The 113282-nt window shown below is 44.8% G+C and overlaps 25 protein-coding genes and 1 long non-coding RNA gene across 44 annotated transcripts; 8 read left to right on the top strand and 18 right to left on the bottom strand.

The window, feature by feature from the left end:
- The first annotated feature begins 6906 nt into the window (after nt 1–6906).
- Nucleotides 6907–21709, top strand: LOC122626835 (protein sine oculis). Of its 2 annotated transcripts, none has more exons than XM_043784401.1 (7): nt 6907–7499; nt 11630–12097; nt 12358–12568; nt 12661–12788; nt 13483–13587; nt 13784–13839; nt 21275–21709. In XM_043784401.1, the coding sequence occupies exons 2-7, from the start codon at nt 11765–11767 to the stop codon at nt 21684–21686; spliced, it is 1245 nt and encodes a 414-aa protein (XP_043640336.1). In that variant the 5' UTR covers nt 6907–7499; nt 11630–11764; the 3' UTR covers nt 21687–21709. The 2 variants fall into 2 exon arrangements, with proteins under 2 accessions (XP_043640336.1, XP_043640344.1); XM_043784409.1 differs by lacking the exon at nt 21275–21709 and adding an exon at nt 13904–13985.
- LOC122611391 lies at nt 15428–16221 on the bottom strand. 2 transcript variants are annotated; one of them, XM_043784432.1, is made up of 3 exons: nt 16085–16149; nt 15724–16028; nt 15428–15664 (listed from the first exon to the last, which is right to left on the bottom strand). In XM_043784432.1, the coding sequence occupies exons 1-3, from the start codon at nt 16124–16126 to the stop codon at nt 15559–15561; spliced, it is 453 nt and encodes a 150-aa protein (XP_043640367.1). In that variant the 5' UTR covers nt 16127–16149; the 3' UTR covers nt 15428–15558. The 2 variants fall into 2 exon arrangements, with proteins under 2 accessions (XP_043640367.1, XP_043640356.1); XM_043784421.1 differs by having other exon boundaries at nt 15428–16028; nt 16085–16221.
- Nucleotides 21710–24197: 2488 nt separating the features above from the next.
- LOC122624727 (nucleolar protein 9) lies at nt 24198–26367 on the top strand. Its single transcript, XM_043804414.1, has 2 exons — nt 24198–24468; nt 24526–26367. The coding sequence occupies exons 1-2, from the start codon at nt 24279–24281 to the stop codon at nt 26322–26324; spliced, it is 1989 nt and encodes a 662-aa protein (XP_043660349.1). The 5' UTR covers nt 24198–24278; the 3' UTR covers nt 26325–26367.
- Nucleotides 26368–26483: 116 nt separating this feature from the next.
- On the top strand, nt 26484–27408 carry LOC122624746 (phospholipase A2). Its single transcript, XM_043804437.1, has 2 exons — nt 26484–26858; nt 26925–27408. Exons 1-2 carry the CDS (start codon nt 26557–26559, stop codon nt 27181–27183), a joined length of 561 nt encoding a protein of 186 aa, XP_043660372.1. The 5' UTR covers nt 26484–26556; the 3' UTR covers nt 27184–27408.
- LOC122624756 (phospholipase A2 large subunit) lies at nt 27273–28127 on the bottom strand. Of its 2 annotated transcripts, XR_006326507.1 has the most exons (3): nt 27829–28127; nt 27414–27772; nt 27273–27352 (listed from the first exon to the last, which is right to left on the bottom strand). XR_006326507.1 is itself a non-coding variant. In XM_043804445.1 (2 exons), the coding sequence occupies exons 1-2, from the start codon at nt 28074–28076 to the stop codon at nt 27499–27501; spliced, it is 522 nt and encodes a 173-aa protein (XP_043660380.1). In that variant the 5' UTR covers nt 28077–28127; the 3' UTR covers nt 27354–27498. The 2 variants fall into 2 exon arrangements, 1 of the variants encoding a protein (XP_043660380.1); XM_043804445.1 differs by lacking the exon at nt 27273–27352 and having other exon boundaries at nt 27354–27772.
- A 70-nt stretch (nt 28128–28197) lies between these two features.
- On the bottom strand, nt 28198–29203 carry LOC122624737 (NF-kappa-B inhibitor-interacting Ras-like protein). The gene is made up of 2 exons (XM_043804425.1): nt 29002–29203; nt 28198–28937 (listed from the first exon to the last, which is right to left on the bottom strand). The coding sequence occupies exons 1-2, from the start codon at nt 29113–29115 to the stop codon at nt 28449–28451; spliced, it is 603 nt and encodes a 200-aa protein (XP_043660360.1). The 5' UTR covers nt 29116–29203; the 3' UTR covers nt 28198–28448.
- A 394-nt stretch (nt 29204–29597) lies between these two features.
- Nucleotides 29598–34658, bottom strand: LOC122617539 (dihydroceramide fatty acyl 2-hydroxylase FAH2). The gene is made up of 4 exons (XM_043793439.1): nt 34572–34658; nt 32921–33282; nt 30303–30530; nt 29598–30240 (listed from the first exon to the last, which is right to left on the bottom strand). Exons 2-4 carry the CDS (start codon nt 33269–33271, stop codon nt 29752–29754), a joined length of 1068 nt encoding a protein of 355 aa, XP_043649374.1. The 5' UTR covers nt 33272–33282; nt 34572–34658; the 3' UTR covers nt 29598–29751.
- Nucleotides 30906–32919, top strand: LOC122617529. The gene is made up of 5 exons (XM_043793428.1): nt 30906–31069; nt 31144–31612; nt 31668–31975; nt 32301–32459; nt 32520–32919. Exons 1-5 carry the CDS (start codon nt 31012–31014, stop codon nt 32690–32692), a joined length of 1167 nt encoding a protein of 388 aa, XP_043649363.1. The 5' UTR covers nt 30906–31011; the 3' UTR covers nt 32693–32919.
- Nucleotides 34659–38421: 3763 nt separating the features above from the next.
- On the bottom strand, nt 38422–42209 carry LOC122614534 (inositol-3-phosphate synthase). Its single transcript, XM_043789100.1, has 5 exons — nt 41945–42209; nt 39639–40337; nt 39318–39560; nt 38791–39258; nt 38422–38727 (listed from the first exon to the last, which is right to left on the bottom strand). Exons 1-5 carry the CDS (start codon nt 42071–42073, stop codon nt 38569–38571), a joined length of 1698 nt encoding a protein of 565 aa, XP_043645035.1. The 5' UTR covers nt 42074–42209; the 3' UTR covers nt 38422–38568.
- Nucleotides 42210–43827: 1618 nt separating this feature from the next.
- Nucleotides 43828–46677, bottom strand: LOC122611453 (WD repeat-containing protein CG11141). Its single transcript, XM_043784557.1, has 4 exons — nt 46328–46677; nt 45966–46250; nt 44816–45903; nt 43828–44760 (listed from the first exon to the last, which is right to left on the bottom strand). Exons 1-4 carry the CDS (start codon nt 46544–46546, stop codon nt 44226–44228), a joined length of 2127 nt encoding a protein of 708 aa, XP_043640492.1. The 5' UTR covers nt 46547–46677; the 3' UTR covers nt 43828–44225.
- A 165-nt stretch (nt 46678–46842) lies between these two features.
- On the top strand, nt 46843–48457 carry LOC122611455. The gene has a single exon (XM_043784568.1). The coding sequence runs from the start codon at nt 47065–47067 to the stop codon at nt 48376–48378; it is 1314 nt and encodes a 437-aa protein (XP_043640503.1). The 5' UTR covers nt 46843–47064; the 3' UTR covers nt 48379–48457.
- A 13-nt stretch (nt 48458–48470) lies between these two features.
- Nucleotides 48471–50319, bottom strand: LOC122611456 (NSFL1 cofactor p47). The gene is made up of 5 exons (XM_043784569.1): nt 50124–50319; nt 49818–50032; nt 49317–49745; nt 48797–49141; nt 48471–48735 (listed from the first exon to the last, which is right to left on the bottom strand). The coding sequence occupies exons 1-5, from the start codon at nt 50223–50225 to the stop codon at nt 48603–48605; spliced, it is 1224 nt and encodes a 407-aa protein (XP_043640504.1). The 5' UTR covers nt 50226–50319; the 3' UTR covers nt 48471–48602.
- A 109-nt stretch (nt 50320–50428) lies between these two features.
- Nucleotides 50429–59021, bottom strand: LOC122611454 (aldehyde dehydrogenase, dimeric NADP-preferring). 9 transcript variants are annotated; one of them, XM_043784558.1, is made up of 12 exons: nt 59004–59020; nt 57427–57536; nt 57017–57075; nt 54511–54691; nt 54221–54442; nt 53429–53592; nt 53144–53374; nt 52889–53086; nt 52643–52758; nt 51245–51380; nt 51028–51187; nt 50726–50877 (listed from the first exon to the last, which is right to left on the bottom strand). In XM_043784558.1, exons 2-12 carry the CDS (start codon nt 57442–57444, stop codon nt 50857–50859), a joined length of 1506 nt encoding a protein of 501 aa, XP_043640493.1. In that variant the 5' UTR covers nt 57445–57536; nt 59004–59020; the 3' UTR covers nt 50726–50856. The 9 variants fall into 9 exon arrangements, with proteins under 9 accessions (XP_043640499.1, XP_043640498.1, XP_043640493.1 ...); XM_043784562.1 differs by having other exon boundaries at nt 51037–51187; XM_043784559.1 differs by lacking the exon at nt 52643–52758 and adding an exon at nt 51970–52085 and having other exon boundaries at nt 50729–50877; nt 59004–59021.
- On the top strand, nt 57082–62705 carry LOC122611457. The gene is made up of 5 exons (XR_006325516.1): nt 57082–57322; nt 57403–57586; nt 57693–57980; nt 61385–61902; nt 61954–62705. It is a non-coding gene; the product is annotated as an uncharacterized LOC122611457 (long non-coding RNA).
- A 788-nt stretch (nt 62706–63493) lies between these two features.
- Nucleotides 63494–73885, bottom strand: LOC122625917 (protein wech). 2 transcript variants are annotated; one of them, XM_043805981.1, is made up of 6 exons: nt 73702–73885; nt 73389–73623; nt 70133–70415; nt 68114–70067; nt 67899–68051; nt 63494–67825 (listed from the first exon to the last, which is right to left on the bottom strand). In XM_043805981.1, the coding sequence occupies exons 3-6, from the start codon at nt 70351–70353 to the stop codon at nt 67655–67657; spliced, it is 2499 nt and encodes an 832-aa protein (XP_043661916.1). In that variant the 5' UTR covers nt 70354–70415; nt 73389–73623; nt 73702–73885; the 3' UTR covers nt 63494–67654. The 2 variants fall into 2 exon arrangements, with proteins under 2 accessions (XP_043661916.1, XP_043661923.1); XM_043805988.1 differs by lacking the exons at nt 73389–73623; nt 73702–73885 and adding an exon at nt 72530–72845.
- A 1112-nt stretch (nt 73886–74997) lies between these two features.
- LOC122620263 lies at nt 74998–77531 on the bottom strand. The gene is made up of 2 exons (XM_043797648.1): nt 76067–77531; nt 74998–76004 (listed from the first exon to the last, which is right to left on the bottom strand). The coding sequence occupies exons 1-2, from the start codon at nt 76308–76310 to the stop codon at nt 75175–75177; spliced, it is 1074 nt and encodes a 357-aa protein (XP_043653583.1). The 5' UTR covers nt 76311–77531; the 3' UTR covers nt 74998–75174.
- Nucleotides 77532–78199: 668 nt separating this feature from the next.
- LOC122617878 (mesoderm induction early response protein 1) lies at nt 78200–80458 on the bottom strand. Its single transcript, XM_043793906.1, has 3 exons — nt 79691–80458; nt 79037–79626; nt 78200–78968 (listed from the first exon to the last, which is right to left on the bottom strand). Exons 1-3 carry the CDS (start codon nt 80421–80423, stop codon nt 78546–78548), a joined length of 1746 nt encoding a protein of 581 aa, XP_043649841.1. The 5' UTR covers nt 80424–80458; the 3' UTR covers nt 78200–78545.
- A 223-nt stretch (nt 80459–80681) lies between these two features.
- Nucleotides 80682–83878, bottom strand: LOC122611544 (DNA replication licensing factor MCM4). Its single transcript, XM_043784710.1, has 7 exons — nt 83678–83878; nt 83305–83615; nt 82317–83245; nt 81887–82258; nt 81458–81824; nt 80940–81392; nt 80682–80877 (listed from the first exon to the last, which is right to left on the bottom strand). Exons 1-7 carry the CDS (start codon nt 83748–83750, stop codon nt 80782–80784), a joined length of 2601 nt encoding a protein of 866 aa, XP_043640645.1. The 5' UTR covers nt 83751–83878; the 3' UTR covers nt 80682–80781.
- Nucleotides 83879–84123: 245 nt separating this feature from the next.
- LOC122611543 (unconventional myosin-Va) lies at nt 84124–92695 on the top strand. 6 transcript variants are annotated; one of them, XM_043784705.1, is made up of 18 exons: nt 84127–84476; nt 84863–85676; nt 85742–85980; nt 86066–86554; nt 86621–86714; nt 86781–87007; nt 87154–87177; nt 88076–88189; nt 88255–89141; nt 89201–89727; nt 89793–89928; nt 90068–90165; nt 90256–90436; nt 90494–91006; nt 91067–91198; nt 91255–91783; nt 91841–92065; nt 92121–92695. In XM_043784705.1, the coding sequence occupies exons 1-18, from the start codon at nt 84447–84449 to the stop codon at nt 92262–92264; spliced, it is 5403 nt and encodes a 1800-aa protein (XP_043640640.1). In that variant the 5' UTR covers nt 84127–84446; the 3' UTR covers nt 92265–92695. The 6 variants fall into 6 exon arrangements, 5 of the variants coding, with proteins under 5 accessions (XP_043640642.1, XP_043640643.1, XP_043640644.1 ...); XM_043784707.1 differs by lacking the exons at nt 91841–92065; nt 92121–92695 and having other exon boundaries at nt 84125–84476; nt 91255–91356; nt 91415–91575; XM_043784706.1 differs by lacking the exon at nt 87154–87177 and having other exon boundaries at nt 84128–84476.
- A 222-nt stretch (nt 92696–92917) lies between these two features.
- On the bottom strand, nt 92918–94684 carry LOC122611545 (elongation factor Tu). The gene is made up of 3 exons (XM_043784711.1): nt 94096–94684; nt 93263–94028; nt 92918–93202 (listed from the first exon to the last, which is right to left on the bottom strand). Exons 1-3 carry the CDS (start codon nt 94546–94548, stop codon nt 93003–93005), a joined length of 1419 nt encoding a protein of 472 aa, XP_043640646.1. The 5' UTR covers nt 94549–94684; the 3' UTR covers nt 92918–93002.
- A 336-nt stretch (nt 94685–95020) lies between these two features.
- LOC122625106 (zinc finger protein 782) lies at nt 95021–97058 on the bottom strand. The gene is made up of 3 exons (XM_043805009.1): nt 96587–97058; nt 96158–96520; nt 95021–96101 (listed from the first exon to the last, which is right to left on the bottom strand). The coding sequence occupies exons 1-3, from the start codon at nt 96995–96997 to the stop codon at nt 95109–95111; spliced, it is 1767 nt and encodes a 588-aa protein (XP_043660944.1). The 5' UTR covers nt 96998–97058; the 3' UTR covers nt 95021–95108.
- A 236-nt stretch (nt 97059–97294) lies between these two features.
- On the bottom strand, nt 97295–99654 carry LOC122622956 (zinc finger protein 534). The gene is made up of 4 exons (XM_043801784.1): nt 99232–99654; nt 98907–99170; nt 98487–98849; nt 97295–98430 (listed from the first exon to the last, which is right to left on the bottom strand). The coding sequence occupies exons 1-4, from the start codon at nt 99526–99528 to the stop codon at nt 97594–97596; spliced, it is 1761 nt and encodes a 586-aa protein (XP_043657719.1). The 5' UTR covers nt 99529–99654; the 3' UTR covers nt 97295–97593.
- Nucleotides 99655–99846: 192 nt separating this feature from the next.
- Nucleotides 99847–102122, bottom strand: LOC122623521 (zinc finger protein 98). The gene is made up of 3 exons (XM_043802730.1): nt 101640–102122; nt 101230–101583; nt 99847–101176 (listed from the first exon to the last, which is right to left on the bottom strand). Exons 1-3 carry the CDS (start codon nt 102066–102068, stop codon nt 100223–100225), a joined length of 1737 nt encoding a protein of 578 aa, XP_043658665.1. The 5' UTR covers nt 102069–102122; the 3' UTR covers nt 99847–100222.
- A 402-nt stretch (nt 102123–102524) lies between these two features.
- LOC122625914 (GPI ethanolamine phosphate transferase 2) lies at nt 102525–105768 on the top strand. 2 transcript variants are annotated; one of them, XM_043805975.1, is made up of 7 exons: nt 102525–102786; nt 102850–103408; nt 103461–103591; nt 103649–103860; nt 103914–104128; nt 104181–104911; nt 104970–105768. In XM_043805975.1, the coding sequence occupies exons 1-7, from the start codon at nt 102623–102625 to the stop codon at nt 105736–105738; spliced, it is 2781 nt and encodes a 926-aa protein (XP_043661910.1). In that variant the 5' UTR covers nt 102525–102622; the 3' UTR covers nt 105739–105768. The 2 variants fall into 2 exon arrangements, with proteins under 2 accessions (XP_043661910.1, XP_043661909.1); XM_043805974.1 differs by having other exon boundaries at nt 102526–102786; nt 103649–103863.
- On the bottom strand, nt 105663–108910 carry LOC122625915 (origin recognition complex subunit 1). The gene is made up of 3 exons (XM_043805976.1): nt 107517–108910; nt 106576–107451; nt 105663–106515 (listed from the first exon to the last, which is right to left on the bottom strand). Exons 1-3 carry the CDS (start codon nt 108793–108795, stop codon nt 105926–105928), a joined length of 2745 nt encoding a protein of 914 aa, XP_043661911.1. The 5' UTR covers nt 108796–108910; the 3' UTR covers nt 105663–105925.
- Nucleotides 108911–109719: 809 nt separating this feature from the next.
- On the bottom strand, nt 109720–113060 carry LOC122616817 (zinc-type alcohol dehydrogenase-like protein C1773.06c). The gene is made up of 3 exons (XM_043792390.1): nt 112853–113060; nt 110821–111657; nt 109720–110692 (listed from the first exon to the last, which is right to left on the bottom strand). The coding sequence occupies exons 1-3, from the start codon at nt 112900–112902 to the stop codon at nt 110275–110277; spliced, it is 1305 nt and encodes a 434-aa protein (XP_043648325.1). The 5' UTR covers nt 112903–113060; the 3' UTR covers nt 109720–110274.
- Nucleotides 113061–113282: the final 222 nt, after the last annotated feature.

Below are 113282 nucleotides of genomic sequence, written 5' to 3'. Positions count from 1 at the left end.
GTCCACGTGTCGCGCATTGGTGTGCCCAGCCTGTTCAGCTACAACATCGATTACAAGATCCCATGTGGAGCAGCCCAGTGAGCTGGGCACAGCACGGGTCGTGATTGAGACTGGTCTCCATTTCCATTTCAATTTCCATTTTCGATCTGATCTGATTAGGCCCACTGCCATTCCCAACGTGTCTGACCCTCCTCCGGGGTCAGCAATGCAAACAAATTCGCAGCAAATCTCAATCCCAGCCACCTGCGTAGCTTAATAAATAAATTGGCAAGCTCCAACCAGATCTCCCCATCCGCCCTCAAAGTGATACGAAAACAAATTGAAATTGGCAACGCGCTTGTTGAGCGCTAATTTATTAGCCACTCGCCCGGTGAGCCTAGAATTTTAATTGAATATTAACACCTTTGGCAGAGGATCTCTCTCGGAGTTTGGTTTCCTGGCTGCTGGAGCGGAGTAGTCGGGTAGTCGGCTAGCGGGGACGAGGATGGGATCAGTGGTCAGTGGTCAAGTGCCGCAAGCGCTGCACACAATTCAACTCTGTGTGTCTTTGTGGCATTGATTTATGCAACAGCCTCGATTTGGCACTTCCCATTCGTGATCCGCATCTGTGTGGGTTCCCATTAGCCCATCGACACCAATTCTGGTAGCGAGAGGAAATTGGTTATTTATAAGTGTCAGCTGATGATTAAATTGAAAAAAGCTTCGGATCGAATCATTTGCCTTAATATTGCACATTTTTTTAAATGTGTTAAGAATTGCGTGTAACAGAGCTCAGTGAGGTCCCTTTGGCTTCCATGACCACGGTGATCTACCTATAAGCTTAAGGTCTTATGTCAAAGAACTATGATTCTATACAGTTAATTCATTCTAGAACTAATATTATTATTCACTTATTCATTGCTGTTGTTCTAATAGACGCATTTCTGAATACTGACGGACGGATCTTATATTTCCCCATTAACACACAGTAGTTGATCGAAGCAACCTGTATTGCATACTATGTAATAGAAGCACACAGATATTGGTTGAAAAGATTTTAAAGGATAGGAGGTAGTGGTTCCTACCTTTTTTAGTATAGATATTCTTTGATCAGTATTAATGGATGAGCCACGCAGTGTACGTGTGACTTAAATATTTTCAGATCGTGTCAACACACGCGATGCTCGAAGGAGAGAGTCCCCAAGCCAATTGGCCACCCACGAGCAGGACGGTAAATGTGGCAGCCCCGCGATCATATCTGCAAATTGGACAAGGCCCCGCTGCGTCGCGTGCCTCAAGTTCATTTGATATAGCGCTGGCCACGTGAGGATTGTCTGTAAACTGATTAGTTAATAGAAAAATTATTTAAATATGCCTGGCCATGCCATGACCTCCAGAAAAGAAAGACTCAGCTCCAGACGCAGAAAGGAAGCAGCAGGCGGTGGGGCACGGCAATCAAAATCTAATCTCTGCCAGTGATCAAAACGAGATCAGTGAATTCTGCACCATCAGTAAACTTTGGAGGCTGGCCACTATTATTTATTGACACTCGAAACCAAGCGGGAAGATGAGCCTCCTCATCTCGCGAGGGGGATGGGGCGGAGTCCCTCAAGTGGCCAGGATGGTTGGCCAAGGCGTCGCGGCCTGTGACAGCAGATGGTGTCGGCATTCCAGGCACCTTCTGCCCCGTTCCGCGCCCCGTCCATTCCGCTCATCCCTAACTCTTCTGTGCACGCGACCCGCTGTCTCGGCAAGGGGAATACCACTTGGAGGAGCGGAGACCTGAGAGACCTGGGAGACCAGGCCGCACCGGACCGCCCGCCTGGCTCCTCGACACTCTACTCGACTGTTTGATTTATGCTCGCGTAATTGTTGGTTTAAACGCTTTTGCACAGAGCCCCAGTTGGTGAGGGGAAGAGGCGTCCAAAGGGGCGGGTTAGCCGACGTTATGACACCCCAGTGAAATGTGAAGCATGCCCAGAGTTGTCGAGCCAAGCTGAATTCTGAGCAGGAAGCGAGAAGCTCAGGGCCGGTTCCTGTTTTAACATATATTTCGCAATATTCTACATTTAAATTTCCGAAATCTGACAAACTTTGTGTTAAATTCATTTTCTTTGGCTTCTCAATTAAACGTTTTTCAAACGACACTTGTGTTGGCTGTTGTCGTTTGTCTAATGAATACGAAACCACATGATCATTAACACGGAAAAACAGATCACCATTAGCTTTAAAGTACTATTCAGTTATTTTCAGTTATTGTAGATGTGGCTTGTTTTGAAAAGTTTAAACCGTGTTATACTTCATCCTTTTACTGGTTATGTTAGGTATAATATAAAAGAAATCAGGTTATCACAATTTAAATGACTTTGGGATATCTCCACTTAAAATTATAGTTTAATATTTGTCAGATTGAGGTTACAATAAAGAGAATTTGGTTGAAGAGAAACCGATTCTAAAACATCAACTCCATCACAAAAGAGAACACGATATTGACAAATCAGATTCATATTCGAGTCTAAGCTGTAAGGAACAAAAATAGCCTTTATATGATTTGATAGAAATATGTTTTTGATGAATTTCCCTTACCCAAAACAGAAATATTATAAACTATCTACGTGTGGAATATGTAATGCTCCACTTAACAAAGGGGCCCTACAAATGAATGACTTGGCAACCCTAATCAGCACCTATCTCGACCATAAACATACATACATATGTATCCACAGTGCTGGCCTGGCTTATTCGCTTATTTTCGTTCGTTTGTCATCATTTTTTCAATAAATTTCAATTTCCAGGTTGCAGCCCAGGCCGGACCAGTGAAAAAGGATTGGGCGAGGGCATCTGGGGGGAAAGCAGGAGTTCGTATCGTGTCCTCCGTATCCAGATCGACCGCCTGTGAAATCCGAAGTGTAAAATTGATTTAAATGGCTCGTGAGTGAAGGAGATAATTTTCAGTTGTCAGATGCTTGTAATATTTATGTGGCAGCGATTATTATCCGCCGTCCACGGCCCCTCAGATCCCCGAACTGGGATCGTTTAAAGTTACCTACGCGTGAAAATTACTTACTTGTCGGCCTCTTCCTTCTCCCCCTCTCTCCTCCCTCTCCACCTGGCACCCGAGGCGACGCTTAACTCATTTTTAATATGAATAATTGTGGCAAATTACACGGCAATTGCATGTGTCCATTCCCCAGCCCACCAGCGACCGCGATGCGACAGCGAGTGAATGTAAGTCCGTAATTGAATTGGCGGCCAATTACCGGAAGGAGATTGCTCTGGGATCGCCATGGGACGCGTGAGAGTACTTTTAAATTTCTGCTGGATGGCCGGTGAGCCGTGGTGGCAAGGAGTAGCAGCAAGGAGTCTTTTTGTACGCGGAACGTGTAGGTTTGATGGGGTCAATGCATGCTAGTTTTAACAAACTCAACATTTGGAAAGTGTATCAGAGTGCTGTAGTTTGGAATTCGATTTGACTTGAACAGTATTGCTTGTTTGTTTCCAGGGACGCAGCTCTTAAAGATGTAAAAAAGTCATGTATAGTTATTCCAAAGACATTAGAATTATAATGTCTTTGGTTATTCCCACCTTTTATATAAAATATTCATTACACTTGAACAATTCTCAAAATATAAGCGCAGTTAATGACAAATTTGTGTTCCTCTAAGTTTTTATAAAATGTAAATACTTTATTCATATTATATTTATACCAACAAAGAACGGAATGCTTGAAAAGTGTGAGCGTGGCATTTTGGGTGGTTTCTGGGCGTTAGAGTGGGCGAGGCAAAATGAGTAAACACATTTGCGTTGCTTCTAAGTCTCTCAAATCAGCATGGTTAATCTCAACATTTGGGCTTTTATAGTTTCGTAGGGCTCGACGTTTGTACGGACGGACAGACAGACGGACGGACGGATGAACATGGCCAGTTCGACTCTGCTATTAATCCCGATCAAGAATATATATTAAATGTCGAAACGTTTTTTTCTTTAATTTATTTTCTTACGATACGGTATAAAAAAAAAAAAAAAAAAAAAAAAAAAAAAAAAAAAAAAAAAAAATATACGATACTATATACTAGTGGAATCGAAATAGCTTAACTGACATTTGCCGTTACGAGTCTGCAATTTTTCAATCATAGAATTATCATTTTTTTTTTTTTTTTTTTTTTTTTTTTTTTTTTTTTTTTTTTTTTTTTTTTTTTTTTTTTTTTTTTTTTTTTCGCTTCTTTGCTGTTACATACTTTTCAACGAATCTAGTATACCCTTTTACTCTACGAGTAACGGGTATAATCATCCCAATCACATCGTCTTTCCTAGTTTAGGTTCAGATGTAAACACCCCTTAACATTTACAAAGGATTTCCCGTGATTTTTTATAGAAATCGACCTAGTCACATTTTGCTTTTTTAACAAACTTGTTATGCTATATTTTATTTCAGGATGATCAGGATAAAAAAAAAATAAAGCAAACAAAAAATATGTAATATATTATAACAGTTTTAAAGTATGAAGCCTATGTATACATAGGGTGTAGATTCCACATAGTGATAGAACACCATCGCCACAAATTTATGATTAGCCCAGCAAATGAGCAACTAAACCCGACGAACTGAAAGCTAATTACCCACACGTACCACAAAAGGGGTTAGGTTCACGCAGTGCTGATATTTATGGCGAAAAATTAATAATATTTTCAACCGAATTAATAACGGCCAGTGGAGCCTGCTTTATGGCCAGTTCCAGATGATTAACAATGTGCGCACGATCCATGGCATGGCTGTTTGTTTACCATATTTCTAATAAGCGGCTGCGGTGCCCCATAACCCAGACCGGCTCCTCGGGCGCCTGGAGTCTGGAGTAAGGGGCACCGGGTCCGGTGGAAAAGTGGAGGGATCGACGGAGGAGGGCGCTCATTGTTTGTCCCGCACAGCAGGTGTCCGGCGAAGAGTTTAGGGGCGCGTGTGCCAGCCTCGTTATTGTCTTCATTCTTAACACCAATAATGGAGGTCGAGGCATTCGGATACTTGGGGCCCCCATCAAACAGATGACTTTCTCCATCCCTTTCTCCGGAGAGGTGGGGGTCATCTCGGACCGCAGAACTTGGTGTTGATCGCTGCATTGTTGGGTTTGTTGCCTCGTTTTTCTCATTCATGCTGGACAAGATTTTTATCGCACTTTTTCATTAACATTTTGTAGGACCCCGTATCGCTGCCTCCATCCAACTTTGTTTTATGGTCATCTTTACGTGTTTTCTGGTCCCTCTGGCATTCCCAACTGTTGTCGTAGCCGTCTGTCTTTCTAATTCGATTGAAATATGATCTGTTATTATGTAAATTTTACGATTTCCTAATTTTTTAACACTTATTTTGGTTATGGGTGACTGTCGAGGCCTGGCGCCAAAACTTTATCTATATCTGTAAACGATACTGAAATCGCCAGCGGGTAGGATCTTCAGTTGGAATCTGTGTGGGCCGTTGCCGATCTCGATAAGGTGCACTATCCCGGCTCCCCATTAGTCCATCATCTTTGTGGGATTTCGATCAAATTTCCCAGCTCCGTTTTCAAATTGCATTTTGTGTGGTCGTCCATGCGATTTTCATGGCACACGCTGAGATCCAGCTACCGATAAATGGGACACATTTTTCATAAAGAAGTGCTGAAAATAATACCATTTCTTTATTTCGGGGATTATTATTCAAACACTGAAACATTGATAAATTTGCATATTTTTAGTTGTATATCTATAACTATCTAAAAAATGTACTTAGCAGTTAAGTACTTTGTACTCTCTATTCCACCTTTTGTATTAATAAAGTTACTAAGAGATTCTGAACCCCTCTTAGCACTTCGTTCAAGTGTCAATAGTTCTAAGGATAAGACGCCTGTCTCATATTAGTAAATCATTAACATAATTAGTTGGCTTAAATTACCCCATTATTACTTTATCTTATTCGGAATCATTAAATAATACAAGACAAACTGCAATAATGTTAAAAGACCAATACAAAGGCTGAGTTAAACCTAAAGGTGTGGAGTGCATGATGAAGCGCGTTCTGCGAAATTCTCGAAGTTCTCGAAGAGAAAAGGCCAGTAATTGCAATTATACGAGAGATGCGAGGAACAATTGCGGTGAGTAAGCCAATTGGGAGTACAGGATGGCAGCTATTGCATCGGGCATCCTTTTAGCCAGGTTGTAGAGTTCCTGGGGAGAAGTAGCGATGCAGTCGCGTTCACCTCCGATTTCCGCCTTTCAATATGGCGCCCAATGCGCATGCCTTTTCGCTGGGAAGCGAACCACTGACCAATCAGCGAGTTGTTGTTGCTCCAGTGCGCCAGTATGCGTGAGGACATCTGTGTGTGTGTGTGTGTCTGTTTGAGCGAACAGGTAAGCCGAGGGGGCGTTCTTTCGGGCAACCTGTTTATGCGCGCTCTCGCTCTTTCGCACGCTGCCCCTTTCACTGTGGCTCTCAAACTATCGGATCGCACAGTGGGACCAATTCATTAACTAATGTTACAGTGTAGATGGACCAACTTTTATTTTTATGAAAATGAAAAAATATGAAAATATTTTTCCAATTCTTAATAAATGAATAATTTCTTAATTATTGCACTAATGCAATGATTTCAATGTGCCGAGTGAGTTTTTAAAGGTCAGTAGATGTATCATCCTCTTCGTTTCATAGGTGGTAGGTATGACACTAAAGATTTATTTATTCAATATTCGGAAAGAGGCGCACAATACGTCGATCCACTGTGCGATTCACCCTTGGTGCTGACTCACTCACACACTTGCACGACCAGTCGGACATCTCGCTTTGGCGCACGCACAACGACAGCGGCACCAACCATTTTCTGCCTTTTGTTTCGGGCGTTTTCGGTTCGAGGAGGTTTGAGAACCGGAGAGTTCTCAGTTGTTTTCGAGATTCCGTCGCGTGCGGTTCGCTGTCCGATCTCCCTACGTCGCTCGCTCAGTAATACAGGCCGGATCCGGCGGTGTTTCGACGTCCCGCGCACAAAGTTATATTTAATTTTCGAGTTTCCTGAATGAACAAATATGTATCGCGCCAAGTAAACGTACAAGAAGCGAGAAAAAAGCGGGGAAAATCAAGCAAATCAATCCGCGGGCGGCCATTTTTGGTTGGCACTGCTTCAGTGCTGTCGTTGCAGCTTTGCCCAATTTGTCCAAGTCACGCAGGACGGCGAAAGTTTTCACGAAAAGTAATTTGCAACACGTGTGTTCGCACGGTGCGTATGAGCAATATTCGACAGCAAGCTGTGTTAGTGCCCAGTGTGATCGCGAGTAAGTGTGTGTGCGTGAGTGAGCGCATGGCTTCGATTTGAAGAGTTTGCAAAAATGCACATCAAGGAAAAATCGCACGGCCAGAATCACCGCCTTCTTGGCCACCTCTAACGTTGCGGATATAGCACAATTTGAATCAGAGAGCAAATCAACAAATCAGCACATACCCAAACAAAAAACTAACAAACTCGGATACGTATCAACAATAAATAATCAAAATACAGGTGAGCACCGAGATTCAATTTTCTACCTGCCGACGGCAACAGTTTACTGTTAAAAACTAGAACCCATGGCATAAAATATACATACATACATAAGTAGTTAAGGTAATCTTTCACATTAACAAAAACAAATGTTATATTGGCGATTCTTTTGCAATGCAAGGTATTTTAATATCATTAAACCTTTCTTATTAGGGCTCAAATAGCAGCAATGCAAACATGATTATAGTTTGGTTGATTTATAACTGTTTTTAAATAGGTCTGATTCAAACAAGATCTAATAACGAGGAAAAATGTCGGGGCAATTACAGATACATACAATATGTATTTTAATGTTATTTGTTTTAATTATACATTTCAGTTTTAAAAACAATTATTTACAAATTTGATTTTTATTTTTTTTTGTATTTAAATATTATTACCAAAAAATCGTCTATCACCTTTAAATTAAATCAAAAGGCATCATTTGATTAAAGCTCGAATAATATTAAACGATCAAAGCAAAGCGCTATTCTGAATTTGAAAAGCTTAACATTTTTCAAATCCTCTGAGTAGGTTTCAAAATATTTGACATATTTGCAGTCCATAAATGTTCGCTTTCTATTGGATCAATCTATCATAGAAGTCAATAGATTCACAACTTTAGGCAATTTCAATGGGAGAGCTAAAGGCCAAAATGCATTAAGCTTTTTGGCGGCGTGGCATTGGCGAATTCCAAATGGCCAAAAGCCATCGGAAAACCAACTCGAGGCACTTAGGAACCAACTCTGAGGAAACGAAGCGAAGGATATAGCATGTTAATTGCATGTTTATTTATATTTGGAATGGAAACATGCCTACACACCAATAGCAAAATTCTGTTGTTTTATTCACCTCTCAATTGCCGTTTTTGCCATTTCCAATTTGGCAATTCAAAGGTCCACCCACCTCAGATGTATTTATTAATTAAAAGAAAAGTATGAGATAGATTTGAGCCGAAGGAAAAGTCGTTTCCAGTTGTCACACCAGTTCCGAACTCGAAACCAACGCACACAGTGTTTATTTATGAAACCATTTGGCTTTATCATTTCGATTTTCGCCAGAAATTTATGAAATTATGAACTATACGACTGTTTCGCCGATAACTTTTGCACTTCGTGCGAGGATGAGTGGGTGTGACCGATTTTTGTTCGGCTAAATACGATATTTGCGATATTCGGAGGATTGGAAACGTTTAAACGAATTGGCCAGCGCGTGTTTGTCGTCAGAAGTGGAATGATTAATTGAGTGCGGAGATGGGAGCAGATGTTGCGTACGGTTCGTGGTGCCTATTTCGGATCTTCAAGATACCGGCAATGTGGACTTCATCTCGGAAGTGGCCAAATTGACAAATTTACGCATTCCATTCGCCGAGACTCGGGACTTGGGCAAACAGATGCAGATACGCAAGTTTGGCCGCAGCGGCTTTGATCATTTTACGCACCGGCGTGCAGAATTAGCCGTAATTTGGGAACGGGTTTCCCACCGGCGGGACTTTCGACCATTGCACTTCAGTTTCATTCAAAGTTTGGGTAATGCGGCGCAGCAAGGCGAAAAGCAACCAAAGTGCAGATACATTCGGCTGCGGAGGCAGAGACACATGTGTGCAACCCATTAAAATGACAAATTTCATTCATTGCGCCGCGCTCTTTTCAATTTTTTTTACGTAGCTCCCTCAGGCAGCAATTAAACGGAAAATGTTAAAAATAGTATATGGCGAATAGCGATTGTCTCGGCGGTTTGGCAGTACTGCTAATCCCGCCCAGCGGCCAGAAAGCCGTTCGAATTACCCGGAACGGGGGCTGGCCCACAACAGGTTGCTTGGCACACTGCTTCCCATTCCCAGTCCCAATCCCAGTCCCATTCGATTACAATGTATAAACACAGACGTCGAAGCAGATGATTTCGGTGTTAGCCACGAGAAACAGGCGCGCTGCTTTCGGATTGCGATGGGGGCCATTCAAGTTGAGCTGGGGGTTTCTCGAACTGGGGGACACTTCACCTGCAGAGCTCCCGGAGTGCACTGCTTTGGAAAGCGTTTCGGAACTGCCCTTCGACGTGAATCCAGTCCATCGCCAAGTCTATCGTAAGCTGACTTTGATTACAAACTAATTAGGCGAACGCTTACAGCCGCTGCAGCTGGAACAATTCAATTTGATTAACAACCCAATAGAGTCCGATGGACGGAGAGTTAGGTGACCGCTTTCCGATTTCCAGAGATTCCCCTACTTGCACAGCGACACTCAAATTAAAATCTTATAAAAGTCAGAAGAAACACGGGGGAATGGAGAACAGAAACAGAAACTGAAACCAATAGATAAAGCACCTCTGGAAATAAATTACAGAACTTGTAAAATAAATTAAATTAATTTTATTCGAATGCCACAAAAGTCAGGCAGCTACAGCCGGGCGATAAGAGATCTCCCACAAGGCGAACTGAAGAGGCAGCCAAAATATAGGGCCCGATATCAGATACAATATCTCTCAAAGGCCGCTGCTGTCGTAGCTGCTGGTGTTCTTCGTTTTGGGGCAGGGACTTCGATTTCGGTGGTGCAACGCTACAGGGCTATAAACCTTGGTATGCCAGCACCGAAAGCTTATAGTTCGCAGTGATCCAATGTGGTTGAAGAGCCCAGAATCCGATCAGATGAGGCGTAAATCGCGTCTAATAGTTGAGCATTGGCCCTCCATTATGGCCGATGCATTGGGTCCCGTCGAATATTAGCCACTTGTGCTGGACTGCTGGCCAAAACAGATTGAAAATTTATCGCGTATTGCGTTTCACGTTCGCATTTTGCTTGTTTACTTGCGTCAAACATGAAACAGGCCAACGAAAATACAAGCAGCGGAGAATGAAGAATCCCAGCAAGCTGAAGAAATCGAATCGATGCGATGCGATGCGATGCGATGGAAATCTTCGAGGAGGCGGCTGCGGGGGATCTGGCCTAGGCCGATGACTCAAGAGCAGCCAACTTGGCGATGGTATTTTCGTTACAGCGGCAGCCAAAACGAATCTCTATTTTCTTGTTTCTTGTTTTGTATACTCGTACTCGTATATAATCTGACAAGCACACACACGAGAACTGAAACCGAAAGCAAATCCAAGAATATCTCGACTCGATACACGAGAGTCTGTGGGCATATAGCCCGATCGGGGGGTTTAGCTTTAGCTTCAGCTTTAGCTGCAGCTTTGGGGGCCAAATACACAGATATCCCCGTGGCTATATATACATATATATCTGGACAGATCGATTGCTTTGTTTTGAAATATGAAAACATCGTCTATAAAGTGCGGCCGGTTATTCTATCTGGGGGATACGTTCTGGCCTCTCGCTCACTCCCTCGCGGAGGCAGCGGAGCAGTCGTCGTCGCCGCCGCTTGGTAATTTTAGAAATATTCTTAGAACCGAATACAGAAATGTGAAATGTGAAATCGGAGGAATACCGAAACACCATGCGCCCCATATACACGTACTATATTGTGTAAAGAGTTTATTTTCGTAAGAGATCTCTTGGTCGGGTGCGGACAGGTTAGAGAGCTTCCCGATGGCTATGGCCAGCCATATTTCCGATAATCGAACATCGAACATGCCGCATTAATATGTAATTGCGCCGGGACTCGGTTAATCATGTTTGACAACATGGGGTCGGATCGAGGTTCTGCACTGTTTTGATTTCGATTTGGATTTAGATTTGGATTTCTGATGCCCAAACTGCTTATGAATATGGGAAGCCCATGCAGACACGCTTGTTTTGTTTGGCATTTGCTCGAATCATTTGCCATTCAATGGTAATTTTCACAGCTTTATGTGTCTCAATTAGAGAGCTGTTTAAATATTAATCGAGAGGGGTAATAAAAAGATGAAAACAAGGGGGCTAATTACTTCGCTGAATGTGGCGTGAGTTTCCTCAAAAATTGGGTGTTGCAATCTTGCGATTTATTGGTTAACACCCAACACCTTATCCAAACACTAAAGAGATTATTTATATTGTATATTGTTCATATTGTTATCTTTGATAACAGTAATTTGTTGTATAATTTTTGAAGTTCTAAATGGTATTTTCAATATGCAAACCTAAACTTATTGTGATTTTTTATTACTTATATCATTACAGCGCTCAAAACACCAAAGAATTAAGCAACTACTAGTTTAGGTTACAAAATTCACTAGATCGACCCCGTCTGTATCATATAGCGGTGTCCTTGAAATCAATCTCACTCTCCATCCGGGCATCCTATTTCCGCACAAAATGTTACAGCATCCCGCCACAGATTTCTACGATTTGGCGGCGGCCAATGCGGCTGCCGTTCTCACCGCCCGTCACACGCCTCCTTACAGTCCCACGGGTCTCAGCGGATCGGTGGTCCTGCACAACAACAACAACAACACCAGCAGCAACAACAACAACAACAGCAGCAGCCATGACATAATGGCGCACAACGGCGGCGGAGCAGGCGGTGGCCTCCACCTGAACAGCGGCAGCGGTAGCGGAGGCGGAGTGGTCAGTGGTGGAGGCTCCGGCGGTAGGGAGAATCTGCCCAGCTTCGGCTTCACCCAGGAGCAGGTGGCGTGCGTCTGCGAGGTAACCAAATGCATGTGATTAGAAATAAATGATTACAGAGATTCCGAAACAGCAAATCCCCATCCCCAGCTAATGATTATCGCTTCGTCAATAGCAAAACCACACATAGAATAGGTTAAATTAAGTAGAGTTTATGCTTAAATGAATCGAAATCGAGAAAGTGAAAGTAGTACTGATCAGGTGGACATGATAACTTCATTAAATAATAGTGAAATATTTAGAGAACATTATAATAAATATTTATCCCCGGCCACCAACAGGTTCTGCAGCAGGCGGGCAACATCGAAAGACTGGGCCGCTTCCTCTGGTCGCTGCCACAATGTGATAAGCTACAGCTGAACGAGTCCGTGCTGAAGGCCAAGGCGGTCGTCGCATTCCACCGGGGACAGTACAAGGAGCTGTACCGCCTGCTCGAGCATCACCACTTCTCGGCCCAGAATCACGCCAAGCTCCAGGCCCTGTGGTTGAAAGGTGAGCCTCCAACCCGCTCCGCTGCCTAACCCCAAAAGTTTGGGGCCAGAAACGCAACCAAACTGACTTCCCTTCCTTCTCCACGACTGTAGCGCATTATGTGGAAGCCGAAAAACTGCGCGGAAGACCCTTGGGTGCTGTTGGCAAATATCGTGTTCGCCGTAAATTTCCATTGCCCCGCACCATCTGGGATGGCGAGGAGACGAGCTACTGTTTTAAGGTGAGTTCGGGGCTCAGGTCTCAGGTCCAAGTCGTCCTGGCCGCTTTCCATTTTAATTGTGGCAAGCGCGGAAACCGTACAAATGCCCGTTCGCCTGGCTGATTGCAATGACTGCGAACCGCCTGATTCCGCTGGGGTAACGCCTTCGGGCTTATCGGTGGCACATCCTGGACGGGATTCGTTTTGTTTGCTCTCCGGCAGGCTTTCAGTTGCTTCAAGTAGATTGCGGATATGGATATGGATAGGGATGAGCTCAAGATACGCCCCACGAATCATCCGATTTTGATGCAATTTACAAATATATATAAAGATGGAATGATACATTTAAGTAGGAAACGGAATACCCTTTTGCTTACTGCTCTCTTCTAAAAATAATAAGAGTTTTCTAAACAACAAACTGAACAACCACGATTCGAAACTGCCCTTTTCTTTAGGCTTACTATTCATTCTAAAATAAAATCGCAAATTGCATGTTGTTTGGAAATGTTCTTGAATTCAAGTTTGTCCGTTTTTATATATGTTTATATTAGATACAGATATATATAATCAGCCGAATGCTCATAATGCTATTTAACTATTTATACAAATTAGTTACAAAGCAATTTGATATATTTGACAACATCTAACTGCACTTATGCATTTAGGGGCCTTCAGAGCAAGCGTATTAGTTAAAGTTACATCATTTCATCCGCAGGAAAAATCCCGCTCGGTACTAAGGGACTGGTACTCGCACAATCCTTATCCATCGCCTCGGGAGAAACGCGATCTGGCCGAGGCCACAGGACTGACCACCACGCAGGTGAGCCGAAGGCGATGCCAAGAACAGAGATGCAAACGGCAGAAGTGAAATATAAATGTCAAACGCATCTTTTGACAAATTTCAATTGAAATTCCTCGCATATGCCGTCTTCCACATGTTAATTGCATCCCATTAATCATGGGGTAGAACTGCGAGTGTTTACAAATGTATCTAAGATATTTCTGTGCTTTTACAGGTTTCCAATTGGTTCAAGAACCGACGACAAAGAGATCGAGCTGCCGAACATAAAGAGTGAGTTGCACTAAACACTAATTACTAGAGATCCAAACTGATTGCCGTCTGATTTACTGGGCAGCTGATATATTTTTGGGTATATTCCGAAGATAGATATGTACATACATATATCTAGATTGCTTATATCAGCGGTATACGAACATATGAGTGGGGGCATATATTTATGCTCTATTTGCGATACATGTGACAAGTGTCAACGCGTGCAAGGCACCGCAAAATATAATATATTAATTTGCATTTAAAATTTCAATTACAAAAGCTGACGGCATTTACTTTTAAGGTCGCTGAGTGGGCGGGGTTGGGTGGGCAATAGGGGGCTGGCTAATTAGTGCCAAGGACAACACGCAACTGGCACACGATGTGGTAAAATACGGAGGGAAAGAAAGAGTCGCTGACAAAGTCATTAACATGTTGTTCCAGATTTCAAAATCATCCTATATATTTATTTTATTTTTATTTGATTTGTTGATGTTTGCTTTCGGTACACGCATATCTCCGGCATATGTCTCGCAGGCCTCGTCACTAATTAAAATCCCCAGTCCTTTCACTTCCCTTCCGCCACCCGATTTTCCTGAACATCTGCATTTCCGCTTAAGCAAATAGTTTCGAGCAGTAGAGCCACTCCTTTCGGATGTTTCCACTTTGAGGCAGAGGCTGACGGATGGCGCAGATCCTCGACCGATAAGAGTTAGTTTCTCAAATATTAAACATCCTTTAGCCGACGAGCATTCTTTTGTTTGTCCTGCGATCCGGCTGGAAGTCATGTGAAGAGCAAACAGCATAGAGAGCGAAAATGGGATTTCTAAAGTGACGGTCCTCCTTTCTCGCCATTCCAGTTGGGTGCGACCATCATTAGCGAGCTCAAATTGGCAAAAGTTCCAAACTCTCGCCAGGATAGTTCCATTATGCTAAATGGTATATCACTTACGCCGAGTTTCGCCTCACGAACGGCAGGCGAAAAGCGAGAAATTGTCGTAATAAAAATGGAAATAAAAAATAAAAAACAGAAATAATGCAAAAAATATTATGAATTGGATGCCGTGGCAACCGCAAGGCACACTAACACACTCTTACATACTCTCACACACCCATACAACCCCATACACCCAAACACGGCCGGTCGTCAAAAGTATCTCACAGATACACGTCCGTTCTCTGCTATAGTTTGCCGTACTATGGACTGCGTAGCTACCTCCTGCTCCTCCCAGAGGTAACCTGATATATGTTTATGGCTGTTGCCTCGATGAGCAACTCAGTGTGCTGCTACTTTAACTTTTTCATATTGTTTTCCTCCTCTCCTCTTTTTTCGTTTCTGTTTTTTACTTTTGCACGAGGGTGTGTATCTATGTTCCATGCAGCTTTGTGGCAGCCAGCAAACCACAACGGCGCCAAATCTGAATCTAAAGCGGCACTTTGAACGGCCCAGCAACTGCCAAAGTGGTTACTGTTTGAATAGGCACTACCTTCGCAGGGCCAGAAGAGAATGGCGGACAGATTGCTCAAAGTCTAGGTAGATGGAATCAAACGCGACCGAGCTACGTCCGGATGATCTATCCTATATCCACAGACGTACACCTTCGGCGAATTAGTTTCAAAAATACACACCAGGATCAACTTTTAATTGGATAAGTTCATCGTATGGAGAGTATTTGTTTCTGAAACCGTTCCTCCTAAATGCCGACATATGGGCCAAAAAAAGATCTTCTCCAAAGACCGTTAGTAAACCAACTCCCCCTCAAACTGGATTCTTAAATAGGGATCGAAAAATGCTTGCTCCAGGCTCAGCTGAAGACGAAGCACAGAGCCATGCGCATATAGTCGACTGTCGAAGATATGGCGGTTATAACGACTCGGTATCTATCGATGTACATGGTCACGAACAGGAGGTACTTCCTGTTGGTCACCTCAAAGTTCCACAGCTTTGTGGCGGCGCCCAGGAGGTCCCATTTCTCGGGCGTCTCCAGTCCGAAGTGCTCTTGCGCCGCGTACTGGAATATGCCGTAGTAGGACAGCAGGACGAGCAGCGGATACAGCATCGGAAGCATTATGAAAAAGATCAGAACGCAGCTGTAGAGGAACTTGAGCAGCGTCGGAAAGGGCAGTGGTTGCATCCAGGTGTCGAACAAGTGCTCAACCAGCGGCTGCATGTAGTATACCAGCTTTCCAGGCTTGGATACGGTCTTCCACTGAAAAGATTGGGGATATTTTCCGATGCTGATTCAGTTTTAAGCTCTAAGCTTACCAGTTTGCGCTTGTGGAACGCCTTATTCCACGTCTTGTGCATATTTTTGTACGGAAAATTTTGTAAATTTTGATTTGAGTTGAAAATCACGGGTTACTGAAGGCTTGAAAAAAGTCCGGCCCATAACAATATCGGGTTTCCGTCGCATTGTTTAATACGGTGTTGGGTGAAAAGTTTTAAAGAATTAACCCAAACAATCTAGTCGTAATTTGATATTTTCAACTATCACACAACCACTTTTACAATAACATTCTGGATTTTCGGTTGCACAAGTATCCGAATAATGACCTAAGTTTTACGCTTTTACGAATAGAGGCTACATATATGGTATAACTGTTTAAATGATTAAGTGCGTGTCAATTAAAAGGTATTATGTTTCAATTTTGCTTTAAGACTTAACTTAAATTCAATATAAATCAAACTATAAGGAGTGAAAAATATCATCCTATTTCCCAAACATCCTAGCAAAACAATGATCCTTAAACCAATGGTTTTCTTTAATATCTAACCGGAGACAAAGAAGCTCTTTTGCTGTTTCAAGGAATCCAAGGAATTATGAAAGAGGAATTCAGGGGGCCATTTCAGCTGGATTTGATTGATCTGCCTGGCATTATGAGCCATTTCTCCGGGAATTCCGTACCTCAAGCGTTCTTCACTCTCTTGCACACAGTCCCAGTTCCAGACGAGGTTCCCCTTCCCTGCTCCTCAACTATGTACATATGTATGTATGTACTCACCACCGAGGCGACCCAGTCCGAGTTCCACTTCCAGTTCCAGTCCCAAGTCCATCCCACTCCCCTTCCCTTGCCCTCACCACTCCCCCTGCCCCTGCCCGGCGAATCCGCATCTCCCCCAGACATCGTCATCATTTTGCGTTCGTCGAATGCCACGGTTGGCTGGAGGGTAGCTGGCCAGGGTATCGGGTTACCACAAAATGTGCGTGTGTTCTTTATTCGTTCGCCCTGACAACCCCGCGCTCCCCCCTCCCTGTTCCCTGCCGCCTGCCTCTCGCTCCAATCCCCGCCAGCACGTTATTCATTTTTATTCGTTTTATTGTACATTCTGTTTTTATTATTATGTATTTTGCGCTTTTGCCCGTCGGAGGGTCTCTTCTCTTCTCTTCCCGTCTCCGCGCCGCCGCCTTTGTGTTTGTGCTCAGTTCCCCAGCTCGGTTCCCGTTCCCAATCTCGCTGCCGTCCCGTTCCCGTTCTCATCCCCATTCCCGTTCCCTCTCCATCCGATCTGTGCTCCGATGGCGTTGATAATGATGTTGTTGGTGATGATGGACCGGCTGGTGGTACGGAATCGCCCGGAGGCGCTTGCCGTCCGCACTGACAACCGCTCAATGCGCTTTTCCGGGAGTGGGTGTCAAGTGTACACTCTCTTGACAATAATTAGATCTCATCTGGGGCAAACAAGAATGAAAGGCTCCCCAAATTGAGGAGCTGGGCGTGCTGCATTATTACATTATTCATTCATATAATTTTCATTATTTGGGAAATGAAATTAGTTCTGTCAGGGTGTAATTCACAATATATTAAGAACAAATTCAGGTGTTCAGGTAAACGAACTTTCGCATCAGGGGCTTAGTTACAATAGTGCAAAACTTAACAAATATTTGTTCTCCTATGGAGCTTATGTGTTCCTTAGACTTGACCTCAGCCATTGTTTTCTGGGGCTTCCTCTAGTTACTCCCACGAAAGTCTCTAAGCCACAAAGTGCTTAAAAGACTTGGGGATTACATGAAAGTTTGGTTGCCCAGCGGGAGCTTGGGGACGCGATTACCTCTCCTCAGGAACCATCCAATTCGCCTCGGGCTGGGCAATTAAAAGGCCACAAAATTATAAGAAACTGTCAAAACAATCCTCGGCCAGCATAAAATGCTCCACACGGCACACATGCTACGTACTTTCCACCTTCGAGTTTTGGGATCTTCGGCGGAGCGATAATAAAATATCTTATAACGATGACAGCGCTGAGCTCGGACTTTGGGTTAATCTTTGGGATCTTACATAGTTGTAGACAATGCCCAACAATAACCAGCCAGACGTCGGCTAGACGAGGAGAAAAACCCCAAGCCCCAGTTGAAGTGAGCTGGACTCAGTCCACCTGGCTCGTTCACCATCCTCCCGAACGGTTTTGAGTGTCAGAGGGTCGCCACGAACATTAACAACAGCCACACACATGCGTAAATTAAATGATAATTTATGATCAACACCTTTTCAGATTCCACTTATGGATCGCCGTTGCCCGTTTAGTTGGGTGTCCTGCTGAGCACACGTCCCGAGATTTGTGTACCGATCGCGCAATGCGATAACTCAACCTGTTCCTGAGCTCCCTCGATCCTCCCGATCTGCCCGTATCTCCCTATATCCCGATCTCACCGATCTCACAGATCTCAGCGATCTTCCAGGGCTTGAGTTTGTGCCTCTTGTTTGTTTTTTTAAAGGATTTATTGGCTTATAATTTTTATTAGCAATGGAATTCCTTGGAAGCCCCAGTCCTCTCCACTCATTCGTGTGAAAGTCTTGGGGTTGTCATGGACTATCGTTCGACCATCCTCAGTTCTATTATTTCCCAAATCAATTTACATGAGATCAATACCAAAGATGTCTTGCCAAAATGTTAAATACCATTATAGACCAGACATGGATTCGGAATGCGAACAACTGACTCACGTGGCAAACTCGTTTTTGGTCCATCCCACCGATTCCAGTTAAACATAATCCGATCATGCATTATTACCAAGCTAATGAATCTGCTTAAGGCAGAGCCCGGCTACAAAAAATCAATTGGGCAAACAAGTAAAAATTAATTCCCCCTCACTGGGCACAGACCCCAAAAAAAGAAAAGAAATGACACAAAGTGCGGGAAAGAAAAGCCCGAAGAACCTTCCTACAAAGGGACCACACACGTAGACGGAGATCCAAAACCTGCTGTTCTTCAGCGGTTGCTGTTCCATTTTGTTATTAACTTCATGAGACACTCACTCCTGGCCCAGGAATTGTCCTTGAGACGCTCTGCTCCCGTTCGGTGCCCAAGAAAACCAAGCTGCGGACCGAGCAGAGGCATTTTTGTGTTTATAATGCAATCACTGGAAATGTGGATGGGATAAGATGGGATGGTGTGGTGTGGGGCATGCCCACAAGAGTGGGCGCTGTCCGTCTGTATGTGTTAATAAGTGTTGCAGAGCCGGAGTTGGGGGCAGAAATACGAAAACTCTGGTAATTCGATATCATTGTTTATATGCTTCTGCTGCCTTTTGTTTGCTCCCCTCTTTTCGCTCTGGGATGGGCCATTCCTCATGTTTGCTGTGCTTAGGCCATCGATTTTTGCCTCAAACGGAACGGTACGGAACGGAACGAGCGTTACTTTAATGTCCACAGAGTGAACTCGTTTTCGGAAATTTGGGGAAGTGGGGGAGCGGTGTCCATCAAATGTCACATGGTCTTTTGCCCGGCACCGCTCCTCCTCTGCCGTAACTCTGATCGCTGGACCAAGTTCAAGTTCATGCAAACGCTGCAAGAAGTAATGACATGCCATCGCTGTTGGTGGCTGCCACTCGGTGGATACAATCTACAATTACACGATTGTCGATATCGTACAGCTGCGCCGTATGTGGGCTCCTCCTCCTTCCGCTGCACCTCCCCCGCTCGGAATGGAGGATCGGGAATGGGGAATGGGGAATGAGGAATGAGGAATGAGGAATCAGAAATCAGAAATCGGGAATCGGAATCCGCGGCAGCTGGGGAAGTGGAGTCAGCAAATAGCTGGGAGGTGTATCTTGCGGGCAGCAGATCGGTCCTGCCCTCCGTCTCTGTCCCATTGCGCCAGATCGCAAATTTGTCGAGTGTGCGCTTAAATGCTTCGCATCGCCCCGAGCGAGCCTCGTTTTCCTTTCAATACCCATTCAATACCCTCGATAGGGTTTGCTTCGCTGACCAAAGGGATTTGTCGATAATCCCTATAATTCAACATGTGCTTAGTGCTTAAGTGACTCTTTATCTTTAAGTTGCATTTAGAATGGCTTCTCGTACGCGCTGCTTTAAATGGGTATAATGACATCATATGAAGAAGAACACGAATACCAAGAATATATATTAAATATTATAAGACATAATTGTATATCACATACTATCAGGTATGGAAGAGGTACCATTATGCATGAATATATTCAGTTGTGCTGTCTGAAGCACTGCTATCCATATCCAAAAGGGTATCCAGACTTTGGTAGGTCCAGTCCTGGTGGTGCCCCATGTTGTTTGTTGGTGTTGCTCGTGGCTGTCATCAATTTCTTAGCAAACTGGTTTCGCGATGCGGCTGCTGATAACCGATTACTGATTGTGCTCGGCCATGCAATTGGCGACAAGATTAACACTTTGCCGACGATTGCCGGCGGAGAGGGGGATTGACATTTGCTCGAGTTTCGTTCTTGTTATGGCCCGGTATTAGCCATTACTGGGTGATTCCACTCCCGGGGCAGGACTCACATTAACCCCAAAGTGGCGTTCGAGTCTCGAATGCCATTTACGGAATCAGCCACAAACAATAAAAGTCAGCTACTTCAAATGGAAAGGGGGTGAGCAGCACTCGCACCCACTTGTACCAAACCCCTCGAAAGTGGACTGAAATCAGATGCTTCATATCCGAATGCCCCGGGGAGTGCATGCTGCCCCCCTCACTCCCGCCTCCTCGCATGCTCATTCAGATTCCCTGAGGCGACACCTCAACAGCGAACATGATACCATTTATAGAAACGCGAGAGGCAGACGATTTCCTTCCGGAATTCGTTTCAATTGCAAAGGCTGTGCCCCTGTCATTTGTCATTTGTTTATAAATAAATTATGCACTGCAGTGCGTGGGTGTGTTGACAGCACTAAATTAGTTGCAGCAATTGACACATTTTAGCGTAAGCGATGCTGACATCCAAAAACCATATGCCAGGGGTCACGTTTCCAGCAGGCGAGGAAGAGGTGGATAGATAAGGCCTGGAACTTATAATGCGTGAACAGGGCAAAGATCGGGAATTCATCAATATGATACTCGTACATTAATGCTAGTTGTAGTATCACATGCTCAAAGTGGTATGCAAATTCAATCATAATTCATTCATAAGTCTTACTCAACTGCAACGATGTAAACCAATCACTTGATGTTGATAACCAACCAACCACTCCATCTTCATTGCAGCGGCTCCACGGACAAGCAGCACCTCGACTCCTCCAGCGACTCCGAGATGGAGGGCAGCATGTTACCCAGCCAGAGTGCGCAGCAGCAACAGCAGCAGCACTCGCCCGGCAACAGCAGCGGCAACAACAACGGCCTGCATCAGCATCAGCAGCAGCTGCAGCACGTCGCCGCCGACCAGAGCCTGCAGCACCATCCTCACCAGCCACATCCCGCCAGCAACATCGCCAGTGTCGCCACCAAGAGCAGCAGCGGGGGCGGCGGTGGCAGCGGAGGGGGCGTGAGTGCGGCGGCCGCTGCCCAGATGCAAATGCCCCCTCTGACCGCTGCCGTGGCCTATTCGCACCTGCACAGCGTGATGGGAGCCATGCCCATGACCGCCATGTACGACATGGGGGAGTACCAGCACTTATGATTCTAGTTGGAGGCGGCCGCTGCCGCCGGTGGCAGTGGTGGGGTCAGCGGCGGGGTCAGCGGCGTGGTCAGCGGCGTGGTCAGCGGCGTGGTCAGCGGCGTGGTCAGCGGCGTGGCCAGCGGCGGGGTCAGCGGCAACAGCACCAGCCACATTGCCCTGCAGCAGCGACAGCGCCAGCAGCAGCAGCAGCAGTGTGAGAGCTTCTACTTTTGAGGATGGCAACCTAGCAATATCGCCGGACTTCTTCAGCATAGCAGCTTAAACTTCACATATCGCCCGATTGCTGAGAAGCTGTCTTAAGTCGATATTCAGCTTCCAAATGCTTGGCAAGGGAATTCTAGTTTACGACCCGATTGAGAATTTATCGGGCAACCATATCAAACCGCAGTGGCAATTGGGTCAGTCAACTCAACACCTTGGCTTAAAGTGGCTTAGAGGAACCGCGGCATCAAACATGACAGTATTTTGGCCAATTACCGAAATGCAATCATAGCCCCTCAATTTCCGGATAACTTGGCATTTCCGCAGCCAGATATAGAGAGATATAGAATTGGAGCTGCAGCACAATCTCCTGGAAAGACTCCAGGATAAAACACTTTGAACTATGACTACGGCATCGATCTGTGTAAATAGCTAGGCTTTAGTTTTAGTGCGGTTGGGAGGCCAACCAAAATGCAAATCAAATCGAAACGTGCAAAAATTATATATATACCTACGTACATACATACATGCATAAATTATACACTTTTAATTGTAGCGCCTAGTTATTTTATTTTTGTTAAAATAAATTATATTAAATTATTTTCAAATGCATTTTCCCTCGGCGGAGTAATTATTTCGGGATGCCTTCACCCTTGGCAAGCTCCAGGTAAGTGATAAATTGTAAAAATTGTACAGGCCTACAGTTACGATATTACTGAATAAGCGATATAAATGAACAGTCCCCTTATTGAATGGCCATTGTTTCTGAGATCATTTGTTTAATGTATGTTTTACAAAAGCACAATAACTTGTTTGAGCTAGATTTTCCCACGCCTTCCTTCCGATCAGTACCTGTAGAATTGCCGACAAGGACAACGTCTGCGGGCCCATTAGCATTGGCTGACCACAACAATGCGAGTGGGTCGTGGGTCGGCAGGATTGCAGGATGGCAGGATGGCAGGATGGCAGCAGTAATCCGCGACGACAGGTAAGCCTGCTCGTGCTAATGGCCATGTCTAATGGACGGCGTCGGCGCGTGCGTTCCTCTCCGTCCGGCGTCCCACGCGCGGCCTTCCCCTCCCTGGATTCGGAATTCTGGGTTCAGGCGCGCCGCGTCGCGTCCCGAGTAATGAGTGCTTCGGTGGCCAGGATCGAGCAACTCTTGGCAACGGGGCGGTGCCTGGCAACCCCGGAGAATGCGCAAGGCTGCCCCAAGGGATGGATGCTATCTGACTGGCTGGCTGGGTGGATTGCTCGCTGGTGGAGGACGGCTGCTCTTTGATTTGTTTATTGATACTGTAGTTACACTCCGCAGACGTCACCACCCCCATTATCATGCGGATTCTGGGGTTGCCAGGCGGAGGAGGACGTCGCACACGTGTCTGGGCAAGATTGATGGCACGTCTCTGGTTACAAAATATTTTGACTTCGTTTATCCGGCAGCGGTTTTTGCCGATAATTTAATTAACGACAGTAAAGTGTTGCTTCTTGTACCCATCTGAGTTTAATGAGGGCATGGTAATTTCCACATTTAATTCAGGATTATTTGGCTTGACATGTTGAAATAATGTGCGCTCTTTTTCTACGAAAATCCAAATTCAAAGGGCATTCAGTCTGAACGGTTTTAAAATGCACTGTCCTTCCGGTCGAAGAAAATCTGCGAAACGCCTTCAAAGGACACTATGCCAACCAGAAATGTGTGTTTATTGTTCTCCCATTATTACTTCCTAATCCTGTCCTGTCAATGCTCTTTTGACAGATTTAATGACCATGACATTAAACATGGCAGATTAGCAGACTAAGAACTGCTTTTAGCAAATTAAAGTCTTCTAACTTCCGTCAGTGTTCGTGCTTTTAAATTAAAAGAAACGTAATATACATATGTATTTGCTTTAACCCAAAAAAAAAAACCCAAAAAGTTCTTTTGGAAATAATATCAAAACATTTTTCAAAAGTGTGGGCGTGACCGGTTTGGGCGGTTTGTGGGCGTTAGAGTGGGCGATGCAACATAGGTCAACAAACTTGCGCTGCGTCTATGTCCCTGGAATCTGCATGGTGAATCACAACTTTCTGGCTTTTATAGATCCGCCTGTTACATACTTTTCAACGAATCTAGTATACCCTTTTACTCTACGAGTAACGGGTATAAATACACATGGCTTAGTAACTGAACTTCAGTTCCTTTAAGGCGAATTCAAATTCAACCGCTAGTTTCGAAAAATCATCGATTCATCGCCAAGACTAATCGATATACTTGGACCCAGTACGACCTGACACAAAAGACACTGATACAAAAATAGTATATTTCAATTGGCTTGGTATTTTATTTTCACAGCGTGTTCTGGCGCACGTTGGAAATAGAAATTAATTTTAATTATTAATTAAAGAGCAATGCAGTCCGAGAGCGACTCAAGGCGGAAGCGACCCAAGAAGAAGGGCAACCGCTTCATGCGAAACGCCAAGGGGTTCGCCAAGCAGGGGATATTCGGAAGGGGCACGCACATCGACGACGAGCAGTTCAATTATTTCATCAACATTCTAGATGCTATGAAAGTGGGATTCGAGGACGTGGAGGAGCGAGGTGAGTAGTGTCGAACAGCTCCTGGGCATCGCTTTAACCAACCCAATTTTCCCGCAGTCATCATGGCCAACAATGTGTTTGAGCAGACGCACAACCAGGAGATCCATCTAGCCTCCAATCAGATCGTGTCCAAGGCTCTGGAGTCGTTGGTGGGATTCGTGGACGACGTCCAGTTGGAGCGCTTTTTTAGCAAGTTTGGCGACAACCTTAGGCCCATGTGCTCAGATCGGTTTGCCTCACACGTCCTGCAGAAAATGCTTGAGATCGCCTTTCTACGCGGAGTGGGAAAATCAGCCATCCAGGATACCAGCGATGCAGCTAGTTCCAACAAACGGGCTAAGCCGGATGCCGCCCAAGAGGAGGAGGAGTACAACCTGCAGGCGGACTTTACTGAAGATCACCGCGAGAAGTGCCGCCAGTTTGTTCTTCGTGTATCAAAATTCATGTTAAACAATCTGGAAGACTTCGTTTGGGACGCTTGCGCCAGCCACATCATGCGCACAGCCATTCTGTGCCTGGTGGGCATGCACGTTCCCAAAATCGCCTTTGAGAAAGGTGGAACTGAGATAGCCAAGCACAGGAAGATGTACTCCGTGCCGGACGAGTGGCAGGAGGTGATGAAGGAGTTTCCGCAGCGCCTGGAGATGTGGCCCCAGTTCGGAGACTTCCCCTACCAGGATCATTCATCAAGTCTGCTGGGCGTCATCTGTTTGGCCCTCAGTGTGGTGGACAAAAGTATGCTCAAGCATTTTGCTAAGAAAATCTTGACTATCGGTCTGCTGAAGTCGAACGAAGAGGACGAGGAGAAAAAAGAATTAGAAACCAAAATCGAAGTCAAGGACGAAAGTGATGAAAAGTTGGATAAGGTGGCGAAAGAAGCTGAGGTTGACACTGAGAATAAGCAGAAAGAGCCCAACATACCCAAAGTCTTCCACCATCAAAGCTCTGTCATTCTGCTCGAAACGATTATGAGCGTAGCGGGAGCCAAATTGTTAATCCAGCTATATGCGATGCTCTTCTGCAACCGAATAGGTTACCTAGCTCGGCAACCAGGAACGAACTTTTCAGTTCAGCGTCTCCTTCAGCACATCAAAGAAGTCCCTGATTTCGAGTCCGTCTTCACCGAACTCCAGCCGCATTTAGAAGAGCTGCTCAAAATGGGATATACCGGTGTCGTGTCCGCCCTAAGTGCCGCCTGCTTGCGCCTAGGCACCAAGCAGTCTCAAATGATAGCCACTTTGCAGAGTGCCCTTCAAGTCAGCGGCGACAAGGAAAGATCAAAGCTTTTCCTTACATGTTTAATAAAGTTAAAGCCTTTTGAGGTGGTGACCAGCGACGAGTCGGCCTTTGTTCACCTACACGGTTCACTTATTACACAACATCTGCTGCAGTTTAACAAGCCAATTTTTTTGGTCAACTGCATCCTCGACTTGCCCGCCACACAACTGGCTCAAGTCTTCAACACACCCAATGGCTCACACATCGTGGACGCCTTCATGCAGAGCAAGTTTATCGGGGAGAAATCCCGGGAGCGTCTGATCCGCCAGTTGGATGGCTTCTACGTGGACTTGGCCATCACTCGACATGGTTCCCGCGTCTTCGAACAGTGCTTTAAGGCCGCCCAAGATGCCCAGAAGCTGCGCATGGCCAAGGAACTGTTTTCCAAGGCCAATATGCTGAAAGGATCACCCCACGGTCGGATCATCTATACAAAATACCGCCTAGATACGTACAAGCTTTCACCTACTCAGTGGCAGGAAAGTTTGTCCAAGCATCTTCACACAGATCAGCCAAAAGACACGAAGCGGAAAACGGCCAAGACAGCTGCCGAAACTTTTAAAGATATACTTAGCTAGTGTATAGATTATTAAAACTAATAAACTATCTAAACTATTCTTAGAGGCCATTTGAAAAGCAAATTAATTTGTACATAGTTTAAGGGACTATAATAACACATTTACATAATTTTGCAGGTACTAAAGTACTTTTCTTGCTTCATTTTGTTGTTTGCCGCCTTATCAGCATGAGAAAAACAGCTCAAGCCAACGAAATAAAACTTAGTTGTGGTGCGACTGCCGAAGCTGAAACATGTGGCTGCTGCGCGGAGCGTTCGTTTGTGGCCTACTGACCATGGCTTGGGCCTTTGGAGACGAAGCTATCTTCGAGGACGAGGACATCTACAATCAGGCGCTGCCACCAGTTTCCCACTCGGGTATTACGGTGCCCGGAACCAAGTGGTGCGGACCGGGCAACACGGCGGTGAACTTCGAGGATCTCGGCCGAGAACGAGAGACGGACAGATGCTGTCGTGCCCACGACCATTGCGACGAGATTATCGAGTCCCATGATACACTCCACGGACTGCCCACCAACACAGAGTGGTTTCCCATGTAAGAAGTGGCTCCGCTACAGCCCATATCGATTTTATGCACACTGACCGCCGCTTTTCGATGCAGCCTCATGTGCACCTGCGAGCAGCAGTTCATCAACTGCCTGCAGGCAGTGAACAGCATCACCTCCAATACCCTTGGACGTATTTACTATGGCAGTAGGAGCAGGTGTTTCGCCAACGGATATCCCATCACCGGATGCAAGCAGTACCAGGAGGGCACCTTCCGGAAGCGCTGCATCCGCTACCAGGTGGACAAGTCGAGGGCCAAGGTTTGGCAGTTTTACGACATGCCGTTTTTCACAATCCCAGCGGCGGCGGGCTGACGTGGGATGAACGATTTGTAAACGAGAAAGAAGATTTTATTACCTAATACACAACGCATTAAATATTACTAAAAATATTTTTAATCTAGTTGGGTGATTTCGGTAGAGCGTTATCACTTATTTGCCATTATAACATACCCATTTGAAATGATTATTAAAACCCTTGCAACTGAGGTTGAATAAAAAATTTTAATAAAATAGAAATTACAAACTGATTACACAAAACCTACCGTCAAAATCCTAATCACTTTAGGTTTCCCTCCCTGTACAATCTGTTTTGTAAACAATTGAGGTCTTATCGCTGGACGTCGAAGTTCAATTTCGGGAGTCCTCCGCGCTGCCGCTCACGTGTGTGTAGAAGGCCAAATCGTAGAACTGCCAGCACTGCGACTGACCCTCGTCCACTCGGTAGCTGACACATCGAGTCTCAAACAAGTCGGCCTGCCTTTCCTGACAGTCAATGATGGGATGTCCGTAGCCAAAGCACACATCCTTGGTGTTGAAGTAGATTTTTCCAAGAGCCAGGGAGTGTCCGTTTCGCAGAGCGTTGAGACAGCTTCGGAAAGCAGCCTCGCAGGAACACGAGAATCTGCGGAGATCGCACGATTATTCATCCACATCTGGATGTATAAAATCCACTCTTACATGGGAAAAATTCCGTCGTTTCTTAGTCCGAAGGCTTCCTCCAGCGGCGGAATCTTTTCCCGACAGTTGTCGTGCGCCCGGCAGCACATGTCGACCTCTCGCTCAGTGCCCAAGTCATCGTAGTTGGCTGCTATGTTCCCGGGTCCGCACCACTTTGTGCCCGGAACTGTTATGCTCAATTGCAAAGCCACATGGCTGGCACAAATCAGCATGAGAAGAGCAGTAAGAAAGGCGGCACGCGAAATCATTGCGCACAAGGAAGGGGCTAGCAGACGACTGATCCAATCATTTAATCACTACGCGTCATTTGAGCTGTGATTGAGCATTGAATACTGATTACGCTTAATTCTCGCGAAATAAAAGAAGTAATTTATGTGTAATAAATAGTATATGCAATTGGACACTCACAAATAGACATAAGTACAAGTTGGCCGTGCTTTAGGCTACATTTAAGCGCAACAGTTAATATAAGGCAAGTGCACTCTAATTTGATCATTACGATACGATTAGGGAGGTTCCGAAAATCTCTTTAACTTAAAGCCAAATCTGTAATTTTAAGTCTCTGAGATTTAGGAACACTCCTGAATAAAACTTAAATTATATCAGACCGATCAGCGCACCTAGGCCTCGCTCTTTTGCCGGTTCTGCATGACCTGGCGCAGCTGAGGGAACGTGCTCTTCGTCTGCATTGGATGTAGCCGAGCGCACAGCGAGGTGAAGGGCTCGTAGAGAGACGGCCGCTCCATGGCATTCACAGTGTAGTGCTTAATGCGCTCCCGCTGGCACCAGATATTGGCGCGGTCCATGACCTTCTCGACGGGATTTGGGGCTGCCCGTGCCCTCACGTTGGCCAGCACCACTACAGGAATCTCCTTCTTCTCCTTGTGCTTCTCAATGTCAGCCTTGATGTCGGCTAGCATATCCAGGCTGCGCGGGTCCATGGGATCGTAGACCAAAACAAATGCATCTGGAAACTGGAGGTAGTGGCGTGGCAGCTGCTGCTCCCCCTGCAACCCCGCCGTGTCGTAGATGCGCAGGGTCTCTCGAGCTCCGCCCCTGCCAGTGTCCACGCTGGCCACGTATATATCCTCAATGGTTGGATGCAATTCCTGCAATAAAATCCTGGAAATCAGCTACCAGCTTCACTTTAAGCACGGCCAAAGGCTTTCTCACCGTCTCTGGATTGACGTGGCCGTAGACCAGCTGCTCTATCAGCGCCGTCTTGCCCACGCCCTTCATCCCGCACACCAGTACTTTGCCAACCTTGCCGATCTTGGCATTAAGCATTATTCCAGCAGTAGAAATTGGGTTAAAAAATAAACAAAACTTTCGCTGAATTCTTGGTAGTGTGACCAAACACCACCAATAAGAAATTCTATATTTATGTGTGATACAAAAACTCGGAAAATTTAAATATCTCTAATTTAAGTAAAATATAATTTACATCAGTTATTTTGGCAATCTGTCTGTCTGTTTTCAAAATAAAAAAAGTATTTAAGCTATTTAGGGAGATGAGATGATTGAGATTTTACTTTATGAATTAAAAGTTTATCTAAGAAAAAGTCCTCGTGTAGAGGTTAGTACAAAAGCCTATTGCCGATTTTTGTGACACAAAACCTAATTTCCTACATTTTAAAATTGTGTGTTAAGTATTATTACCTCGTAAAGATTGTTTTTTTTTATGCTGTGGCGATTTAATCTTTTGCTGTTTTTTCCTAAATGAATTGCTAAATATTGAATGGTTTTATGTTTTCATCTCTTTTCGTTTGTTCTTTGGTATCATTGGACGTTTATTCCTCTTTAATAAAAGTTGGTAAAGGTCTTACAAATTATTCTTAAGCCTAATACACAATATTCAGCCTACACACTGAAAACTGTATTTAATTTGTTCTATAGTAGCACTGTAATATCCATTTATTGCAGCTAAGACCAGCGCAGTTGGTATCTCAACTTGCGGAGGTGGATTCTCGTTTTGAAGACAACATCCCATAAAGGACTGCTGATACCGTATCCGAGAGTTTGATGCGAAAAGTGGTGATGGTGGTGATAGCGCTTCATGTGCACAAAGGCCCGCAATGACGGGTTCCCGTAGTGCAGGTAGTAGTGGATCATGTCGTAGCACAGATAGCCGGCCAGAGCTCCGGACAAGACCACTCGTGGATGGGACAGGACGAAGCTGATCGGGGTGTAGATGATAGCAGCAAGCAATGCACCGGGAAGAGGTGGAAACACCAGTCGCATCGGATCGAAGGGCACCTTGTGGTGCAACCCATGGATCATGAAGTGGAAAGAGCAAAGCCAACTTCCGCTCTTGGTGCTCAGCTTCACGTGAAACACCCAGCGGTGGAGTGTGTACTCCAAGAAAGACCATAGGAGCACGCCAAACAAAAAGTAACCGGAGAACACAGCCAGCTGCAATAACGAGGTATTTGTAGTTTCTATCCCAAGAATGAGATATATAAGGGACTGCTCACCTGGTTCCTATCCTGCCAGGCGCTATTGAACTCCTCCAAGGCGCATTTAATGATCACCGGAATCCAAAACAGGGGCACCAGCCACCAGGGGGTCTTTGTGCACATCTCCAAGTACCAAGGACCAAAGAGACGCAGTGGCCTGTCCACCGGCTTGTGCACCCAGTCATCGTAGCACTCCGTTATATTAGCGATCTGCGGAAGCATTGCCTTTGACCAGTCCACTAGGTGCTGGAATAGATAAGTTCATAATTGGTTATTCTATGAATTAATACAGTTATACGCTTAAATTAATTATGAAACTAGTTAATATTGTTGTTAATCATTATTTCCTTAGAAAAATTCTTATTTAAAATTAGAAACTGTGTTGACTAACCTTCATAGTTCAAGGATTATTTTACCGTTAATATTATAGAATAGTAAACATTCAATTTAATTTTGCTAAGATATTTTTATCATCATTTTTGTAAGCACTAGGATATCCCATAAACCGTTAATTCAACATGGTGTGGTCAGCTGCAAGGCAGCACCAAACCGATATATATTGTTATCGAGCATCGATGAGCAGGTACAATCACAAGCAGCTGGTTCAAAATTGTCATTTGAACCTGTCCCTTACTTTACACATAACGACGCAGTTTCCACTCGCCGTAGTCGAGATCACATATCTGGAGTTCCAGACGCCTAGTTATAGTCCGGGAGTAGGTGGAACATGTCGAATACTTCAGTTCGCCCGATTCCAACACTTAAGGGCATCTTTTCGGTGCCGCGTAAGATTTTTTTCCAAACAGCCGATTAGCCATGGCAACCAGTTGGTAATTTGTTTTGGTCTCCGTTCCCACAGGCGTCACACAGTCCCGAAACTTCTTGAAGGAAAACAAGGTAAGCTTGCGCTCGCTGGAGAAGTCCACCAGCCAGAAGTTGGCTGCTAAGGAGCCAGTTCGGCCGAAATGGATGCCCTCGCTGCGACGCACTTCCTCCGAGATGGGGGAGTCGAAGATGGAGAAACCAGCAGCTAGGGGAAAACACGAGAAACAAAACTCGTTGCAGAACGCCCGCAACACCTCTCGCTCACAGCAGCAACTGGCCGTGGCCGTTCCTGCGGATGGCGAACGCTTCGATGGCCTCGAAGAGCGCAATCCCATCTTATATGACCCGTCGGAAGATTTTGAATCCGATAATCTCTTAGAGTCTTCTTCGGATCCAACCGTAGATCGCTGTCAATCGTGTGGCACGAATCGAAGCTCCACCAGCATAGCCATTCAAACTGAGGACATTACTGACGAGATCTATCTAACAAATGCTCTAAAAAAGTATGATTTTTGCACCATGCTCGAAGGTTTCCATAAAGGTTTCTCTTATCCCCAGGTGCAACTTTGATGTCAGATCTATAATGGAGGAATCCGGTACAAAGTACGGGGAAAACTACAAACCAATGCAATATGAAAACGAGGAAGATTTGGAACAGCTGCCGCTTTCAGCGCGTTCAAGCTCTTCGAAGCACAGTCGCTTCCATATGACCGAAATGGAGGCAATGCCCATGACCGTGGCCGAGCCCACAAACTACGGAGCTTCAGACGACGAGGCACCACTTAGTGCCCGTAGTCGCTTTACAACGGCCTCCAATGTCACCACCATCACCTCTAAGTCAAAGCGTCGTGAACATAAACTAGGATGTAAGTATATCCTTGTAGTCCCTTGTAGCAAAAGCAGTCATGTGGACGGTTAAGTTAAGTAATTGTGACAGTATTGAAAAACAAAATTTTTTTTTTGTAAACATCCTATATTTTTTACTGATGGCGCTAAAATATCGAACAATCAAATAAAACACCATATTGTATAAGAATACAATATTATCGGTAACGGAAGTGACAAATCTAAAGTTTAAATGTTATTCCTACTTTTCAAGTACACATTAAAATTTATTATTCATTTTTTTTACGAATCATAAAATAACAGCTATTTGATTTAAACTAACTACCAATTTGTACTTTATGACAGCCCGAGATGAGGTGCGCTTGCCGCGTTACCTGGAAAAGCAGAAGCGTGAAAAGGCAGTGGCCAAGCAGCTTGCGGAATCGCTGGATCCCGACTGTCCCCGTGGCCATGTATTGCTCAGCGATCAGGACCGACTGACGCACCTCACTAATGCTAAGAAACGTGAGTTAATGTAACTATTATAAGTTAAACCCATGCTAACGATCCCACGATACTTAACAGGCTATGAACAGCTTGTCAATGAACTGAACCACATGCCCATGACCGCGCAGACGTTGAGGGTGCGCAACAGAAAGGCGGAAATCGACAAGGAGCTAACCACCGTGGAGGAGGACATCCGTATATACTCCAAAGCAAAGGTCTTTGTGCTGGCCAACAAGTCGCGCCAATTGTAAAAACTCGCGTAGCTCCCGAAAAGCTTGAAGCATTCCATCGACTAAGCTCCTGAAAACTTGGATTTCCAAAACACGCGTGTTCCTTTTAACTATGCCTTATGTTTATTATATATTTTCTAGCTGAGATTTGGATCGCAGACCTATCCCGATAACATTCAGACCAACCTAACGAGCGATCCGATCAACAGCAAGTAGAGTTACAGATTAAAAACCGCTCATCCAACTTACCTCCATACTCTCGTCAATCTGGTTGTTGTTAGTGTCCTCGGTTTCCCTCGGCCGGTGTCGCATGGTTCCATCATCATCATGATGCAAGGTTCCTTTTTTGCTCGACTTTGGTTTTTGAGAGTCCACTGGGTCGATTTTGTACTCCCTCATCAAGTACATAGCCGCATCCGAATGCGGTGGCGCCTTCAAAAAGCGAGCAGTCATGTCCGCGCTGTTGAGACCTTTAAGTGTGTTTATGCCTCCCGGATGCTTGTGCATAAACTTGGACAAATCATAATACTGCTGGCGATACTTTACTACGAACTTGTCTGTCGAGTCCGCTTCCTTTAACATATCCATCTCGATGGGCATAAATTTGGCAACTGCAATGCGAAAAACAATCGGATAAGACTTTTTTGTTCCTTTACGAGCATATTACAGCCATTGATTATCTTTTAAATTAATTACTTTGCGTGCTCAGCAGCAGCATGATGTCATATTGTACCAGACACGGTCAATTAAATATATAATGCATTTTATTAGTTCTCTTAGGGAGAGGGGTTTATTTTGTATTCGGATCAAATGGATCATCCCTCATTGGAGAAGCTAAATGTTCTAGTGCATAAAGCATTTACTAAAATATCTACACCTATGGTTTGCACTTCAAGGTATTCATTAAAGGCAGTTATCATAACTTTTGTCTTGGGAATCCGGATTTTATTTTAATTCGCTTCTAATTTAAGGAATCTTGGATTGAGTCCTTCTATCCTGGCATTAAAATTATGTGATTTCAGATGGGTGTGGGAAAGATTTTAGAAGCGCCACGCCTGCAGATCATTTGTTTAATTGGTTCGATAATAGCTGTAATTACAGCGATTAGGTCAAATCAATTGCAGGTAGTAATTGCAGTCTGCAGAATAATGTTGGAAATGCACTGAAGGCATTTCATCCATTAGCTGTCAGGGGTTCAAGTGAACTTGGCATTCCCAAAGTGCGCCAGATGTTTCTTTCCGATGATGCGTGCCAATATGGGATCCGCACAAACATTTCCATTCTTCACGGCCCGGGGACTTTGCCTTTTGCCTACGCGCCGCACTGAGCGTCGCCATTCCACGGACGATGTTGCTCCATCAGTAGTTTTCCTTATCAATGCTGATAGGAAAGCCTGTAAGCGCGGGGATTTTTGGACTAGTGGGAGTAGACGGCTCGTTTGTCAAAGTGGCAAGTGGTAAGTTCCCAATCGGAGTTCTACGATAGGATTGAGGGTGGAGCAGGTGCTCTGACTCAACCCCGGGCTGGGGCTGCGTCACATTGATTAATAGTATCTATCTGACACATAGACGGATAGGCTGGGCACTGTCTGCCCGTCCTCAAGTCTGTCCGAAGACCTGTAACACCTATGGTCTGTCCATTGGCGGAGCCATCAAACGAAGCGCAGCTCTCGTGTTTACACGTGGTTAATGGCGTTTGTTTGGGGAGTGATAGTGGCAAGCAAAGCTTTATCTATCCGGGTTAGCAATGCCCTGAAAACCTGTGGATCGCAGGGTGGGTCCGAAGGTATCTTATCGCAGGTGATGACACAGTATCGAAGAAAGTTTGGCTAACTCATGAGCTAACTCGTAGTGCGATTTGCATAATTTCAGACTTTAGTACCACGGGATTATTTATTTACCGTATTCGCACTGCTTACAAAACAAAACACTAGGGTCTAGACCAGGTTCCCAATTGTCGGCGGAGCCTCTGACCGCACGCAACACAACGCAACTCACGACTGAACTATGGCCCACCCACCCAACACATCCGTGGCGGCGACGCCAACGGCGCTGCTCAGTGCTATCTTGTGGGCTCTAGCCGCTAGTTACCAGCACCTCCAGCTCTAACCATTAGCCATTGGTGCTCCTGACACTGCCACAGACTAAGCGGACGCAGCACGCAGCGCCGATGATAAGATAAACCTGGACGAATTTCAGCTGTAGTTCTAGATACAGTGCTCCACGGAGAGGGAGGACTGCCGGTAATGCTTGTACCGATCCAAATTCTTATCGGCCAATTTGCAAGGCACCATAAAGACCAATATCGCGGCGTGTTCTAATTTTGCTAAACAATCCTGACGTAGCTCTCGATTGCGATTAACAATCGGCGGTGGAGCCCTTATCAGGGTTCCTATCCAAACGCTGGAATTTGTTTCCAAATGACTCACCGCGGATCGGAGCTCTGATTTTGGAAATTAAAAATGAATCACGCATAATCGTCGTCCTATGCGTCCTATATATTATAAGACCAAAATGTTACACATGCCTGCGATATAAAAAAAAACTTATTAAAAACGTTATCAGGCCAACGTTGGCGTTCAAAAATGGGAAAGAACGAATTTTTGAACTTAAAAGTGAACCCTCTGAACCCTTGCTTAATAAACATTTTCGTACCTCGGAAACTGAGCATCATAAGTAACCAATGTGCTTCAATAAGAGACAGAGTGTCATTTATTAACTGGTGGCCATTGGTTCTACACATTATTATTGAGTCAAGAATCAAACACCGAATAGCTACTTATTCGAAGAGGTACCTCCATATCCTAGCACCGAGAAAGTTCACGCCCCCACTTATTTTTTCACATTTTTTAGTCTAGTAAATAAATAACGGGTAACAGATATTCGGGGAACTCGACTATAGCGTTCCCTCTTGTTAATTCTTACATAAGCTCAAATAGCTTATGAACACTCCATTTTGTTGCTAATACATAATTAAATTTATAAATGAATTTATGCCCTATTTTAAAATGGTTTCCCACCCAAGCTTATAGGTAGTTTGAGATTGAAAGTGTTATAATAACCTCAATAACACTTTCTCAATTATTTTGCTGATAATAAATTTGTATTGTATTATTCAATGTCACAAAACATAGTTAAAATATTAATTTAAAATATTTCATTTGTCAGAAATCAAAATAACAAAACATGTATATTTCGGGTTAATAAGAAAATCAAGATCGCAGAGAAGTGCTTGATAATGTGGTAAAACTCAATCGTCTTTTATGGTTACTCGTGGAGAAAAAGGGTATACTAGTTTCCTTAAAGAGTATGAAACAGGCAGAAGAAAGGGTTTCCGACCTCATAAAGTTTATATATTCTTGATCAGAATCAATTGCCGATTTGATCTGAACATGTCCGTGTGTATGTGTGTGTATTTACGTCCAGATCTCAGAAACTATAAAAGCTAAAAGGTTGAGACTAAGCATATAGATTCTAGAGACATAGGCGCAGCCCAAGTTTGTTGACCCATTTTGCCACGCCCACTCTAACGCCAACAAACCGCCCAAAACTGCCACGCCCACACTTTTGGATTTGATATTTTTTCCTTTTTTATTAGTCTTGTAAATTTTTATCGATTTGCAGAAAAACTTTTAGGCTAGTGAGTAACTAGGCGAGTAACGGGTATCAGATAGTCGGGGAACTGGACTATAGGGTTCTCTCTTGTTATACCCGTTAATCGGTAAGGGTATTCTAGATTCGTTGAAAAGTATGTATGAAAAACTTTTTGCCACGCCCACTTTAACGCCCACAAGCCACGAAAAACTGTCAGTGTGGAAATTTTTCCTTCCACTAGCTGAGTAACGGGTATCAGATAGTCTGGAAACTCGACTTTAGCGTTCTCTCTTGTTTTGGAATAAAGTCGATTGAATGAGTAACAGTAAGGCCTAGCTATCAGGTTTAGATAAGCCACAATAGCTCAGTACAAACAACAAAGGTGAATTTGTAAGGCATCTCTTTAGGTTAGGAAACCGCAGGATAACCCAGTTATAGTTTGTATCTGTTATGGTATGTTAGGGGTAAAAGTATACTAATAGTTTTTTTTTATTAGGAGATATAATATATTGTGTATTCTCTGGTGAGTTGTGGTCACTTTGTTTAAGGGAAATAGGCTTCAGATTCGTCAGTCTGTGCCAACAACTTGACGTTTAATGGCCGAGCCAAGCCCCACCGTCACTAGTTATTGTCTATCGCAAGGGACTAGATATATCGGAGAATAAACTTAATTATACACATGTGCATCAATCGCCTTCACAGTTACTATATCACCCATGGTGAATGGGAATCATATTGACTGACTTAAGTGCTAGGTCACATCGATAAGCTTGTTTTGAGCAGGAACTAACAGGAACTAATTACTCTCTAATGTGACACCCATAAGCAGATTAATCACTTGTGACAGCATACCATAATAGTAGGAAGAAAAATAGAGGGTAAAACATCTACCGCTTTCCAAGAATGGGAAATAAGGTATAGGAGTCCAGTCCGCGGCCGTCTTCTTGGCATTCCAAATGCCTATATAATTAGCTTTGTCCTGAACTACTACTACTAGTATCAAAACACAGTTCTACTGGAATTTAGTTGTATATTGCGAGTAATCTGTCCGCCTGTCCATAAATATAAATTAGTAAGTTGGATTAATCATGCAGATTATAAGTGTTATCGTGAGGATCTGACTGAATCCATTATACTCGTACAATAATTAGAAAGTTTTTAGCAATTATTTAACTCTCTATGTAAATTTGTATTTCTAACTTGTTCGCAGTAAGTTCGAACAATGGGTATCTGGTAGTTGAATTTTAGAAGTATGTTTGCAACAAACTTAAAAGTTTAGAAGTATATTTGCAACAAACTTAAAAACTTAAAAAAAACTTAGCTGAAGTCGATTTAGTTTATAAAGTAAATATTTCAGTTCTTAATGGAGTTTTACACATTCTGTGGCCTACGACACGACGCTTAATATCTAAGATAAGAATCTTTCAAAGATCGATATTGCTGCAGAAAGGTAAATGGAATCTTTATTGTGGGCTCACACCATTCTCAAAAGAATCTTATCACAATGTATTAAACAATTGTAGAGATAATCTGAGGAAACAAATATTTTCCTTGCATACTACTCAGCGGTTTTTATTATTTTGTGGATATTTGTTATAACTCGAGCATTTACGTTTAATCATATACATATATATACACATGAAACACAATACCATATACTATGGATATTTGTACCTGTTTCTTCTAGTAAAAGCTGAATCGATTAACGAGATAAACGAAAAACAGGAACAAACACTTTACTTGAGTGTATCTGTTAGTACCGTTTTCCTCAAAGATCGTTTAATTTTCTTAAAATAAAGTTGCCCCTCTTACCGGGTATTCTTCACTCGTATATATTATCCAAAATCGTTCAGATTTTTAGCAGCTAGACCATAAGAGATAGCGAATTTCGCCTAAAAGATGGCATTTATTGTTTCTTTTTCTTCTGGTCCCGCCCTCAAAAAACTAACTTGGATTTATAGAACAAAAAACGTATAATATGATAAAACAATTTTATTAAAAAAAAATGTGTTGACTATTCATTAACCATTCGATAAAAACAGGATTAAAAATAGGAACTTTCATTATTGTTCCCTACACATTTTAAAATATATTCTATATTTAGAAGAAACGGAGATATGATCGTGCTCAAAACACCCAATAAAAATACCTATTAGGTTTGTAGAATGCAGACAACAATCCATTACGCTTTTTATATTTAAACGATTCAGTTAGTAATAGTAGCTTAAGTCTATTTTCTAATTTATAAAACCATATATATTTCAGTTATATATTCCGATTGAAAATCAGTGATGGGTCGACCCTTCAGTGGCCATTGCCGTTGGTAGCCAGCTTGGCGGACCCATTGGTGTTTCCATTGGCATGGACCTTCTTTCCATTGGAGGTCGATTCAACGGAGCAGGGTTGACCCAGAATCTTGGTCCTTTTTAGAGGCGGCTCGTTAGTGATGGTGGAGAAGTCGAACTGTGAATATGGAGAGGATAAAGGATATTAAGGATCCCAAATGACTGGCTTGACCCTGCTTACCCGCTGCTCCAGGGTCATGTGAGAAATGGGTGGCAGACCGATGCAGCCGCGCAGGATGTTCTCGATGGCGGCGCGCTGGCGGAAGAGCGAGTTGACCACCTGGGAACCTTGGGGCACCAGAGGCGCCTTGCACAGATAGCTCAGCAAGGAAAGGACTGGCTTAAAGGGGACCCAAGGGGCGGATTCCCTGTCCGCACTGCGCAGCTGAATGCGAGAGCTCAGCTCACCGAGAATTACCAGATCAAGAATTAAAGGGGTGGCCAGCAGCGAGTCCTCGCAGGTGTTGTGGATCACCAGGGTATTGTGGCCGCCCATCATGATCTCCGATGTGTACTCATCCATGGCCCGTTTGCTGTCGCCCACATAGGGCACGTACTTGATTACTACGACGTGATCGGGGTGCTCATCGGGTCCGTACAACAATTTGTTGGAGGCAACCATGTCGTCCACCACGTTGCTCTTGGAAATCTGCCGGAGGAGGGGTATTAATAAGAGACAAGAATCGTGGAAACAGGCTGGACTCTAACCTCCTTGGAGCGGAACTGCTGGGGAGCGGACAAGTTTTTGCCGTCGTTGTTGCCCAGATGGTTGTAACTGGCAATGGACACCGGCTTGATACCAGCTCCCACCAAGAAATCAACCAGCACGCTTTTGATCTTAGTCTGGCCGGACTTGAAGTCATCGCCGGCAATGAAAACATTCTTCTCCTCAGCCAGCTGGATCAGTCCGGGCACAAAGGTGTTCTGCGGCGAGCCGTTGATGTAGGTGCACTGTGAAATTAGAGCAGCATACATGGTTGTTTGGGTAATTAGTAATACTTATCAATAGAATGAAGGAGGATCACTCACCCCCTCGGCGATACTGGCCATTGCGAAGATCGTGGAGGGTGAAACCTCCGCGTGGTTGGCCTTCAGGGAGGCGATGAGCTCCTGACTGGTGTTGTTCAGACCAGGCTGAACATCCGCAAAGCGTTCCGTATTGGCGGTCCAAAGGACGATGACCGAATCGACGCCACTGCGCTCGCGGAAGTCACGGATGTCCCTCCGGATCTGCTCGTACTGTTCCAGCCGAGTCCCACGGATTACGTTGTCAGCCCGATCCGACTGGTTGGCCGCGATAAAGTCCGGGTCGTAGATGGATGGACGTGGGCGCAACTGAGCCAGCTGATCGTAGATCTGATCTTGCAGAGCCACATCCAGGACCTCGGCCCTGCGCATGGCGTCGCCCAAGTGGAGGCCACTGATGTCCCAGCCGTCCACGACAATGTTGTCGGGCTCCACCATGGGCAACAGCTCCTTCATGGGCACGTAGACATCGCCACCGGCCTCGTCAGATCCAATGAACACGGTGGACGCCTGGGTGATGGAACCATACCAGTTGGCCTCCTGGACACCCGTCCGCTTGCGCCACTTCAGCTGGCGGCGATTGGCCTCCAGGGCTGCGGTCAGCGTGGATCCGTTGTTGCCACCCCACCCCACCAGCATTACGCCCAATTTGGGCACATAGCGACCCGTCCGTATCTTCAGCGCCGTCGTCTGGGGGTGCACCTGCAAGATCGGTCGGAGATTAGAGCCGATTAGCACCAGGAATGGCACAACCCGTTCGGTCTTATTATAGGTCCGGCCACCTTATCGATATTCCACATTTGCCACCCAAGTCAGGTAGCCGCATAAATTATGATCGCGCGATTTCTGCGAAGCAAGCCCGAAATGTACCCCTTCTTTAATATGACAACGGGGATGTCTGCGACTGGTTACTCCTGGCAACGGGTTGGATCGATTCGTGTGAATTACTAAAGTACCCAGTAAAATGTTATGATATAAAGGTACAACGAATCTTCAAACTTACAATTCCACGAATACACTCTTTGGGTCGAAATAGTTACATAATATGTAATTTCTAAACTGTTATACAGAAAACAAAATACATTTCTTGTGGCAGGGGTAATATTTACACGCTCGAGGTATCGTACGGTCGTATAACAGCACTTGGCTGTTGTTGATTTGGGCAAGTCTTGCTCGATTTCTGATTCTGCCGAGTCAACGGGCTCTTGGATTTGAACCACAAATACGCCATATAGTATGAGCTGATGAATAAGTTATGATAATGATGATGATGATTGCAATAATCATTAGGGAACGTGTTGGTCCAAAGTCTGATATCATGATGTCCATATGCCGGCCGGCGAAATTATGACTCGCAGGCGCTCTCTCTTGGCGGCTCTCTTCGCGGCTCTTTTCGCGGGCACCGCATGACAGTGACCTTGAGTCGCAGCAAGTGTCCGTGGGCGGGGAGTGAAGTGAGGTGGGCGGTGGAAGGAGGGTGAAGAGAGATGTGTATTGTTTGCAGGCGTTGTAAACAGAGCACGTACCACGACCACAATCACTCGGAAAATGGACTATTGGGTTTCGATTCGAGTGCCCCAGCCATCCCTATTTGTTTAGGTGCCATTTGAGCGGCCGAAAAGGCGCCTGCGCACAGAATCACGCCACCCACTGGCCGGAATAGTGACGAGATATCGGCCGTATTTGTCGACAGCTGTTCCGCCGAGCAATCAATAGATTTTAACTGTAATGCCTCGCCTGTGAGTGCGCCCCTTATCGCTATTTTTGTCTTCTGCGACTCGGCGGGAAGTGGTTCCAATGGACTCGGAGAATTCGGCACAGCTCGGTCCTTCGCTGGATAATGGAAAACTTTACTGCCTCAACACGCAGAGAAATATATCTTGTACATTAACGCTTATATTGGCAGCAAGTGGCTGGGCTGCTCAATTGTTTTCTTAACATTAAATTCTTGGAAAGAATGGTCTGTCTTTAAGTTAAGATGTACAACTGATTTGGCTTCGATGGAAAATAAACAACATAGTTTTATGCCCTTTCGTTAAATGGAAAATGGAATTCGATTGGCTATAGATTGGTTATTCTGGACCCGAATGAATATAGACCACTCTAAATCTGTTTTCCATCATCCAGATATGAATATTTTTCTCCATGTGCAGGCGAGTGCGCATTTGAGGGAGAGCTTATCCATCCCGCCGTTGGAAAAGTTCAATGTGAAGGTCAGTCGGAAATTGGCTGTTCGCACCACATTCAATAATGCTCCCAAGCAACTGATGCCCATGGTCCGACAGCAATACCTTGACGATTGGACCTACCTGGATCTGTCCATCGGCGGAGCGCTTCACATGGGAGGTCTGGTAGTCGTAGTCGGTTGTGATGAACTCATCGTCCACCTGCACCTTCGGCGAGATTACATCCAACGTTGAGTTTTTGCTGGGCTTCATTCTGGGATGTTTTTGCTAACACTCTCGTCTTGTCAATTAGCGCGTTTTAATGTGCTTGCTTCTGGATTTTCTTGGTTCTGCAGAGGAGACTGCGATGCGGTCGAGGCAAAAGTTTGCGGCGAATGACTCGGTTGACTGGAAAGCGGGCTGCTTTTATGGGCTCGCCGACATTTCGTTACACATTATTATTTTCACTGCTCGCGATTTGTGGGTGCCGTTGCAAAAGCTCCAAGCGGTTCGAATCTTCCGACTCATATACGATACGTGAATATGTATGTATGTACATATGTATGTACATATACTCTCCAAAACGCTCTGAGGCGCACTTAAGGGAACCAGATGATTTCGGAAACTTTCCGGCAAGCGTGGGATTTCTCAATGAGCATCACGAAGTCCTTCTGTCCGCCTCTTTTCCAGCCGGAGATCGTAGTACACCTATTTCCATAATTTATTGAGTGCCCAATTGAGTTTGAAGTCAAGGAAATGGTTCATTCGTGGAATTTCCCACTTGCTCTTATTCTCAAATGACTAGTAATGATTTATAATTAAATCTAATAAATTTTGTAGAAGTAATCATGGGGTACTTTAATTTAAAACAAACAAATGACAAAACCAATGAGTAGTAAGATGTCTCACTTTCACTTTCTGAAATCCAAATAATTTTGATTTTTATAAAAAGGATCATTTTATTAGCTAATCGATTCTAGAGCATATTTAATAATTTTTAAGAGTCTAAGTGTTTTTTTAATCTTAATTTTACCCACTCATAGCAGTAGAGACGATGGAATTAAAAGGGAAGATTAAAGTGGACTGATAATTATTAATATTTCAGAACAAAGTTAATATACCATAAAATATTTATATTCTTGATCAGGACCGCTAGCGGAGTAAATCTGGCCACCTTCGTATGTCTGTCCGTACGAACGCTGAGATCTGCTGAACTATGGAAGCTAGAAGTTGAGATAGTGACGCCAACGCTGTGCAAGTTTGTTTCAGAACATTTCCACGTCCACTGTGACGCCCACAATTTTGAAAAGAATATTTGACTGTTTTTGACTGCCCCATTATTATCGATATACCAATAGAATACAGAAATATCTCGCTCCCCTCCCACTAGCTGATAGTCGACGAACTCGACTATAGTGGTTTCTTTTTTTTTTTATATGTATATCTACATGGACCATGTGGTTGCGGTACGAGCCTGAAACTTCTCTATACGGCCTAGAAGCTTCCTTATAATCTTGAGTTTTGCACTATTTATTGCATTGGAGTCCACTTTAATCCGTTTTTGTACATCAATATTATTATAAAACCAATTTGCAATTAAGTATATCAAGTTTATAAGAAAGTTCAAAAATCTCAGTACCATTTTTCCGCACTAAAGAGTGAGAGCAGTAAGAAGGCTTTGTCGAATCATCTGGAACCTAGATGTAAACAAAACTTCTTAAAACTTTCCATTATTGCAGTCAATTGAGTGCGAAGGGAGCTCGAATTACTATTTGTTGATCAATCAATGCAGTGGGCCGGTCCGCTTACACTGCAGATCAAGAAGGTTCTATGACGAATTGCTCCGCTGGAGCAATCAGCAGACCAGGCACATGCTACAGTGGGCGTCTCGTTTCCCTCACATGCAACTCTATCGCCGGCTCAAGTCTGAGACGTAGTTTAAGAAAAAACAACAGCGAAAAAGTACGCGGTATCAGTCCGTATCCATTTCCTGCTGGGGGGACACCCTTTGGACGAAATATTTGCACTTGTATCAAATAAATTTATTTTGTGTAAAGCGACCTTGAACCTAAGTAGCGAATACTTTAAGTACTCGAATATCTAAAACATGGGTGCACTGATACATTGATATCAAATAAAGGCTAATATTTTACACTGGTGCTTAGGTGCTATACGATACAATTTTTTGGATCAGCACATTTTAAAGAATGGTTTGGTTGCTTTCGAACTTGAAATATAGGTACTGGTGGGTACTGTATACGACTAACATTATGTACTAACTTTATGTACATTTATGTAAATTTCACTAAAAAGTAACTAAATCACGGTGATCACAATCTGATAAGCACAACACTTTTGTAAAAGAAACAAAGAGAAAATAATGCAAATGGAATCTACGGAGTATGAAATTATTTCTAATACTGAACTAGTTATCCAAAAACTCCCATTCGCTGGAGGTGTTTGAGTCACTGGTGGCCGGCGTTTCCTTGCACAGTGGATTGCCAGCTCTCCTAAAGTCGGGTAGGAAACTGGTGTACTCCTCCCCTTCCCTATTCTCTTCCAACTTCAGCGTCGGTTTCGGCTGGCTGATGACAAACTTCAGCGGAGCCATTTTACGCTTGGAGACGTCGATTGACCGTATCCCGTCTACGGGCTCACCTACATGATAATCATCTGCTGTGTTGGCCGAGTTTTCCTTCGAACTTGTTTGGACACCGGCCTCCTCCAGGTGCGTGGGGTAGCACCTGATCAGCGGATCGCTTAGTTGGGGAGTCTGCACCTGGACTGCATGGAGCTCCTCTTGGGACAACGGGGCCAGATGCACCACGGGCAGATCCAGCTCGGCGGCCAGTGTCTTGGCTTTTTCTGCGACGGTCTTCTGCAAGGTGGTGGGACTGAGCGCATCGGGCAGATGCTGAAGGAAGGCTGCTTTCATGTCCAATGGTGAAGCCAGACCATTGCTAAGGGAAACAGTGTTAATATCAATTAAGAAGGGTACAAATATGAGTTACTTACTTCTCCATTTGGCAGTAGCTGGCCTCCATTAAAGTGGCGGCATTGGTAAGCGGCAACCGAAGCTCATGGGTTTCATGGCCAATCTCAACAATTCCCAAACCAGTGACCTCCGGCGGTTTGCCCACGGATGTCTTGCGGGTGGTGTGAACAATGGACTGCTCGAAGTCCATTTCTCCGATGCGGCGGAATATTTCCAAGCGGCGATTTTGTTGAGCCAGTGGGGACTCCACAGCTATTTCAATGGGCACATTCAGGTTCAGTTGCTCCACAGGTAACAGCTCGAAACACTCCTCTGCGTTCTGAAGCACAGGATCTGCCTGAAGCTCCATCGGCGACTCCAGTCGCGATTGGTCCGATCCTAGAACCGGAACTGGAGGTGGCATCAGGGGATTGAATATGACTTTGGCCGTCTTGTTTGGTGGTTCTGGCAAAGAAGCTAGACGCAGCAATGTGCGATCTCCCTCCAGCACGAAGATTTCTTTGCCACAGACGCAGAAATCAAGGATCTTCCGGAATCCTCGCGCAACAGCTTCTACTTTAAGTCGATCCAAATTGAGTATGTACAGGGTGGCATCATCGTGTGTTACCAGTAGTGAGTCGTGGCCATCGTACAGGAATAGCTGCCGAAAGTTGCTGCTGGCCACGTAGCCCACATTGCCATCTCCTGGTCCAGCAGGCCTACTGGAAGATGTGGATGCAGTCGTGTTGTGTGTTGTGGACGGCTCACTGCGCTGCTTGGGATTTAGAATAGGTATTTCCCAGGTGGGACTGCGCAGAACGGCATCTCTGAATAGCACTGTTTTCGACACGTTTCCCGCAGCGTCTGCCACCCAGAAGCGCAGGCCAGGACGTCCGCAGACTAGTTGCGGCTTATTTGATTCTTGTTTCTTCAGAAAAATTGCCCCACAGTCGATGAGCTGTTTGCGATCCTTCTTTCCCACCTGGGTAATATTCCACTGCGAGGTGTGGACGTCTAGTTGGCATACGATGCAACGGTAAAGGGTGGCCACCAGTAGGTGGCTCTGCTGCACGCTAAGCTGTACGATCTCGTACGCTTCGCTTAGAATCTCCACCGATTTGCTAAGGTGCTGTATTCAACGGCTACAATAAGCAATTGCAAGATTTTAATATATAAACGATTGGTTCTTACCGCCTGGTAATCAAACTCCGTAAGCACCACCACTCCCTGGCGATCTCCGGTGTAGAGCTTCATCCCGTTTTTTGACCACTCGCAGCAGCTCACCACGCACTTGTGCAGATCCCGGATAGTGTACCGCTCGATGGGCCGACTCTTGGTGCAAGGAGCCACCAAGTCGAGGTCTCTTGGGAGCTCCTTCTGTATCTGGAAGATGCTCACCTGCCCGTTGACGCACCCAGCCGCAACCATATACTCCACGGAGTTGACAACCCTAACGCATGTAATCCGAGTGGCCACCTAGGAGGGGACGGGGACGTTGAGTTAATGGGGGAACCACACGCACGCCCGGGGAACGAGAATGAGTCATCGCATACCTCCGCCTTCAGCTTCTGCATCTTGCCCGTGTGGCGATTGTACCAGAACACGATGCCCGCGTCGCTGCCCATGGCCAGGAACTCCTCGGTGGCGTCCACACAGGTCAGGTTGAGATTCGCCGGAAAGAATCCGCGCTGCAGACGCGCCGGAATCCGATCAATGACCTCCGTTAGCGGCGCCCACTCCCTGATGGAGCACAACTCCTTGCTGCTGGCCATGTCCTTGCTGGGGAAATTGCGCCTCAGGAAGGGGATTACGGGTTTTTGCAGTTCTCTCCTTTTATCAGTGATTCTTTATTGCTCCGGCTTAACACAACAATCAACAAAACCGAGCTGCTGGCATCTGGCAACGCCCGCTAGATATATTAAAGCAGGCAGCTCTGTTGGGCGGGTCATTTGAAACTATTAAAATATTAACACATTGAATACATTACCCGCATATAAGTTTAATTTAATTTAATTCAAAAATGTCTGCATCTAACGTCTAACTGAAGTTTTATATCCGGCTCATTGGTTCGATGATTACCTTACTCATTATTAATAGGTTGACCAAGTTAGTTAAACGAATTTCGAAGCAGCTTAGCTCAAAACGGATTTTTAAATTCACCGCCAAACGTTCTGTTCTTTCATAATTTGAGCACCTGGCAGCCCTGAAAATCAGCTGTTGCTGGCGGGATCAATTTACGGAGTGTATTGTTAATTGTTTTTGTTTAACTTGAAAGTTTAAACTAACTAGGATGAGAAAATACCAGCAGCTGTTGCTGCTGCTCATCTCCTGCATTAGCGTGGGCATCCTGCTGATGTACAAAACCGAGAACAATCGCCTCAAGTACGTGATCAAGTACGTGAACTTCTTCGGACGCAACGATGCTGCTGTTCTCCGGCGCCTGGAGAACGGCACCAAGGAGTACGGAGCACAGGTGCTGTGGCGCCCTCTTCCTGTGTGGCAGGTGATCGGGGACTCCTTTCATGCCTACTCCGCCTTCTGGATGCGCAACGAATTGGTAGCTGGCGGGGAAGCACACGTCCTAGTCGTCGGCAAAAAGGGAGCAGTGGTGGACTTCCGTTGCAGCCTAGACCTTCTAGGCGGACGCAATGTGCAGGGAAAGTTTCGTTTTCAGAGGGACTCTATTGAGAGCGTGGTAGATGACAAGTCTTCCAACTTCACCAGTTATCACTTCTTTTGTCAGGTGAGCCGAGATTTCGGCCATCCCGGTAGTGTCTCCTTCACGGACATAACAACCACCAGGAGTCCAGTGAAGTTGCGTCTGCGAAACCTTAAGCCAGTGGGCAAGAAGGGCGACGCCAACGTGGTAGGTGTAGCGCCCCGCCTACCGGCCACCATTTGCGTGGATCTAGTTGGCTTCAACATGACCTCCAAGTTCGCACGGACTGAAAGTGCTGTGCTGCAATTCTTCCTTTTTCACCAGGCCATGGGAATTCAGCATTTTTTGGTCTACAACTATGACGAACTGCCTGAGGAAGTGATTCATCTGTTGGAGCGCAGCAACATTCATCTCTACGGGTTGCCGTTTAATTTTCCATTCCAGCAGACCAACGGCACACGTTCACGGATCCATCAATTATTACTTTCGGACTGTCTGCTGCGGAATGTGAACCACGCCGGTTTCACTCTTCTACTCCGCCCCAACGAGCTCTTCTTTCCTAACTGCAAATTCTCTGGGGATCTGCCGAAAGGATCGCTCCAGCAGCAGCTACGACATTTCTCATCTGAAATCACGCGCTTTGAACTGGCAACCATGTCCGTGTGCTTCAGTGAACGGAAGAAACTTCTGCCCGACAACGTTCAGTACGACCCGGAGCGAAAATCTGAGTTCAAAACATTGCTGAACCGCCTGGAGCTGCCGCCTGCACAGATCTTGGCCGGTACATCCGATGTGGAACTATCGTTATCAACCGGATTCGTGCACCGCTATGTGGACTGTGACCACATTGGCAGCGATGGCCTGCACGACTGGCGAAACGCAGTGCGCGAGGACTTTATGGACCACATCAACGTGCTCCGAAACGAGGTGGAGCTACTCATCTAGCAACGTATGTTAAGGTTGAGATTTATATGTAGTTTTGAGAGACTACTTGACTGCCATAAAGTGAATACAAGTAAGCACACAACTTTGGTATATTGTATATATCGTAGACAATTATAGACATCGGATCGGCCCGAATAGGTTTTTCGACTTCACCAAATCCAGTTTTATTTCATAGAGTGTTGCTCCCATCGCTGGGAACTCATATACGCGTACTTGACTTATAGTTACTTGAGGCGCTGCATGAGAGCTGCGTTCTTGAGGCCAGCCTTTTCGATGGTGGAATTGTCGTCGCTCAGCTCGCGAGTGGGGAAAGAGGACACCAGGATAAAATTACTGGTTGAGTACTGAGGGCGTGCCCTGCCAATTGAAAATTACTTAGGTTAATCACTTCGATTGATCTCTAAAATCAGTGACTTACGTTTGTATAAAGCGACGTATGTCGGAGACGGTATGCGAAAGATTAAACTGCGCAGCTAGACGCGAACCGTCTGCCAGACGAATCTGCAGCGTAGTGGACGGTGCATCGGAATTTAAGTTAATAGCATCACGAGCACTGGCCTCTTGGTTGGCTGCCTCGCAGGGTGACAATGCCACTGGAACTGTTGGTGCTTCCGTCACCACGTTGGCCACGGGACTGCCCAGCTTCTGGCCCGATCCCTTGAATGTCTGCGGAGCTGGATGGCGTTTAAAGTCCTCGTGTCGGTGGTCCTCCACATCCACATTGACCATGCGGCCCATTTCCAGTAGCTCTTGCGGAATTTCTCTGGAATAGAGTAGATTCTATTATTGGGTTTGAATATATAGTTTTATAAAGCTTATTTATAAGCATTAATAACATAAAAATACTTGAAAGGAAAGAACACATAAAATGAACTTATTTTGGGAATGCACATACGCTCTTTGCTAACATATTAACAATAGGAATGAGTGCCACTTACCCGCGCATGACAGTCTCTAGGAATTCCTTGTTCTGCGGATCGTCATAGTGACGCAACTCACCGCCATCGATGGAGAAGCCCTGGCTCCAGAGCTTTAGCACCACCACCGGCTTGCTTTCGCTGGTCGGAGCCGGTTTATTGGTGCCCACAGCCGTATGATCATTATCGGTCATGCCCAGTCTCATGCCCTGCCCCCAGACGGCTCCACCAGATCCTCCGCTGGCACTGCCGCTGCTGGTGGAGGGTCCCACCTCTGCAATGTTTTGCTCCTGCGCAGAACGCATCATGTCGGTGAGCTGCTCCCGGAAGTTCTTACGCTTGGGCGGGCCCAGGACTTGTTGACCTGAGCGATCTGAGCCGCCGGCATAGAACGCCTGCTGGTCATCGTCGCTAGATGACTCTTTCGACATGTCGCTAAGGGTGGCGAATCTGGATAGGAATTGGAGTAACTTGTGGAGTTATTTGAGTGTCCAAGCGAACTTTGCAGCTTTTATCGCTCACTTTGGCTTGGCCTTGGACGCAGCCGGTGCGATGTCCACCGAAGCTGACGAAGAAGCGGCGGCTGCGTCCGCATTTTTGGTGGCCCCAGCAGCAGATGCCGATGCACTTGCTCCACTGCTCGATGTCGGCTTTGGTTTTGGGTTGTCTGCGTGGCCGACCGACGGCACCGGAACTGGCAAGTCCGCCTGGGTGCTCCAGTAGTTGCCCAGAGCATGCTGGAGCAGCAAAATTCACACAATTTTTTGATGCATTAGTACTTTGTGCATTTGCTGCATCATTGTTGACGCCGGTTGGGCGAAAGCTCACCTCGATGTCCCAGTCGCAGCTGGACAGGTAGAACCTGGCCACATTCTCATCGGTTCCGGTGATCTCTATGAATTGTGCAATCAAATCGCCGCGCGCGGCCATTTTACCCGTGTTTTTAATATATTTTCAGCAGCAAATGATTGACAAAAAATCGTACACCAGTGTGACCACGAGACGTTAGATGTGCTTGGCAGTGTGTACCCACGTCGAAATTTTTTAAAGCTGGCAACAGTGTTGGTTAGCCAGCGTTTTCTGTCAGCGCTGGTCACACTATTTCTCACAATTCAAATTAAAAAATCAATTGCTCATTTTTGACTGTTTATTGGTCGTACATTACATTACAGCATTCACATTTTTTATTAAATAGCAACTAAATAACAAGAACTATATGTATAACGAAGTATCCAAAGCTTCACATCACCCACCGATATGCGTATAAAAAGAAAAAAGTTGTTGGGCCCTTAATCAGTTGAGCTTTTCTGAAAGTACAAAATTGCAGGCGTATGTCAACGACATTCCAATATAATTTCATTTTATCCAAAATGCTCCCATTATAACACCAGATGACCCTGTTTCAGTGTTAGGTGAGTTGTCTGAATGTGCAATGAAGTTAGTAAAGTGCATGCCCAAGCATCTTGTGCTACGCCTAAACATTTATTCCACACTATTTCAATAATAAATGGTTGAGGTCCTCAGGCGCAGGCTCACAAAGCTTCGTCTTCCATTATAGTTTTTACTTCGACAGCAACTTGCCCTGCAATTGTCGACAAACGACGGGGAATGTGTATTTTAGGAGTGATGCGTGGAGAGTGATAGTGTTGTGTGTTTCCCAATGTCGTGGATGCATGGAAAAAATTCGTATTTTAATGGGTACAACGGAGTGACAGCAGCCGGCTTGCCATACCTTCCTTACCTGTAGGTAGTAGTTGGCCAACACCGTCAATCCGACTCCCAGTCCGATGGCCAGCACGTGGCTCAGATGCAGGTTGGGCAGCGGACGGCGCTTGCGCAGCAGGAAGGAGAGCAGTGATCCCTTGCGGTCCGAGTACGGTGGGTACCGAGCTCTGCAGGAGGATACAAACATAAATAACTCAAATTCATTAAGTAACCTGATTACTTACGATGCCAACTTCTCGCCAAACGCGGATAAATTCTTGCCCAGGCAAGATTTCTTGTGTGTGAAGGTCTCGAAGCCATATTTTCCGTGATAGCTGCCCATTCCACTCATGCCAACGCCTCCGAAAGGCAGCACATCAACTGCGAAACAGGGGAATAATAAATTAAAATCGCCAACCACCAATATTATTTTGTTATTTGCAAAATGGTTAATTAGTTAGCACAAGATATTTTACTTTTGCAAATAACAAGCCAACCCGTTTGATTGTAAAAGCAACCTTAGGTCGAAACAAGTAACTTATGGCTAAACAACAGCTATCACCAGCAATGTTAAAATAAAATTAATATTAAAAGGGTATTAATTTTATTTTGCAATACTTTACCAAGCGTTTAAGTGGTAAACAAATATTTACAAAGCCAATAATACATATGTATGTACATGTGAATTCCCACAGTCCGACAAATTAAAATTTAAAACAACGTGTATGTATACGAGTGCTCAAAAGCTTTGGCTTTACGTATTCAGCTGTGTTTATCCGGATTCTCGCTGTGGTCAAGTGCCTAGAATCCCTGGAATTTGCATTTCAAATCGGATTGCAAAGGTGCACTAAGCCGGCTACTTAAGATTCGTGTAAATAGGGTTTATCTTCGAATTCGGGTGGGTGCGTTACACAAGAAGTATTGCGATGTCTGACTAAATCTAAATATATACATTATAATAGCGAAATACCTCCACAGTGCATTATAGTTTCGTTGCTGCAGAATCCGCCGCTAGTGGTGTTGCTCCTGAACTCCTTAACTAGCTTATTCGAGTTGGAGAACACGTAAATTACAAGTGGCTTTTCTCTAGTTACAGGGAGGGGGGAGAACGGATAATAGATTAAGTACGACATAGCTGAAGTTCCTCGGGCATCGTTGAGGTCTTCGAAAGAACAAAGGTTACAAGGAAAGACATATACGAGCATTTGCAGATCTGTGCGATACAATTTCGAACTACTAGGATACAGCTTTAACCAAAAGATATGCAAGCAGATCTGCAAACATCAATGACATATACATATACAAATGCATGAGCAATGACTAGTGTAGGAGGTGTAGCTACTTAAATCTACTAGACTGGAGATCTTAGATCATCTACTATTTGGAGCTGTACAGGAATAATTAGAATCACCGTCACCAAACAAGGCTTTATAAATTACAGGTGTGCAAAGCACTTAGCAAGCTATCAGAAACAGGTTCAGCCGGGGGCATTACAAATCGGGAGATTGGGAGAAACCAAAACCGTAAAGGAGTAGAGAAGCAAGCAACAGACTACGCGCCGAGTGGCCGCATTTTTATCATAATCCACATCCATTAGCATCTCGATTGGAGCGACTTTAGGGTTGACTGGGTGACTCTCTTACCGGCATAGTGCATTATCGTGTCGTTCACGCACAGTCCGCCCGACTGGGTGCCGTTTATAAACAGATTCTGAACCTCTGTTTCCGATGTGAAAATATACAGGACAAGTGGACTCTCTCTAAGAGAAAAACATTGCGAATCGGACATTGGTTGTTGTAGGTTGTTTTCGTGTGTAAATGGTGAGTAAATGGTAAGGGGGCAACGACAAAGTGCATCTTCGGCTTCGCTTGGGCCACGGATTGACATACCTGGCATTGATGAACTTGATGGCGTCGTAGGCACTCTCCACGTTGAAGATGGGCAAGATAGGACCGAAGATCTCCTCCTCCATGATGGGATCGCTCTCCTTCACGTCCACCAAGATGGTGGGGTCGATGTAACGCTCGCTGGCATCGTAGTTACCACCAACGGCCACGCGGCCGGACTTCATCAGGCCAAGAAGGCGCCTGAAATAAAACCCATTTACACCAACATTTCACTGTTGAATGATTCAAGAAACCCACTGGAAGTTGTTGGCGTTGATCACACGGCTTAGATCGGGACTGCTTTGGATATTTTCGCCGTACCATTCCTTCAGCACGTCCTTGGCCTCCGCGATAAACTTCTCTTGCACCTCCTTGGAGCAGAGGATGTAGTCCGGAGCGATGCAAGTCTGTCCACAGTTAATCAGCTTGCCCCACAGGATGCGCTTGACCGCTGTGCGCAGCTCCACCGATTTGTCAATGTAGCAGGGGCTGAAAGTATCACAGCCAATTAGTTAACTCCGATTAGTGGGGACCAAAGCTCACCTTTTGCCACCCAGCTCCAAGGTGGTGGGGGTCAAGTGCTTGTTGGCCGCAGCGTGGATGATCTTGCCTACGCGCGTGGAGCCCGTGTAGAAGATGTAGTCGAAACGCTGGTTGAGCAGCTCCGCGGTTTCGCTGGGGCCACCGCAGACAACTGGATAGCAATCCTGGAGGAAGGAAAATCATGCAGTGGTCGATAAAAATGTGAGCATTGCTTGTGAACTTTACACACATACAATGTGCGTACAAACAAGAGAGAACGCTATAGTCGGGTTCCTCGACTATCTGATACCAGTTACTCAGCTAGTGGAATTGCGAAGGAGAAATTTCAACACTGACAGTTGTTGGCGGTTTATGGGCGTTAGGGTGGGCGTGGCAAAAAGATCCTTGGCGAATTAATAGACATTTACAATATTAATAAAAAAATAACAAAACATTTTTTAAAAGTGTCCGGACATGGCCAGACTTAACTCGTCTATTGATCCTGATAAAGAATATATACACTTTATATGGTCGGCAACGCTTCCTTCTGCCTGTTACGAATAACGGGTATAACTATATAGCTAACATTAAACATCTTGTTATCTTTTAAACCCAATTTAAAAACCACCCGACCCAAAATATTTCTGTTCCATAGGTTTTGGTCACAGCTAGGGTTTCTACAAATTCATAACTAAAAGCGAATATTATAGAATTCCGTAGAAACAGGTTAATGTGCGACCCCAGTTTATGTCGAGACGATGCGGTGCTTGAAGCTCAGCTGATTTCATCAGATGATTCAGAAGGAAGACTCACATTATCCAAATATTTTGGAATGACATCGGCAATGAACTTGGCGCAGTTAGCAGCAATCTCGCTGGGCTTGATCACCACACAGTTTCCGGCGGCGATGGCGGAAGCCACGGGCACGAGCAGCAGCTGCAGTGGGTAATTCCAGGCGCCAATCACAAGGACAACTCCGAAGGGGTCATTGTAGATCTGGACGTCGTCCATTAGGTTCACAAACGACTTGGAGGGCTAGCAAGGATGCCAAAAAGCGTAGCATTTAAGAGATAGTGCACATAAATGTATGGGCAGTGGCTCACCTTTTCCGACTGCACCCACTCGTCGAGGTGGAATAGGATGTGCTTGATGTCGTTCTTCATAAACTCGGTCTCCACGATGAGACTCTCCTGCTTTGGACGCCGCAGATCCGCCTCCAAGGCGCTGATGATCTCGTTCTCGTGCTCCTCATAGCAACGCAGCAGATTCTCAAGCTGCTTGCGTCTGAAAAAGAGCGGAAAACAAAGTCCAAAAATGAGAAATAATTAATGAACAAATGATGATGATGATGGGACAAGTTCCGCGGTAGGAGCGCGAAACAAAGACCAAAACAAAATCAATACTAATCACAATGCACGAGAGGCGCTTGGGGAAGGTCAATGCTAGCTATACGGCCGGTTATAAGACGCTCTACGATTCTGATGCTCCAACTGCCATGACTCAACTCCAGCTCTATCTCCGGGGGATTAGAACCGTGCAAACCGGCTTGACTACCCGCTGCGCTGCTCTACTTTAACCTCAACCACTGAGGAGCTGATGCCAGCTGGAGGAGGAGGCGCGAACGAGTCAAGGTGATCCGCAGCTACAGGTGAACAGCCCCGGGGTGCACTTGCAATTCAATTGAATTATTTTATTTGCCCATGACAAGCAATAAAATAAAGCCATAAGCGGACAGACGATTGCCGATCGCCGTGAATATAAATAAAGCAATTAGCCGCGCGGGGTCCAATATAGTGTCTCGATTTCCAACTACAGGGCAGCTTGCCTATGACCTAAATCTGCGAGACTTAAAACCATCCATACCTTGCGACGGAAATTAACCTTTTGAACGCCTGAATACGCTAATTTAAAGCCCTCTTATGCTTTTTGCATGTGCTTTACCACAGGGATCTTGGAATAAAAAGTTCTTTCATTTCATTACTTTGCTAATTATCGCACTGATTTATTGAGCAGAGTCATTGGACTTTTAATAACTAGTAATCATGGACTAGCATTCCCGTTCTAAAATTATTACGATGTATAAACGTTTTTCTAAATGGGATAAGTAATAGCTTATGGAAATTGTGTCGAGAATTGACGCTTTGACTGGATCCTGTCTTTTAATAACTGTCTTCAAAACTTGAAATGATTTATTAATTGTGTACAGTATCATTTTGATTTTCGGTGGTTCAGGGTATGGAGGCTTAACTGTGTTTGTACGTATAAAATGTATTTAAATATAATCAGAGAGTATAAGTCGCCGGAGGCGAAGACAGCGATAGAACGTGTTCGTTTGTCCGGATCTATTTGAAAGATCATGGAACCAAACCGACAGCAGCCAGCGGACAGCAGCCTTGGGCTGAGATTCTTCCGCACTTCCGTTTCACACTTCGCACTCAAGATACCGAGATCTCGGCGGGTAAATCGCCTGTTTTCGTCGGTTTCTGTTCCTATTTCCCTCGGCCTCTTTGTACATTAACATAGCCATAAACGAGTATGAGTCTGCTGTTCGAGTTGGTGCCCATTGGCGGATGACTGCTGGTTGGTTGGGTCGTGAAAATGAAAATTATTCCGGTTACATGTTACAATTCCGTCCGCCGCCGTCTAATTGCATTCAAAGTACAACCACTTGGCGGAGTCAAAGTTCCGCCGCGGGCTCATTAATGCATATCGAAACGGAATACAACTAGACTTTAGCATCTCTGCTCCGCTATCTGTAGTTCTTATCACAGCGGCGTGAAAAGCTCGAGGGCGTGTGGCTCAAAGGTCAAAGCTTCCATTGCGTGTGAAAGTCGGTGGGATCGGATTAAGATCTCCGCATTTCGTTGGCCCAAATGGAACAATAACCATCAAAAATGATTATGCCCCTGAGCCGAGATTGTATGTAGTTCGGTGACTGCCCTGCCGCAATGGCATTGTAATGGCTCCCAGTCATAAAAGCAAGCAAAGTACAGTGGCCAGCGGATTGGGAAATCACTTCGCATATGAGCAATATGTAGGCATATTTTATCTGTAATTTTAAGTTTGAGACATCCAACATTTCCTAACCGTAAGGAAAAAAATGTATACAAATATTTAAAAAGGTTGCCAATTGTGTATTGTGGCTAAATAGTATAAAAATATATCCTTTAAGTTTATATTAAAGTCCAAATGATGCGGTTAAACCAAGTTAAAATACATCTTGAAGCAGAGAACCAGAGATGCAAATGAAATCAAATAAATGTCCAATTATACAAAACTCCGCATCTAGTTAAATGGATACAAAAATTTAAATCAATTAAATCACAAACCAATCATATTCAAAACAAAAGTCGAATAAATGAAGATATAATGACAACTAAAGTTTTTAAATAACTTCCAGGGCGCCCTTTATTCCAGACCCGTTGGCAGTTAACCCACATACACTTTCCAGATTCTCCGAACCAACGGCTACTGCAACTAGTGAAACACATAACACAATCTCCACTAAAGCGGCAGTTTCAACGCAATCAGTTGCCCAAAAGCCGAGGAGCCTTTGCGAAAATCAACTGACAAAAAACCGAATAACTACCGAAATAAAAGTAGACTCACCGAAAGTTGACGTTCCTGGTCTTTCCACTGGAAAAGGCGAGGCGGGCGCGTTGCAATGTCTGATTGTGGTTGTTGTTTTCGTTGGCCATCGCAATTGGAGTTTCCAATCCGTCCAACGGTGATGTAGTGTTTGTAGTTGTTGTCATGGTTGTTCGTAGGAGGCAGTTTCACATACGCAATAGCAACATGCAACACGCATACAGACAGGAGGATAACGACGAAGCGGCGAAACAAAAATTCAAATAAAAATCAAATCAAACTAAAAAAAGGCGCTTTATGTTCGTTACGTGCACGGAGCTCATCTGTGTACGTTCATACATTTAATAACATATGTATGTGTCAGTTAAAGTTAATAAGCGTTACACATCTTTTTCTCTCGCCTGCAGTAAATTGCCTAATTGGACACTCACATCGTCAAAATTGGCCATTCTGTCGGATTCGAATCGGAGCTCGGGTTGTTGTTGCCTTTCCGGTTGTGATGTGAAGATCCCAATTGGACTTTCGATTTCTGGTTCTGGTTCTGCGTTTCAGGAGAAAGGGAAGGGGACGTGAGCGGGAGTCAAGAGAAATGTAAACAACACTGACACTCTTTCACTTTCGTTCTCATATACCGTTTTTTCTTGTCCGTCTTCTGTTTGTTGTTAAAATTATATGTACTTTTCGGTACCGTCAACAGGCAGAAACAAGATTCAGACGCATGAAGTTCACGCGCTTCGCCACCCGTTCACCGCGACAACAAGACTTGTATATTTCGAGATTTTGGATCGGATCTAGATGCGAAACCAACTGCCAGTGTGACCGCGCCTTGGTTCGACTTTGATGCTAAAAAGTCCCAAAGAGTGCTTAAGAAAAGACGAGCTACAGCCTTAAATTTCGAGAAGATAAAACAGGTTTAAAGGCTTAAAGGTCATAGCTAAGCAATCACAACCTATTTGCTGAAAGATTTTGGCTTTCGTATTATTTGGTAAGCGATAAAATTGGTAGGATAATCTTGGTTCATGTCGTGGCTAATCCAGTGCTTACTAATGCCGTTCGCCCTGTAACTTTCCATACAGGGAAATTTAAACTATGCAATCACGTAACTGTTTTTCAAACAATTATTAAATTGAAGACAACTACAAGAGTATTACTCGTTCCGATCGCTAAAAACCAATTGACGAAACAACTGGTTGTTCATTTAATAGCGCAACTTAATTGCACCATAAATTAGCAAATCCAGTCTTTGCCCAGAAATCAGATGGCTGACCGAAAACACTTTTTAAATTCGCTATTTTAATCTCTCCGAGAACAGAACACACCTTTTCAACGCAAATGCCGGCCGACACTGAGTGGGTTATTACTCCACGAACTAAACATATACTCGACGAGGGGCGCTGGCATTCATTATCAGACTTGAATGCATGTGTATTTCGTTCACAATGTACATACTGTACACTGGATTTCGACTGGGGGGAAAGTCAAGCGTGTCGCTCCGATAACGAATCAGTATGTTTTGGACTCGGTTAGCAGAAGTTCAGAACATTCTGAGCGTTACTCCAGCCTAATCTGCTATTATCAATGGTGATATTATTAGTTCGACTAGTACTTTCCCGACATTGAACAGAATACATTTGTTTATATATCGCACTTCTGTCCTTTCCGATAGTAGGGCTTAGTAACGGTGACTCCTATTAAACAATTGACTGATAACAATGATTGCGGTTAAACAATATAAGAAAGAGTCATCATGAGGTGGACTTAATGAGACTGACGATTTGTTTCTATTAGCTATAATATGATGTTACATCCAGTCCTAGAAAAGTTCTCACGCCTATTAGGCTAATTGGATTTCGCGATAATACATTTTTTTTACGTCGTGTTGACTATGGTTTTCTTTAAAATACTAATAATTAATGTTCCAGTTTAAAACTGTTTTAGAAAAACTGCCGCTTTCGTTTCATAGAAATTGTATGCAAAGTTTTTATGGCATACGCACACTTCGACTTACCAATATTAATGACAGTAGTAATCGGCCGATCTGCTCATGTTTTAACGGAAACTATAAAATCGGGCATTTAAAAAAATTAGACGTTCATTAGCTTACCGTTAAATGGAACTCCATTGGCCTCCGGATGAGGTTTAATCGCATTGTCAAACATAATCGTGCGTTTTGTGATGTTTTTGCTTTTCAATTTTCACGTTTTATGTCTGGATATCTGGTACGATTCCCATGAAAAGTAGGTGGCAAATTTAAACTGGATAGTGGCCACTAGGGGTTTCGCTATTCAAACTTACATATATAAGCAAACCAAATTGGTAAAAGGCTTTTGAAAATCTATGTCAATTTGTCAAGTTGTCCTCGTGGGAAAAACAATTAAATAACCAACTGCCGAAATTGTTTACAAATTCCACATTGACTTCCACAAGCAACTTGGTTTAGGTGCAAAAATATTGAAATATTTTAGCCTTAAAATTAATTATTACAATAGTAGTTCAATATTTCTAGTACCTATAGTAAAAAATTCTTATTTGGTGGTAATTATACCCGTTACTCGTAGAGTAAAAGGGTATACTAGATTTGTAGAAAAGTAAGAGGTAGAAGGAAGCGTTTCCGAATATATAAACTATATATGCATACTCTTGTAAGAATCAATAGCCGAGTCGTTCTGGCCAAGTTCGTCTATCCGTATTAACGCCTCGATCTCAGGAACTATAAAAACTAGAAATTAATTAATTGAAATTAAGCATGCAGGTTCCGTAGCCGTAAACACAGTGCAAGTTTGTTTCCAAGTGTTGCCACGCCCACTTTAACGCACATTTGAAAAATGTTTCAATATTTTTTAATTTTATTAGTCTTGTAAATTTTTTATTGATAAGCCAAAAAAAATGGAAACGCCCACAAACCAATTCTTCCACGTCCACACGTTTTTTTTAATTTTTGTATTGTTTTTTCAATTTCTATAGATATGTCAAAAAAATTTCTCGTTTAAAATTTAAAAGAAAAAATTTAAAATTTTTCGTTCACACTTTCCACTAGCTCGGTAATGAGTATCTGTTAGTCGGGGAATTTTACTATACCGTTCTCTCTTGTTTTTTTTGGTTACCGTATTGTTTTCGGTACAACTATTCACTTCCAAACGAACATTAGTTTCCAAAAATACTTATTAAGGAAATTAAAATATCATTTCAGTTAAAACATTTATTTTTGTAAGAATATAGATTTTAATAAGTCAAAATTATTATTGACCTTCCAAAAAAAAAAAATTTTAGGAACAACAAAAAAGGGTTTATGGATTTTTCGGTCGGATGTCCCCTGCTGAGTAATGGATATCTTCTAGTCGTGACAGTTGACGTAATCTCTTCATTAAAATAAAAGTGTTACTGTTTATTAACACTTATTTCTTTATTTGCTTTATGTTTACGTTTTATATAATTCAAGCTTTAATTAGTTGCATATAGAGATTTTAAAAGCTGGAACAATATGCTTCTCATATTAATCATCAAACAAGAATTTATTTTTTTATGTATTGACTTTTAGTAGATAATGCGCTTTGAGTGAGCTAAAGTCCAGTTTACACCCAAATGCACCAGCACACTATAATAAGTAATCAGTTTCAAGTTCATCCATGCAAATATGGCTGTTGGCCAACACACTATGATTCAATATGAATTGAATTGATTAGCACAGAGGATCACGTTTCTGTATGACAACATATTCACATGGCATTTATCATGTAACTGGCATTTGTTCGATTTGGGTTTTCGGCCCCAGTTTCACTTTCATTCCAGCATCTGGGCCGGCTAATTGTCAACGTGGGTTGGCTAATCGCATGTGTAGATTAAATAACCACTATTCGTTACTTTGGTTCGACTTTAAACAGTTTGAATCCCAGCAAATCTGCGCGCGATAACGCCCGAAAGCCAACTGATTTCAGCGGCGGGGCACTGCGAAGTGGCCACTGGCTGTTGACCACCTCCGCGGGTATCTGGAGGCGGAAAGCCGGACCGATGCACTCGACCACACTTCGGCTGGGGCGGCTTACAGCGATTCGGGTTGCTTTAATTACACATGGACACTCTGTGCTGGTCTAATTTGTATGCGTAGCCCGCCACTCGAAAAAAGAAGCTAGCAAACAACTCGGAATTCAAAAGCGTATTGAACACGCACCGGTCACTCGGATTTGGATTCAGGTGGACTCTCGGATTCACCTGACGCCACCGCGCTCGAAACACGTCTAAGCCCGGCTAACCGCTCCAAGTTGGCCCGTACCCTAGTCGTCGGCGCTTTTCCAGTTTCAGTTTTCTTTGCAGTCTTGATTACACACACTGTTTCTCGAATCTCGAATTTTGATTTAATTTTTTAATGGGGGTCTTCGGCACTAATCACAGGTCGCAGATGCACACGCATTCCCGGCCCAAAGTCACCAGATAATGGTGATGGATGCCAGCCACCTCTCTACTAATCCGGATGGCGATACAGTCCGGCTTCTGTAGATCGAACACGACTTCTAAGATATTTGTCACATTGCAAAAGAGTGGCACACATTGGAAAAACTGGAACCACCAACTGCCAACTTACGAACTGGGCCTGCAAAAATCTGTTTTCCTCAAATTAAGTCCACATTTTTGATACGAGTAGTAGTAACTCATGACAACTTATTGGGCTTGTCAACTGGTCTGGACTTTCGGTTTAAAAAAGTAAAAGAAAAAATGTAAAAAAAAGATTTCTTGTATGATATTAAGACGAAAATTAAAGGATAAATTTGCCATCAGAAGATACAACTACTGACCATGAATGGGGATTGAAATGCACGTACTTTTAAGTTAAGATTTGGCTTTAGACCTGCCTGTCTGTTCTTTTAAGAGAGTATAGCCTGTCTCCAATGCCTTAGCCAATTAGGAATAGGGTAAGTCAGGCTAAAGATCGGCCGGTAAACAATAAACTGTTTACTTTTCAGGTGTTTTTTATTTTGAGCAGCTGTTTGGGCCAGAAGCCAGCAAGTGAAGTGTTGGCAAATAAATAACCGGTTATTGAAAAGTATTTACTTGCATCAAATCACATCGGACAGCTTCGCACCCTGACCATGAAATCCGGACAAACCCTCAGTGTCATACGGCGTCTGCCGGAGATCGAGAGTTAAGATCCATTAAACCGCTCGCGTGGGGCCGCGTTTAGTCCAGTAAACCTGTCAATTGGCGTAATCGGCGGCATATCAGTCTGGATTCTATTGTGGTAATTACCAGCTCTCGCCACTGAAATTAGCTGGTAATGGATGTGGACTTTGGCTCGTTTTGCCCAACTTTACAGCCAGCAAACGATTGTAAAAGTGACTTCGAATGGTGCTGTTTGCACAAAAGCTACCGCAATTGTAGTCACGCAATAGATGCGATTCCAAATAATATTCCACATTTTTCAGTTGGCTTCAGCGTTGCTTTGCAAAGTCTTATTATGTCCACAGTACTTAGCGATTCCTTTTGTCATTCTAATGGTCTCTCGGCCTCTTTTCGACAATACCCAAAACCCATTTGCGTCGTATGTGGCTCTATAGAGATGGAAGTGTGGCCTTGACCCAGGTTCCGGGTGTACGTGTACGCATCACCCGTTAAACAAGACAGTTAAAGATGCTGGCATCTTAAAAATAAGTGTAACCAATATACCGCCTTCGTTTTGCATCAATAAACAACTCAGATTTTCGATTTGTATAACTAAGATTTTTGTTCAAAATTAATCTTTCTAGAAACGAATTCGAAGGCATCAAGTTAGTATTTATATAAACCACCTGATATTTCAATTAAATTTGGAACCCCAACTAAACTTTAAATTTTTAGAGTCAAATTAATGTCAATTAAAAATACAAACGAATATAGTGATTACATGTCAAAGTTGTCAATCAATCCATACGTATTCCCATACAACTATTAGCTAGTTGACCGATCGCACTTATGAGCAATCAGTATCTATGCTCAGAGCTCTTCGAGCTCCACCCGAAAGATACAGTAGCCTATTCTTAGGCGTTCGCTGTGGAACTCAAGTGTTCCAAAAAAAAATATGTTTCCAGATATTTAGGAAAAGTAACCAGACTGTCCCAAAATTCCCAAATATGTGTATTCCAACACTCTAACGGGACATTCTAAAAATAGAGTGTAAAGGGAGAACAACTGTTCATTTTTGCAGCACAGCGGAGTTTTGATTGCTTTTCGTCGCAACAAAAGTAGATTTCAAAGTGGTCAAACGTGCTGATATGTCCACTTCATATTAGCAAACTTAAAGCATACTTGTAGGTGTATTTATTGGTTTTTGCTTTTTGGTGGGCGTAAATACTAACAACCACGCCCATTTTTTAGATTTTTTCCAATTCTTATTTTTTAAAAATTTCATAACGATATAACTGCTAGAAGTATTCTTGGCCGCTCTTCCCATATAAGCCAGACCACAGTGCACTGTGCAACGGTCAGAAAGGCGCCCAATCAGATGGAGATAGAGAAATGCCAGCAGTGTCCACAATTATTAGTGTATAATTTATTATTAAATATGTTATAAAATTTGTTTATCGTATAAAATATACTCTTACTCTTGTCTCGTCAAGTCCACACCTATGTATGCTTGTATATATATATTTGGGTATATAAATATGTATGTGTATGCATGTATATAGAAAAGTGGCAGACCACGCAGCACCAGTTGGAGCCCGTGGTCCGCGCTTGTTTCCGTTTTCCTCGCTTTCCACAACTAGACAATTACAATTTTAAACTGCAACTCGTTATTGAATCTGTCGCTTGATTTGGTAGATCTCTTTACACTTCGATTTATCGCCGTATTTTGACTTAATATCTGCTTACTTGTGGGTGTACCTAGTACCCGCACGCCCCTACATATGAATATGTCTATGTACGCTGATGCTGAATGCAGAATGCTGAGTGGGTGAAAATGTATGAGATCGTTTTGGGTGTGCCAAACGAGATCTCGCCCAACTATCGAGAGCAAATCATACTTGAAGATTTAGAGGGCTAGAGAGGGATCTTGGTAATTTTATAATTTGGTAATTTGGTAGTCGTTTGCCCTAGATAGACATAATAGTATGCGGGGTTAGGCTAGCCTATTTTAAGTAACTATGTATGTATGCGACTATGCTTGTAAGTGTGGTTAGTATGCTGGCTATTTCGATGAATCCTTCGCTAGAATATGAATATATGAATACATGCAGTACTTGCTATGCGAAACCAGTAGCTGGCCTACCAATATTTTAATTGCTGCACTCCTCCAGTCGGTCTAGCATGTATGGTGTAACTTAATCTGTGTGTGTCCGTGTCGTCTGATCTGGCTTATAATTTAAATTTGTACTCGTTTTGTACTCAATTGCTCCATAATTATTACACATGTTAGTACGTGTATGTATGTGTGTATGTATGTATGTATGTATGTATGTATGTATGTATGCTTATGCGTTTGCGTATGCGTATGTTTATGCTCATAATTTTCAAATAAGAAATGCCATTAAATTTAGTTACAATCGTGGGTGTCTTCTTAGAAACTTAATGACTAAATGATCGCGCCAAAATATATATGTATGCATAGTACGTAATTTTAAAGATCTTTTTAGTAGCTAGTGAAATCGTTTCTCTGTGCTGGCCGAGAATTTCTTTTGCATTTGTCGATAAAAGTATTACTCAAAATTGTATTTTGATAAGTTCATTCCGTTTGCTTTAGCATCGTCAATCGATTTGTTATGTTTGTTATAAAACGCTGCTTAGTAAATAGTTATGTGGGTTTCGCAATGTTCGCTTTTTACTATATCTTTGAAAATCTTTGAAATCATCTCAGGATGATTATTAGTCATAAGGTTCGCCGACTCGCTTTATTTTAGCCTAAGTAATACGAAAAAAATTTGAATACCTGATTTAAGTTTTGGATTCGTTTAGTGTTCTTTTAATTACATTAGTAGCTACGTGTATATGAGCATTTTGTTTGCATTAGAATTATTCGTAGGTGTAAATGGGCAACGTGTTTTTGGAATATTCGGTTTATTTGAAAAAATACCTGCTTGCATTTAATTAAGTATTTTTGGTATGTATTTTGTAAAAGTTATTTATATATGAATGTGTGTATTTGAGTGTAGTAGTTATGTAAGTTATTGGTTTCTCATATATCATTTTGATTCTTAGCCTTTGGCAAATTGTTCAGTATCCTCATGACTTGTAGTAATTGGTTGTGCCTAACATACTCATTATTCTATAGATATATACGTTACATTGAAATGCTTTATATTTTGAATTATGGCATTCGTTATTCGCTTAAATCTCAATAATTGTCCTTCCTATTTGTTTTCGCTTGTAGTTTATGTTTTTTGTTTGTTTTTTCACTTTTTTATTTTTTACACAATTTCTAAACTGTGGCTTTTAGAAAACGGCGCTCATTTGTAATGATATAAGTATTAGTTCTTTAGTATTGGTTTAGTAAATCTCACACAAATATAAAATATGGCATTCTCTCAGATGTCGCTAGGCCCGAAACGATGCGATATTTATGATATATATATACATGCGTTATATGGGGATGCCCTGCGTGCGCTTTGTGTGCGAGTGTTTTGAATGATTCGATCTGGATCACAAGAAATGAACGGCGCTTTAAGGTGTACGATTGGATAAAATGAGGTTACGAGTATATTATGGCGATCGTGTGTGTCCCCGAGATCTCTGCCCGGGGGCTGGCTAAACTAAGGTGTAAAATAATTACGATATCTACTCTATATAGCTCTAAGTGGGTTCTTGCGCCCTGCCTTCTGGTGTATATTATGTGTATATAAATATTGTATATGTTTTTTGTTGCCACCGCTCTCGTAGAGCCGTCGGCATTTTTGCATCTTTCTTTAGGTTAGTTTAGTGATTTAGATTTTAGATTTTAGGGTTTTTGTTTGTTTTGCGCATTTTATGCAATCTTGCTTTATTTTTGGAAGGAGTGTTAGCTATGTATCATCTCTTCGTCGATCTGTTGAAGTCGGGTTTGAACACAAGTACAAAGAATAGAACGTGAACGCCTCAAAACAGTAAGAAAATAACGTAAACTAAGTAACTAAGTTGTCTAATACATTTTACAATCCACGCCTGGTCTTTAGCCTGCAATCGGTCCTAGTCGGCTCTACGTGTGTGTATACATTTTGCTATTAAAAATCGTTCCACCTCTAGACAGATAATTCAGCTAATTCATGCGTTGTCCATGACTTTATTAAGTTTCATCGTTTTGTTTTTGTTTTATTTGTTACTTTTGCGAGGAACATGTCACCTAAATGTGTATTCAATACGCCCTTATATTGCTCTGGATTTTCCATACGTTTTAACTATGCCACGCCCGCTAAGTCTACTAAATGCTAATGAACACATTGAGTCAAAAATTATAACTTCTTCGTTATTTTGTTTCAGGTTTGTTTTTTAAGTTCCCAAATCTCCCTCCAATTTTAGCTAACCCTTCCTTCTTTCAACCTGCCGTGTATCCTGTAGGTAAATCCTTTCACAATAATTACAAAGTAACGACACAAACCAAAGCCCTGTGATGCATGATCGGTATGAATGAGTGGGGAAATGTCGATGACTGTCAGTTAAACTCGGTTTCAGCTATGCCCATTATGATTCGTGACTTGATGATCGGGTCTATATGATATCTGTATCGCTTTATGTGCGAAAGTATGTATGTTAAGCTATTTTAAATTACTTTACGTTATCAATGTCATTGCAATTTAGGAGTTTTGCTTTTTTCACTTATTTTGGCCTTACCATATATGGTTCTTTAGTTGGCTCCGAAATTGCGGTTTAGTTAATCAGTCTTTATATAAAGTTCAACGAAAAGTCAGCGAGTTCCTTCCATATTTTCTGGTTTTTGTTTGTTTCTTTGTTTTGCTTTGCTTCCTTTCACAAAGTTCGGGTTCTCAAATGCTCAGTCTCAATTATAAGAAAATTATAAAAATACAATTGTCCCAAAAAAATTAATTTTAAAATAAACGCAAAACAGAACTAAACAAACAAATTATAAATATAATACAAACATTAATACCATTCCACAGTGCTTCTGCAAATCATGTTTAGTAACTTTTGTCGAGCGTAGTTTCCTCATTCTGCTAAGCAACTCTGTAAAAAACACAATCGCCGACTGTTCATACCTCCTTCTATCAGCTAGCAAACTGCCTTTCAGTCTAACTAACTGGTAATAATATTTTCATCTAGTAAATGGTTGAGTTCCCTTTTTGCTTTATCTTTTACTAGGTTCGGTAACTCTACTGAATGCTTACGGACCCTACGTCTATATATCTCCTAAATCCTACTCAACTGCCTTTTTCTTTAGTTTTTGTTTTAGTTATAGTTCTAGTTGGTTGGGCTTGTATATTCGCTAGATATATGCATATGCGTATAGATATATATATCCATAGATACATATGTGTAATTCGTATTGTATTGTAAATTACCAAATCGTAACCATAACTCTTAAGCAATATCGAGGTAATCGTTGTAGCACTTAAGCTAAAAATTTTCGCTAATTTTCATGATTTCAGATTTTTTCCTTATTAAATCGGTTTCGGCACCTGTTTATAATCGTTCTGTTATTTGGAACTCTACGCTAACGTTTAGCTTTTGTAAATGGTCTAAAAAAGATCGGCACTCGTGGCCTTTTTAGAATACGTGCACAAACCGCTTGTAAGGGTTTGACCCTTCTTTGGAGTCTGGCGACAGTTCAATGAGGAACACAATGCGACCGTCTGGCATTATGGCCACATCGCAAGTGCGATCTTTCTCGTCCAGCGTGGGCGGCATCAAGGGATTGATGGAGGGTCGCACCTCGATCTATTTTGGAGAAAAATAACATGTGATGTTCCAAGACTCTATTTGTTGAATCTAAGCTGAAAAGTGTACTTACATCCCACATAAAGTCCAGGTTTTGATTAAAGACCAGGATGCGTTGATTCTTGGAATCGGCCACTATAATGCGGCCCTCGTCGTCACAGCACAGGCCGGAGGGTCGATTAAACTCATGGAAGCCCGATCCCTCATGTCCTTTCACGGAAAGAATCTGCAATAAATTCAAAAACAAATTACCACCAATGGAGCCAACTTATTTACAATCATACATACGTCGTTGATGTCTGGGTCAATCAGGTAGAGGCAGTGGTTGTCAAAGTCAGACACTATGATGTTGCCCGTGGGTGTGTAGCAAACGCCTCGTGGCGAGGCGATTCCTTTGGTTTGCCCATGGTTGTCGAACACTATCTGGCGGATGAAGCGTCCCTCAGAGTCGAACTGCTGGATACGATGATTGCGCGAGTCGGTAACCACAATTTGGCGGCGCGAGTTCACTGCTACATCCCACGGATACTGGAACTGGCCGTACTCCTTGCCGTAGCTGCCGAACTTGAGTAAGAAGACGCCGCTGGCAGTAAATATTTGCACACGGTGATTGTCCTTGTCCACCACAATAATTCGATTATCAACGTCAACACAGATTCCAGCGGGCAGGTCGAACTCTCCATTGCCCACACCTTTGCGGCCAAACTTGAACTTCAGGGAGCCATCGGGATTGAAAACCTGAACGCGATTGTTGCGGCGATCGGATACGAGCACGTGGCCCATCTTATCCACGCATAGACCCCATGGCCGGCTCACCTGTCCGTCCTCGTGGCCCTCAGTGGCGAAGGATAGCGAGAGAGCATTTGAGTTACGCACCTTGACCAGATCCATGCATCCCGGAATGGCCTGCGTGGTTCGCGGCGCACTGAAGTGTAATCCCGGTGAGCTGCGCAGTCCATTGAGTTCCCAATCAAGCGCAGCGCTGGACATGCCACCGGACATCCCACAAGCACTTCCTCCGCGTGGTTGCAGGATGGGCGATGGAATCCGGAAGCTATTGTCTCGCAACAGAGGACGTCGAACAGTTGAGGAAGCAACACTCATTGGATTGTTGGGCATGTTCATACCGAAGGCCAAGTCCATACCGTTTGAAACGCCAACGCCTCCGACTACTCCAGCAACGCCTCCTACAACTCCCACGGAGGCCGCGGCCACGGCATTTACACTCGAGACGCTTGGCACAATCCCGTTGCTGCTAGAGACGATGGGCAAGTTTTTGTCGTCCACCAGGATTACGCCGCCCTGGTTGCGGATGTCCTGTAGCAAGCTGTAATCTGGTGGGGCGAAGGCAAAGACTTCCTGTTTTGGCTGTAGGTCCTTATAGATGCCCGCAAACTGCTCCATTTGCCGCTGGCCATTGGTCAACTTCATGGCAATTTCGATCTGGTCCATGTTGCAGGCATTATCCGCCACCTTACTAAGCATATCTGAGGTTTCGGAGAGTCCAGCGAGAGCAGACTTTAAGCCTGCCATCTGATCGTGCAGGATGGCCAGACGACGCTGGCGGAGCTTTTCCACAAAGTCTAAAAGGAAACGCTCGCGGTCTTCGATAGCAATAATAAACTGACGGAATGCCTTTCGTATATTATCGCTCAGCTCACTGCAATTGCGCTCGATAAGCCGAATGAAGGCCAGCGCTTTGTCAATGCTGCTCTTAATGCAGCGCGTGCCTACCTGGCTGCTTTCAATAGCGCCTTCCAGCTTCTCCTTTGAGCCCACCATAAAGCTCTGGATGGACGCGTAGCTGTGCTCCTTGTGTTCGTGCAGTGTGCAGCACTGGCACACCAGTTTCCGACAGTAGTCACATACGTAGCGCAACATCTCGTTGTGTATGTCGCAGATAAAGTTGCCGCTGGGCGGAGTTTGCGCACTTACCGAGCTGCCACCCGTGGGGGAGGCTCCAATAGGGGTGGGCAAGGAGACGATCGAGTGGTTGGAGGACAGCGGACTGTTGCGGTGCTCCCTCAGGCAGTCGTTGCACATGAACTCGTTGCACTCCAGGCAACGTATTGAAGCACTTACCTCGCACCAGCCGCAGCTGATACTCGAATTGTTTGATGACTCTGGCGACATCTTTGGATTGCTGCGGGCACCGCTACCAATGGGTCCAATGCTGAAGTCGCCATGCGTGTCCAGGCCGCCCAGGAAGTTATTGATAAAGAAGTCTGCCCGTGGCGGTGAGCTAGAAAAGTTAATGAGTGATTTAGTCTATGTTCTCCGGTTTATTTATTGTGTGTTTTATCTCACCTCTGGCCCACGTTGGGCAGTAGTCCCACGTTGAGGTCCCAGGCGGGAAAGCTCTCCAGAATGCCCGCCAGCAGTCGCTCGGAGGAGTTGCTGCCGTTGCTGCTTACACTGCCGCCTCCACTTCCGTTGGCCGTTGAGGAGTTGGCCACACCGTTGGCGCTCGGCGCATTGCTGCTGGCCATTTGTTGCGGAACCGAATTGTTTGACAAAAGTTCCATCATAAGAGTGGGGAGATCACGTTTCTATAGCACAATGCGGCAGTCAATGGAGTGGCGCTTTTTCGCTACAAAAAGTAATTCGATTTGCGAATAAGTTTAGAGACGTTTAGAGAAAACTCTAAGAAGCGAAGGGCTCGCGGATAATTGTTTTTTTCTTTTTTCTAAGCTGCGTTTGGAACGCGCGGGACGTCGTCAGTTGCCGAAGGATAGCACCTAACTAAATTGGCCAAGGAAAAGGTGCATCATTAAGTAGTCCTAGGCAGGCAGTTGCAGCTGGATCTAGGCATCATTTTAGGTAGAGGGAAAATTCCCCGACCGCTTGCCTGCCTTCTTATGCCGATCCACAAGGTCCGATCTCCGACCCTTGATCCTTTAAGTAGGCCCGTCCCGAATCCGAGAAAAGCAATGCAACCCGAGAAAGGCAGCTGTGCGGCGCGAGCAGCAGCAGGTCAGATTTGTGTGTATCTTTTGTATCTGTAAGAGTCTTCGTTGCATTCATGCCATTGTCAAGTTATTTGGAAACCCGGAATTTCAGCATTAGCCACGCATTTCCTAATTTATGACCAAAAATGGCGAGTTTTCGCGCGCAATTCGGCGAACTGGCTGTGCTCCGTAGATACTTTCTGTAACCCAGATACCGGAGACGGGAAATTACTCCTCAAAAACACGAGAAAACAAACTAGACTGGGATTAGAAACCACCCTACCGAGGCCCCAGCTCAGCGCTCAACCTTATCACGTAGTTAGAAAATTTTCCTGCTTATACACCCACCACCTCGCTTCGCCGGCAATGCGCAAGCGACTTTTCAGGCGGGGAGAATGGGGTGGAAAACCCAAAGACAACGTCATAAAAAGCAGACGGAACTGGTTTCCATCTCCAAGACGAGCCGCGTAGTCCCAATAAAACGACCGACTTTTATCCCTCCACCGGGTAAGGATTACGGAGCTGTTTCTTCCACACTTTAAGGAAAACTTGACGACAGAACGTGTATTTCCTTCGTTTTGACTTTTGGTGATTTGAGTTAATTTATAATATGACTTAAGGGATAGCAAATCCAGTTTATGAATGGTTCTAATTTTAAGATATGAAGCATAACATCTTTTCAGAAGAAAATGGCGTAAGGATTAAGATAAATTTGCATGATAACAAAGAATACCCTGTCTATTTTGGTTTACTCTAATCAAAGTAAAATTTTAAAGCAAACCATATTTTTCGCTTCAAAACAAACTAAGATTTTAGATTAGACAAATTTTTATTTTCTGCGCAGATATGTTAAAATTTTAAAATGTTTAAGTCCATTTTAAGGATTCGATTTTATATTCCTTTACTTAAAGGAATCGTAATTGTATTACCAATTTGACAAGGGAATTGAACATGTAATGTTGGAAATGTTTTAATGCTACATTATTCAATATGCAACTATAAATTATCATTTTATAAAAAAAAAATAATCTGTTCGAAGAGGTTTTAAAAGAAATCATAACAACGAGATTTTTCATACTATCGACAGTGCAAAAAAGGAGTTGTGGGCAATGGTTGCGATGAAATCAATACACAAACTCAGCTTTGGTACTCTTTTTTAGCTAAACAAAAGCCCTAGGAACGGAATGCACTTTAAGGATATTTTCCAACCGTGTAGAGAGCGGCACCAAAAACAAGAATAAGAAGAACAAGAGCAGGAAAAGGACTCTGTGCATAAGAAGGATGGGGAGGAGGAGGAGGCATCAGCGAAACTACCCTTGTCACCCTTGAACGTTTTCCATTGAAACGGGTCTGTCTCCGAGTAGCAGGACGTGGAAAAAACATGACCAAGAAGTTAAAGTCCTTTCACAAACACATAGACACACACAAACGCTTACAGTGGTACATTTGTGTTCGTGCGGCAAGGATACGACGCAAAAACATCGGGGGATGAGGACGAGGGTTGTATTTACACAAGTTTCTGTACATGTCCGTATGTAGGTGGTTTCTGCGCCGCAAATCGTCCGTATATAGGTGTATGTATATTTTCCAAAAACGGAAAAGTGTCGAATGAAATCTTTTGAGGAATTTTGAGGAATCGGGAAAATCAATATATGCATTTGGCAGCTATTGGACTAAAGTCTATAAAATTCTGTTGATACTGGCACGCTCTTGCGCCCTCTTTCGCTCTCTACGTGCATCTCCTTCGCGTACACACCTTGTTTAGCAGCCGCATGCAAGACGCTTCGCTTTTGTTGGGTCGCGCGTTCAGTACCGATTTTCGCTAATTGATTCGATTTTTGATTTGATGCAGTGCTGATTCCGTTTTGAATTGGCTTGGCTTTGCCTTTTCTGCGGATTTTCGCGAGGCGAATTTTGTTTTCCACGGAGTTCTTATGCGTAATCCGTTCGCTCCGACAATCGCGTATTCCTTATTCCGACTGAAGAAGATACATCCGAAACCGAAACTGAAAACACAACATAACACTCGAGTCGCTCGTTTTCTGTCTCTCTCTCTGTTGCTTTTGCCGCTCATCAACATCATCATCGCCTATGTAGCCTAAACAAAATATAAAAAATAAACCCAAATGTATCTCACAGTTTGTTTTCGATTTTGATGTGCGCGCGCGCGCTCCAAAAACGTCGCTCTCTCTTTTGTTTCGCTCGCTCTCTTCTCCTATTTCTTTCGCTCTCTATCTCTCCTTCGCAGGGGCGCACGGACACAGGCACACTCATGCACGGGAGGCTCACATGTACATTTTTATCTTCTATTTATTTTCACTTATGCCGCAAAGAACTGCATTTAATACAGAGGGTCGACGCAGAAGTTTGGTTAGATGAACTGTTACTAACCTCAAACAATCGAACCGCTTGATGGGGAATAACGGCTAATAGGATAATGGCGTCCGTTTCGGTGCAGGGTATCAGGGGCGTATGTGTTTCAGACAAGCAGGTCCCTTACGCAGATTACGCAACTAAAATTTCCCCCATCCAACTTAGTAAATAACTCTGATTCTATCTATGTACATATGTATATAACAATAAATTAATACGTGCACCATTGTTTTTTCACTCACTTGTCAAATTCATTCACTCTACGCGGTCCTAGGGTATCCCATAGTCGTCACTCTGCTTCAATTCGATTTATTCGTCAGTTTTTCTTCCTTTATTATGCGAGTGTTTGATCGATGTAAAAAGATGGCAAACTCTTTGGAAATCGCTTATCGTCGCTGTTTTTACTAATTGTTTACATTTTCCAAGCGTTTTCGGTAGAATCTCATTTACCCATGGTACCACCCTCGTGCACTTCTCCTGCAAGAGAACGAGAAATCGAAAAAAGCCATGAACAATTGTTCCTATTGTGCGTCTTCTTCTTCTTCTTCCAATTACTTTGGCGGCGTGTTTTAGCTGCACTCTGCGGTGGCGCCCAGCTTTTTGTTTGGCCCAATCGAACGTCTCCAATTCTGACCCACTTATTGCGGCGAGGACTAGGACTCGAGTTCGGCTCAAAATCTTCACTCCAACCTTCACGCACGCATTTAACCAACAAACTGCAAAACTCACGTTCATGCGCTCGGCGTTGCCGCGGCCGCTGCCTCTTCCTCTTATTTCTGCCCGGCTCTCTTGTTTCGACGCTGCCCTTCTGCTCGCTGGCTTTTGTTGTTTTTGTTATTCGCGCCCCTGTTCGTTCAGGGTATTGGGCATAGCCGAATTGGATGTTTAGTTTTTAATGATCACATACATAGTTATGTGTTTGTTTCTTTATATTTGAATTTGTTTACCCCAAAGTATTTTGAAAAACGAAAATATAGTTTATTTAAATACTTACATCCTTTCTCTTGGTCATAAATATATTTGTAATTGCTGATCACAGGGAATTTATTTTACTCAAATTAAATAAAAAACCCTTATAAATCAACATTCAACATTTTTAGTTTCAAGTAAGAACAATTCAAAATCGATTCTAAGTCGAAAGTTTTAGAAATGTAAGCCCCAGTAGCGGACTAAGGTCCCCGCGATCAAGTGGGCCCCGCCAGGGCCCCCTAATTATTTGAACAAATGAAATAAACATTTTTTCAATATAAGTCGGGGGCCCCCGATTTAAACCCGCCCCGGGCCTCAAGTGTCCTTAGTCCGCCACTGGTAAGGCCCTTCCAATCGGAACGTATTGAGCAAATTGCAGAACTATTAATCACCGTCACTATTCACCAAATCCCTGTTTCACTTTCAAAACATAAAGCTATTTTGTGGCGAAAAATACCGCTATTTAATAGGGAATTCCCAAGTTGCCTACGCTCTACCAAATTTTGGCCATTCGGAGCGCACTGAGAGACTGAGACTAGTGAGCGGGAAAGAGCGAGCGAGAGCGCACATTAGCATTAACGACGCATGTGGCGCGAAAATGCGGATGGAATGACTTTGTGGTTGTTGTTGTTTTTGCACTGCGGACGGTTTGTTGTTGTTGCCGCGTGCACCACCCTTAAAGAGCTTGTTTTGCACTGACAGAAATTTCAAGACGCCTGTGGCTGGAAAAATACAATTGCAACAGCCGTAGCCGTGGATAATTGGAAACTCGAACTGCGGGCGGCGTGCGCAGGTTAAAGGCGCAGGTGCACCGAAACGCAGATACAAGAAGACACAAGTAATCATGCTGGCGTGGTCGATTATTTTAAGTGTAGATATGTATTGTAATGCAATATGGTATGTATTGAAGTGTGTTGGTACGAAGGAAAGCAGGCCGGAATACTGATTACATGCTACGAATGTTGGCAGATTCACAGAGTTGGTCAGTCGAGTTCTTAAAATACTGTAAGCTAGGCTTATAAAGTACTTATCCCCACATCCCCCCGAGCATTCGCGAAATCAGCCAAACTCCAGCTCCTCGATGAGCACGTTCTGCAATTTCTGGCGCACGCGAAGCCGCCGACGGCTGTCCAATCTTTGAAGGAAGGGCATCAGACTGAGCAGGAACATGCGATCCGCCTCGTCCTGGAGATCTCCCCCCGAGGGATCCGTATTCGTGGCCGCATCCGTGCTTATATACTTGAAGGGCAGATCAGCGGAGGGTGACAGCGAGTTGGAGAACACCTTAGCCTCCTGCTCGCTCTTGAGGCTGGATCTGTGGCTGGTGTTGTTTGCTTTGGCTTTGGTCACCGCTTGCTCCATTTCGTCATCGTCATCCAGCACTTCTATGGTGAATACACCGGAACTAGCAGCATCGGCACGATTACCGCGTTCCTCTTCCAAGTTCTCCGAGGCGGCATCCTCATCGAAGTCATCGTCATCCTCCTCGTCCTCCTCCCTCTGACAGGGCTCCGATTTAAACCTCTTATTCTCCGGCGGCTGGCATTCGCGATCCTCGAAGAACGAGCTGATGTCCGAGAAGCTGGGCTGATGTAGCTCCGAGTCATAGCTGTGGCTAAGCTCGCAGATGGGCTCCGTGGCCACAATGGGCATTGAGTCATACTTGTCCGGCCCGAGCACATTATTGTTCTCCGTCCAGTGTCCGGGTGGGTGCTTCTTGCTGCTGCTCCGAGTCTGACGCATGATATTCTCGTGAACGGCGGGTTCCATGAACCGCATGTCGTTGTAGAAGCGCCACGACGAGGGCGTCTCATTAGACAGGTTATTGCGGATGTACACCTTGCGAAAGTTGTCCCTCAGGTGGCCCCACTTAATGCGGCAGATGTCGGCTGTGGCGGGGAAATCATTTTAGTGGGGAGCGCAGAGGAGCAATAGTCAGGCATACACTTACCTGGTAGATTCACATCCTGACCCACCTCGAACCAAACGGGCGTGATGTCGCTGCGCTTCTGGCCATTGGCATTGTTGCGCAGCCACAACATCGGACGTCGTGAAACGGCGGCAATCAGGCGCTTCACCGTTTCAATGGGTAGTTTAGCTGTGTTGGTGAAGGCAAAGGAGGCGGAGGCAGAGGCGGCGGCAGAAGCAGAGCCAACGGAGGCCGCCGACGATGACGCATTGTAGGCCATCTCCATGTCCAGATCCGAGTGGCCAATTTCCGATAGCCAGAAAACTAGTAAGCCAGATCCAGTTCCGATTCTGAGTTTCCCGGCAAGCGACTCGCGCAGCTCAAGCGTTCAGGCAGCACTGAAAATACGAAAATACGGGCACCACGAAGTGTACGGCCCAGCCAGCAACAACCAGTTTACGTGCCTTTTGGCGGTGCCGAGAGAGAATCGTGAAAAGAGCGGACGGAGCTGGTTGCGACGGCAAAGGCGACGGCGGAGGCGGAGCAGCGGGATCGGGAAGGAGGAGAGAGGCTTGAGCAACAGGCTTTGCCACGAACTGAAGACTAAGAAGAGGAAGAAGAAGCAGGAGACGAAGAAGGCGCAGGAGAAGAAGCAGGCGCAGGCGAGGCGGCAGAACAGCAACTGACAATATTATCCGGATGTTAAGCTTCCGCTGCGCTGGCCGCAACTCTGAGTCGTATTTGCGCTTTTTACGGTTGTTAACTTCGCCGTTGTGGGCCCACCGTAACGAATCCAATATGCTCTGCATTGAAAAGAGGTTATTGCAGTAACATTCCAGCCGTACAGCGACTTGAGCGGGCATGTCAAGCTCTGGCGGGCAAGGTTTTTCCAGAGAGCTCTATGCACCTCCCTCCTCGTTACAGGAATATTTGTAGATCCTTTTCCCGGTAGCAAAGATTGGAAATTCATAGTGTAGCATATTAAGAGCGGTGTAGGGTACTTTGTTTATTTTTATCAAAACTGGATTTTACTACGGTCGGCTGGCTGGGCCGCTTGGAAATGGAGCTGGAGTGAACGTACAAAATTCACGCCACGCCAGTGGAGCCACCGCCACAGCGTACACACATATGTATGTATGTATGTACATACAGACGAGGGTGTGTGGGAACAAAAGCTCCAGCTGGAACGATCGTGAGCCTGGAACCGAAGACTGTATCCGTTGTCTGTATGTGTGTACATACGTACATTGGTATATACGTATATGTTTGCTCGTTTCGTCTCCTCTTCTTGGGACTGCGAAAATGCAAGTGAAACAGACACGACAAGTGGTGACCGGGGTTATTTATCAGATCTTCTGTAGCTTTGCGGTTGGGTTTCAGCCTGACATTTGATCCTCGCCGCAATTTATACTCGTCTTCCAACCCACACTGCGAAAAATACACACACACATTCGTATTTATGTATGTACGTGGACAGACAGCCGGCCAATAAATGGGAATCCAACACCGTAATTGGCCATTTTCAAGAACGTCTTGCAAAGAAAACTGTGGAAAATATACAGACACACCTAAGTATCTATGTATACCAGGTATGTATGTATATATATACGGACCGGTTCTTCGTTTCCGATCCGGTTAACTTTTAAGGAATACGGAGTTTGATTCACCTATGTGATTCATATTTCGTTGAGATGGTGATGCAAAATCCTTAAGCTTGTCTTATAAGTAGCGATATTATTATAATAACGCCGAAGTGTTTGCTACAGCACAAGGGTTTTTTTTTGTAACTATATAATTATGTTTAGATTAAATTTCGATAAAATATTGTTTTCTCTATAGACAATGGTATTTAAAGAAACGAAGATTAGGTCTAATCTTTTAGTAATATGATGCTTACGTTAATGCAATAAATGAAATAAAAAAAACTCACCTAAAAAGTACTTTTAGTAATATTGGTATCTGTATATAACAATTTTTTTTAAATTTTGTAACCAAACTTTCATATAGGCCACGCTTTTTACCGATTTGAAGCGTTACTCAAAACAATACGTTCTGTTCATACATTAACATACATTTAAGTGAGAATTGTAAAATTCATTAAATAAATGGCTTTCAAAAACGCTTTGTAAAATCTCGAGATCTCCAAAAAACACGATTGAGAACTTACCACAGATATAAATACATACATATTATATTTATTGACATTCAACAAAACTCCAGGATTGAGCGAACATATATTGTATATATAAGCGATAAGTACTTGGTTCCGGAATCCACACGTACATGTAACAAATAGTCGAATCGCACACTTAACAATAGAGAAATTCTTTACGGTGTATGAGAGATGTCGATTTAAGAATCTGGAATATATATGTTTAGACATATGGTATATACTACACGTACAGTATGCATATTTATAGTGAGTGGTAAAGGTAATGAAGCGCCCTGCTAATACTGGCCCAACCGAATCGAAAGCGCCTGCGCTCGGTTATGATAATGATGATGGTGATGGAGGTGTCGTTCACACAGCGGACAGGCTGTGTTCATCCTCGATGTTGTTGTCCTCGTCTTCCAGGGGCAAAGATGCGGACGTACAACGCTTTCGGTTTCCCCCGGTAGGATTACCTAATGCCTGACTCACGGTCATAATAGAATAGCTTTTAGAGGCGGGCTTTCGCGGACTGGCGACGGTATCCTTCTCCAAAGCAGACAAATCCCCATTGTTGTGACCATTGCTGCTATGCGGTGAGCAGCTACCATTGCTGTTAGCGGTTCCCGATACGATCACAGCACCGTTTGCATTACCGTTGCCAGCACACGCCTCGTTGATGAAGACGTCCATGTGATCAATGGTGTCGTTTAAAGCAAAACTCTGATCCCGGCGCTCACTCTTCTTCCACAGATAGTAGAAATGGACCAACTCGCGCATGGTTCTAGTGCGCACCTGAAAGAGCCCAACGAGCCCATAGATTACTTGCTTGGGCGATCCGCAGGCAATGGACGCTCCTTTACCTGGTTTTGACGTATCTGATAGAAGTCCTTGCCGAACCGCTGAATGCCCTCCTCGAACTTTAAACACTCGTCCTCGGACCAGCTGCTCATAGTATCAGTGAGGGGCAGAACGTTCATGCGCTTGCGTCTTAGGGCTTCTTTGAAGTCGTAGCCGCACTGGACAAGAAGATGCAGCGCCTGCTCGTTGTCTTTTACCACCAGCTCCTGATCGCTAGATGCACTTGAGGCAGGCGGAGCCTTTGGAGGCATGGTTGGAGATGTAGTAGGACCTGGCGGTTCGGCAGTAGCACCTGTAGCTGCACCTTCTTCGTCCGCCCCAGTCCCGTCCTCCGGCGGAACTATGGATCGGGTTTCCTGTATCTTGGCCAGATATTCCTCCACCTCGCGCTCGCTGACTTGACTGGGCTCCCAGATCAACTGATCCTCGTTCTCATATGGCAATATGTCGCCATATTGCGAGAGCCCCTCCGGAATCTCAGCCTGATAGTCGTGGCCCACCATTATTATTTTCCGTGCATCGTCCAACTCGGATTCGCTTTCCTCCTCCTCCTCGGCCTCCACTTCATCGAACAGCGTTTGAAGTGGAGTGACTATAAAAGGGTTACATAATGGGACCGTTAATTAGATTCGGTCTCGTTTTAGCATTAAACATACATCTTTCCGTTTCCTCTCCACATGTGGGCGCCAGATCGACGAAGGATTCATCTGGATAAAGATCCAGCAAATGCGAGCGATGCTGCTTCTTGATCGCCTCATACTTTGGCGCATCCTCTGTGTCCATGGACGAAGCTTCTCCTGATTCTGGTGGTGATGCTAGCTTATCCGACACCTCCTTGGGTTCCTCCTGGTCTATACTGTCGTGTTTTTCCAGTTGCGATGCGCTGCTCGAAGTGGAAGTCGACGTGTGAGCCATCTCCGTGTCCAGTTCCTGATATTGGCGCTTGGTGGCCCTACGTGCACGTCGTACACTGCAGCCTGAACGGTTCAAGCTACTCAATGCTGGCGAAGCCGCTGTGCCGCCATATTTGGCCAGCAGCTCCTCAATGGGCATCTCGCTCTCCTCGCGCAGTGTGGCGATCTCGTCCTCGGCACTGTGCGCCTCCATATCCGCAAGAGCCTCCTCCTCGTTCAGCGTGGCCTCATCGTCAAAGTCGTTGACCATCATGTCGATAGTGGGCTCAAAGGTGGTGTCCGCCATCGAGGAGGACGGCGACATGGGCGGTTGGACGCTGGTGCTGGTGTTGTCCGAACTGTTAGCCGGCGACTTTCGGCGATCCCGCTTGGTGGGCGTAGCAGACAAGTCGCTGTTGGCCAGACTGCCGGAGTCCGCCGACGCCTCGGAGGCGCTGTGCTGGGAGTGCTCTGACGATTTCCCGAACTCCATCATTTTCCGTACTCACAGTGTGGTAGCGGCCAGAGCGCCAAAATATCTGCACTTCGCCTGCGGAAATGCGCTAAAAAACGGCACTACTTAAGGGTATTCCTTTATTATTAAGGGCATTCTAAAATTGTCTAATTTCGTTTTTCTTCAAAGCGGATAAGTACTTTATTGCCCACTGCAATAATAATGGCCATTTTCTTTCGCAAAATTGTTGTTTAGAATTTTTTATGCTACACTATTGTAAAATTGTAAAAAAAAAACAAATGCGTATTGGGACAATTTTTATTGAACTTTTTTTAAGATGCGCTTAAAAATAGGATTGAATGAATTTGTTGTTGGTTTTAATGAGATAAATACAATAAAATTAACAAATGCGGATGGTGTTTTTTCCCATGACAACAATAGCGCCCTCATCTTGCACCTCCTTCAAAGCATCTTCAAACTGCTCGCGTGTGATCATCTGAAAAAAATTATCGTTTAAATAATCATTTGGTTATTAAAAAATATTACGTTATCACTAACAATTTGGGATCCTTCCTTAATATCGTTGAACAGTTTCTGATAGGGAACAGTAAGCACTTTGCCTTTCTTCTTTAAGTTTTCCTTGATGGCTGCCACCAAATCGGCGCGCTTTTTACGGGCGGCTGTTGATAAGCCGGTGGTAAGAATGCCAACGTCGATTTTACCGGACAGGGGATCCGTGGCTGACTGCTTGAGAGCTTCGCGATGAAGCCTCCAAGCCTCCTCCACGTCCAGCAATTCTACCTCGTTACTGAGCCGAACCTTGGCGTGCGCCTCCGATAGTCGGATTAGGCTCTCCAGCTGGCGCGGGTAAGCAGAAATCTGACCACGACCGGCGCCCACCTTTCGCATGTCCACGTAGGCCTGAATAAGTCGTTGTTGCGCTTCATCCGATAACGTAGGCGACAAATGCTCTCGGGCATAGGCGATGTAGTCGCGCAGGACGCTCATGTCCTAAAAATGTTGTATATGTGTTACAGGGATATTCCGGAATACAAAAATTAATCAAAGCTACTTACAAACATGGTATCCTCCTCCTCATGACGGGTCACGTAGTACAAAGATACCAAATGGCTGGCAAGTCGCTTGTCAAAGATCTCATCCTGAGGATCCAGAACCAGAAAGATTAGGTCAAACCGGGACAGCAGGGTGTGCGGAAGCTGGACATTATCAATGATGTTCTTGCGCTTATTCCACTGAGACTCTGCTGGATTGGCGGCAGCAAGAATGGAGGTCCTCGCGTTTAGCTGACAGATGATGCCCGCCTTGGCAATACTCAGGGTCTGCTGCTCCATCACCTCGTGCAGCACACTGCGTGTCGAGTCGTTCATTTTGTCAAACTCGTCAATGCAGCATACTCCATTATCGGCCAAAACCAGTGCACCTCTGAAAACCAAACATAAGATTACAACCTAAATTCAAATCTGATATCAAGCTTTTAGATTTACGTTTGCAGAACCAGCTGACGGGTCTCCGGGTCTTTGGTCACATAGGCAGTCAAACCGACAGCCGAAGAACCGCGACCCGAGGTATACTGAGATCTTGGCACGAGGTTAAAGACGTACTGCAGCATCTGGGACTTGGAAGTACCTGGATCACCGCACAACAGCAGGTGAATTTCCGATCTGAAGTTCTGACGGCCGAGAGTTGCATGCTTCTTTTTAGTGCCACCAAAAAGCTGCAGCAAGATGCCTTTCTTAATGTCGTCGTTCTCGTAAATAGATGGTGCAATGGCCCTGGCCAGGCGGTCATAGATGTCCGGTTTCTTGGCCAGCAACTGTAGTAGCTCAACGCGCTCTGGCGGGAAGATGTGATCCTTGCTGGTAGGTATTTAAAATTAGCAAATTTTATTCTAACCAGTAATAGAATATGACTTACCCCTCCTCTTCCTCGTACAGTCGCTTGTTGTCTACCTTCCGGAAGTGAACCACATCCACGTGCGTCTTGTAAACGCTTTTGACCGACGAACTGATGCCTCCAGTCTTCAGTGGCGTGGCCCGGTAGATGCCTGTGACCGTAACGCGATCACCCGGCTGCACCTTGTCCACCAGATCGTTGTGAGCATACAACAGCACATTATGTGGAGTCTGTCCTGCCGCCATGTCATCTGGAGACTCCTGGAGTTTAACAAGTTGCTTATCTGTAAACTCCGATCGATTGTGGATTAAACGGAAGCAGTGGTTCGTGTTGCAGTTGGTGCAGAGCGTTGGCTGATTAATGCGACCGCGGTCCACCTCGACGGTTGTACTGAAGGAACAGATGTTGCAGCTGAAAAAGGCTTCGCGCATCTCGGGAATGACGTTTGACGAGCGAATAACCATGCCACTAATACTGATCAACTGGTCCATATCCTCTGGATTTAGAGATCGCATATTGCGCGTCTTATCAGCGTTGAAGGGTCGCACCTGAATCTGGTGTTCCAGAAGGGCAGCTGGATATCGTTCGAAGAACATCTCGTTTATTGCCATGTCAAAACCAGGAATAACCTCCTGCGGATAGCAGATCAACTGGCGGTACAAGTCCTGATCAAAGGTCTTGAGATGGGCACAGTTGAGATTCAGATAGGGCTCCTCCAATGTGTGAATCTCTTCCAGTTTCTGGAGATACAGCGGCTGGTTAACATCGATATTTTCGGAGATTTCATCCTGCTCAGCACTTGGGTCAATAAAGCGCATAATAAACGACTTGAACTTGGATTTGCACTGGCTGACAACCACATTGGTTCCCCAGACGACAAGTTGAGGTACTTGCGAGGATTCTGAGACGGGATCGGTTGTTTCAGAGCCCTTCTCAGGAATGGGTTCCAGCTGTAAAAGGGGAGAAAGTGAGTTGTGGTTTTTACAATGAATTGCAGTCTTACACTTACCCCAGAGCCCCCGCCGATGGCCACCTGGCGGATGCGCTTGTCCGTTCTTATATCGGGTCGGGCCCGCAGCGGAGTGCCTCTTATTCCGGATCGAGGGGTGCGAATGGAGCCCATCGAGCTGGGCGTGCCGTAGTTCAGAGGCGAGCTTAAATCGATCTCGCTCATGTTCGCACCCAATCCTCGAGCCGGACTGGTGGCTGGCAAGCTGATATTTCCAGGCGAGGTGGGCGGCAAACTTATGTTGTCCGAGGGCCTGACAGCCCGCCCAGGACCCATGCGCATGGGTGTCTCCACATCTTGCGACGCAATGCCTGTAAGCAAAAAGACGCTAGCTTTGCCAACAGAAAACTTTTTGTGGCACGTCGATACTTACCTCTGGTGGGTGTGCGGGAACCTTGCTTGGGCGTCGCAGCTCCAACACTGGGCGAACGAGCGGGGCTTGACATTTCCTTAGAGAATATATTTATTTAATCCGTCCTGAGCAAAAACTGTAGCTGTTGTGACCAAAATTCCGACGATGTGGTTCGGCAGACCAGCTAAAAATTGGCGGGAAAATGCCAGCTGCAGTGCTAGACAATACCGACGGGTGAGTCAAGCAGTGCTGGAAATCGCTCAGCAGGGAATTGCGCGCCAAATGTTTAGGGGTTTGTGGGGTAATTTGCAAGTAAAATATAGTTACTGTACATTTACAAAATCTTATTTTTTTCAATGTATTTTATTTAATTCAAATTTAGTCCGTGGTATAAAACACGCTTTTTTTTTGTGGCCCAAACTGCATGCCCTTTGGCAACCCTGCCCTTTTGCCAACAACAAAGCATAAGTCAGTCAGTTGGTGACAGGGACGGAAGTTTGTTTGTTTTTCTCACACTTCGGCGTTGTGATCAAAAAATTATCAATGTTTTTTTTATAAATTTCTTTAGCTAATTTTAAGTACTTTGGGACAATAAATTTAAATAAACCCAACAATAAGATCACGAAAATGGTCCTTTAAAGAGGCTGTCAGGGCCTGAAAAACACAAAACAGCAAGGAAAATAAACCTAACGGGATTTATGCACCCAACTCACTCTCACGCGGAGTAGGAAGAAGGAGAGTTGAGAAAGAAGCAGGTGGAAGCGAATTAGGAGGAGGAGCTAGTGGAACCATGTCGAGCGAGGAGATGCTATACGCGCAGGTATTACACAGTATATATTGATGCCCTACAAGTGCATCGTGGCAGATTGCGGCGGTGTCAGTGTCGTCTGCAAATGGTGCCAATATAAAATCGCACCCATAACGTGATTTCCCCGTCCGAACTGCGTGTGAGTGTACGGGCCAGTTCTTGGCCCTGATTTGTTTCCATGGCAGGTGATTATTAGCCATTGATGACTGCATCGCAGCACCCGAAATGTTTTAAAAATGATTCACACACGTACAATATTCGCGGGTGTCTTATCGACAGGGGAATGGGTTGTGCGATAAGCTCGATTGATAAGACACCAGGCCAGGCGACGTTTCTGATGGGGATTGGGCTTAACTCCCAGTCATGGCACTTGTTAATAAGGCTCACTTCTTTCCCAGGGCGCCAAGATCTGGGTGCCCCATGCGGAGCTGGTGTGGGAGAGCGCCACCTTGGAGGAGAGTTACCGCAAGGGCGCCGGCTTCTTGAAGATATGCACGGAGTCCGGCAGACTGAAGGAGGTCAAGCTAAAGGCCGATGGCAGCGATCTGCCTCCACTGCGCAATCCGGCCATTCTGGTGGGACAGAACGACTTGACCACCTTGTCCTACCTGCATGAGCCGGGGGTGTTGCACAATCTGCGTGTCCGCTTCTGCGAGCGCCAGATTATCTACACCTACTGCGGCATTATTCTGGTGGCTATCAACCCATACGCGGAGATGCCTCTTTACGGGCCCAGCATCATCCGTGCGTATCGAGGACATGCTATGGGCGATCTGGAGCCGCACATCTTTGCCCTGGCGGAGGAGGCTTACACGAAACTGGAGCGCGAGAACTGCAACCTGAGCATCATCGTCAGTGGGGAGTCCGGTGCCGGCAAGACGGTGTCCGCCAAGTACGCCATGAGGTACTTTGCCGCTGTCGGAGGTTCCGAGTCGGAGACCCAGGTCGAGCGCAAAGTGCTAGCATCGTCGCCGATTATGGAAGCTTTTGGCAATGCCAAGACGACTCGGAATGACAACAGCTCCCGCTTTGGAAAGTTCACCAAGCTGCTGTTTCGGAACCAGATGGGTGTAATGTTCCTGCAGGGAGCCACTATGCATACCTATCTACTGGAGAAGTCCCGGGTAGTGTACCAGGCGCAGGGAGAGCGCAACTATCACATATTCTATCAGTTGTGCGCGGCGCGATCGAAGTACCCGGAATTGGTGCTGGGTAAGTCTCCAAGCTCCATCCTATTTCAGCTTAGAAAACTAAGTAATATTGCCATTCTTTTTCAGATCACCAGGACAAGTTCCAGTTTCTAAACATGGGCGGGGCTCCTGAAATTGAACGAGTTTCGGATGCGGAGCAGTTTAACGAAACCGTGCAGGCCATGACCGTTCTTGGCTTCTCCATTCAGCAGATCGCTGATATCGTGAAAATTCTGGCAGGAATACTCCATTTAGGAAATATTCAGGTTTCCAAGAAGTTCAACGAGGGTAGTGAAGAGGAAGACACTGACTCCTGCGATATATTTGTAAGCTCACTTTCAAAATAACTGTTGACATTTTTCTAATTGTATATACTTATATATATATGTATTAACTTCATCCATCTCGCAGCATAACGACATCCACTTGCAGATCACCGGCGATCTACTGCGGGTGAGCGCCGAGGATCTGCGCCGGTGGCTTTTGATGCGTAAGATAGAGTCGGTCAATGAATATGTGCTGATACCGAATAGCATTGAGGCGGCTCAGGCGGCTCGGGACGCTCTGGCCAAGCACATTTATGCGAAACTGTTTCAGTATATAGTTGGTGTGCTGAACAAGAGCCTCAACAACGGTAGCAAGCAGTGCAGCTTCATTGGCGTCCTCGATATCTACGGTTTCGAAACGTTTGAGGTGAACTCCTTTGAACAATTTTGCATAAACTATGCAAACGAAAAGCTTCAGCAGCAGTTCAACCAGCATGTCTTCAAGCTGGAGCAGGAGGAGTACCTTAAGGAAGGAATCACTTGGACGATGATTGACTTTTACGACAATCAACCGTGTATTGATCTAATTGAATCTCGACTGGGAGTGCTGGACCTGCTCGACGAGGAGTGTCGAGTAAGAGTTATTTAATATAATATAAAATATAGTTTTATATTATTCTTAAACCGGGTACATCTACAGATGCCGAAGGGTTCGGACGAGAGCTGGGCTGGCAAGCTCATCGGAAAGTGCAGTAAATTTCCTCATTTTGAGAAGCCACGCTTTGGCTCAACCAGTAAGTGATTTTCGATTTTATCCATTATTATTTTTTCAATGAGAATCTGTCATTTCTATTTTTGAGGCTTTTTTATCAAACATTTCTCGGACACGGTCGAGTATGACGTGAACGGATTCTTGGAAAAGAATCGTGACACAGTCTCCAAGGAGTTGACTCAAGTGCTAAGCGAGTCCAACATGTCTTTGGTCAAGCAGGTGATGACCCTTGAGGAAATTGACACTTTGAGCGTGGATTCCGCTAAATCTTCTACCTTAGGAGGTCGCGTCGTCATCAGTGCTGGCCGCAAACAGGTTTGTGATCGCCCAGATTCTTCATGGACCCAACAAATCAAATTGCTTTCCAATTGTGTTCATTTGTAATCGTTGTCTTATTGCTATTTGTATTTTCCATACACTTGTCGTTCGCTCACCGCCAACTCCCTCGGATGGCCCAACAGCAAGGGAATGACACACGTCGAAGAGTTAGTTGCCAACTTATTTAAATTAACTGCAAGTAACACTAAACCACAAACACTAACAATTTTATTTAATTTTGAAATGATTCTATTTTTATAATAGGAGATAGTAACTTAGCTCGGACTTGAAACTAAAAACAGATAGTCGAGTTCCCCGACTATCTGATACCCGTTACTCAGCTATTTAACGTGCGAAGGAGAGTCTTTAACACTCACAGTTTTTGGCGGTTTGTGGGCGATAGATAGAAATTTACGAGACTAATTCAAAATAAAAAAATAACAAAACTTTTTTCAAAAATGTGGGCGTGGCAGTTTTGGGCGGTTTGTGGGCGTTAGAGTAGGCGTGGCAACATGAATCGACAAACTTGCGCTGCTTCTATGTCTCAGGAGTCTGAATGCTGAATCTCAACTTTCTAGCTTTTATAGTTCCTGAGATCTCGACGTTCATACGGACGCACAGACGGACGGACAGAAGGACGGACGGACAGAAGGACGGACGGACAGACGGACTTGGCCAGTTCGACTCGGCTATTGATCCTGATCAAGAATATATATACTTTATATGGTCGGAAACGAATCTAGTATACCCTTTTACTCTACGAGTAACGGGTATAAAAACAACCTGTCATGACTTAATTTCCTGGTAATGCTGATTAGAAAGGGGGGAAAAAGTTCCCTCAGCAAGGATATGCAAAATAATTAGCCTACTCTAGAAAATTTTAAAATAATCAATAAAATTAATTCATTAGGATATGCCAAATATAAAACCTCTTCCGAAAATAATTATACTCAAAAGTTTACATTTATACTCATATTCATTAAAATGTGTTCATTTTCTTAAATTTGACCATGTATGTTTATTTCCACACACGACCCACTAATTTCTCCTTTTACTTCTTATAAGGTGGTGCCATCCAAGCAGCATAGGAAAACGGTGGGATCGCAGTTCCAGGAGAGTCTGGCCTCGCTGATATCTACGTTACATGCTACAACACCACACTATGTGCGCTGCATCAAGGTGAAAACTGCTATTGGGAGTTACGTAAAAATAAGAGCACCTTAAATTATGATTATTTCCTGCAGCCCAACGATGACAAAGTCGCTTTTAAATGGGAGACGGCCAAGATCATTCAGCAGTTAAGAGCTTGTGGTGTCCTAGAAACGGTGCGCATCTCCGCAGCGGGATTTCCATCGAGATGGCTTTATCCCGACTTCTATATGCGGTACCAGCTGTTGGTTTACCGCTCAAAGCTTGACAAGAACGACATGAAGTTGTCGTGCCGCAACATTGTAATAAAATGGATCCAAGACGAGGATAAGTATCGATTTGGCAACACGCAGATTTTTTTCCGCGCCGGGCAAGTGGCCTTCCTTGAACAAGTTAGGGCTAATCTGCGCAAGAAGTACATCACCATTGTGCAGTCGGTTGTGCGGCGATTCATTTACCGGCGCCAGTTCCTGCGCATTCAGATAGTGATTAATGGTATCCAGAGGCATGCGCGCGGCTTTCTTGCCCGCCAGCGTGTCCAGAAAATGCGTGAGGCTCGGGCGGGATTGATCCTGTCGAAGTACGCCCGCGGTTGGTTATGCCGTCGTCGTTATTTGCGCCTACGCCACTCGATTTTCGGTATACAGACCTATGCCCGCGGAATGTTGGCCCGCAGCAAGTTCCACGCCATGCGGGATCACTACCGGGCTGTTCAGATCCAGCGGTTTGTACGTGGTGCTTTGACACGTCGAGCTTACCAAAAGCGTCGGCGCAACATCATCATTTGTCAAGCGGCGATTCGGAGATTCTTGGCCCGTCGTAAGTTTAAACGTATGAAGGCCGAGGCCAAGACTATCTCGCACATGGAAAATAAATACATGGGGCTGGAAAACAAGATTATATCTATGCAGCAGCGGATCGATGAGCTGAACCGCGACAACAGCAATCTTAAGCACAAGACCAGCGAAATCAGTGTATTGAAGTATGAATTTAAAGCTCAATTAGTTATGTTCCCATAAGTTAATCCTGTTTATCTTGTAGAATGAAACTTGAGTTGAAGAAGACCCTGGAGGCAGAATTCAAAAATGTCAAGGCCGCCTGCCAGGACAAGGATAAGCTAATCGAAGCACTAAACAAGCAGTTGGAGGCGGAGCGGGACGAAAAAATGCAGTTGCTAGAGGAGAACGGACATGCTCAAGAGGAATGGCTGAGCCAGAAGCAGACATGGCGCCAGGAGAACGAGGAGCTGCGCCGCCAGATAGACGAGATAATCGATATGGCAAAGAACGCAGAAGTAAGCCAACGTAACCAGGAGGACCGAATGCTAGCCGAGATCGATAACAGGGAGCTTAACGAGGCCTACCAACGAGCGATTAAGGACAAGGAGGTGATCGAGAACGAAAACTACATGCTAAAGGAAGAGCTCAGCCGATTAACGGCTGGGAGTTTTAGTTTGCACGGTCGCAAGGCTAGCAACGCCTCCAGCCAAAACGAGGACGATGTGGGTTACGCCTCCGGAAAGAACACTCTGGATATCAATCGGCCGCCGGACTTGCTAAGCAAAAATTGTAAGAGCATTACCTAACAACTTTTTGTTTAGAGCGTAATGTAATTCGTAAATGATTATGAACAGATTCGTACAATGACTCTACCAGTTTGGTGGTGAAGTTGCGAGCCATTCTCGAGGAGGAGAAGCAAAAGCACAAGAACTTGCAGGAGCAGTATATTAAGTTGGCCAGTCGGCATAAGCCCACCGAGGATTCCTTCCGGTAAGTATTTAGGGCCTCCATTCTACACAGACACGAAATCGCCAAAGTCGATGTCCCACTATCGCAACTAAATCTTGAAAAAAACTCCATTTGTCTACATCTATGTATTATTGCCGCACACTGCTTACCACTCACATAGCGTCTCCGAGCTTGAAGTAGAGAATGAAAAACTGCGCAGCGAGTACGATCAGCTGCGAACGAGCATTAAACACGGTGTTGAGATCAACGAGCTCAATGGTAACCGCCCACGCACGTCGTGCGACCCACGATCTGTCCTACTGACACACGTCCTTTTTTCCCTCTTTCTTCCAACCTTTACTACTGCAGCCCAGCATGCTGCCTTGCAGGAAGAGGTCCGTAGGCGCCGCGAGGAATGCATCCAGTTAAAGGCAGTCCTGCTGCAGCAGAGCCAGTCCATGAGATCCCTCGAGCCGGAAAGTCTACAGATGCGTGGCAACGACGTCAACGAACTAATGGAAGCCTTCCATTCCCAGAAGCTAATTAATCGGTGGGTGGATTTTGTCGACTGTATGCCAAATGCATAATTTGTTTCCCTAACTTACAGCCAATTGGAATCTGAGCTCAAGGCCATCACTGAGGAGCACAACAGTAAACTCGTGGAGATGACACAGGATATTGAGAGATTAAACAATGAGAAGGATGAGCTGCAAAGGGTGATCTTTGAGAGCATCGACGAGTTCGAGGATGCAAATGTGGATACGCTGAGACAGAACGATCGCTATCTGCGGCGGGAACTGCAGAAGGCTGTTGCCCAGTTCCTGCTCGTTCAGGAGGAGCTCAAGCTTGCAAATGCCAAGCTTAAAGCTTATCGGCAGGATAGTGGCCAGCTGGAGCACAAGCTAGAGGAGGAGATGATCCGCAACAAGTCCAACGGAACGTCCACCGATGTAGGCGCGAATGTGACGAAACAAAAGTCTCAGAATCCGCAAGGACTGATGAAGTTCCACAGCAGCGATCTAGACAAGATCTTGAACCGCTTGCTGAGCGCCTTGACCCCACGGACAGTGGTCGGTCTCTTACCTGGTTTCCCAGCTTATCTTATCTTTATGTGTATTCGGTGAGTTGTGGATAGGGTATGCTAGTTCACTTTATTAATTTTATGGGTTTTCTATTACAGATATACCGATCTGACAAATGCCGACGATGATGTGCGCGAGTTGCTAAGCAAGTTCGTTATTCAGATTAAGAAAATGCACCGAACACCCCATCCGATCGAGAATCGTGTTATTTGGCTCGTCAATTCCATTACGTAAGTGGTCATACGCTCTTGAAATGCATATATTAACTAATTTCCGCGACCTTTAGGCTGCTAAATCTTATGAAGCAATACGGCGATGTGGAGGAGTACGTCAAGTTCAATACTGAGAAGCAGAACCAGCAGCAGCTGAAGAACTTTAATCTGTTTGAGTACCGTCGCGTAATTCTTGATTTAATAGTAAATCTATACCAGGCGCTGATCATGCAGATTCAAGGTCTGTTGGACCCAAAAATAGTGCCAGCGATTCTCAACAACGATGAGATTCAGCGCGGGCGGCAGGCGCACGGAATGCGTAGTCGGGCCACGTCGATTGGAGCGTCCTCGTCGCCGGAGCACGGTGGTGGTCCGGCCTGGAAGCAACTGATCGGGCAGCTAGAGCACTTTTACAAACAGTTCCAGCACTTTGGCTTGGACAACTGCTATGCGGAGCAGATATTCCATCAACTGCTTTACTTTGTTTGCGCTGTGGCTCTTAATTGTCTGATGCTGAGGGGCGATATTTGCATGTGGGAGACTGGCATGATAATCCGCTATAATATCGGCTGCATTGAGGATTGGGTGCGCAGTAAAAAGATGGTATGTCACGTCTGCTTTTTATAAAGTTTCCAAACTAAATTGCTTTTGATTTTTTAGTCTAACGATGTGCTGACACCATTGGCGCCTCTTAATCAGGTCTCCCAGTTGCTGCAATCCCGGAAGAGCGAGCAGGATGTTCAGACCATTTGTGATCTATGTACTTCTCTGAGCACTGCACAGGTCCTCAAAGTGATGAAGTCCTACAAACTGGATGATTATGAGAGCGAAATAACGAACGTTTTTCTGGAGAAACTAACCAAGGAACTTAACGCCCGGCAAATGGTATGAGTAAAAATAACGAAATCTACATTTTCCATTTACCGATTTTATCTTACAGCAAAAGAGCAATAGTGATGAATTCACCATCGACCAGAAGTTCATTCAGCCATTCAAGGTTGTCTTCAGGTACAGCGACATAAAGCTTGAGGATATTGATCTACCTTCCCATCTAAACCTGGATGAATTCCTTACAAAGATTTAAACGTCGCGTGATTGCATATTGCAGGTCGAGAACTTTGCCATTTTGGATGACATGACACCGCTTAGAGTTTGTGTATTATACAAGTATAACGATTCTAGAAATTTAAATTGTTCTTATATTTAGAGAATCTATTAGATAATGAAACGATGAGTAGAGCAGTTTTGCCGAAATGTGTGTAGTTCCTGTTTAGCTTAAATAACCGTTGTTTTTCCTTTCCAATAGTATCCATTCCGAGTTTCGATTGGCGAAGGTGCCATTTGTTTTTTGTTGTACGAACTATTTGTAGCAAAAAGTAATGGAAGGTTGAGAACCAACCTTTATGTGAAACGCAATAAATGTTTGGAGTTAGACTCCGACCATAAAGAAATCATTCCTTGCCTACACCTTGTACCTTAAATCATAAATAAATGTATATACATACAATGATTGTACTTAACCAGGCTGATATGTTGCCTTAAAAAACTTGTAAAGCCTACAGATGATAGAATAAGACTCATAGAGCTCACCTAAGCATTGCTGTGGCATTTCATCTATTTATGTATTCTCATTTTCTGCGTAGCTTGTATCTTGTCTGTTGTGTTTCTCAGAGACTTCGGAAGACTATGCAAGCCTAAAACGCGTTAGCATTTGTTTAAAACATCCTAAGCAGATTATCTAAACACATACAAATATATATATTAGAATTCAAGTACTCGTGTATGATGAACAGAAAATTTTTACAAATACAATCTCGAGTCGTTAACAGTCCACCATGACTTTTGATAACTTGTTCTTAGGCAGGTCAAGAGACGGCAGACGCTGCGTCACCATTCCGGTAGCCACCGTGGCTCCGTTCTCGCGAATTGTGAAGGCTTGGCCCGGCGTCATGACCATTTTCCGCATTAGCGTGACGCGCACCTGGCCATGCTCACCCGGCATTAGCATAGCCTCACTTGGAACTGCAATGGTATTAATTTGCTTAATGCTTGGTGGATTCAACATTGAAGGTTTTAACTTACTTATGTCAATTCTGGCTGGAACATTCCACGTCTGGCTGAAGAGCTGCTGGATATACTTGGAGAGCATGGGCTTGACACGACCGCCCTCGGCCCGCGATAGCAGGTACATGGAACCTTCAAAGTGGTTGGATATATCCTCGGAACCGGTTGCGCACAGTAGCATTCCCCGTTCCACGGCGGATATCTTTATACCTCGCAGCAGTGCACCGACGTTCTCGCCAGCCTCTGCCTGGGGCACGCTCTTCCGAAATATCTGGATGTCGCTGATGCTCGTCTTTAGGTTCTGATTGAATCCCAGTAGGTCGGCATCCGCGTTCCGTGGAATGGTGCCCCTTTTGATGGTGCCCACGACTACGGTTCCCCTTCCGGGTACCGTAAAAGCATTATCTATTGGCAGAATAAATGGGGATGCGATATCCCGCTGCGGCGTTGGTATGTAAGAGTCGCAATGCTCAAGTAGCTTTTCAATTGACGGAACCCCGAACTCCGACTTATCTTCGCGAAGGGCCAGCAACGCTGAACCACAAATAACCGGGCTATTTAAGCCATCAAAGCCAAAATCAGTCAACATCTCGCGCATCTCAATTTCGACCAGTTCTAGAACCTCCTGGTCCACCAGTTCGGCCTTGTTTATAAAGACTATGATGCGCTGGATGCCCACCTGTTTTGCCAGAAGCAGGTGCTCGCGAGTCTGGGGCATTTGGCCGTCAGTGGCGGCCACAACTAGGATGGCACCATCCATTTGGGAGGCGCCCGAGATCATGTTCTGCAGATCAGATGTTAGATCTTAAGTTTCGTTAAGTTGGTGCAACTTGAACATTTGCATTAGTTACCTTTATGTAGTCTGCATGACCCGGGCAATCCGTGTGAGCGTAGGTGCGCTCTGCAGTGGAATACCCAATATGGCAAGCATTTATTGTTATACCACGCGCCTTTTCCTCGGGCGCCCGATCGATCTGGTCGTAGGACAGGAACTCCGCTAGACCCTTCTGTGACTGGATTCTAGTAATGGCGGCGGTCAGTGTCGTTTTACCATGGTCCACGTGACCAATGGTGCCAACATTGCAGTGGGGCAGCTCCCGGAGTCCAGCTGCTGGATTATTATCCGCACTGGTGGCCAGAAGACGAGTTCCTGTCCACCGACTGTGACTGGCGCCGGAGCCGATCAGTGGTTGGCTGAGCCGGACTAGCCCCACTTCACATGGCCGCCACAACTTAGGAAGGAGTCCGCTCATTTCTCCTCTCCAGATCTGCAATATTGGTGCAGAGCACGTAACACCGAGCATGTCGCGGAAAACCAAAACACAAACAGCTGTAAGCCAGTGCTGCACAGCGCAAAAATATAAGTGCTGATAATGTAGAAAATTTTGATAACCGAAATTCAGCTCTCTTAAAGGTATACGAACTGTTTTTCATTTTTTTTCTATTGAGCACCAGAATGTTACGAACTGCTTTTAATTTCATGTGTGGCACAGGAAAAACTCCGCTGTGGGAAAAGCTTCAGCTAGCGAAACTGCCACAAATAAAATGAAAAGCAGTTGGTAACAAAGTTTATGCCTTTGTAATTCTGAACACTGTCTTTATTAAGAATTCAAATGAATTATCTGAAAATAAAAGTTAAAGAAATAATTTTTCAAATGTTTTACCTACGGTTTAAGAATTAAGTTTTTACTTTTGCAAACTTAGAGGAAAATATTATAAAATTTATAGTTCCAATATTAAAAAATAAATATAGGACTATTAATACATTAAGATGAATATGTAAAAATGAACAGTTGTTTTGGCACTATAGTCATATTTTCTAAGTATTAACATATGTGAATATTTGTAATTGTTTAAAAACGTCTTAAGGCTGAGGGAATGTGTGTGTAAACAGCGCTTCGCTTGTCGACAGAGAGCTCTTGATAATCTTGTGCGTGCGCCGCATGTGTACGCCCAGACTAACTCGCTCCGAGAAGCGCGTCGTGCACAGCGTGCATTGCAGAGTCTTCTCCTTGTGGATGTGGCGGTGCTTGACTAAGGCGTTGGCATTGGTGAAAGCCTTCTGACAGACCTCGCAGACCTTGTCGCGGATGTTCAGGTGCGCTTTTACGTGGTCCTTAAGGTCGCGCTTAGTGAGGAAGTCCTTGGGGCACATGTCGCACTTGAAGGCTCGGACTTTGGTGTGGACCGCAGTTACGTGGGTGGTCATTTGGATTTTTTGCTTAAAGCACTTGCCGCAGAACTCACAAACAAAGGGCTTGTCGACGTGTTTCTCGTCATGGGTGCGTTTGTGGATAGCCAGTTGATTGCCAAAGGCAAAACTTCTGCTGCAGATGTCGCAGACAAAGTTCTTGTCCATGTGCACACGCTGGATGTGCTGCTGCAGGTGGCACCTTCGGTCGAAGTTTAGCTCGCAAAGCGTGCAACGAAACCAGCCTCCCTCACCCATCTTGTGATCACGAAACTGATGGGCTTGCAGAGCATGATCTGTGCTAAAGGCGTGCTCGCAAACTTCACATTTTAGCTTTTGCCGGAATGTTTTGGTGGACATAAAACGCTTGCATCGCTCAATGTACTGCTTCTCGGCCAACGTGAGACCCACCGATTGGACGTCGGTGAGGGTTTTGATCCGACGGGAATACCATTGGCGCATGCTCTGAATACTGTCGTACACATCGTAGTGGGTGATCAGGCCGAACGAAAACTTCGAAGTCAGCAGGTCAGTGATCTCTATAAGCGATGACTTTCGTATATTAAGATTGCAAAAGTGCCTGTGTGCGGGATCGTACAGCTGGGGAAACTTGGAGTACAAGTCGATAAACTGAGTGGTTAGTTGATTCTCCTCTGTGAACACCAGCTGTCGTGGGGTAAGCATTATAGTTGCTTAATAAGCTGTTTTTTACTCGGACTCACCTTTATCTTGCCATCGCCGTCGTCATCATCGCTGTCCGCATCCTGCAAACTACCGCGCTCTGCAAGAAAGCTGTACTTTCCATGGTAGTAGAGTGGAACCTTAGTCAACTTCTGGGTCTTCTTCTGCCGCGTAATTGCCGCATATTGCGCGTGTAGGCTGGTGATGCACTTCTTCAGCTTGTAGGCCGTTAGGTGAAGGTTGACTGTGGCCTTTAATCGCACCAGCAACTCTTCATATGCAGCTGTGCGTTTCTCCTTGTCCTTATACGACTCATCCGATGGATCCCAGAGGCATGTCTGCTGCTTGTACAGTTCGATAAACTGTGTGATCCGTGGACTGCGTCGGTAAAACGTGGGATTGAACTGCCGGGATGCAAAACGTCTGCTTTAATTTGTTGATCTTTGTTGCTGGTGAAGTCAGTTGCTTACTTTTGATAAAGGAGCAAAACTTGTGGAGTTTTTGGTGTTGATTTCGCAGTCAACTATCATTGAGTGGGAGTCCACCTTGTCGTCCTCCTCCGGGCTGGTGCTCTCGTCGTTCTCCGAGGAAGGTGGCAGGTCAACGAACATGTCTTCAGCCAGGCAATTTTCCGGTAGCTCCTCCACTATGAACACCTTGGCTGGCAATACATTCTCCTTGCATTTGGCGAACGAAATGACTCCGGAAGCAGTGAGCTCTTGCTGCGTGTTTGGATTTGCTTCCAGGTGCTCCTTAACATGAACGATAAACTCCCGCCACCTCTCGAACTCCATCTCCACGTAGCAGTCATTTTTGTGAGCACACGCAAGAACAAAGTGCCCGAAATTGTTCCTGGCCAAAATGTTTCCGCAAACCACCATGATTTGCTTACAAACAAATAAAATACAATGCAAAATAGCACAACAACAACGCAAAGTATCGATAAACACCTGCTTATAAGTGTTGGAAAATCACTCAGGGATATTCATTGATAAAAAATCTACTCAATGTTGGAAAATATTTTATAGATTATTTACAGAACTTAGGACATTTAGTTGAAATTTAAATGACGTTTAAACTATTATTTATGATTATAAAATTAGTTGTGTTATATTTCATCTCTAAATGAATTTCTGTATTCATTTTATTTTATTAAATATATTGTACACTTATGGGACTTATACATCGTATCGTTTAATAATGTGCAGCACTGATTTTGGCACCAATTCCGATTCCAAAAATTTGAGCCTAAAACTAACTTATTTTTAAATTAAATTAAAAATTAAGAAGCTTGTGTATAATGTCAAGTCATATACACAAAAGCCTAACAACAATCTTATTAAAGTATCACATACACTAACGTATGTTTATACTTGATTTACAACAAATGAAGTCATACTACTTACTGAGAGCGAATAAACTGAATCTAATTGTCAAAAACAAAGCATTTTCTAAAAATGTTCCTTAAGGCAAAAATTCATTCTGACCTATGACTGCGGCGATGTCTGGAAAGTGAAGAGTGGTCATAGAAAGCGGCATCACAGTACTCGCACTTTTTATCACGGATATTCAAGTGTCCTTTAATGTGGTTGGCCAGCTCGAACTTCTTGCGGAAGGTTTTGCTGCACATGTTGCAGCTATAGGGTCTTATGTTCAGGTGAACCCCGTTGACGTGGTGGTCCAGGAGTAGCTTGAGCCGGAAAGTCTTGCCGCAGATGTCACAGATGTGAGGTCTCTCGCCTGTGTGGATTAGTGTATGCACCTTTAAGTCGGTATCAACGGCGAACGTCTTGTCGCAGTACTGGCACTTCAGCTTGCGTTCGAAGTGGGTGCGCAACTTGTGACGGTCCATGTCCACTTGCCGGTCGAAGCGCCTCGGGCAAAACGAACAGAGGTATGGTAGGTCGCCCACCTCATGCGCCTTGACGATGTGCACCCGTAGGTTATAGTCGCCGTGAAAACGTTTTTCGCAGTAGTCACAATACAGCACCTGGCTCTCAGAACCCTTGGCGGGCAAGAAGCTGCACATTTGCAGATACTGGACCTCTTGTTTGCTGCACTTTTGAATCAATTCCTTGGATTTGAGGCGACGCATGGCATCGTACAGCCAACGGCGCAGCTTATTGACTGCAATGTAAACGTCCGTTTCGTTGGCCTTGACCACTGGCTGAAATTCCTTTGCCATTCTTCTGTAGGCATCTGCACGCATTTCTATCGATCCAAAATCTTCATGCGCAGGATTATAAAGCACGGGATAGTTTGCATAGGTCTCTATGAATGAGCTGGTGACCAGGTTTTCCTCTTTAAAGTTAAGCTGCAAAAAGTATTTGTCGTTAGAATTGAGTTTAATTATAGTGGGCTACTTAATACTTTAATTGCAGTCAAGTCGTTGTCCTCCTCGGTTTCCCTGGGCGTTACAACAGGCGCCACACTGAGGTACTCGCACTTGGCAAAGTAACGCGCTGCAAGTCCAACAAGCTTGCCCTTTTGTTTTGTCTCCATAGCCAGTGTGTACTGTACGTGCAATTGCTCGAGCGTTTTCTTTAATTCTTCCACGGTGAAGAGAACATTGGCTTTGCAGTCCATGCGTTCCATTATCGTCTCGTAGGCCATATTTCGAGCAGGTTCGTCTTGATAGTGTTCATCGGAGGGGTTCCAAAGGCAGGGATGCTCCTTGTACGCTTGGATCAAATGCAGCACACGAGGATTGCTCCGAATAAACGAGACTTTGAACTAAATGAAGGCGATTAGTGGGAGATTCAGTTTACGTGAAATATAATCCGTGCTAACCTTGAAAACCTGACCTGGTCTTGTTCGTCTGGGCGGTCGTCCAGGTTTCTTAGGAGGTGCCAGGTCATCCTCAGACATAAAGAAGTCACTACAATCAACATCATCATCGTCTGTGTTTAAGGGTATGTGATTTTGAGACAACTCTTGCATTTGTGTGACTTCAGTTTCAGTTGGAAGCTCCGATGAGCTGCCACCTGGACCGTACTCGCTAAAATTGCCTGTAGCTGCAGACCAAGCGGTAGCGTCTTCTACGTACTGAACATCCTACGGAAAACGAAACCCCCAGTTATTTGGCCACAATCTGGTAAGTGAGGTAAGGCCTTACATTGCTATCAGCTTCCATCCATTGATCCTCCCCATTGCTGGTTTCGATCACCTCGAAGAACTCGTCCGGACCATAGGCGATGGCTGGGTCCGCGGCGTCAACGACGCAGTATAGATCTTGGGACTCATCTTTGGTTTCATTAATCTTAAGGTCCTCGTCATCGCAGTAGTGCGCCGTCTTCACATGGACGATGAACAGCTCCCAATCCTTTAGCTCGCTCTCTATGCTGCAGTAAAGGCATTTTAGCCGGAACAGCTCGTACTTGGAGTTGGTCATCACACTGCCGCACAGCTCCATGCTTACGTTGGACGCTCTGATCTGACTTCAGCTTGAAAAATTTCCCTTTTCTGAAAAAATCTTCGTTTATTTAAGACGATAATTTTTTGGTGCGTTTGGGACTGTGTTGGGCAACTACTGAAATGCATGTTTATCGATAGGCTATCGCGAAAAGTAACGTTTTCGATATGATTTCTTGTTTTGAAATAAAATTTAAACTCAATTTTATAAAGTGTTTATTTAAAAATATATGTTTAAAATATTTTTTGCGGTTTCTATCTTCGAAAAAACTGTACTTTTAAATTGTCGTATAAGAATGTTAAGAAATGTTGAAAAATAAAACGAAAATAAGCATGAGAGAACGCTCGTTATTTAGGTAGTGGTTGGAAGTGGAAGAAATTATAATTAGCTATATAGCTAAAACAAATCAAAACGTTTTTCAGAAGTATGGGCGTGTCAGTTATCGAAAGTTTTTGGGCGTGGCAACGTGGACAGATGGACGCGGTCGAATCGAGTCGGCTAGTGATCCTGATCAATAGTATATGTATATACTTTAACGCTTCCTTCTACTTGCGTACGAATAGAGGGTATACCTTTTTACAAAATATTAAAACATGCTGTTTTTAACTAATTTGTGTATTTACTTATTATTTTTCCGCTTTTGGAAAAGATTTCCTCTTCATTAAAGGCATTTTTAATGCAAATTTATGCAAGTTCACTGCTCGGCATCCGCAGCATCTTTACCCTTTTGTGAATTGTTACGAAGAATGTTGTGGGTGCGCTTCATGTGCGTATTAAGACCCACAAATTGGGAGAACCTGGTGTCGCAGAGTTTGCATACAAACTTCTTCACTTCGGAGTGAATCTGCCGGTGTCGGATCAGTGCATGGCAGCTGGTGAATCCCTTACCACACACACTGCAGATTTTGTCGCGGATATTTAAATGGCCCTTGATATGATCCGATAGATCGACCTTTTTCACAAAGTCTTTGGGACACATGGTGCATTTAAATGCTCTGATCTTGGTGTGAATAGCCGTAACGTGGAGCGTCATTTGGGACCTTAGTCGGAAGGCTTTGCCGCAATGCTCACAGACGTAAGGCTTATGGCCAGTGTGAGTACGGATGTGCAGCTGCAGGTCTGACATCACAGCGAATGTACGCTCACAATGGTTGCACTTGTGAGTCTTGCCGATGTGGACCCGCTGCATGTGGTTCGCCAGCTCGCAACGTCCCACAAAACTCCGGTCGCACAAGGTGCATTTGAACGGCAGCTCACCGATGTTGTGCGCCTTGAAGATGTGCGACTGCAGGACGTGATCTGAGGACGTGATCTGGTGGCAAAACTCGCAGACCAGCCGCTGCTTGTACATCTTTGGAGGCATAAACCGGCACACCTCTAGGTAGAACTTCTCGGCTGCACTGCCGCCAATAATGGGATGTTTGGTGCTCTTGTAGAACCATTGGCGGAGATTCTGGATGGCCCGGAAGATGTCATCGCTGTTGATCTCCACATTGGGTACTGAAAACTCTGCAGCCATGCTCTCGTAGGCCTGTTTTCGAGAGTTCATATTTGAGAACTCCTTGTGGGCGGAGTCGTACAGCTGCGGAAAGTTTGCATACATCTCTATCAGGTCGGTAGTCAGCTTGTTTTTCTTGGAGAAATCAAGCTGGGGGCAAAGTAAAGTTATTAACAATTTCTATTTTAAGTCAAATGTCTTGCCTTGATTTTGTCGTTTTTTTTAGCCCCTTCTTCATCACTGCTAGCCTTTAAGAAGCTACACAATTTATATATACTGAAAGCCAGCGATTGAGGTTTTTGTTTTCCAGACAGCACTCGCTTGTGCACGGTGTTGAACTGCATGTTGACTTTTTTGATGGCCAGCTTTAGGCTAATCTCGCTTATGAATACGGACACAGTTGCCTCTAATTCAGTTGCCATACGCCTTAGGGCTTCTTTGCATTTATTGGGTTCCTTGTAGTCGCTGTGTGCGGGTTGCCAGAGGCACGGGTGAGTTTTGTAGATCTCTATGAACTTTAAGGTTCGGTGGTCTCGGCGAAAGAAGGATGGATAAAACTGAAGTTGAAAGCCCAAATTAGTTTAGCGCATTTATGAATAACTTCTGAAAATACCTTGTATGTGGGTGTGGATTTTAAATTTAGATCATCCAGAGCTAGTTCACTAGGGTCCCCCTCCTGGTCGGATTCTTCTTGATCTGTAAACAAACAGGTGTCCGACTCCTCTGTCTCGTTTGTCGACGAATGAACTGTGTCTACATTCAACATTACACTGGCCCCGTCCCCCAATTCCCTTTCATGAGCTATCAGCTCTTCCGCTTGGCGTTCCTCCTCTGAAGGATCTACCTGGCCAGACTCCACTTTTAGCACTTCAGACACATTTTCGAAGTTGTCTTCCATACTCCTTACTTTGCTATGCATATTGCGAATGTGCAGCACAAAGTCCTGCCATTGGGCCACATCCACGTCCGTTGGGCAATAGGAACAGCGCATTAGAAACTTCTCGTAGTCCCTGCTCACACAGATAAGGCCGCAAGTTTCCATTTTAAGTTTAAAGCAATAATCAAAAGCGTTGGTTTATATTCGACCCAATATTGGGTCATGGGCGCAGTCACCAATGGGCAAAAGGGGACGATAGACTTTATAAAATTCCTTTATTTTATAAATATTAGATTCATTCTTATGATTTTATAATTAAGTTTTTACCTCTAAATATTTTAAAATTTATTACAAAATAATATATATTTGGAAAAATTGCGCAAAACATTAATAGCATTATGTATTAACTAATAATTATTTTTCATAAGGCTAACAGTTTTTCTAAATAAAACTCTTACGTATTCATAGGACAATAGCTTATATAAATTTTTCTAAATAAAACTCTTACGTATTCATAGGACAATAGCTTTTATAAATATATTATATTAAATATACATTAAGTATCAATTCTTATAACTCAGCATTTGCCTCATCGTCTATCGATAGCATGCAGCATTCATCGATTGGCCAGTGTTTATATTTCACTTCCAGCTGACGGGCGGCAATTTTTTTTGTTGTGGTTTTTGGTGGAGCGCGGAACTTTCGATGAAAACGGGGAGATGGAACAGCACAAATGTCGGCTGGTTTATACCATCGGCATGCTCACGGTGTTTCTTTGCGGCGCAGTGCTCTTTCTGATTGGCTTCTTTCCGGCCTCCTACTCGGTGGCGGAGAAGGAAAGCACCGTCCCAGAAGGCCGGCCCACCGCATTGCTCGGCGTGGAGTGAGTTTTGGAGCTGATTATTGCGTGAGATAGCGCCTCGATAATGCTCGTTACCCTTTGCAGACTGACGCCGCCGCCACCTGCCTATGACTCCTTTGTGCTCTTACTGGTCGACGCGTTGCGCGATGATTTTCCAGATGCCACGTCTATGCCGGTGGCTTATTCTAGAGCTTGCGAGAAGCTCAAGCTTCATGTGGACATACCAACGGTGACTATGCCACGCTTGAAAAGCATCACCACCGGTACCCTTTCAAACTTCATCGACATTGCGTTAAACGTGGGCCACACGGAGCAGATGCAGGACTCGTTCTTGCACCGCCTAAGACAGCAGAATCGGGTTGTTTCCTTCGCCGGTGACCACACCTGGGTGAAGCTTTTTCCCAGCGAGTTCACACGGCATGCCGAGAACCATGATTCATTTTATGTTAACGACTTCTACGAGGGCGATAGAAATGTAACCAAAACACTAGAGACTGAGCTGGAGCGGAGTGACTGGTCTCTGCTGATTTTACATTATCTGGGCCTCGATCACATTGGACATGTCGAAGGCAATTCCAGCCCTAGGGTGCCCCTCAAGCTAAAGGAAATGGATGAGACGGTGAAAAAAATATTGGATCATAAGGTAAGTTAACTTAATATAAAGGCGACCTGTAAAATAACCTTTTTTGTTTTAGAGTTTTCCCAACCTTTTGCTTATGCTGACTGGAGATCATGGCATGGCTGATGGCGGAGGACATGGCGGCAATACGCCAGCCGAAACTCTAGTACCTTTATATTTGTATTCTAACAATTGCAGCAAAACAACGTAAATTATAAAAAACGATCTAAAGGAAAATACTAATCTGTTTTTTTTTTCGCACAGATCTGTCACAAAACGCTACAATCAAATCGACTTGGCGCCTACGCTTTCAGTGCTTCTGTCTGTTGAAATACCCACTCTCTCCATTGGGTGCCTAATACCCGAGATGCTGCAGTCGTTGTCTTTGGAGCACCAGTTGTATGCCTACTTTTATAACGCCCACCACTTACTTAACAAGGCACGAGTGAAGTTCGGCCACGAAAGAGTCCATCGGAGTGGTAAGGATCTTTCCGCGATTTGTTTAGTTCTTTATTTTTTCATTCTCCAGATTACTACACCTGGTATCAGAATGCCACCTTGTTGCACAAGAAGCTATTACGCCCTTTACGGGAGGGCGGTGGAGGTGGAGCTAGTCAGGTTTACTATCAGAACGCAAAGCTAAATTATATGCGCGTCGCTCGTGAGATTTCCGGTCTACTCTCCGAATCCCTGGTGAAGTTCGACTACGGATTTATAGTCCTTGGACTAGCATTGACCACAATGGTAAGATTTCCGACCAGTTATGAAGTACATTATAGTGACCATGATCTTTCAGACATCTCTTCATATTGTGGTCACCGTCTTGTACTTGGATCTCACCGAACATCTTCAGCTGGATGGATTAAAAGTGGGACAACTGTGGCTATCTGTGATCGCTGCTGTTATCTTAAATTGTACCAGTCATGCATTGGACTTCATCATGCCCAGTTCTACTTTTTACAGCATTCTCATTTTGGTACCCGTTTCAATCGCTGTTTACCTCACAATCGATGTGGCGCAGGCTCTGCTAAAGATTGCATTACCTCCGATATACGCACGTCGCCTAAAAATTTCCATTCCATTGCCGCTACCTCTGCTATCTTGTTATGCTATACGTATTTTAACTCTTGGTTCCTCCTCGTTTATTGAGTACGAGTACAAGACATGGTATTACCTGGGAAATACCCTAATCCTGTTAACGGCATTCCGAACGCTTCGATGGCGCATTACCAAGACCAACGTGGAACTAAATGGCCGTCATCTGTACACGATTGCGTCAACCTGTCTGTGGCAAATGCGTAAAGTGCTTGTGGTGCTTATGTTACTCACATTGATGCGCTACATCCACAGGCTTCAGGCTATCCGAAGCACCGTTGTGATATTTTCGCTGCTGTTGCTCTGGGTACGCCTGCATCGTCACAGCCAATTGCCGCAGTCGGTGGCCAGTGGATTAGCTTTATGTATGGTATTTTGCTTCCGAGGGCTAAACGGCCAGGTGCTTTTCTTCGACGTGCCTCCGCATATGGCGTAAGTTTAAATAGGTCTATGTAATGTCAGCCGTTATAAAGTTTTCTTCCATTTGCAGTGCAAAACTTATGGTGCCGACGCTGGTGACATTCTGGTGCTGTTTGGCACTGGTTTTGGTGCTGGGCTATCGGGAGGCGCTGCCGCCGACGCACTGCTTTGGGAAGGTGACGCCCACAGGTGTATTATTGCAGTTACTACAAACAAACCTCAGCAGTTCCCTGCTGTTAGCTGCGCTTTTGCAACGGGTTCAAAATATATTACTACTTCCCGTACTTCTCGTGACCCTGCAGCAAACTTACAAGCTGTGCGATGTTTATGGGACCAGTGCCAGAAAGTTCTCCGTGCGATTGGTACATGTGTACAAGATCATCATGACTATATTCCTGGCTAGGATGTTCTTCTTCTACCAGGGAAACTCGAACAGTCTCTCCACCATTGACCTGACGCCGGGTTATATCGGGCAAACAAGCTACAACCCATCGATCGTTGCCATCTTTGTCACCCTCAACACTTACAGTGCGGATATTCATGCATTCCTCTACTTAGTTGTCCATACCCTGCGCTCGGATCTGCGCAGTGTGGGTATCATGCAGCTACAGCCTCCTTACTCGATAGCCGCGGACTCGCTGATAGCTCCGCTCTACGCTGCGCTGATTATGTTGCCGGCGGCCTTCTACCTCTGGCTTTTGGTTGGCTTCCGCTACCACCTCTTTATCTATTCCGTGTTTTCCCCAAAAGTACTTTACGACTGTTACACTGTGCTGGTGTTTTATTTGGTATTTTTAGTAACGAGTTTGTACTTTAAATTGTTTAAACTTGACGCTTAAAAAAGAAATAATTTAAAAACGCTTAAGCTATTACAATGTTTTATGAATAATGAATTATATAAAAATGTGTAGCGTGGCGAACGGTTCAAGCAAGCTTGATTTGAGTGTTAAAAATGCAGATGAGAATTTAAGGTTATAGTTGCTTGAATAGCTTTCTGTTCGTTAATTCTTGTTCGTTATTCTTATTTTAGTTGACCATCTCTGCTACTCTGAGGGCGTAGTGAATGTCATCAGCGCTGACGTTTAGCAGGATTTTCTGAAAGAGGTCATTGCGGGAGTGTTCACTAATGATGAGTCGCTCCGCGCCCAGCTTGGAGCATAGGCGAAGGGCGCGTCCTGGTGGTGGAAAGGTCACGCCCATGAAGGCGGCGATGGTCTCCACCTGCTGGTAGACACCCATGAAAGTCGTCTCCTCGACGCCTGTGCGTGTAACTTCCGCTACTACCGCCTGCAAGAAGATCTGCTCCATCCGCGAGCAGTTTCTAATGGCCTGCACCTTGGCACTGGCTATCATCTCGGCCAATGCCTGCTGTACGTGGAGCATTGTTACGCACTTGACCGCAGCCATATCAGCAATTTCTGTAGCACGCCGGCAGATGTCCAGAGCTCGGCGAGCGTCCCCGGAAACGGCGGCTACCTTGCGCGCCACTAGCTGCACGGCCTCACCTTTGAATGCTTCAGATCCTCCCAAGCGGGCGGTAACGATCTCTTGCAGCTGCTTGTGGCTGTACGGTTGGAATGTAAGGCGGGTTAGGCCAAGACGAGATGTGACTTTACCTTAAAGAAAAACAAGAAAAGCTATAGCATCCGTTGGGAATTTATGGTAGTATTCCTTACCCATCAGCAAGCGCTCAGGCAAGTCCATGGTGTTGGCAATGGTGACCACTACTAGCTTGGCCGCCGACTTGGTGGGCCAGTCGAGCAAATTATAGACCACATCTTGGCGCCGGTTGCACAAGATATCCAGCTCATCAACCAGTAGCACAGTGGTAACTCTACGAGGCGCCGGAGTAGTGAACCGTTTCTCCAGAAGAGCGTGTGCCTGCTCCCAGGACACAGTCTTGCCCGTGAGCTGTTTGTAGATCTGCACGTAGGCTTGACGCGGTTCAGTTAGTCGCATGCCATTAATCTCCAGGTACTCAAAGGCAGGAAGCTCATTCTGCTTTGCCAGCCTTTGCAGGGTGCGTATGACTCCAGTCACAGTGGCAGTTTTGCCAGTGCCCGGAACTCCAGACACATACATGCAGCCGCCGCACTGGTCCTGAATCTTGCCCTCCAGAAAGGCGTAAATGTTTTCAAATTCCCGTTCGCGGCACGGCAAACTTTTTGGCACAACAGACACGTGAAGCTGTTCCCGTGCCAGCTGCAGTTCCGATTTGCTAGAGTCCTTTACCGAAAGGTTAGTGCGCTGTTGCATGCTGGGACTAAGTTCACCAGCTCGAATCTTCTTCATTTTTTGGGAGGGCGTCATCGGTGCAGTTGCGGTTGTGATCCCTTTGCTGGGTGTCGTCGCTGTTTTGGTGGTGGCGCTTGAACGACGCGTTCGCGTAGGCGTCTTTTGGACTGGCTTTTTTGGCGAGTAGTCCTCGTCCCCGTCTTGAGCTGTTTTCTTAGAACGCCCCCTTTTTGGAGTGGATATTACTTCATCATCCTTAAACACGCGCTGCTCCACAATGTTAGACAAATGAATACTACGTCTGGGCGTGCCCTCGGCTAAATTAATCATGGAAAAGCCTTTTAGTGCATGTTAATATGTATGTGGAAGATGAACTACTTACCCAATCGACTGGTGGCTGATTTCAGGATGCTTTTACGCCTTGTCGAGGGCGTTTGCTCGGTAACGCCCAAAGGCTCTTTGGATTTCTTGGTGGGGGTATGGTAGATATCGTCACTGGCCACGCCCAATCGCTTTCGTCCTTGGGCATTGGGTTCTTGTACGGTCTCCTCTAACGACAAGGGATCCGAGTCCATGGATGCGAGACGCACCGAACGCCTTCTCTCCGACAGACGCAACTTGATCTTCATGTCGTTGGAGGGCGTTTTGGTATCAGGAGTTTGATGAACAATTGAGTAATTCAGGCAGTCCGAGTCGGCTGTGGTATCCGCTCCTCGATCTAAGCTGAGATTAAGGTTGCGGCGGGCTGCCGAGGCCCGGGATTTCGGCGTCTCCACCTTGGCATTCTTTTCAGTGAGGGGAGAAGCCGGAAGATAGTTGGCATTAATCTCCGGGGCCGTTTTCTTCTCAGACAACCGTACTACACTGCGTCCGCCCACGATCTTGATGGGCGACACCTTATTTTCGCAGCTGAAGCAGTTGACATCGATGAACTCCACGGAATTCGCACCTGCCATTGATGCACGTCGTCGTTTCTCGCTAGATATGTCATCGTGGAGGGCGGATACTGATCGCTTGGATTCTCTGTGTGCAGTTAGAGATTTGCGTGACGAATGAGATGGCCGGGTATTGTCCTCCGGCTGCTCCAAGTGAATTTCCAAGGGAATTAAGCGATATCTCCGCTTCACCTTGACAAACCTGTACCGGCTGACAAACATTGGACAGGCTGTGGACTTCAGTTTGTTGGAGTGTCGGCTGAGAATTTCCTGCGCGGACTTTTCAGAGGTGCCTTCCAGTACGATGCACTTGCGGTAGATGGCACCAAGAGCGACGTCGTTATCGTACGGGCGATGCTCCTCGATCACCTCCAGGCTAAAGTCTATAGCCACCTTGTCGTCGTCGTATTTGTTGTGCGGAATGGCTTTCGGCCAGGAATACCACTGGACGATGGCGCGACAGGGTTCGCGATCGGTTAACTCGCGCAGCTCATACATGTGCAAGATCCGTGCCACGTCGCATCCACTCACTGTGTCCGGTTCAGCAGCATCCGCGTTCGACACCAGTATAAAATCGCCAACGGACAAAGTCAGCGGACCATAGATGCACTTCTGGTAGCAGTAGACGTTCTTGTGCTCCAGATTCTTTACTGGCGGCAGTGCGTCTTGGCTTCCGATCCACTTCACCTGCTGGCCCACACTGCGGGCGTTTTCTTTATTAACCATCGCGCTGCGATTCACTATCAGTGTTTTACCAAGTCGCCAACGTCAGCAGTAATTAAATTGGGTCTTGACTAGACTGGCTCCCCTGCTTTTGCGATCAGCTTGCCGCGCTGTTTACAGTTTTTGGCGCAATTCCACCAACGACGTTATCCAACACCAATCAGTGCGCCAACTTTTCTTTGGCTGTTAGCAACGCTAAGAGCGTTGCCACATCAAGTTATTGCTTACATTTAAAAAAGGTGTTATATTTGAAATTAGAAAAGTGAAAATTTAATGCACTGAAGTATATGAATATTAAATACTATTTGTTAGTCAGTCCTAAATCTAATTTGATACCCATAGTTATATCCGATACTCCTAGAGTAAAAGGGTATACTAAATTCGTTAAGAAGTTTGTATCAGGCAGGAAGCGTTTCGGACCATATGAAGTATATGTTATATATTATTAATCAGGATCAAACGCCGAGTCCCAATGGATCTGGCCATGTCATAGACGTAGCACAAGTTTTTTGACCCATATTGCCACACCCACAAACCGCCCAAAACTATCACGTCTACACTTTTGAAAAATGTTTTGATATAATTATTCACATTTTTGTTAGTCTTGTAAATTTTTCTTAATTTGCCAAAAATCGTTTTAACACGCCCACTCTAAAGCCCACAAACCACGAAAAACTAGTGTTGAAATTTCTGCTTCGTCCTTCCACTAGCTGAGTAAATGGTATCAGATAGTCGGTGAACTGGACTATGGCGTTCTCTCTTGTTTTATTTTATGATTATGAATCTTCCAATAACTTTCAATATTATGTTGTTCACCAATATATAAAAAACTCAGCCAAAGGCAGCTCCAGCAAAGCTAGATTAGCATATAGAGACCACATTACACGCACGAATGGCAGGTTCAGCATACCTAGAGCACCCCGATGATTGATAGTTAATGGTTTTTATTTGTGAATAAGAGTAGAGTATAATGTTGGGTACGTAATGAGTACAAACATCAAGCAATTGAATCAAACATTTGCATCACATGCGTAACAATTTTGTGTATAATATGCATAACATTTATTTTGTAATCCGCTTCTGCTGGGGTATTTACTTAATCGAAAATGATTAAAGAAGCTCCGAGTCTCAACTCCGGCTAATATGGCGATGTGATAGGTGACTTTGCAAAAGTAGAATCATGGGTGTGGGGTGGCTTACAAATAAAATAAATCACAATCTATATGTACATAATACTAAAAATGCCTAAAACGCTAAGACAATAAAACGAGGAGTTTGTCTGCAGTCCAAAATTAAGGTTACAAAACAATGACCGACTACAAAATAAGCACATTTCTGAATCCGCTTCGAGAGTGTTGCAGGTTGCAGTGTTTTGCTGGGTGTTCTTCCGAGTACAGCTAACAGATATCCATATTAAATGAGTTAATGCCTTAATGGGGAGCAATGTCCTCCGATCTCGCTTCCTCCGAGTCTCCGAATCGCCTACTCTATGTCATGGAAGCGGAGAATGGCGCGTCCGGGTATCTCGGAGTTGCACAGCTTTGCGATGACCTCGGCCGCCTGCTCACAGGGGAAGACGGAGTGCGGCGGAGGCTCGATCTTCTTGTTGGCCACCAGCTCCACTAGCTCCGCCAGCTGCTCAGCGGTGCCGTTCGAGATGGCGATGATCTCCTGCTGGTACTGCTCGGACAGCCGCGAGAACTTGGGCAGCAGCTTCTCGGCCACCTCGTCGCTAATCAGGACCACGCCGCCCTTCGAGAGGCAGTGCATCGAGCGGTGCAGGCTCCTGGAGGTTGTGCCAAAGTCAATCACCACGTCCACGGCCCCGCCGCACACGTCCTTGGTGCGCTCGATCAGCTGCGGCTCGTACAGGCATTCGTTCCACTGCACCACGCTGACGCTGGAAGGTGGAAAATGAGGCGTTGTGTGGTTAGAGTATGAAACATCAAAGGTTCTTAAAGCCGTGCATCTCGAAAGCTTGGGCACCTAGTTTATAAGTTTGGATTTTAGTGAAAGATAGATGCTCACTTTTTGATCTCTGTTGCCAGGCGGAAGCCCTCGTCCCGGAGACTGGCCACTGTGATGTCCACGTTGTCGGCTCCAGTTGTGGCGAAGTGATAGGAGGCGATGCGCACGGCCCAGAGTGCCAGGCCACCAGTGCCCACGATCAGGATCTTGGGCTTCCGCTTTGGCTCCGTGGCAGCCCTCTGGCTGAGAATCTGTGTGACGACCGCCTGGGCCTTGAAGACGGCGTTCCAGGCGAGCAGGGCGCCCGTCGGCAGCATGGCGGCCACCTCCATGGGCAGACTGTCGGGAATGGGCACCACGTGCTTTAGGTCCGGCACGACCAGCAGCTCGGCATAGCCGGCTGGGGTCTCATCGAATGGATATACGATCACACGCTGTCCAATGCGCAGACCACGGTTGTTGGCCTCGGTGATCTCTGAGCCCAGGGACTCGATCACGCCAGCTACCTCGAAGCCGGGAAAAAAGGATCCCTCCCGGATGCCCTGGTGTGCTGGCGAGGATATCGAGTTCACCGACGGACAGTAGTCGCTCAGCTCCGAGGACACTGAGGACATGCTGGTGATGGAGTTGGCGCGATCGCGACGACGGTAGCAAGCTCCGGCGCACACGATCCGGATGCGGGCGCCCATCGCCGGCGTGTCCTCGATGGGCACGAAGAAGTTGAAGACGCAGTTCTTGGCACCCGGGCCGGGCGACTCAATTGACACTTGGCGGCACAGCTTGTTCATGTTGTGCGGACTGTGCGGGCTGTGTGGATTGTGGTGATCGGGATCCGTCGGCGGCAGAGCGGAAGTCAGGGACAGTGGGTTCAATGACAACGAGGTATCTGTTGTTCCGCTGCAATCAGACAAAGGAATGAATGATATATGTTAGAGATGTTGCTAAAAATACTCATGCAGAATAAATTGGTCACTAAACTTTGCTAGCTTATTCCGAGAATATGTATGTATGTATATGTCTACATGTTTTCCATATTCAAAATCCTTCACTAATATTCCGCTCTTACTTTTGGTTGACATCTAGACTATCACCAGGATCGAGCAGCTGAAGATTATCCCTATATTAATAATTTCCCATACATTAATAATTTCTATACATATCTCTGATTTTATTTTTTCTATTGATGTAGGTACGACTGCCTATTACATATCCAAGATCGCAATGCGTAGTTCTTAATACATAGTTTCAATGCCGCACCATGATATTAGTACGCCAGCTCCATTTCGTATTCTCCGCTGCCTTTCCTATATATATATGTACTAACACTCGAAACGATTATCTTGATGTTCAAGGCCAGCCACAATTCAGAGTTGTCGATGTAAATATCATTATTCTAGCTACTTTTTGTGTGGTGTAATTACAGTGGGTAAATATGTGAAAGGTCAAGCGGGCTGGTCTCCGTAAGTATTGCACGTTTACAATCCAGATACGGATCACTTCACTTCAATGAACTGACAGGGGCCCTAGTAGAAGATAACGCTAAATTCTGACATTCGATTTGGTTAATATACAGCAAAGTCGGAAACCCATGGGTCATAAAGATATCACATAAAATGCTTAGGCCGATATCGGATATTAGTCTGGTCTGATGTCTGGCGCTTCAATTCGTTTATATTGCAGTGGTAAAAGATAGTGACGAATGTACATGTCAAAGTTTACTCTACTTGCACTTTCGTTACTTTTCCTTGTGCACGCTAGTGTCACATTATTTTAAAAATTCAAGTTTTCATCACCACGACATGGTTTACTTTTTTTTTTTAACTTATTTTCCTTTTTTTGTGGGAATTGATTATTAAAGACAATTTGTAAAAACTTTGAATTTATCACATTACTGAAGACTAAGAAAAATTACACGTCTAAATGTTAAAAAAAATATATGATTGCAAACTTAAATTACATATGTTCCCGGTTTGGAAAGGCTACACATACAATGTGCATCTTAAAATTTCACAATAAACGGTAATTCACACGGTAATTGGAAAACTTGATCGGGAAAATGGGAAAATTCAATCGGCGTCGTTTAATAGTTTACCTCATTGAGCTGAGCAAATTGTGTGGTTGACTGCATACATCGACCGGCATTTTGCTATCCTCGTAATAGTTCTCTGTTAATTTCTTCACTTTTTTCGTTTTATTCCCTTGCAAACTGGCTAACACTTTTAGTTGTACTTGTAATTGGCTAGATTTTTCTTTAGCTGCACTCCCACGTCTTGACCAGCGCACTTTCAAAGAACATCTGAAGCGATTCGGTCGATGAGCCAGCTAAAAAGCACAGCCGGAACGAGTGGAACTCGCACACAGTCACACGCACACATCACGCCCAGGGGCGCACAAAGGGGGTCGAAAGTTCATCTGTTCTTCAAATAATACTATACCATTAGTGGTTTCCATATATCTATGTATGTCAACATATTTGGTTTCTTAGGATAGTGCTTACTGGGTGGTAAGAAACGGGGGAATCG

The sequence above is a fragment of the Drosophila teissieri genome, chromosome 2L (genome assembly GCF_016746235.2).
Source record: "Drosophila teissieri strain GT53w chromosome 2L, Prin_Dtei_1.1, whole genome shotgun sequence".
NCBI classification, from domain to species: domain Eukaryota; kingdom Metazoa; phylum Arthropoda; class Insecta; order Diptera; family Drosophilidae; genus Drosophila; species Drosophila teissieri.
The sequence above is the reverse complement of the archived record's forward strand: the minus strand, read 5'-3'. Positions and strand labels throughout refer to the sequence as shown.

Coding starts and splice junctions, on each gene's coding strand:
- LOC122611455 (XM_043784568.1), top strand. CDS start 47,065: ATGAGAAAATACCAGCAGCTGTTGCTGCTGCTCATCTCCTGCATTAGC.
- LOC122611456 (XM_043784569.1), bottom strand. CDS start 50,225: ATGGCCGCGCGCGGCGATTTGATTGCACAATTCATAGAGATCACCGGA. Junction 49,746..49,817: donor GCGTCCAAGGCCAAGCCAAA/GTGAGCGATAAA, acceptor ATTCCTATCCAG/ATTCGCCACCCTTAGCGACA. Junction 49,142..49,316: donor CTAGAGACTGTCATGCGCGG/GTAAGTGGCACT, acceptor ACTCTATTCCAG/AGAAATTCCGCAAGAGCTAC.
- LOC122614534 (XM_043789100.1), bottom strand. CDS start 42,073: ATGAAGCCCAGCAAAAACTCAACGTTGGATGTAATCTCGCCGAAGGTG. Junction 39,561..39,638: donor TGGCCAGTATCGCCGAGGGG/GTGAGTGATCCT, acceptor CTAATTTCACAG/TGCACCTACATCAACGGCTC. Junction 39,259..39,317: donor AGCAGTTCCGCTCCAAGGAG/GTTAGAGTCCAG, acceptor CTCCTCCGGCAG/ATTTCCAAGAGCAACGTGGT.
- LOC122611545 (XM_043784711.1), bottom strand. CDS start 94,548: ATGCTCGGTGTTACGTGCTCTGCACCAATATTGCAGATCTGGAGAGGA. Junction 94,029..94,095: donor GTCATGCAGACTACATAAAG/GTAACTAATGCA, acceptor TCTGATCTGCAG/AACATGATCTCGGGCGCCTC. Junction 93,203..93,262: donor TCCAGCCAGAATTGACATAA/GTAAGTTAAAAC, acceptor ATACCATTGCAG/TTCCAAGTGAGGCTATGCTA.
- LOC122616817 (XM_043792390.1), bottom strand. CDS start 112,902: ATGCCGGTCGATGTATGCAGTCAACCACACAATTTGCTCAGCTCAATG. Junction 111,658..112,852: donor AATTTGCTCAGCTCAATGAG/GTAAACTATTAA, acceptor GTCTGATTGCAG/CGGAACAACAGATACCTCGT. Junction 110,693..110,820: donor CTGGCAACAGAGATCAAAAA/GTGAGCATCTAT, acceptor TCCACCTTCCAG/CGTCAGCGTGGTGCAGTGGA.
- LOC122624756 (XM_043804445.1), bottom strand. CDS start 28,076: ATGATTTCGCGTGCCGCCTTTCTTACTGCTCTTCTCATGCTGATTTGT. Junction 27,773..27,828: donor AACGACGGAATTTTTCCCAT/GTAAGAGTGGAT, acceptor CGATCTCCGCAG/ATTCTCGTGTTCCTGCGAGG.
- LOC122611454 (XM_043784559.1), bottom strand. Junction 54,692..57,016: donor ACCAGGAACGTCAACTTTCG/GTGAGTCTACTT, acceptor GCTCTTTTTCAG/ACGCAAGCAGCTTGAGAATC. Junction 53,087..53,143: donor ATCAACGCCAACAACTTCCA/GTGGGTTTCTTG, acceptor GTTTTATTTCAG/GCGCCTTCTTGGCCTGATGA.
- LOC122617539 (XM_043793439.1), bottom strand. CDS start 33,271: ATGCCCATCGAGATGGATATGTTAAAGGAAGCGGACTCGACAGACAAG. Junction 30,531..32,920: donor AGATTGACGAGAGTATGGAG/GTAAGTTGGATG, acceptor TATCTATTCCAG/CACCTAGTGGACTGGTCAAA. Junction 30,241..30,302: donor CCTGGCAGGATAGGAACCAG/GTGAGCAGTCCC, acceptor TCGTTATTGCAG/CTGGCTGTGTTCTCCGGTTA.
- LOC122624727 (XM_043804414.1), top strand. CDS start 24,279: ATGCAGTCCGAGAGCGACTCAAGGCGGAAGCGACCCAAGAAGAAGGGC. Junction 24,469..24,525: donor CGAGGACGTGGAGGAGCGAG/GTGAGTAGTGTC, acceptor ATTTTCCCGCAG/TCATCATGGCCAACAATGTG.
- LOC122611391 (XM_043784432.1), bottom strand. CDS start 16,126: ATGCACAAGACGTGGAATAAGGCGTTCCACAAGCGCAAACTG. Junction 16,029..16,084: donor CGTTCCACAAGCGCAAACTG/GTAAGCTTAGAG, acceptor CAATCTTTTCAG/TGGAAGACCGTATCCAAGCC. Junction 15,665..15,723: donor ACCAACAGGAAGTACCTCCT/GTTCGTGACCAT, acceptor TATCTTCGACAG/TCGACTATATGCGCATGGCT.
- LOC122625917 (XM_043805981.1), bottom strand. CDS start 70,353: ATGATGGAACTTTTGTCAAACAATTCGGTTCCGCAACAAATGGCCAGC. Junction 68,052..68,113: donor TTGACCCAGACATCAACGAC/GTATGTATGATT, acceptor AATTTATTGCAG/ATTCTTTCCGTGAAAGGACA. Junction 67,826..67,898: donor ACCTGGACTTTATGTGGGAT/GTAAGTACACTT, acceptor TCTCCAAAATAG/ATCGAGGTGCGACCCTCCAT.
- LOC122617529 (XM_043793428.1), top strand. CDS start 31,012: ATGTCGAATACTTCAGTTCGCCCGATTCCAACACTTAAGGGCATCTTT. Junction 31,070..31,143: donor GGGCATCTTTTCGGTGCCGC/GTAAGATTTTTT, acceptor CCGTTCCCACAG/GCGTCACACAGTCCCGAAAC. Junction 31,613..31,667: donor CTAACAAATGCTCTAAAAAA/GTATGATTTTTG, acceptor TCTTATCCCCAG/GTGCAACTTTGATGTCAGAT.
- LOC122617878 (XM_043793906.1), bottom strand. CDS start 80,423: ATGATGGAGTTCGGGAAATCGTCAGAGCACTCCCAGCACAGCGCCTCC. Junction 79,627..79,690: donor TGGAGAGGAAACGGAAAGAT/GTATGTTTAATG, acceptor ACCCTTTTATAG/TCACTCCACTTCAAACGCTG. Junction 78,969..79,036: donor ATCAGATACGTCAAAACCAG/GTAAAGGAGCGT, acceptor GGGCTCTTTCAG/GTGCGCACTAGAACCATGCG.
- LOC122611544 (XM_043784710.1), bottom strand. CDS start 83,750: ATGTCAAGCCCCGCTCGTTCGCCCAGTGTTGGAGCTGCGACGCCCAAG. Junction 83,616..83,677: donor TTCCCGCACACCCACCAGAG/GTAAGTATCGAC, acceptor TTTTGCTTACAG/GCATTGCGTCGCAAGATGTG. Junction 81,825..81,886: donor CGTCAGCTGGTTCTGCAAAC/GTAAATCTAAAA, acceptor TTTGGTTTTCAG/AGGTGCACTGGTTTTGGCCG.
- LOC122626835 (XM_043784401.1), top strand. CDS start 11,765: ATGTTACAGCATCCCGCCACAGATTTCTACGATTTGGCGGCGGCCAAT. Junction 12,098..12,357: donor AGGTGGCGTGCGTCTGCGAG/GTAACCAAATGC, acceptor GGCCACCAACAG/GTTCTGCAGCAGGCGGGCAA. Junction 13,588..13,783: donor CAGGACTGACCACCACGCAG/GTGAGCCGAAGG, acceptor GTGCTTTTACAG/GTTTCCAATTGGTTCAAGAA.
- LOC122625915 (XM_043805976.1), bottom strand. CDS start 108,795: ATGGTTAATAAAGAAAACGCCCGCAGTGTGGGCCAGCAGGTGAAGTGG. Junction 107,452..107,516: donor ATCAGCCACCAGTCGATTGG/GTAAGTAGTTCA, acceptor TGATTAATTTAG/CCGAGGGCACGCCCAGACGT. Junction 106,516..106,575: donor GCCTGAGCGCTTGCTGATGG/GTAAGGAATACT, acceptor TTTTTCTTTAAG/GTAAAGTCACATCTCGTCTT.
- LOC122624746 (XM_043804437.1), top strand. CDS start 26,557: ATGTGGCTGCTGCGCGGAGCGTTCGTTTGTGGCCTACTGACCATGGCT. Junction 26,859..26,924: donor AACACAGAGTGGTTTCCCAT/GTAAGAAGTGGC, acceptor TTTTCGATGCAG/CCTCATGTGCACCTGCGAGC.
- LOC122622956 (XM_043801784.1), bottom strand. CDS start 99,528: ATGGAGCTGTGCGGCAGTGTGATGACCAACTCCAAGTACGAGCTGTTC. Junction 99,171..99,231: donor GGATGGAAGCTGATAGCAAT/GTAAGGCCTTAC, acceptor CGTTTTCCGTAG/GATGTTCAGTACGTAGAAGA. Junction 98,431..98,486: donor ACGACTTGACTGCAATTAAA/GTATTAAGTAGC, acceptor TACTTTTTGCAG/CTTAACTTTAAAGAGGAAAA.
- LOC122625106 (XM_043805009.1), bottom strand. CDS start 96,997: ATGGTGGTTTGCGGAAACATTTTGGCCAGGAACAATTTCGGGCACTTT. Junction 96,521..96,586: donor GTTTTGCTCCTTTATCAAAA/GTAAGCAACTGA, acceptor GCATCCCGGCAG/TTCAATCCCACGTTTTACCG. Junction 96,102..96,157: donor ACGGCGATGGCAAGATAAAG/GTGAGTCCGAGT, acceptor ACCCCACGACAG/CTGGTGTTCACAGAGGAGAA.
- LOC122611543 (XM_043784705.1), top strand. CDS start 84,447: ATGTCGAGCGAGGAGATGCTATACGCGCAG. Junction 84,477..84,862: donor AGGAGATGCTATACGCGCAG/GTATTACACAGT, acceptor CTTCTTTCCCAG/GGCGCCAAGATCTGGGTGCC. Junction 85,981..86,065: donor CTGACTCCTGCGATATATTT/GTAAGCTCACTT, acceptor TCCATCTCGCAG/CATAACGACATCCACTTGCA.
- LOC122625914 (XM_043805974.1), top strand. CDS start 102,623: ATGGAACAGCACAAATGTCGGCTGGTTTATACCATCGGCATGCTCACG. Junction 103,864..103,913: donor CGAAAGAGTCCATCGGAGTG/GTAAGGATCTTT, acceptor TTCATTCTCCAG/ATTACTACACCTGGTATCAG. Junction 104,912..104,969: donor GACGTGCCTCCGCATATGGC/GTAAGTTTAAAT, acceptor TTCCATTTGCAG/TGCAAAACTTATGGTGCCGA.
- LOC122620263 (XM_043797648.1), bottom strand. CDS start 76,310: ATGGAGATGGCCTACAATGCGTCATCGTCGGCGGCCTCCGTTGGCTCT. Junction 76,005..76,066: donor TCAGGATGTGAATCTACCAG/GTAAGTGTATGC, acceptor TCCCCGCCACAG/CCGACATCTGCCGCATTAAG.
- LOC122623521 (XM_043802730.1), bottom strand. CDS start 102,068: ATGGAAACTTGCGGCCTTATCTGTGTGAGCAGGGACTACGAGAAGTTT. Junction 101,584..101,639: donor AATCCACACCCACATACAAG/GTATTTTCAGAA, acceptor TTTCAACTTCAG/TTTTATCCATCCTTCTTTCG. Junction 101,177..101,229: donor AAAAAAACGACAAAATCAAG/GCAAGACATTTG, acceptor CTTTGCCCCCAG/CTTGATTTCTCCAAGAAAAA.
- LOC122611453 (XM_043784557.1), bottom strand. CDS start 46,546: ATGGCCAGCAGCAAGGAGTTGTGCTCCATCAGGGAGTGGGCGCCGCTA. Junction 45,904..45,965: donor CGGAGTTTGATTACCAGGCG/GTAAGAACCAAT, acceptor CGTTGAATACAG/CACCTTAGCAAATCGGTGGA. Junction 44,761..44,815: donor AGCTACTGCCAAATGGAGAA/GTAAGTAACTCA, acceptor TGTTTCCCTTAG/CAATGGTCTGGCTTCACCAT.
- LOC122624737 (XM_043804425.1), bottom strand. CDS start 29,115: ATGCTTAATGCCAAGATCGGCAAGGTTGGCAAAGTACTGGTGTGCGGG. Junction 28,938..29,001: donor GCCACGTCAATCCAGAGACG/GTGAGAAAGCCT, acceptor ATTTTATTGCAG/GAATTGCATCCAACCATTGA.